Genomic DNA, 144,179 nt, shown 5'->3' with positions numbered 1-144,179 from the left:
CCATTGTTCCACGGGCGTTCGGTCCTCTCGCCTGGGACCGGTGTTCCTAAATTATTGTTTCCCCTTCGAGCTTCCAGTCCGGACCAGCCACGTCTCCCTCTCCTCGCCCCTTACACCCGCTCGTTCACCATTCCGGCGTCTCTTCTCACCACCGACTTTTTTCACAGGGGCCCGTCCGCCTCGGAAGGAACGCCTGGGCCCCGATGGTTATTTCGCGCGTTTACGATACCCGGTCTTTATTCCGTCAGGATTCGGCCGAGGGGCCCAACAAGTGATCCACCGTTCGGCTCTGGCCAATGGGAAGAGAGAGAGAGAGAGAGAATGAGAGAGACGGAGGCACACCGCGGTGTGTATCGATGTTTACGAGGCGAAATAAACGGCGACGGCGGCGCCGTCGCTGGCCATCGGTGTGCGGTTATTTCGTATTACTTTGGCCCTTTAATGGCGTCTTAAAGTGCCGCATAAAAATCGACGCTGCCCTCCTAGAAGGTGGTCGTCGAGGACCCACGGCGAATGCACAACTCTTGCGCCCACAAAAGAAGTCTCGCCGCGGGATTTCGGTTTCGCGTCTGTCTCTTCGTCGCGTCTGTCTTCGATCCGCCTCGGGTTTACTCCTCGAGGTTTTTGTCGCAGGGTACCTCCACTCATTGGCGAGTCCACGTGGCGATGGCTTCTTCCAGGGCTCGCGGGTTGCCCGCTCCACGGTTTCCGTCCTGCGGGGATACATTATGCATGGCCGCGGCTCGTGTTTGCGTGATTTGTGCGTCGATGAGTCTTCTGGGGTAGGCTTCATGAAATACCCTAAACGTGGAATCGAATGAGGAGGTTTCGAAGAAAGTCGCAATTAGCGAGGATTTTAAAACTTTGATGCGTCTTGTTGTTGCGTGTCGATGGTGGATCGAAAATGTATTTGCTAGGTTCTCGAAATACCTTCATTTTTCAATTACTCGTCTTGTGGAGCGTTTTCCAAAGGGGGAAAATAATTAAAAATGTATCTGTATTGTTGTATCAAGGTTCCGGAGGAACAACACGTCGTACCCGTTATACCAATAATAGTTTATTAAATATATGTTGAACGACTTTATTATTCAAGTACAAATTTAATATAGATATTCTTGGATATATTTGAACTTAACCTTATAATATTATGTGTTGAACAATGTGTCAACGAAACACGACGACAAACCATCACAGACCATGCTGAACAACTTTCTCAAACGGAAGTGCTTGGAGCGTGCGCCTTGTAGCGCGGGAACTCCAAAATAGTTCGTACGTCTTAACAATATATAATATAAGAAACATTCTCTATCGCTCCTGCTCTCGGACAGAACAACCGAATTCGCAAGACTCTGACGATCGCGCTCTCGCACCGCATCGCCGCTAGATGGTCCGCCGATTCCTTCGAACGCGCATTCATAACATGTATATTTGGCCTCATTTCGAATGGTCCATCTGCACCTCTGCATCCTACGTCGCGCGAACGTCATTTACATGCAGCCAGCATCCCAAAAAACTTTCCTAGAACCCTCCAAGTAATTGGTGAACCGAATTCGCGCCGAAACCCCGTAATCGATATCGCCATTGTCTTTCGGAAACGTGGAGGGCTTCGTTTTAGGAGAATTTTAATCCCGACCGAAGGGATTCGCCCAGTAATTTTCGTAACCCCGTTGTCGACGATAATTGCCACGTTTCCACGGGCCCCTCCCCACACCCCCCAGCTAGGAAATAACCCGATGAATTTCGTAGCACGCACGGAGGATCGCGAACGATGGAGAACGTGTTGCCTCGCCGACCTCGACCGACACTTCTGGCCCCAACTACCACTTTTCTCCGCTGTCCGAACGCCCATTCGGTTATCAGGCGAATTCTCTTTCGTTTTATCGCGGGGCAGCCGTAACTCTTTCGACGCGTCACGATCCGACGCCATGACGCGGTTACTTCTCCTGTCTCGTAATTCAGTTACCCTTAAATGCCACGAATGCCCATCATCATCGTAAACCGTCGGAGATACCGACACTTCTGCCGTTCGGGGATTTTAAAGCTGTGTACCGTTTAAAAATTACGATTATCCGCGATTTTGTGAGGTTACTACGAGAATCTCTGGAATAGTTTAGCTGAAAATTAATGTTTGCATGGGGATGTTTGGTGATTGAATTTTCGAAATTAATACACACATGCTGTTGTGCAATAAATATACATATAAATAAATGTATATTACAATTCAAATGCGCCTTTGAAGTTTTCTCAAAAATTGGCACGAACTTTCTGGACAACTCAATACTTTCTAACCCATAGCTCTAAAAATATGAATTTATGGTGCTTATAAAAATGTTCAGATCTTCAAACTTGAACAAACCTGCAAACAAAATTGCAACTTGTACATTTTAGCTTCTTAATATGGGGATGGTGATTGTGGAAAGAACGGACGTAATAACAGTTTAAATAAATATATTTTGAAATACAAAGATGTTATATAGTAAAACTCTTGACAGCAGTTCTTTGCAATGACAGATTACAAAACAACCACTTGAAAACCTGTCGCACGATAATCGATAGCCGCACGAGTTCAGAGCCCAACTCAGAGCCCAACTCCTACAAAAATGTTAGAAAACGCAGTAAAGTCTCCGCGAGTCCCTTTTTTTCGTGTTCAGTTACCGATCACTCCTCTGAAAATCGTCAAACGAAGAGAAACTTTGATCGCCATTCGCACAAGTTTCGCAAAGCGCCAGTCGGCGGCGGAAAGTACTGAAGAAACGACGTAGAAGAAGAGGAACGGGATCGACACGTCCCCGGAGGGTTCGGAACGAGCGCTCCTTATATTCTCCCCTCCCGGTAGAATTTCCATCGTATCGCCGTTTTGCTCGTCACGGAGCAAAGTGGAACGAGGCGCGTACGTCCGAGGCAGAATATAAAAGGGAAGAGAACGGGTGGAGGTACGATTCTGTTGTAAAATAGCGAACAAACAGACGGACGGACGAGTACGAGAGATGTACGAGAGAGTTCAGATCGTGGCGTTGCCTGAAAAGGAAACCGACGGCGCCTCCAGTTAGCGGAAGTCGCCCTTCGACTAGTTTTACACGTAGCCGCGTCTCGGGGCAAACGTGAACAACGAGGATCGCGACGGGCAGTCGGGTAGTAAACGATATATGTATACGCGCAAACGTTGCTAATTAGTCCGTTGGTATGTGAACGCGTAGGAATTTTCGAAGAAACGCGCGGCTAATCGGCTCCGTGGTCTATCCCTCGTCGGCGCGCGGTGACTCGACGTGTTTGTAAATCGTTCTAAATGAAATTCCTGTGTTTGCCGAGGAAATGGGCCGCTTCGTGGCGGTTGAAACAGTGCCAGCGTTCTTCGTAGTTTTGCGCGTGTTGTCCACGAGGTACTCGAGGTCGAAAGCGACTTGAAAGGGCTGCTCACTCGATGCTATTAGGCAGGACTGAATTTTGCCAGCAGGATTGTTCAATGCCAATGTAAAAGTAAAAACTCTATAAAGAAAAAGTTCAGAAACACGCCGAAATAATGTACATTGCTTTTTAAAATTTCCATTTATAATATAAATTAAAATAAAGATTGTAGACTGCATAATCTAACGGTATATAAAATTAATAGTGAAGAATAGTGAAACAATAATTGTCGGTAATGTTACAATTTTTTTGTGACTGGTGGAATTAATCGCATCTCGTAGAAGCATACTATGTAACTACAAACTGAAGCTTTCTTGTATTTATCGATAGATTCAGAATTCCCTAAATGCGATGCATGAATGTCAACTCGTAGAAGTATACCATAATTACAAACAAGCTTTCTTGTATTTACCAAAGTCCTCTACCATCGAATATTCCAGCGTCTAACAGGCATGGACCACCAAAGCGTTTTCCGACGACTCTAAGACGAAATCTCCTTCTTCCTCTCCCTTCTCCATTCCCTCCCGTAGCGCAATCGACCGACGAAGTCTCCCAAGCTCCGAGAAACTTCCTAAACAAGCCACGAAACGGTTACCAAGTCGAATGCCGGGCAAATTTAATAACCCTAATGAACTTTTTTCCGCCAAACGGAACATGCCTCGCGACGTCGTGATCGGGAGCCGCGTTCCGTGCGCAAGAAGCGCAACCCTTTCTTATCTACCACGACGATTAGGACATTAATCTTCGGTCGGGAGCCGAACAGACAGAAAACGCGAAGAGGGACCCGCGGTGCTCGCCCGAGCAAAGGGGAATCCCGCAGCGATGCAGATCCACGATCGATCCGCATTCTCGAGGTCCGTGGCGACCGCGGCCGATGCGCGCGTTCTGCATTCGTCTTCTCCGAGGGGGTGCGTCCAGGATCCAGCATCTGGTCGGTAGGAATACCAGGGCCCGGTTTCTCGGTTCCCTAGCTTCTTTCACCGTGTCCCCCGATCCTCGTTCCGTCGTTCCTTGGACGCTGGGACCGACGACGCTCCCGCCTCGAGTCGTCTTCTTTGGCGCGGCGCGCCTCGATTCGCGCAAGAAGGATGTCGTTGCGCAATTATTTTCGCATGATTCCGATCGCCGGGCCAGATTAAGACCCCTGCGCCTTTCGGTCCGTTCTGCTGCCGATGGAACGCAAACGCCGCGTTTCGTTTGCGATCCGCGTTACCCAGCAAAACCGAATTCCGAGGGACAATGCGTACGTGCCAGTATGCGTCGCGACGCGGGCCACGGGACCGTTCCCTGGACCACGGGACACGGAGGAAGACGTAAGCCGATGAAGAAGTACGGAACATGGGGATGGGGGCAGGGTTTCGACGTCTGTCGATCATCGACGAGCGTTTTTGCGAAGGGCGTGAGCGATCGGGCCCTCGTCGATCGATGTTCCGGTTATTAGCCAACTTATGAATGATATTGCCGCGATACCGGCGGTTTAGTTGCCGGCGCGAATGGTAATTGATCCAATTACGTTTTTCGACGAGAATAGCCGATGGCTGGGCCGTTTTCTTCTTGGGTTGGCTTGGGAAGCGAGGAGTCGAGAATAGGATAAAGGCTGAGGAGAACGGTTCACTTCGAACCCATCATATTTATTTTTATATTAAATATAGTATTTATTTATTTTTTATTATTCATTTATATTATAGTCAGGGAGTTGGAGAATAGGACAAAGGCTGAGGGGAACGGTTCACTTTGAACCGATGCATTGATGCATTAAATATGTTTAATATTAAGTAAATTTATATATTGTATTAAATGTATTTTTATATTAGATGTCGATAAATCGTACTGCCGTTAATTCAGCGCATTGGATATTAACGATGCGATGTGTGCAAATAGGAACAGTATCATTGCGAAGTGGATGAGAGTCTGCGATCGCTTAGGGTTACTTTTACGCACTGTGTTAGCTTGCAAGAGTGTGTTGCGACACGTTGGGGATACGTGTGTGATTACACAACAAATCCAAGCGCGTACTCGTGTGTGCGGAAGTGGTTCGCCCACCCGCCACGGCACGCTTTCAAAGCTTAGAAAGCTATCTATAGATCGGGGAAGCGCTTTCAACGATGTGGGTGGCGACCTCAGCCCGTTCCACGGAGTGATTCTATGAACAGGGGGTCGTCGACGCACGGAAGTCGCGCGACGAGTGTTTATGCTCCGAACGTTTACGAAACGTCGCCGCGACTTGGTCGATAACAGTACTCTGCAATCAGAGATACTTGTTAACAAGGTGTGACTTTTGGAAATTTCAATTAGATCTACAACCAGCGAAAGCACTTATTGTTGATGGAATTTTTAACGAAAGCTTTCAAGTATATCAGATGTCTATGGATGTCCTCGATGTTTGGTTAAATTATGACGTAGAGAATAGAAATGGTAGTTCATTTAGTCTTTGTTATTTTCTAGCATTTCTAGCAATAGTATCAAGGCTTATCATTCGAATCGTGCCTCTTATAAATTTACTCAATGATATCTTTAAAAATAAAGAATGGAGGAGCAAATGATTTAATGTATCCTAGTCCTCTATTTCAATAATTCTCACCAAAAATTGTAGTAAAAGCGTTGTCAATAATTCAGTAATTTTAGAAAGAAGTATAAAGTACACGGTCTTGGTAGTTCTAGTATTAATTGTCTGCTCAAGGCTACTGCACCTCTTGCTTACTCGAGCAGACCTAACTAGCTAGCATAATGCAAGCAGAGAGTCGTTCTTGACACACTAGGGAAACCTGAGTTGATTTCAATCAACCTGTAACCAATTTCAAGTGATTAAAATATTAGTTAAAATATTAGACTTTGAAAAGGGGTATTATTTCTAAAATCGATGTCAAATTAATACTGTAAAAATGAATAGATCTTCTTGATTGACTTTACGTTAAACGTCTATATCCTTTTGTTTCAGTTTGCATCGGAACCAATGGCCGCCTCTCCGTTCCGTCCAACAAGCAGCATCACTACCGGAATCTTCGAGACCGGTACACCAACTGTACTTATGTCGACGGCAATCTGGAGATCACATGGCTCCAGAACGAGCCATTCGACCTCAGTTTCCTCCAGTATATACGAGAGGTCACCGGTTACGTCCTCATCAGCCACGTGGATGTCCGGAAGATCGTCCTGCCGCGGTTGCAGATCATACGCGGCAGAACGCTCTTCAAGCTTACCATACATGACACCGAGTTCGCCTTATTCGTCACGATGTGTCAAATGCAGAACTTGGAGATGCCGGCCCTCAGAGGTAAATGACAATTTTCTTTATTCCTGCATTTTCGGAATTATTTTACTCTAGACAATCCATCTTCTGACTTTTATGTTTTTTATATACTTTCATTAAAAATATACGTAAGAAAATAAGATATAGATGATAGTTTCCTTCGAATTATAAAGCAAATAAAAATATTGATGCTCACGGCACTGGTTACCTATCATCAATCCACAAAAGTTGAAACTCACGTCAATGAATATTGCCGAGTTGTTCCAGGCAAATTTACCCTACCTACGTCTGTTATTTCCACTATGAATTTTTCATTAACACGTTGGTCGCAACGTCGCCCAGAAATGGATGACAGGACTTTTCATTAAGGAACTAAAAAAGAAAATTTCAAAGGTGAGACGTTAATAAAAATAAATGTGGATAGGATTCGTGAGTGTGACGAGGTTAAGAAATTAAATGCTACGACAAATGTTACGTTATCTAATTTTCGATAGTCTCGAGACGAAATTTGAACTTGGTAGAAATTTTCACGAGTATCAGTCTGGCAACCAACGTGTTAAAAGAACATTGAGAACTCAAGATTCTATAAAATGCATCCTCCCAAATAGTAAATAATTCAAAGTAAACTCAAGCTGAATATCTTCCGCGTTTAATATTCCAACGTGAACCACGAACACTTCAACGACCCTAAGTCGCACGTGTCGTTTCCTAGATATCCTCAACGGGAGCGTGGGCATGTACAACAATTACAACCTTTGCCACATCCGTACGATCAACTGGGACGAAATAATCACCGGCCAGGGTGGAACGTACTCCTACGTATACAATTTCACGTCACCGGAGCGCGTATGTCCGTCGTGCGACAAGAGCTGCGAGCAGGGCTGCTGGGGCGAGGGTCCCGAGAATTGTCAGAGGTACTCGAAGACGAACTGTTCGCCCCAGTGCTGGCAGGGCAGGTGCTTCGGGCCCAATCCGCGAGAGTGTTGCCATCTTTTTTGCGCCGGTGGCTGCATGGGCCCCAAACAGAGCGACTGCCTCGCCTGCAAAAACTTCTTCGACGACGGTGTGTGCACGCAGGAATGCCCGCCCATGCAAAAGTAAGTAGACGACCCGCATCATTAAGGACCGGGTCGAATCTACCTTCACGGATGGACGTGGATTTCGGCCTCGAATTCATATACGACCCTTAATTAGAGAAAGATTAATTGCGTGTTAATTATGGGAATCTTGGAATACCCTTCGGGACTTTGGGAATACTATAGCTTCAGATTAAATGAGTTATTGCACTAGTACGTACATATGTATATTGATTTGTTTGGAAAGTATACGTCGATTTTTGGTAGGTGGGTACAGGTCTGAATATATTGGAACGGTTGACAACAAATAACTTGCGTACATCCCTTAAATGGTGGAAAGATTGTGGAATAAAATGGTGCTTATATAATTCAATAAATGTACATATATCGAAATTCAAATGTGTCTTTGAATATTTCTTAAAAATTGGTACGAACTATTAGAATGGCTATTGAATGAATCAAAGTCCAAAGTCTAAGAAATTCAAGAATTATTTCTCAAAGTTTAAATAAATAATTTCTTCCGAAACTCAGCGTAAATTTACAGTGCAATTATTGAACTCAATATACAAATTTGTACACTAATCTCCAAGAACGTTTTCTTTTTTTTTGCCTCATCTGAAACATACCAAGCAAACTATTTCATCAAGAAAAACGATAATTTTGAATGTTGAGAAATAAGATATTATAGTAAAACCATTTTGGTACACATTTCAATTGAAAAAAAATACTTGTATTTCCTCAATTATTCTCAACTCGAAATTAATCTGCAATTAATCTCCCAACATGACATTTTACAATCCCCCTCGATGAATACCATCTGCAAATAATACTTTAAATCGTCCCTCCGGCGTTATCACGTTTAAAAATACAATCTTGCTTCATGCTCGGATCAAAATACATCACGATACTTCACATTTCGCCTATTCGCGCATAAATTTGAACCATAACGCGAGAGTTCACGACACTAAACCTTCTCCTCCGAGCGTTTAGAAACCAAAAATCCCGAAGGTTCTATCAAACGACGTCGATATATACATATCTCTCAGGCTTAACGGGTGCGATACGAAACTAGTAAAACGTTTGACAATAGCAACCGCATCGTCGATAAATCCGTACTACGCCGATGTATCGATGTCTCGTCGCGGAGATACTCGTTGGAAGTTCGAGTCTCATTGTAAACTTTACGACCAGGTATTCAAACGACGACCGTTTCAGGTACAATCCTACGACGTACTCGTGGGAGGCTAATCCTGACGGGAAGTACGCGTATGGTGCAACCTGCGTGAGAAGGTGTCCGGAACACCTTCTGAAAGACAACGGGGCTTGCGTAAGGTCCTGTCCACAGAAGAAGAAAGCGTTGAACGGCGAATGCGTGCCTTGCGATGGCCCGTGCCCGAAAACCTGTAAAGGCGTGGAGAAAGTGCACTCTGGCAACATAGACGACTTCAAAGACTGCACGATCATCGAGGGATCGATCACCATACTGGACCAGAGCTTCCAAGGCTTCCAACACGTCTACTCCAACTTCAGTTTTGGCAAACGCTACGAGAACATGCATCCCGACAGGTTGGAGGTGTTCAGCACTCTAAAGGAGATCACCGGATTCCTGAACATCCAAGGGGATCACAAGGACTTCAAGAACCTCTCGTACTTCCGGAACCTCGAGTTCATAGGTGGAAGAACCCTGACGGAGTATTTCGCGTCTTTGTACATCGTGAAGACGTCGCTCGTGTCGTTCGGTCTCAGCTCCCTCAAGAAAATTTACTCCGGGTCCATCGCCATTTTGGAGAACAAGAATCTCTGTTACGCGCAAAGCATCAACTGGACTAGGATCAAGAAGTCGTCGGAGCACGAGTGTTTGTTGTCTAATAATAGGAACGAAAGCGAATGCAGTAAGTATTGTGGTGTATGATGTAATCATAGTATTAGTTATTATAATTATTTTATATTCTAGTATTTTTGCAGTTGTGGAACTTTGCTCTGACAGTTGCATAAAATTTGTTTTTATGTATTCAAGTAGAAATTATAAGTAAATATTAAGACTATCTACCTGGAGTCTATTTATAGAAATTTTAATTAGAATAACACCGGGAATTTTGAATTTTTGTTTTAATGTAATCTTTTATAAATATTTTAAAGACCTGAAGCAACAAGAATAGTTACAAATATCTCTATGTTTTAAGCCAGAATGAAGAATTCCCTTTAATGTCACTCACACTCTAAAAATATTGAATATCTTTTCCCAATTCCAGTAAGAGATGGATTGGTCTGCGACGAGCAGTGTTCCGAAGAGGGTTGTTGGGGTCACGGACCAGCGCAGTGTCTGTCCTGCAAGAACTTCATATTAGGGAACGATTGTCTCCAAGACTGCACCGCGCCAGGGTAAGAGCGAACTCTATATAACTACTTAACAAATTTTAATTACTTAACAAATATCTGCAAACCTGAAAATAACACATGTCACTTCTGTTGTGTTTAAATTTGCCCATCTCAGAGCGTGGATCAAAGGTAAACGGGGTTAGCCTGAGGTTATCTTTCTGTTTCATAAGCGTGTAGTCTCGCACTGATACCAAGCATCGCTTTCGCTATTAATTAATTGCCCAGTATGGTTAATTTGCGTATGAAATATTAGCTAACACCCTTTATTCCAAACTTATAGAATTTACCAGGCCGATGAAAAGACCTGCAAGTTGTGTCACGACGAGTGCGACGGTTCTTGCACCGGTCCAAACGCGGAGCACTGCACAAAATGCAAACACGCGCTAGACGGTCCGTTCTGCGTGCCCGAGTGTCCATCCTCCAAGTATAACGACAACGGCGTGTGCAAGGACTGCCACGGGAACTGCGTGGGTGGCTGCGAGGGACCCGAGAACAACATAGGCCCTAATGGATGTCACAGCTGCGATAAGGCGATCATGAACGGGAGCGTACCTGAAGGATGTTTGCAGAAAGGGGAACCCTGTCCAGATGGTGAGTGACTCGATCTATTCAGAAAGCTGAAAGTACATTATTGTCTATTAATATTTAATTGCAAACGAGTAAATCGATTTCACAAAGTAAATTTCTTTGTTGAACTCTCTGTCCTAAGAGATAGAATATTTACATGAAAATGAAGTAATTGTAAACAAGATAATTCCAGATATATACAAGAGATTCAAGAACGTCAAGAAAATTCACAGATTATAAAAAGTGCACGTACGAAGTGAACTATCTTTTAAAAGAAACGTCAAACAAGAGAAGTTTTCGAGCTCGAAAATTCCGATTTAAACACAAAAAACAATTTCTTCTTTTTATAATCTTTCTTGTATCCTTATAGTGTAACATTTATTCTTACCTCTAAAAATTTTTCGTAAAAATGAAGTCGAAATTCGTATATAAAGTCTAATTTGTAAACAGCCTAATTCCTCATACGTTCTTCCCAGTCAAAGGGTTGCAGCCTAGAAATAAATTAGCGTAAGCAAGAACGAACAAGCGAAATCTAAAGAAATTATGATTCCATGTTACAGGACATTACTACGAGTGGGTGAGTCCTCAAGAGCTAGGAGCCTTGAAGCCTCTGGCAGGAAAGGCAGTCTGTCGGAAGTGCCACCCTCGTTGCAAGAAGTGTACCGGATACGGTTTCCACGAGCACGTGTGCCAAGAGTGCACCAAATACAAGAGAGGCGAGCAGTGCGAAGACGAGTGTCCTGCTGATCATTTCGCGGACGCAGACACTCAGCTCTGCATTCCGTGCTTCAGCGAGTGTCGAGGATGCTTTGGACCGGGCCAGAATCAATGCTACAAGTGTCGAAACTACAAAATCAACGTGGTAAGTCGTATAATGAGTTCAGAAAATTTATTGACACGTTCGTCGTCTTCACTTCCAAGTGACTGCAAGGAAGTGTATACATGCAAATAAACATCTAGAATTCTTTCAAACATTTTGTTCGTACATGATTATACATTGTTTAGACACAGCAAAGCACAAAAGCTTGTTTTCCATCGTAAAATTTCTAATCATCCATGTTAATTTCTGATTACATACTTTCTATACCTCTCCTTGTTTTCTTCCAGGACGAAGATATAGATGGAAACGCTACATCCTTCAACTGCACGGAGATCTGTCCTCCCGAGTACCCCCACAAAATCTTCCCTCCGGACAGCGAGCCGTACTGCTCCCTGGAATCCGGCAGCGTTAGATTCTCAGGGGAGAACGAGCTGCAGCCAGCTATCCTAGCAGGTGTCGTGGTGTTCACTTTACTCTTCATCATGGTCGCGGCCGTAATCATGTACTTCTGGCGCATACGCGCGAAAGCAAAGGAAAACACCGTGAAGATGACGATGGCGTTGACTGGGTTAGACGACAACGAACCACTACGACCGACAGGCGTGAAGCCGAACCTGGCCAAGTTACGTATCATCAAAGAAGAAGAGATGAGGAAAGGTGGGATCCTGGGTTACGGAGCTTTCGGAAACGTCTACAAGGGCGTCTGGGTGCCCGAAGGTGAAAACGTCAAGATCCCGGTGGCCATAAAGGTCCTTCACGATGGCACAGGGGCGAACACATCGAAGGAGTTCCTCGACGAGGCGTACATCATGGCCAGCGTGGAACACCCTAACCTTCTTCAATTGTTAGCCGTTTGCATGACCTCGCAGATGATGCTCGTGACCCAGCTGATGCCTTTGGGTTGCCTGCTCGACTTCGTGCGCACGTTCAAGGACAAGATCGGCTCCAAAGCCCTCCTCAATTGGTGCACGCAGATCGCCAGAGGAATGGCCTACCTGGAGGAGAGGAGATTGGTCCACCGCGACCTGGCTGCGCGAAACGTTCTCGTGCAAACGCCTAATTGCGTCAAAATCACCGATTTCGGTTTAGCCAAGCTTTTGGACATCAACGAGGAACAGTACAAGGCTGCAGGTGGAAAAATGCCGATCAAGTGGCTGGCCCTCGAGTGCATTCAGCATCGAGTCTTCACGCACAAGTCGGACGTGTGGGCTTTTGGAGTGACCATCTGGGAGGTTCTCACCTATGGTGGCAGACCTTACGAGAACGTGCCAGCTAGGAACGTGCCAGAATTGTTGGAGAAGGGCGAGAGGTTACCCCAGCCAACGATCTGCACGATCGACGTTTACATGATCATGATCAAGTGCTGGATGCTGGACGCGGAGTCCAGGCCTAGCTTCAAGGAGCTGGCGGAGGACTTCGCGAAGATGTCCAGAGACCCTGGTCGATATCTTGCCATCAAGGGCGACAAATACATGAGATTACCTTCGTATACACTGCAGGTAGGCAATAAAGATTGAATTCTTTTATCATTCACGTGATTTATCGTTGTTGTCCAACATGCACAGATTATTTGTATCGGGTTGAGTATATTAGGTTGTCCCAAAAGTTTCTTTCGTAATTTGCACTCAATTATTTTGTGTGGCAGTGTTTATATAAATAGACAATCTAATTTCTTAGATATTGATGTTGTAACAGTAATGGAGCAAAATGAATCGTACACAATTCAATAATGTAACATTAGACATAAAATGTTGTGTATGTATTACTTATTAATAAAACGAAAGAAACTTTTGGGACAACCTAATATTATGGTTATGCATTTATAGCAAGTGGAAATATGGAAAACTGTGTGGGGATATGCACTAATGCTCTTCATGTTTCTTTTTCTTCTGGAATATAGTATCTTTCGTGATCTATATAAAATATTCTTCAGTGTCCCTATATGCAGTATTTCGAATAAAAATTTTCCATGTTCTCAGGACGAAAAGGAGATGATACGAAACCTTGCATCAGCCATGGACGGTCCCGAGGCGCTAGTGGACGCCGACGAGTACCTTCAGCCGAAATCCAGGGCTCCTATTCCACCTGGACTCTCAGCATCCAGTACTTCCGGTTCTCCACCGAACACCCCCGTGAAAACTTGCTGGCCCAATGGCAAACCCCTCGCTGCCGACTCTCCAACGCCTCAAAACCAACAGAACTGGGACAGAGAGTTGTTGAGGTACGGAGCGAATCACAGAAACGGAAACGCGTCACACGAGCCTGGAAATTCGGGTCAGCACCCGCATTTCGCGCCTCCCAACGGCCATTGTGGACATCCTGTTGGCTCCGACACATCCAGTTCGAGATACTGCTCGGATCCGCTGAAGATGATTGGCGTCAGAGGTGAGTTATCCTATTAGAGCAATAATTAGTATAATATATATATTCAATATCTATTGAAGAAATTTGCTTAAATTAAATTATAGGTTTAAAGTTTCCGAATAAATTTTTCCATAAAAGTATGTACATGTGTAAAGTTTATTCATACACATATTTATAATGAAACGTAATTAATACTTGTTTAGAAGACATATAATTGAAGTCATAGGGCATTGACGTCATACTAAAGTGCAAATAAATAAAGAAAAATTAAGTATCAAGAAATTTATCGCTTGATTGTTTAGATTGTGACGTGACGGACGATTGTTTCGAAGGTGAGGTGAACTCTGCACACCAGCAGGCTCAAGTAGGTAACCTGAAGTTAGACTTGCCATTAGACGAAGACGATTATTTGATGCCATCGCCGCAATTGCCGACGAACACGACGCAGTACATGGATCTCATAGGGGACTCGAAACCCACGGGTAAGCAACAAATTCGTTACAAATTACTGAAGACGTAACATAATTTCCTTGTATAATTTTCCTCCTTGTATAACTTTCATTCATAAAGTCTGCTAATTGAAGTAATTGTTGTCAACATAAATTTCTTAATCACGAGATTGGTAATATTTTTGTTCTCGACACAAGAATTCTTTCATTTATAAAGACTGCTATTTGAAGCAATTGCTGTTAACAGAAATTTTTTGAATCATGAGATTGGTGATATTTTTGTTCTTGACAATCTCGATGAATAAAAGTCCACCACAAGAATTCTTTCATTCATAAAGACTGCTGTTCGAAGCAGTTGCTTTTAACATAAATTTTTAATCAACGTTTCTGAATTGTTTCCAGAATTGGAGCCAAAGCGAGTCAACAACGGTTACAGGAAGTACCCAGAGTTCCTGACCATCCAAGGTAAAACTTCGCTGGACAACCCCGAGTACATAATGTCCCAGGACGAGGGACCATTGACCCCGCAGACTTTAGGTATTCCAACGCCCGACCTGGAGAAGGTCCTGACGAACGGAACCTTCGGGTCTCAGGTGAGACAAAGGAGTTCCGAGGAGGAATCTGACCACGAGTACTACAACGACTTCGATCGCCTGGAACGGGAGCTGCAGCCGCTGAAGCCTCTCAGAAAGAACGAGACCACCGTCTGAGCCCAAGGATATCCTACAGGATGCCAAACGAACTGTCATTCCAAAACTGGAACCAGAGAGTTGATGTCGTCCGTTCCGAGGATCGATTCGATCTCGAACTTGACGGACGAAGGGAAACTTCAGAGTACTTAGAGAGGACACTTCGCTCGAGTGCCGTGTTTGATTGTGATTAGACGTAAAACGCGAGAACTGTGCTAATTTCCCAACAAAATTTCGGGAAAGTATCTCACACAAGATAGACTGTTGCGCGTGCGTACGATGAACAAGTAGTGCAAAGATAATCTTAATGTGCCATTCGCCGTGGCTTGTAAATAACGTACTGTCTACCACTTCTGTAGGGCTAACGAGAGTATAAGGATCGACTTGCAGTAAATGGCATAGAAAATTCTCTCCCTTACCCTTCTGCCCTTATTTCGACGGTCCATGTTCGTTGTCTCACCCTTTTTTTCTATTGATGACCATAGACGTAACGATTTGTCGTACAATGACTTGTACGACTATCGTTGATGTAACTGTTTGGAGACTCTGTGGATGTCGTTGCGACTTATGCTATTAATTAAATGAAGGACAGTAAGACATAGACTATGAGGGCTCTAGCTCAGAAGCTTCAGCTTCTAAAGTCTTTAGAAATTAATTTGAAAATACATGTTGCACCGTTTAGAAGACAAAACATACTTCCATTTTAATCTCAACTCTTTATTCGAATCGATACAAATATGAATTTATATAAACATTCACAGTCTAGTAATGATATTTGGTTTAAATAAATCTGTAGACATTAAGGGACATATTTATGACAAGAAATTAAAATTTTATATCTTATTTTTTTCTACTCTATGTAAATTTGTAAAATAGTCATCTATGTGCATTGAAAGTCTATTTCTTTTACAGTCTAGAGTTCTAGAAATTATATAAATTTTAGTTGTTGTTACGGGATTCTAATTCAGTCGTAACGACTGTCTTACGATAAATCGTTGACGTTCATGGTCTCTAGTTTCTTCACAGAGAACGGACATTTCTCGTATTATCGTACAGTGTCGAACTGCGAACAAAACGAATTACTCCTGTTACGAATGTGGACCTCTCTCACTTTCGAAGAATCGAACTTATCTCTTCTGTTTCCTCTAAATTCATAATCGTCTCGTGTGCGACGTATCTGCGCGGTTCGCCGTTGACTGTGATAAAGAAACGTTCTACTGCTTCTCGAAAATATTTTAACCATCTCAACTGTTAATCCTTTCTTGCTTTCTCCCCCATGTGTCGCAATGAGCAACGACAGTACAACGCATTAGGCCATTTATTATGAAAATAAGAACATGAAATAAAATAGGAACATGATTGTATTTTGGTCGCTGTATAAGTAATTATGATTAATTATGTAGCTGATCGGTAGATAAATTGTATAAGTTTGTTTGACAATTAGAACAATTCTCTTGAATGTAGCTTTAGTATACAATTATTCGTTTATCTTTGTTTTGATCTATTCAATCTATTCTGTTCTATCTACTCAAATCGATGAGCATCGATAAGATCGTTACATGTTTTATTTATTTTGTGTTTCGACTGCTTTCATTTTTAAAGTATACAAATACTCCAAATGAATTCACCAAATTAATATATGAAATTTGTAATGTAAAGTGCTATGATTGAATACAGAGGAAGAAGTTTTAATACTTTATAGGTTTTGAAAATGTTTTTTTTAAATAAAGAATCAAGTATTTATGATTCTATTTCTCATTACCATCACTGCCATATAAATCAACATTTTTTAAACAATCATTGAATATTGGTAGTGTATACAACAATAATCCAACTACATCTTTATATGTTGTTAATGTTATGAGTTTAGGAAGATGAAATCAATAAATTGAATCAATGAAGATCGTTCATGTTCGTAGATTTACATCACAAAATGTTTCTCTCGTTTAATTCAACAATTGAACTTGAGTCGACGCGATCATAACGAAATATTATTCGACTTCCATCATTTTCATAACGAATGGCTCAATTGTCCTTTGAATTTACTACTCGAATGTAGAGAATTCTGGAGTCGGAACACGAAGGTCGGTCGAGACCTGAAAGAACCAAAGGTGGACAAAATTGTCTTTTAAATAAAAAGATGTCGAATAACGAATAATAATTGAACAACTTTCGATTCGTTATTTGTTCCATTAAAATTACAATTTAAATTACACAATCGAATTACGTTTGAATTATTGAACGAATAGAAACTTATATAAAAAGAAACGAACGATTTCTTCCAACGTCTCCCAACGTCGTCTTGCGACTCCATATAAAACCATTTCTTATGTTCATTTTTTATGCCATCGCCTTTGCAAAAGGACCAATGAATTTCGTCCTCGGCCCGTACCGCACGGAAACATCTCGACTTTTTATATAGATACGCGTTTTGTAAATAGATTAGCGGTTACCGCGTAAGATTTCTACGAACGTAGAGAACGGAAAATGTACTTGAATAAACTAAGCGACAAAAAAAAAATATAAATTGTAACGTTTTAAACGAGAAAAAGAAAGACGGACGAAAATGTAATAGGATTAGGACGTGCCATGTTGTGTATGTACAGGGAACGCGCGAAAACAGATTTCCCACGCGTTCACCGAAATCTCGACGGTGAAACGGCAGCGATGGGCAAAATTCTTAACTAAATAAAAATATCAAATAACGAATAAATGCTGAAACAACCGTTTATCGTTATTCGATGAATAAAAAGTTAGAATTTTATATGTAGAATGATAGATTTTACAATGAACGAATCAAAATTCAACTACTCTTGTAAACACCGCGAATGAATTAATGAATAAATGAAATGATTAATTCGAATGAAATTTTGCCCGTCTCTGAGTGAAACGGATCCTCCTCCAGACGTAGCGTTTCATTTGTAGGAGATGTGCACGAGCGTGTGCGAGATTGACGATCTCATTCGTGATGGTGAACCTTATTAGAGGAAACAGAATTCAACGTCGCGCGCTCTTCTGTGATAAAATGGGAACAAACATCAGAAAAAAATTGTTTTTGTTTTTATGTTAACGTGTTTCGTTTGTTTTTGTTCGTCGCGCAGAACAATTCGCACGGATTTCCAATCTCGTCACACGCGGGGTGCGGTGTCTTATTCTTAACGATTTAAGTAAATACGTATCGTGTACATTGCGTTAAGTGTTATTAATGGTTACGTTAGCGATTTCTCTCCTTGTAATATATCATTCATTGCGTCACCGTGCGGATCAGCGTTGTATCACAGGGAAGCGCGTGAATGACTAATCGGAGATGGGCAAAATTCTAATCTATTTAAACTATTTCAAAATAACGAATAAAAGATGACATTCGATCTGTTATTTGCTCGATGAAAATTATAGTACAATCTGAATTGTATAATTTTGTTATGGTGCATGTTGAATTAATAATAGTTTATTCGAATAAACGTTGTGAATAAATCGCGGCAGTTTATATTCGTCATCTATTATTCGGATAAAATTTTGCTCGTCTCTGCGCCTAATTCGATGTTTCCAATGAGAGAAAGGAGAGAAAAACAATGTAACGTTAAACGTGTCTTTCCTCCATTTTCCCCTCTGTCCCTTACTTATTCCCGTTTCTAATGATTTTTATTGTAAACCCGACGGAAACAGTGAGTGTGAATTTAGAAATTGTACAATACGTTTGATCGCCGGGGATAAATAGCTGCGAGGAATTGCATTTGCCATTCGGTTGTGGACATAGAACTTATAAAACTTTATAATATCATTACATTATCGTAAAGAAATTATTGTAATAAAGAACCAACAAGATTTTTACGAGGTTTATGACTTTACTTCCCTTTACTTCTTCTACGTTTCTACGTTTCGACTCGTATATTGTTTTTGCTTGATTTTTCTATTTTACGAAAGTGTTTCTTGATATAGGCAAGATACAAAATTAGAAATGTAAGAATAAGAGCGTAAAATATACAGTGAAGAAGATATAAATCGTATAAGTAACATGTAACGTGTAAAGAATAAAATAAAGTGCAGGACACGATTCAGACAGTTCCGAAAAACGATCGTGATTTTCTTGGTTATTTATTTCCAAAATTATAAAGATCATGTTTTTTTTTTGAGATTGGTCTTTCCTTTATTCATTTCATATTACAGCTATATAATCTATCATTTTTGAAATTTTGAAAAATCCTTTAAGGTAAGTATCACTAAGGACTGTTACTCCATTTAGTGATATATTTACAAAGAAGTCTTATAATGTTATAATGTAGTATTTATTCTTATACCTAAAGATTTTATTAAATATTTAATGTCAGTGTACAATTTATTTTATATTTAAATTGCAAAGAAGCTCAAAAAATTGATCTTTCTTTATTTCTATTCAAAAGTTCAAAACATTTAAAAATGTAGGTGGTGCTATAGTTATACTCAACAAGCTTCGTCATGGAGATATTGAGAGTTGTTAGTAAAACTTTATGAAGAAGAATACCATTCTTCTTACAGATGAATACCTAGTGCCAATACGAATCGAAAAGTTCTTTTCCATTTTTCGATCCGACGCTTCGTTACGGAGATTTCGTTCAATAAAGTTTCTGCTGTTTCTAAGCGCGCGAACGCATGGCCAGTGGCCACGTGGAGTGCGCGCGAGCGAACAACCGCGTGCTGCGAGCGCGCGAGCGCATAGTCACGTGCGGTGAGCGCGCGAGCGCATAGTCACGTGCGGTGGTCGCGCGCGCAACCGCGATGTAAACAAACCCGAGTACGGCGATGGGCCCACGACAAAAGTGAAATTCAATCGCTTCTATCTCTGTAACGAATGATCGTATCGAAAAACGGTAAAGGACTTTTTGATTCCTCATTCAACAAGCAATGTATCTAGATAGGTCTCACATTTTTGTTATTACTCTACGTAGTACAATTAAGGGAAAATTCAATATTTTGCTACGTTAAATTACCAAGCTTCGAATTCTTTAAGCTGATCTTTATTATAATGAATCTATATACATAAACTAAGTTTTAATGTGATCGTCATTAGAATTTAGTTATATAAAATTCAATAGCTAACAAATTTTGTCTATTGTTGGTCTTTGAACATATTACAAGTGTACAAACTTGACAATTATCAGGTGTAGAAATTAACTTTGTGTCTTTACAGATATCTATTTATAACTCTAGTTTAAATAGAAATATTCGCTGACCATTTCAGCACGTTAGAGTCACACCCTCATAGTAATGAAACGTTATAAAAGAATGTGGAGTTGTATGATTCTTCTTTATAAATAAATCGATTAGCTTGATCACAATACAATATTATTTAATACCTTTTTGGCCTAACAGTCACAAATTTCTCAAAACCTTTTCGTATCGATCGAATCGACAACGACTAGATCTTCCGAAGCTTCCGAATGTAATGATACGCATCTCCATTTCACCACATTTTTTCCCTTCCGAAAGTCGTGAAAAGTTTATCGTCTTCCAAAAGAGGTTGAGGGGTGCTTTCAGAATTCCTCGGGGACCCATTGCTCGTGTTTCCAACGACGGTAAAAAATTGCATATACCGTAGTCTGAAATATCACCGTAAAATTGATCGTGTCATAAATATTTATGGCCGCTGCAATGGAAAAGAATTATACTGTAATGGCCTGTTTATTGCTAAGTAAAACTGAATTATCGGTCTCAGCGTTCCAAATAGCTTTCACCTTTTTTTTAAAACTCTTTTAAATGTTACGACTCCTATTTATGGTATATATCGAATTTATGAATTTAAAGCCTTTTCCTTACATTTATAGGTACTCAACAAAAGCGAATAATAGAAATTTATTAAAAATTTACAGACTTCGCGGAGAGATGAAAATGGAGAGATGGAGAGATTGAAAATCAAGTGACAGGATATCTCATGACTAACTGAAAATTTCTATACGACAAATGCACAGAAACCACACCCAACACTTTACACTTTTTATATATAAAGATATTATTATCAGTTCGCAGCCATTAGCTCTCGATATTATTCGCGACGAAGGATTGTTCATCACGAATAATACCGATTACCAGGTCTCACCACGTGGAGGTTGCTGCGACTGGAGACCCGGAGATAGAAGGAATCAAACTTCCTTCGATCTCTCTCTATATAGAGTATACATACGTAGATGTATACTCTACATAGAGTCGACGAGCTTAATACTAAGTACGAAACGATGAAAATCAAAGGAAAACAAAGTTTCCTTCGATTTCCAAACTCCAAGTCTGACTCTGCCAAATAATTATTTGAACTAAATGGAAGCTAAATGGAAATCGCGACACGACGCGACCATGTAACTGGACTTACAGAGTCAGTCCCGTTTCCTCTGGTGAGTCTAATTCGAGAGAAAGACGATCAACATCTCCGCCAGTACTCTACTCCCTGCATACCTGCTGCCGAGGGCCCAGATCTCAACCTGACAGTGTACGACGTAGGTAGCACCGCGTCGGGGTGTCCTGCCCTGGCGGCACCAGCTATGTCTGACAGTCGTAGAGCCCCGAAACGGAGTTCTACTCTCTGCACAACGTCAGGAGTCCAGGACACGACTTGCATCCGTCTGACGGCTCTATCGAGCTGCGCTGCGTCGGGAGCCTGGACTTCGCCTGACGCGTACAGAGAGTAGAAGATTCCTCGGAGGCGTCGATTGACCCTCTTTCAAATCAGACCCACTAGAGGACGGCAACCGACTCCGGCCAGTCACATGGTTGACCATTACACTTATCACATCAACTAATAGTGATCGAAGTGAAGCACGAAATCGCGAGTCCAATATGGACCTACGAACAAACAAAAGAATTGAACAAATGATTAATAATTACTTGACAGAGGCAAACACTCGTACATCCATGCCTTAAAACTAACTTAGGTACATGCCTTAAAACTAACTAGACTAAACTAAAGCACACGCACAAGCAAACTAAACTACCCACAACCAATAGGACGGATGCGAGACGCGGACGCGCGATCGCGAGATCCGTATCGACCGAAGGATCGTCGAAGAATGAGCTCTCGCCCCTCGTATACCTGTGTCGAGGGTCGCGACTTCTTCGAGCCTGTCGAAGTAGAGAAGGGGAAGGGCGAACAACAACCGCGTGATGCTCAATTCGAAGGCTTATGGGTCTCGAAGTAGAGAAGGGGAAGGGCGAACAACAACCGCGTAACGGTCGATTCGATAGCTCGTTGAATCTAACAAAGAAAATAATTCGTGAAATATTAATATCACAGCAAAATCATATTCTCTTCATTATTTAAATAATAAGTATTGTTAATAATTAATGTAACTATTGTCAGAAATTAATATTCAGTTGGTCTAATCAAGAGATATTAAAATATTGACAAATTTCTCACGATTAATGTTTCGAATGAATACTTATTCTGAACCGTAATTGTTATTAATGTTTAATCGAACACGATTGCGCGTTCTGATTATTTTTTGTATATCTACATAAGTTTCTCGCATATATCATTGCGATTTTCTCTAATGACTGTGTGGAATATTTGTTTGAAATAGTATTAAATTGTTATTCACAGACTATAATAACGTAAATTTTTATAAAAGCCTGTAGAAACTCTTTTCACATCCTGACTTCTTTTTCAATGCTATAACAAACATAAAAATTGCACGATATTTTATAAAAATAATCTTAATATTTAAAAAGGTAATTTTCATAACGGAACATGTACGAAATTTGAAAGAATTTCGATGACATTCGGCCAAGTTACAGCAATTTATGTTTTAAAATGTAATTGATTTCGAGAAAAGGGCTTTTAAGTTTTTTATTTTTATTTATGAAACTAAATGTCGGATGAATAAATTGTAAATATAAAAATGTTTTAAATTAAAGTTTGTAGATTTAATGCAGTCGCCGGAAGATTTGGTGCTCTAGTTGCCACCTATTGGGCTGCGAATAAGGATTGAACACCTCTGGAACACCTACCAGGTGGTAACTGGAATTACGTATCGACCAGCGGTTATGATGAAAGCTACTGTGTTTCAGTATACTGTCCATCGAGTATGGATATAAATATAATATCTACTTTACACATTAATTTATGAATTTTTTAAAGAAGATAAATTTATTTAATTTCCATATATTTCGTTTGCAATAGCAACAGCAAACCTTTTATCGGTAATCATGCCACCATCTGATAAGAAGTTCACTCGTTAGATGGTCCTACTGCAACGATGTAGGGGTGTAGTTTGATTGTGCTAACGATCGCATGATAAAGTGACTCGAATGTTGTAACACATGTTACCAGGACTGCGTCTAAATATTGTTTGTCTGTGAAGAAACAATGATACACACCAATAAAACACTGAAGAAAATATTTCAAAATATATTATTTTTAATATCCTTCAAGTAAAGTACTATTTTAAAAATTCATTGCAACAAGTGAACAAGCGAATTCAATCAAATAAACTATTTACTATTTAAAACAATATCCTAAAAAAATCAGGCTCGTAATAAATAATAACGATAGGGTATCAGGAATGAAATACACAGAAGAATAGTAGATATAGTATATTCAACTTTAACTAGTATCTCATAATAATAATCATGTACGTATGTATAGTCGTATAGACAATGCCGGCGCGAATGTACAATATTTGACAGTTTAAATAATTACGCACAATTCGTTAAAATAGTGTTAGCACTTAAACATACTGTATACATTAGAACGTTATACGTAACGCATACATCGTACTTCGGTTCATCCTTCGTTTCATTAGTTTCCCAATCGTTTCATTCCGCGGAAGCGATCGATTCTTTCGAACATTCGTCTCGCAACTGTCTGTCATCGTTGAATTCATTATTCTTTTACAACGAAAATTCCGGAGGATGGACCGCAAGGGAAATGTACAGTTTGCAAGCTCGACTAACTAATTAAAGAAAATCTAAAGCAGGCCTGTTCAACTCGTTGCTCGTCGGACCATTTTTCTCCAAGCAAAAGCAGTAGAGCACAACGAAACGGCATCAAGCCACGCCTTCGATGGCAACAGAGTGGGGGAATGGCCTTGGCTTTCATTCTCTTGGCCTTGCTCGCGAACAATACAGAATAGTTCTCCCCAGTTGAACAGGCCTGATCTAAACGGTGTCACTTGAATCCTCGAGAGCGCGCTAGTCATGTTCTTGTTCAATGGAAGGACAATTTGCAAAATACTTTTGCCGCAGAAAAGATCTATCGCGTTTATAACTATAAGTGTCGAGGATTGTTGCGTCGCTTCTTGGTATTAACAGTGGCCCAAATCAGTAAATATCGATTTTCTGTTTCTTGCAATATAAACTTCATAGGTACATCTTTCTTATCATACAAAATAACATTTGTTCTTCTACATCTATTTATTTCATGCCAGTATATCTGTTCCTCAGAGGTAAACCATTTCAAGTCTAAATTTTAATAATTTAATATTTCAAGTAGCAATGGAGAATATAATATTAATTGAGTGAGTTAATATATTCATTCCAATTTTCAAACATTTGGACATGATATAGTTTACCTCTGAAATCAATTGTTCTGTGAAAATACAAATTTATCATTCTCATCCTGAAAAATGGTCTCTTTGAGTTATGCGACTGTCAGTGCCAGGCAGCGATATATCTCTTTTTTGTCGAATTTATCTGTAAAGATAAAGCATCACGGACGATCGACGAGCATCAATATCACAAACCCTCAATTACCCCTTTGTCATTGCTAGTTGTGTGTCATTTCTTTTTTTGTACTGGCTGTGTTTTCGGGCGCCTTTATAGATCTTCGTTTTTGCGACGTAAGAAAGTTTAACACGCTTAGGTGATAATTTTATTCGATCTCCTTTATTATTATGCCCTTAAAAAAAGAAAGCATTAAAACTGTTCTCTGTAAAACGTTCGTGTAGTGTTTCGTGAATACTCTCTATTCGAATAAAACTTCAGGCTGTGTCTGAAATTTGTTTATTCTACGCTATTAATTGAAACACGTGATCGAACTAGAAATGAACACTTCGCTTTCGAAACGCGAAGAAATGGATTCAGCAGTGAATTTCTACCAGACAATCTAAAATTCACACGTCTGAAACTATCGGAAACCTATTTAAATCTAGTACGATGAGGAGTCAACACGTCCTTGAAAAAAGCTTACAGGGGCTGTTATATGAGCGATTACTTGAAAAGCGTTTTTCTTCTTTTATAAATTGCGGTTAGTGAACTCTTTGTCTTTCTTGGAACTGGTGTCCGATTGAATCATTTATTTTGAAGTGGAGACACTTCCACGTGTTCAATTGTGTTTCGATGAAATTACAATTTATAGATATGTATAGAAATGTCTTATTAATTGTATAATAACTCAGAGTATAAATTATTTTCACTTCGATCGATGAGTAGAGGTATTACATTATTTTATAGTATTACTTCAGTAGCTTTTTTATTACTTACTTGGTAATCTCTATTAGCCACGTAAATTCAAAATAAATTAAGAAAAACAAGAAAACAGATTTGTCTCCCTGCTCTATAATAATTCAATGCAAGGAATCATCCCAAAATAATCGATTCAATTACACCATACAGAGAGTACACCCTCGAACAACTCGATAGCAGTGGCATTAATTTGCAACGAAGTTCAGCAGACCGTCGTTCAATTGTCCCAGAAATAACACTTTATACGCGTATGCACTTTGTTTATACAATAATGAGTATTAATAGGTATGTATCTAATACACACATCTATCGTTTTTTTTTTTTTTCAAACTTCATATCGATACATGAATTGCGTTGTTTTAAACACTAGGACCGTCCGAAGCTCGCCCTCGACGATTTCTAACGTATCGAAGAGGGTGGAGCGATGCTTCCTATCAAATAAATATATACAGGTACGTGTCAAGCATAAAAATTTATCAACTAGCTAACTTGCTGCGTACTAGCAACTTCGTGTGTAGTTCCGTACCCTAAACACTAACAGGCGGTCCCGACGCTATTTACAGAATTAATTAACAGGTTCGGTTCGGCGCAGATCTCCTGTATAAGTTAGAAAATAGTCGTAGAGAAGGCAAAAGAAGTCGCAGACACATCGGGCAACGTTACGTCGCCGTTTATAATCGCTATCGATACCTCTATTTCATATCGATTTTTTACGTGGGCGTCTAATTATTTAACAATACGTTAGGATTATGTCAATCGACGCGAGGAAACGCAGTACGGTGCATCCATTGCCTTACGAGGACCAGTATCAAAATCCTACGACCGGATTGATCGCGCGAAATTAGCGACTAATCGGTATACCTAACGACGATAATCTAGAGAGTACTAAGACGAAGAGTATTGCTGAGTTTGTTGCTCGATCCGACGGCGAGGCATGCCATAACTTTTGTTTCGTACTTTCACGCTTTGGCGCACGAGCTCGCGTATAAAAAATTGTGTTTTTCGTGATTGTTCGACGATACGCCGTAGTTTATTGCAGTTGGGCGCCTTGGACAATTCGTTTATTTTTTAGAGTATTAAGAAAGTGTTGGAGAGCCTTCAAACGTTATGGTGGTTTATTACAAATATTGTTATATTTAGGTACTACAAGTGGAGATTATTACGTCAGTAATTAATAAGAATGGGTTTTTAAAAATTGATATATTGAAATATTATGGAAATCTGGAAATCTTGAAAGATATGAGACTCGCGGAAGAAATATACAATGTTCATGATTGAATAAAGCATGTTTCTTCTAGTGTAAAAAATAAAAGATTTATTTAAGGTGCCCAGCTATAATGCCGCAATGTCCATATCATTTGTTTAGGAAGAAATGTTTTAACTGGTATGCACGGAGTATTTCTTGAACATATGGACATAATCTCAATGGTGAGTTCAGAATACAAAAAGCGAAAGAAAAGTCGACTAAATACAATAAATATGGATTTGGAGAATAATTACTAAAAATATAAACATGCTTCCAAAATCCTTCCATTGGTTTTTATTTAACACACAGTTGAAGTATTTAATATTACTCCGACACTACTCCATTAAAAATATCTATTTAAAATCAAAATTTATTACAACACTTAATAAATCAAATAATTCTAAAAGCTTCAATTATTTCTGTACGATAAATTCACCTTTGATATTATGTTCAGAGTATTAGAAACACTCTATATATACACCAAGAATTACGATATAAAAGAAATCGAAATTTCTACATACGTTCAAAAATTTGACCAATTAATTAGGAGCCCTAATAATCGATAGCATATCAATGTTTTAAAATTAGTCTGAAGCAAACAGAAGCAGCTGCTGCAACATTATCACCACTGATCCCGTCTTAATCATCGATCATCCGACGTCACTTTCCATTAATGATCTTGGCCCCTATTTTACCGAATAAGACACATGTTTTGATACACATGCGCAACAGAGATACGATTTTGGATGCAATCAAGTTTTTCGAAGTAAATTTCAATCATCCCTTCAAAACTACCCGATCGACGAGAATCTAAAAATACACAGTCAATAATGCAAAATATTCGCCATTCGCAGCGAGCAGGCTGAAGATTGCCAATCATACTCGTCGACGCACTCTTTCAATCTCTGTGTTTCGAAAGTGACAGTGTAGTTTGTTACTCGTGTGTATATTGTACGGGTTACTAAAATCAACGATGTTGCTTGAGAGTAAGGTTCCAAGATTTTTTAATTTAATTAGAATAGATTAAACAATTTTAAAATTTAAACTCTGGGAGAAATTATGAATCTCAACTGACTCACAATACACGCAACGACGGTGCGCAAAGACAATTAAGGTGAACTCTTCTTTCCGAACGTTCATTGTCATCTATACACTGCGTACTCATGTATCCGTTTCCTTAAAACTAAATCGATACCTATAAATTAATTAAGGTTACACTCGAGGCTAAAGAAGCTCTAGACTTAACTTGTTTCTATGCCGTACTTCAATATCTTCGTTATCGAGCGTACGTTCGGACCACTCAATAATAGAATTATCGATTTTGCATTTATAAGTTAGCAGTACATTGGTTTCATTTTTCAATTTCTTTTCTGTGACAATTTACGAATGGCTGTAGTCTAATCAATCATTGTGTGAAAAGAAGTTAGCGTTAAGAAAAATTACGACAAGGTTTCAATTATAATAACAATCTTATTGCTTTTCCAATCAGGTGCATCATGCAATAGAGAGATAAATGTTTTAAATTATTGGCTTTGTTTGAATAGCCAAACCTGATAGAACTTTATATGCTATTTATGTGAGTGTGCATAATTCTTCTTGTCAAATGAATTTATCTTGTCTATCATTTACACTCTGCGCAGGTGTGACTTCGAAGCGATAATTTCTGTACACTTATGACAATTCTGATCTTAACTTAGCGTCGAATTGTCCAAAATATTGTATCGCGTAATATGTTCCGGAAACTGGCAGTGCAATTACTCCGCACGAAATAGGATTATATAGTGATCTTAAGGTGTCCTGAATATAAATCGCTCAATGATTTCAGATATAGAACTTAACAGAAATTATCCTAGAATTAATTAACAATTACTATGATGTTACGTTGATGGTTTATCGTTTACTATAATATTATCTCTGAACTTCTCTCTCAAACAACAGGATTTATCTGAGCCACATGTGCACGTTAACTGCGCGTAGAAGTGATTTATGCGTAATATGCGGGATCCGAATGCCAACTGGTGCATATCCACTTCTAATCGATTGAAATTTTAGATGTCTTTGGGTCTGAAAACTCGTAACGTTGATTAAACCTGTACATATACTCTGTACGTATAAATTGTTTCGGTGTATAATAGTACACTATCTATAGCGCAATAAGTATAAACCGTAAGCTGCAACCTATAAATTGTAATCTATGTATAAGGTGTAACTGGTAGATTTATACAATGTAATTACTTATTCATTCGAACTACAAGTTTGGAATATTTAACAGAGTCGAAAGTAAAATACTTAATATCCCAAAATGTAAAATTGAACGATTTTAAGTTAATTAATGGTGTTCAGATAATCATATCTTTATGTTTAACAAGAAGATACGTAGATGTATGTAGAATATTAATATCTTCCAAAATTTTTCATTTTAAATTCGTGTTAGAAACAATAATGAATAAGAATATTTGTAAATTTGGTAAAACTTAAAAAGTATTTGATACCATAATTTATTTAATACCGAGATTGATCTTATTCTTTCACACTGGCCAACTTAGAATCGTTCAACACCCCTGTTACAGAAAACTTCGATGTTTAAAATTTTCTATTTCACAATTGCAGCAAATATTTTTGCCAATCTCTCTTGATTTAACAAAAATGTCAAGTTTTCCATGATATACACATTACAGCATTATTAAAAACATTTACCAATTCACTGTATATAAAAATTCATCTTTTAATAACTTCTCCAGCCCTCGATCGACCTTAAGCGAAGATATAATTCAGCATAATCGCTAATATGTTTAGTAGTTAATTTCTACCGCGTTAATAATTGTTCTTCCACGTTTATCCACACCAATAACTAGATAGTAGTAGTAAAAACAGAGTATTATTCAGCGTGCGTCGAAGCGATCTTGGACGCTGGATAAATTCCAAGTTTTCCATGATCGTTTCGAGCATTTATCGTTAAAAAGTCAACTGTATTGTCGACAAGCTACTGCTAACAGATAGTAGAGGCAACTACGGTGATATGATTGAGTTTCGTTCATCCCGTTTCCGTAGCTTTAAACGATTCGGTCGTGAGTCTTTTTCGCCATCATCCCTTCCCTTTTCCTAGCGATAAATTCGACGTCACTTGCATCGTAAATTCCCCCAACCACGTTATTCGTAGTCTTTTCATTCACTTTCAACATCGAAGAGACATTTTTGCAACAGATTTAATATTTTAAGAAATACTATTTAAATTATCTTCGACAATTAAGAATTTTGTATTCACTTCTCCTTCAAAAATTTGAAATGTATTTTTGCATCTGATTGACTCTGAAAAATATATTACTTCTAAAATTTCAATAATTTTTAATAAACTTCAAGAGTCCTTTGTGTTAAATTTGTGTAACAGACATTTCACGTCGCTTCTTAAAATCATTTTTGTATCGAATCCTTTTCTGGTAAAAAAAAATCAATGTTTATTTGTATTTCCTATGAGTATACTGTGCGAGAAATATAAATATGAATGGAATTGCAAGTTTTTTTATTAAATTGTACGCGAAATTAATATGATTTTCATGTTAATATGTTGCTAAGATTGCCATTAGACCCATACAGTAAAAATTTACAGGAACATTGAGATTAAAATGTCAGTGACAGGATAGAGAATTGTTTATTAGCAGACATTTCTGTACACTGACATGCTCGTTTTGCTTGATACTCTAAGTATTCCAAGAAGCGTTTCTCCCCAAGATAAACATCTAGCAAACGAAAACAAGTAATATTAGAATTGAATTGTGTAGGAATGGTTTATTTTGTACACAAGTGCGTCTGGCATTATTATATTGGCTTCTTTGAATTTTAATTCATGTTTCAAAAATTTAATCTTTAAAAATAAATACTAATAAATTCTTCTTTTGGTACCTATAAACTTTTGCATGAAACATTATTTTTGTTTAAATTATCAGAACCAGCTCGTGTGATATTTATGTACCTATGCTTCGAGTTATAACGTAAGGGTAATTTTAATTATTTATATGTTTCAAATAATCGAGTGTCTGCACCCAATGTTTTCTATGTATATTGCAAGAGAAATTATTCCAAGAGCCCGTTAAATTCTGAAGGGATTGGATCTGTGCATTACGTGTGTCATAACGTAAGAGAATTCATCGCTCATAAATTGCGTTTTCATGAGAGTAATAGAGAATAGAGAAATCCCTCTTTTCAAATTCTGATTAAATCTGAATTTCCACCAGCGTTATTCTCTCTAACTCTCCGGTTTACCTACGCTATTTTAACGATATTGCATTTATGTAACTCGTTAGAGGTACATGTAATAATATTTCGAACTACCATCTTAACGCTTTGCGCTCGACTTTTTTAATAATTTCCGTATTTCTATCAGATATAATCAGATTGCATATCTCATTTCAGGTTTCTATCAAGCCTCTTTAACGAGATCGGAGGAAAAGTATTAGTGTTCTACTGGATTACGGTATTACGATGGTTTACGCGTCCTTTCATTCGCGTCGAAATATTTTCTTTGCTTCCCTATACTATATTTATGCATTAAAAATTTGCAAATATTCGAAAGTGAATGTTCAGCCCTTCGATTCTTTTAATTTATTTAAACGGGATCAGTGAAAATTGAATAAATGTTATTGAGGCTTTTAAAGGGTAAAAACAACGTTTAAACATTTTTTTTTCTTTTAAATACAAGAGAATAAGTGAAAGTATTTCGACTTCAAAAATTAAAGAACGATGAAAGAGATATATTTAAAATTATTACGAGTATAACAGAGGTATATTTGAGTATAGGAAAATGAAGGAGAAGAAATATAAAAAAATTAAAAACTAATAATAGAAATCCATTTAAAAATGTTTAAACGTTTAAAATAAAGTAGGGAAAATAGTTCCTAAGAATCTATGAATATTTTTGAGTATCTTATGAAAGATTGATATGTACCAGTTGGAACAAAAATATTAACAGTCACCGTAACATATAAAATTGTGAAAAGAACTTCTACTATAAATTCTATTTATAGTAACAGCCGGACTAACAAATTCTAACAGTTTGGTATGTGAAAGGGCCTCTTTGAAGACTGATCGAGAACGTTATCCGACCCTCGAGCAACAATCAATGAAGATGTGCTCCCAGTTAATTGAGAGTGTTAGGTGCAGATGCATGCGAGTGGCGTTTCATTAAACGTTCCGCCCTACGCTAGAAATTCGTGGAAAAATCCGTGGATACGAGAGGCGCAAGTAAGCTTTGAACTGGTTTCGGTAATTATTTAATTGTTCCTATTCGTTGTTGGAACAATCTTTTAATTCAAACTCCAGTGAAATTTAATTTTTCGTAATTCCAACTTAATGAGTTTGCATTCCATTGCATTGCATTTCTTCTTCATTTAAGAAGTTTAATTTGCTTTCAGGTTCCGGTGCTTGAAAAGTTTTCACATTTATTTAACGCATTCTATAGGATACTTTGATGGATAATAATTTTACGTTAAGATTAGTTATTTTGTCATTTCAAACTTATCTTTCGCTTCGCATTTTGAATTAGATACTTTTAGGTATTTATTAGGTATATATCGTACACAATATCTTTTCGTATGTACGCATTTATCTGCTTTTAATGACATTGAGTTTTCATTTTTGTACGAGATTATTAAAATTCCTTTGAATTATTAATAACAGACACGTTAGATTGTAGGATCGCTGGATTAATCTTACAGTTAGTTACTTTATATTTATATACATTCTGAATAGAAATAATTTGTTAACAAATATCATACATCAAGAATAAAATCATTACTCTGTGTACTCTGCTTCTCGCAAAGTAAAAAAATCAAAATCAAAATCAATAAAACATGCTTCTTTAAATATATTTCTTTAATAAAACATATCTCTGTGTATCTTTCTGTACAAAACTCTGTGCATGAAGTAAATTTTAGATTTAAATTAACAATGTCTTTATTACCTATCAACTCGAATATTTTATTTATAACTAGAAATACGACCAGTAATCGTTGATTATTTTCAAAGTCGATACGCAAAGCGTTAAGTGCACAAAAAGTTAGATTCTCTCTCTTTTTTTTCCTCTAATTTCAATCGAATATACGCGAATATTTTTGTATTTATAAGGAGTATATATGTTTATATATGCAAACGAACATTATCGTAAATAGTCGTCTTACAGATATTTTCGGCCGATTCGCGAACACTACTTGCTTTTCAGAATATTCACGACGGTATTTTGCAGTTCTCATTTCTCATCCATATCGTACAAAATAATGATGGACAAAATTTTCTTTAAACAATAAATAACGAATAAAACGATCTTCATTAGAATCATTTAAATTAAAGAATGTATCTCTTGAGTTTTTATGATTTATTGAAATTATCAGTGATAGTGAACATATGGAGATGAAATTTTAAAAAAACCTCAAATAAAAATTGATTAATAAATTCCATTATAGTTGTAAAAATAATGATAATTTCCTTCACAAAAATAGCAAAATACCATCACAAATATATGTATATATAGATATATATATATTTTTTTAATATATATTCTTATATTTCTTTTTACATTTCGGAATATTTTCCTATATTCGTCGAACATCTACCAATAAATAATTGAATTCTGCAAACGAATACATCTACTTTCGAAGCATATTCATGCAAATTTTATGCAAAAACTGAAGCAAGATTGTACGAATTTCGCCTAATTTAATTTTCGAGACTCTAGTTTCCTTCAATCACTACGAATTTGATGAGCGTCGTTTATGAGCACTACTGTGCTATACGAATATGTATATTAATATTTAAGCTTGACTTTTTATTTCATCACAAGTTTCTTGTATGGGCCACGACCTAACGATTTACTGTGCAAGTTGCAATAGGACTGATCAAATGAAAATTGGAAAAGGGTTGTCGCGTATTGGATAAAAAATAAAATAAATTGTCCATACCGTACATCAAAGATCGACAAAATTTAAGGATAGAAGAATATAGAAGTACCCAGATAAATTTTTCACGAGCCATTTCATTAAAATTACTGTTGTTAGATTGTTTACATTTGATTTCTATTAAATTCGATGTATGTATGATTAGCTATGAAGCAGAAAATCCACCAGAACTAAACATTTCCATCGTTTTTTAATACTTTTATTTCTGTTAACTTGTAAACGTGATTAAACAATTGATAACATAGTCATGTTTTCCAATAATTCTCAAATTCTTTGGAAACAGTCCTTAAAACGAAGGATTTAAACATTGTATATTTTTCGTTTTTTTTTTTTTTAACAAACCAGTCCGTTTAAAACCTCTATTAATTTCAAAACGAACCACATTTTCACTCCTGAAAAAATATATCAACACCTTTCGAATCCTCGATTTAATCCACGCAAAATACTGAACCCAAACGTTCCTAAAAATGATTCGATATTAAAAAATTAATTCTCAACGTGTATGTAAAGTATCGATGCCATCAAAACATTTCTTAGACCCACCACTAGTGGCCCATTTAAAATTCCCTGTTACGATAGCCTCCATTTGTAACGAATTTTGAACTTTTCTCGTGATTCGTCGTTTCCAAGATCCGTACCAACATCGAATCTCTTTCTCGCGTCTTTCCCTGATTTGATACCCGCTTTGCATTGAATTTTTCACAGAGGTCCGTGGAAAAAAGTATCGACGAAATAACAAGATAAAAGAAAGTCGAGACGAAGCTACGAAACTACAATCCTCCGTAAGTATATTGTCAGGAAAAGAGGCCATGTAGGATACATCAGTAATGTACAAGCAAGAGAACCTGATGATGGTCAAAATGGCGTCGTCGCCAGATCTGGGCTCCTACGAAAGAACGTTATTCGAAGTACTATTTCCTGTTACCTTCGAGTTTCAACGAAGTTTCGTCATTCAAGAAGCGACTCTTATATTCGAGGCTTCCTTGTCTCTTATCGAATTCGTTACAGTTAATTCGAGTTTACCTAAACAATTTTATATTAAATGTTCCCAGGTTCTTGTCGACGAGAATACGCGAATGTGGAATCGAAAAGGGGTTCGAGTGTCTGCCAATTTGTAAAAGTCTATCGTGAAACGAAACATTACGTTTATTTATTGTTTGTACGCGTACCTGCGTACGTCGTTGATTGTCTCTACTCGTGGTCGGCAATATATAATCGTCCAGCGATACTTGGTTCAATGATTCGTGGCGTATTAATTTTAATATGTAGTTCGGTAACTCTGTGATATTTAGCGATGATTTTCCAGCGCGATAATCGATTCCGCGCCTTGTTTGGTCGACTGAAGGTTCTAGGTAAACGGTAGATAGCAGCTTGATCGTGGAGAAACTATCTCGTTGAATTTCTTGAACATGAAAGACTCCATAAATTCCTTCGGCACGATGATGGATTTAAACAATGATTAGGTTACGTCATTTATAAATTATCATCGATATCGGCGCACAAAATTTTTCTTTTATAATTTATAATCCTTAAAGTCGCGTCATGTTCCTCGAAATAATTAATCGTGATCTTTGACAGAACAAATCAATAAATGATAGTATGTTATCCTTTCTTCTGAAAACTTGACGAGTGAAATTAAACATCAATCGAAATGTACGAAATATTTCCAGTAATCTGAGTTTATTTATATGCCTTGAAAATTTATATCATGACGTCTTTTTAAATCGATGGGTATATTTGCTGATAATTTTTGAAAGTATAGGTCGAGTTATTTTTAAAGTGAAAAGATTAATTCCTTCCTCAAACATTTCATCGATCATCTGCATTTATTTTATAGTTTCGCGTGTCACTTCAACGAGAAGTATTCCCCGCGAACAAACGATAAACGTTCAGCGGCCTCGCTTTGCGAAATGGAAAAATTCTGTGCTTTGCCTTCGGAGTCCGTATTGCCCGTTAAAGTTCCATAACCCTACGACGTTATTTACAACACTATCTTACCCTAGTTTCTATCACCGATAATTATTAATATTTATCAGTTGCGTCACAGTGGAGTTAGTCGAGTGAGAGGCACCATAGAATTTTTTTTTATATCGTACATCCGTACGAGCTCGAGCGCGTTTCGCAGAGTATTTTTCGTCCCTCGACGTTGCGAAATTCAGAAAAAATCACTATTTCGGGTAAACGAGCATTCGCCAGGCGGCAGGAAATTGGATCTGTCGGCACAGAAATCAAGATCAACGAAAAAGAATTTGTTGGTGATACCTCCTATATACGAAAAAAAAAAACAAAAAGTATAAATATTGTACTCTTATGATAAATTTCGTGACGTTGAACGATGGTCCAATTTCACAGGATTCAGGTATCACATAATTGTTTAAAAAATAACGTCAGAAGCTTTACGAATTATGTCTCGACCGACAAAATGGACACTTAATAATATAACATAAAAATCAACATGCGGAAATTCTCCCATACTAAATTTTCAAATTCACAGGATCCAGGTATCATAAAATTGTACAACAAATAATGTCAGAGGCTTTACGAATTGCTTCTCGACCGACGAGATGGACACTTCGACTAAGAAGAGTTCCATTGTTCAAAGGACGAAACGTTTCAATTTCAACGCGAGAGGAACGAACATTTCATTTCCCTACGAGCCAGTAAACGCAAATGGAATGTAATATGTCCGCTTGGACAAAGGAACGCGACGAGTATTCGAAGTTTCGGAATGCACAGAACTCGGTACGCGTTGCACCTATCACATGTCCACGCGAATCGGGTTCGAAAAATACTCTGCCAAGTTCGCTACGCTTAAGAAAACTTTCTCCTACCCTCGCTATGTATAAGTATATATTTACAGAATTGCGTTACGTTAAACTCTATTAATAGTACGTAGTTTAGACGATAGATATTTTCAGTGCAATATTTCGCCCGACGTTAGACGTTACCCTAATTAACAAGAGACTGGTCCTTTCCGCGCGGAGATCGATATTAACCCTCGATGGAGTCGATATCAGAACGTTTTTACGGCGGATGCCTTACAAAGAAAGACGTTCGTGCATTTCGAAAGCTCACGTGCGTTCAATGCGAACGAAAATAAGTCGAATACTCGACAGGTGTCCCGTCAGTTCAACCATTCGAGTGTAGAACACGTTCTTTACCTAAACGAATTTTTAATGAAAAGTTTGCACAGTCGTTTGACTTGTACTCATGCTTACCGTTCTAGTTCGAAGAACTGCAGAAGGAACAGGCGAGTCTAGAAAGAGAGCAAAAGACTGTTCAATTCTAAATCGATTTTTTCTTAAATCACTATCAAGTTTTTAGAAAATCTATCAACCATTTAGCGACTATTTCTTCCATCGATTTTTTGAGTCAATCTTTTTCGAAGCGATTTTAATTAAATTTTGAAAAAATGTACTTCGATTTTGTTGCATTTTACGTAATTTTATGCGTCAATTTAATATCGATATAAAATTCCGTTTTTCTGCGCTCGAATGGTCAACGAAGAACGAAAAACTAGAAAAAGGAAATTGTTTCTTGCTCTACGGCGAACACACGTACATTCATACGTACACGCACTCACGCGCAGAATCACTTAGAACTAGCATGACGAAATTCTGACGTGAACTTACGCATATATCTGACGGTGTCGATAAAATTACGGTTCTTTACGTGCCGTAACCGATAGCCTACGTAGAAAATATAAATGTATTTATATGCAAAATAAATCCGATTTTCTCTTCTATTCCCCTCCTTTGTGTTTGCAATATTTGCATCGCCATCGATTCCCCGCTTTCCTCTTTTGTAGCTTGCGGTTCAGGCGTACGATTCTTTACAATTCCGTCCATTCCTGGACATGTACATGCGTAGGTATGCAATGTACGTACTTTACAGTGGTCTCGTGGAAAGGGTCAAGCATCTACAGCACGCTGATACGAGGATTGCTTCTCTGAACCTGTCTGAATGTTAGCTCGAAAATATTTAAGGGAATTATTATTTCTTGATTTACAAAGTTTGAAGAATGGTTAAATTTGTTGCTGAATGTTTATGTGTACTTCTTGTGGATTCAAATATTAATTTAGTTTTAAGTCTACCTTTCACCATTTGTTTATAGATTGTATTATGTAACTGATACCTCACGAGTTTTACGACAGAGGTTGTTGATGATTCATTATTAATTATACATTCTCGATACTATAAGGTAAGATAAATATCTTTTTTATCACAACAAATGTGTCTTGCATAATTAATTATTAATTACATATTCTCGATGCTGTAAGAAACAATAGATATTCTCAAATGTATCACAATTATTATGTCTTGTATAGTGTGAAATATTATGAAAAAATACTGCTTTTAATCGCGAACAAATTTATGAGGTTTAATATTTCACATTCTTGTCAAATGATAAAAATTGATGACACTGGATGTACACCAGGACTCTTCGACCGTGTTTCAACTGACTGCAGAAGCTTTGCCATGTATTCCACGAACACCCTGTGCAGGCCAGCGATTAACCCTTCAGCGTGGAGGCATTTAAATGCTTGATACCGTATAATTCCCTAAGACTCGAGACAAGGGTACAACAGAAGAGAAATGATTCTTACAGAGCTCACTCGGGCTATCTACTTTCCCTCGCATGAGAAATGGGAAAATCCACTGGCCTTTATGTCGTTTATATAATAAACATCAACGCTGATACATTGTACCAAATATCAAATATGAGTAAGACTGCTGATCTAAGTAAAAATGTCGAATAACAAGTGAAGAATGTTACAGTTTCTAGTCTGTTACTTGTTCAACAAGAATTGCAATCTGAGTTATAATACGTAGCCTGTGAATGTGTATGCAAATTCATATTTTTAATGATACAGATTATTTTATCGGCAATGTAATGTGTGTGCTGTTGTTGACATTAAATATATATATTATAATTTTCCTCATATTTCCACTTGTCATAAATGCATACATATTCACAGTCTGATAGTATGAACTGAAATGTTGTTTCGTGTAAAATAAATGTAGCAAATAAATCACAATAAGACATATAAAAATATCATATCGACAAATAAAAACAATACGAAAAAAAAGTATTTCATATTTAGACCTGGTAGAGGTCTGGTCCAGATAACAAAAACACTATCCTAAAGGGCAGTTTTAAACCAAATTCTCATGCGAGGTACAATGTGAGTAAATCATGGATAATTAAACGAAAGCGCAGTTCCTGAAGCTCCACGTTGAAAGATTATCTCGAACACACATCGCGAACACGTTCGAGTTTCTCGAAGGGAACAAACGCCCGCAGCGAAGAGGGGGATGCGATCATGAAAAACCGGGAGAACCGTACGAGGATATTTTCATATAAGCATACTGTTTTTCAGGTTTTCGTTTTATTTTTTTTTTTTTTTTTTTTTATTTACTCGGCAAGTTCCGCGTTTGTGCTAGAAATTGAAAAAATCGATCAAATACGAGTAAGGTAAGTAAGAGTAACTCGACACCGCTTTTGTACAACTCGCGTACGCGACTCGACACGCTGAATTTACCAAAGTCCGTGATTATTAGATTTAAGGCTTAATAATTGATCGTTATTACCAGCAGAGACTAGAAGTTACGTTACGATAAGCCTAGTTAGATATAATATGTATCGTCTAGGAAGTTTCTTTATTTTTTGTTTGTTTGTTTGTTTGTTTGTTTCATTACTTGCTTATTGTTCCTCTCTATTACTCCTAGTTGGCCCGATTGATGTTCCCAATACGTTTGCATATCCGTTTTCTTTCATCGTTATTACATGGAGACAGCCTCGATTAGCTCTCGTTACGAAACTACAAACCCTACCGCATACGTTTCTACGTAATCTCGGCCTCTGCGTCTCGATCCGTGGATTCGCCTACGAGCCAAGGCTCCATCGTGCGGCCCTCGAAACGCGAGAAACGCCGGATTTGGCGATCGAGGATCGTTCATCGCGATGACGAAGCTTCGATTAATTCACCTGGCGCACGATGCAGGGAAACCGGCGCGTTTCTCGTTTCACAAAACTCGACGTGGCTCGTCCTTCGTTCGTTCGAAGAGAAAAATCGTTCCTGTGCGTTTAGCGTGATCGTTTTGCGAATGGTTCCTCGAGGACCACCGATCCTACGGCTGCGGAAGTATCGAAGTAACGACGCGGGCTTCGTCGCTCCCGTGGACTCTCAGCAATTGTCGACTGCTTTCGGATTTTGCTGGACGTGGGAATCTCTGAGCTCTGATCTGTTCTTCTTGAGACGAGGTGCGAATGTCAAAGGAAACGAGGGAGGGAGTATTTATTTTTGTTACTGGCTTCGTTGAGTTTTCATTTCTGCAGAGGCGATTCGTTCGCTGGACGCATCTGCTTTGACTCTAAACCATTCAAAGTTGAATCGTTTCATCGAATAGCGGTCTTCTTGGTCGCGGAAAATTTCTGTAGCCCTTCTTCAACCTTCTCGCGTATATTAAAAAAATTCTCCTGTGTCTGTCTTATTTACAAACTAAGTAAAATTGCTGCTACAGATGATGAGGTCTTGAAATTTCGTACTTTGTAAATTTTGTATCGTTACAGTAGTTTCGGAAAAATCTTGCATCCTTTCTTTAGCCTTCTCATGTATTTTAAAAAATTCTCCTGTGCCTGTTTTATTTACAAGTTAAATAAAATTGCTGCAACAAAATTTCGTCCTTCCTGGATTTTATATTATTATCAATTGTTTTTCGTTCTTCTTGGGCCAGAAAGTTAAATTAACGACAGTTTGAAATGTTGATCTATTAATGTGTCTTCACCTTTGACTCCAGGCTCATGGCAATTCTCATTTCTATTAAAAATTCAACGTCTCCGCGGGCATTGCTAATTTCCCTCGCTCCAACGTTGCTCCGGATCTTGATGGAATTACGTGTATAGTTATAAAGTTACACGCAAGAAAATACGGATCTCGGAAGCTTCCAAACTTTCATCCCTTCGTTTGGCCCTGTCAAGAATACTGTTCGTGAAACGATTACAATTTGCTCCGCGGCATTAACTTCAAAACAAATTCAATTTACGTCGACCTTTGTTTTCAGAAAAAATTGAATTAATCAAAATATCGATAATGAATTGCGAATTTCTCCATTCCTCTATCCATCCAGTTTTTCGTCCATCATTCAAATTTGTACAGATTATTCACTTACACAGCTTTCGCAGAGGATTTTTCTCTTCTCTAGGCGTTCTCTTTTATTTTCCACTGTTATTTGGTTACACAATTTTAATGAACCCCGATCGATACTGGTGGACAATGGGAGATTGAAATATGGTCGTATAAGTTCGCACTAGTCAATCTTTCTTTTTATTATCCAGCTTCTGTTTCCACGTTCTTCGTACTTCCTCATCCTCCACTTTCACTGTTTTCACCTTCATCGTCTACTCTTCTTCGCTTTCTATACTTTCTTTACCCATTCTTCCTCAGCTTTTTTTAATTAACACAAATTACACACGTCGATCCTCAGTTTTCGCTTCAAAATTTAGACTAAACCTCCCCGAATCGAAACCTTAAATCGACTCTACTTCGATACGCAACAAACTGTGTCGTTCAGTCTTCTATTTTCGAATTTCATCGTTCACCTTCGTTCCACCATTCGCTTATTTACCTCTTCCACCTTTCTTCCACCTGAATCTCCGTACCTCACCCAGTTTCCACCCTCGAACCTAATCGTACCAGCCTCGACGACCTCTGACACGTCAACCTTAATCCTTTATCGATCCAGTTACTCATTTTCAGCGGTCGTTTTTCTTTCACTTTGCTCTCCGAATGGATTCGGCTCGTTCAATTACATTTGAATCGTTTGTCACCTCGAGCCGTAGCTTCGCCCTTTGGATCGAGGGTCTCGACGAAATCATCCTCGGACAGAGGCGTCCTTGGCTCGTATCCGATCGAGGCGAGCGACTCGTCAGCCGCTCTTGCTGAGCATGTTCGGAGCGATGTTGGTTATGGTGACGCGAGGTAAAGTCCACGGGATTGCCGGTGATCGTGAAACAGATGGCACGAGCTTGCCGAGGGCTTCCTGTTACACGTCGTCCTCTATACTCCTCAGGGGTATTTGTTGCTTTTGTGCTACCGCGTTCAGCACGTAGACCAGCTGGTCCAATTTCTTGTCCATCACGGACAACTGCGGACAGAAATTTCCAAGTGAGAATCGATCTTCCGAGAACGAGGGCGAGAAGCTCTGGGTACCTCGGGAGCAAGTGTTTTTTTTTTCTAGGATCGAGTGAATAGATTGATAAGTTATGGTCGTGGGGAAAGGTCACCGAAGGGTGAGACATTTTGTGATTATTAATTTGATCTGACTGCTTCTGCTTCATTGAGGGGCACTCTTTTTAAGATATTATGAGATAACTATTCTGATCGAATTGTATAAAAATTAATATTAATAATATATTGATAGGAATATTTTAAAGATTTAACCCAGATCTAACTCAGATCTTAAGCAACATGCATAGTAATAAATAAGAAAATTCATTTTTATCCCAGGAAGAAATAGTACATCCTTAATCCGTTCGATTTCTGTGCACTATAATGATAATTGATTTTGTTAACGTTTATAAGGGTACAACCCCTTGAAACTAAACCACTCTAATTGTACTATTAAGTACCATTATAATTATTCTTGAAAGTAAAGAATTCACACCTCGACGCTACACCAGTTGACGTAGATGTTTTATTTTTAAACTCATCACTGTAATTTAACTCGATCGAATGAGAAGCAGAATTACAGCTGTAAAGGTTTCTTCAAAATTGAGAATCATATGCCCCATTACACTCATCCATCGGCAATTCTCTAGGGTGGAGGAATAAGGTGGAGGGCTTACGAGCATTTCGTGCAGAAAAATGAGAAACACGCCTGGGGAAAATACTTGAGACTAATCCTCTTGATTGAATCAATTTCATCAGGTAATCGAGTGTTTAATTAATCGATAACAGTACCCGAATACAACGGTTCGTACAGATTGCTATTGATAGATAATATTGTTAATGACTAGACTGCGGATCTTTGTGCAAAATAAAATCTTCGCGAACATGGCTACAAAAATTGTACCTAAATAGGAATTTATTTTGTTCTGTAAATGTTATAACCTGAACTTCACTTTCAATATTTTTTATATTCTTGCATATTGTTTGCATTTTGTAGGTTCATGCGCATTCAAATTTTCTATAAATGCATAAAGATCCGCATGAAAATTATTCTACATTAATTTCGTAATCTTACTTTACACAGACTTCAATAGAGGGCATAGATAAAAACGCATAAATTTCAGCGTATTACTTATTAATCCTATTGCTGTCGTTAATTACACATGACAGAATAAAGAAGAATGTTTGATTTCCTTTTTAAATGGTTTTTAAATGAAATACGATAGGTTTCGTGATGAATATTACACATAGTTGTTTTCAATGTTTGTACGTTATCATTGCAGTCTCAAAACTGATTCAAACAGTGGCAACGGATATGAATTCTATCCGAGTATTAGGTTTCTCAGTTATTCGAATCTCTGCTACGAAACTCGAAACAGATAGATAGATACATATATATTTATTAGCCTGGGACAATATTCCTTATGGACATGAAATTATATCTGTAGAATAGTAACAGTGTTCACAGTAACAGCAGTATATTAATAGAGAAACATAGATCGGAATAGGAATATAAATACTGGTGCCAATAATAAAATATTATTACCATTCATAATATTATGGAAATGAGAATTTAGTCTTATATTCTGCAAGCATTTAGGGTCTAAAACCACAGGGTCCCTTCGGAAAATAATAGTTTATATTTAACGAGTAAAAGGGGCGATCATCGAAATCAATAAAAATAATATAATTTAAAATTAATTGAAGTAAACACAAAGAAAATATACTTGATCGATGCTTATCGAAATCAAACATGCGATTATCCAGCTGATGTTCCTTCTAAGTGTTGGAGTAATGGGAGCATTATTGTTAAAATAAACAAACAGCGAGAGAGGGGGTCTCACCTGCTGTTCAACCCTGTACAAGCGTGCGCCTATCGTCATCGGCTTCACGTTGCCTGCCCGGTCGATTCCTGCCAGATAGCTGCCAGGCTTGCCCAGGGTCTGATCCAATCTCCTTTGTAACTCCTGTGAAAAGGTATGGTTAACGTGCGTACGTATAGTATAGGTACCATTGAAAATCATCGATACTGCCAAATCGGCACGAAATCCGACCAACACAAGTACCTACTTGAGAAGATTAAATCCAATCATAAATTCGGTACAAATATTGGAAGCACGAGTATTCGCGTCTGCGTCTCCTAGGAGATCGCAACTCTAGCGAAATTTTAAGAATCACTTTTTCGACATTGTTTCCAACACGAATTTTGTCCATCCATAAATATTTCATCACTTTCATGGGGCTCGTATTTTGGCTAATCATAGCGTGGGGACTTTCCTTCCCGAGGGAGTAATTTGGTTTTGGGGTGCAGAGTTAGGATTTACCGGTTTATTGATTTCTATGAAAAGAATTAATGTCCATATCTCTCGTTTTTACGTCGAGAAATAAAAGAATACAGCGGATCATTAATTTTATCGACGATAAGTTCCTTTCGATAATTACAAGAATCAGGTCATTCCATAATTATTAAATGAATTACCATTGAAATCGTATTCTAGGCTCTTAAAATGTAATACACGTTATTATTAAACCCAATGCTACGTCATCAAATGTTTATATTCAATGGACACTATGAGGCATTGGTATTTAGCTTTAATAACACGATTAACGAAATAAAATGATATTTGAATAACAATTTAAATACTTTCATACATTAAGCAGATTAAGGGATGAGACAACATTGAACTTTTGTTTCTGGAAACACGCAATACAATATATACACGGATAATTAACCTAAAAAATTATGAATGAATTTGGAATACCTCGTGTAGGCTCGTACACAAGGTTCAAATTAGGTCGCATCGCGTTGACAAATTGTCAGAAATACACGTGACGTTGGTTATCCTCGGGGGGAATACGTGAATCATTGAAACATCGTAGTTAATTGTGCACTAATAACCATTAATTAATCGATTTAATTAGGGAAAACACTAGAAATTTTCCACGACAGCAATAACAAGGTAATATCGATTCAGTTTGACGGCTGTGGGCCGTTGATAGCTATGGAATCAATCATGTTGGAGATAATACTGATGCCTGTTAACAAATTAACGAACAATTTGAGAGAAAATCCAATGTTATATAGTTCGATCAAACAGTATGCTAAACTAAACAAAATTGCAATGTCAATACTATAGAATTTTAATTTTTCAGGCGTTTCATTTTATTAAGAATAAATTTTATGTTGTAAGAAAAGAAACTTTTGTATTTGATAAGAGTGTATAAAGCTTTGAATATCTGAACGTAACATTTGGCAGTGTGTTAAATAAATCCAATACTTTCATTTCTCGTGTAACCTGCTTGGCGACCTTGTGGTAGCTGACGAACCTAACGCGGTAACTGGATATCGACCGTCTCTTCGCGAAGTTGAAAATCTCGAGGAAGCAGGAAACGCAAATCGTGCCAGCACGAAGGTTTAAGGGTGTTATCGATTTTACGGATACATAATAAAGCCTCATTCGCTCGAAACTCCCCTCTTAGAACAAAGGGCCGCATATTCCGTGGAAGTTAGATTGCCACGATCGACTATTTCGCTCGAATAATCGTGATGATTTCGCGTTACTTCCGGTCGACCTGGCGGGATGTATTTCGCTCGGGAAATTTTCGATTCACTTCTAACTGATCGAAAATTAAGACAAAACGAAGATATCTCGTTAGATAATAATAATCGCGCACAAATTAATTGCGGAGGGAAACTCACAGTGCGGTATTCAATATCGTGATAATAGAACGAATATACGATAACGATACCGTGACATTCAGCATCCCTAATTGAATATTTTGCAGTACGTAAATTGCAGCCTTTGTTACCCGAAAGTAACGATTCATGCGTGTGTTGATATTAAATATAAAAATGTAAATATAAAAGATATCATTATTTTTACGTTTTGTTTTCAGTTGTTATATGAATAAATATAGTTAGGAAAGATGCGTTATTACGGGTTCAATATGAATCATACTTTTCATTTATTCTTGAAGAGGAGTAAAATAATTTTTAGAGGACCTTTTGCTACCAAAATGGATTACATAATAATTTCGTTTTCTACTATTACATGACTTTTCAATGCAATGCAAAAATCTCTTCACTAAAGCTACGATGAGAAGCAGGATCAATTGCGGAGAAATTGAAACTCTAACTTATAAATTTATCAAATATTATTTTAAACATATAAATGGTTTCACCCCTATTGATTCCTTAAGACTCACGATTGAAATTTTCAAATCCGTCTACGTCTCGAGACGTTTCCAATTTTCTTAAAGTGTCAAAGCGCATGCACGATGATGCTCGATACGCTCCACAGATTGGCACACTATTATGTCGACACCGGATCAAGTCACCCGGCCGTTGGAGTGTTCCGTGTATCGACAACTTCATTGTTCTATGGTTTGACATTGGCTTTATTCACTCCTCGATTGGCAGTGACGTAATAATTGTCGGCGCGCAATCTGCATTTCCCCGATGAGAAACGGTGCACGATACCACTGTTGCCTTTGTCATCCCACCTAACCTCCGGTGGTTGCCTGAAATGCTTAGCGTTACTCGCGTCAATCACGAAAATTCGTAAATTTTTATCATCCATCGAAAGCTTCGGGATGGGGAAAGCTCGATTGCTAGATGGAAAATGTATTCTCTCATTCACGTCAATGTCACCAAAATATGCAACATCTAAAATATTTCAAATATCTAAGATGTCTAAAGTAGATTAAAATATATAAAATAGAAATAATAAATATTCGACTTATTCTGCTCAATTTTAGGACTAACTCATCAATTTCATGGAAACTTTATGAACAATCAGTTGCATAAATAATTAGAACACTCCGTATAATTTAAAAGGGTTTTATAATTTAAACATTCAGTTTCCACTAGAATAAGTACAATAGTGTTCGATCAACGTAGAAGGAATTCTTCCTGAAATTTTCCGCAAGGAAACTTGCTTATGCTGTACGAACTTATTTTGACAAGAAGAATATTCCCCTTTACGATCCCGCTGCGCTGTTTGGCGTGTACAGGTGCGCGTGTAAACATTAATATTCGTATTACCAAAGGAACTACCAAGATTTCCGAGCGTCTCAAAGCAGTCGGTTTTTCCCTTAATCAAAATTCCACCCTGGATGCTCGCTGCGCTAAACCAGAGCCGAATATTTCGAAACTGTTTCGTGGCCACGAATTTACATCGTGTAAATTTAAAGTTTCGGTACTCGAGTGTATACATTATAAATATTCTTGATCTCGAAATTGCTTCAACTCCAAGTTTTACTTTTTTACTTTTCAACGAAGGAAAGTAAAGTGCAGAGTGTTGTTCGATGAATAAAGAAAATGCACTTGAGGTAGTTACTTAAAGTAAGAATACTTGAGCATGTTTAATGCATCAGTAAGCGAAACTCTATCGTTACTGTTAAATGTTTTATAAATTATTGGCCTTTTAGACAGTGCTTGCGAATGTGGTGCTGAAAATCAACATTTAGATCGTGTCATTTGGCAATGTCCAAAATATGAAAATGAACGTGTTACCCTCATAACAGCGCTTCACCGTCGCAAATACTACCTCCCGACTTGTATGAGGTGTTTCTTATGCGGTCCAGATATTAAATGTCAGATGATTATATTTGAATTTATTAAGCGATGAGCAATAAGAATTTAACTTAATTTAAATTTAATTTAAATTAAATAATTATTATTATCATAATTTTACTTCATTAAAATAATGTAAGCACACAGACGCTACACAAACTAGTTTTTAGTTAATGTATGTAAAAAGGGCGCATTAAGATATGTTATGTAACGTATGCTATATAAACCATATTTGGTTTAAAAGCATCAAATAAATAAATAAATAAATTATTGGCCAAGTAAATATATGACCAAATGTAGGCCAAAAATATTATTATATTGAAAAAATCTGAAAGATTATATTTTTGACAACACTTAAGGGTGTGCTTCACGTATTAATTTGAGTAGCAAAAGTATAAGTGGTATAAACTTTTAGGACGACCTAATGTTTTGAACCACCTTGAAATTTTCTATGTAAATATTATTAATCTGTGTTAGTATGGACATTATCAAGGTAAATATCATTATTTAATTTTGTATTTAGTGCCACGTGTAGCATTGATCTCTTTCAGAATAAAATATTTCGACTCGAATAAACGAAACCACAAAATCGATCCAGGAGTTCCCATCGTACCTTCATATACAAAATTCAGGAAACCCCCTAAACATTCTCATTGATACTCCCAACCTACAGTGACATCCTTACAGCAACACCTAACAAGGAAGAACCGTATAATTAATGTTTCAGGACAAGTTGATACTAAGGATGGAACTTCTGCAACTTTCGAATCGTATCAATTCCAAAACTTCCGTAATCATCAGGTTCGTTCGAATGTTAATGAGGACTACCCATACTTGACAAACTTCTATACTCTGCGAACTTGTCACTTCCAATATATCGGGAATGGTACTGTTAAAAACTGAAACTCCGCGCTTGTTAACGCCTGAACTTCGAAATCTCTTTGAACCTCTTGAATCTTTAAATTATTCCAACTTGGAAATTTCTCTAACCATCGCGATCGTTCGTACATTAATGGAGACTATCCAGGACTTTAGAACGTCTTACGAGCTTGGACTTCCAATATGTCGGAACTGGAACTATCGAGGGATGAAACTTTAAACTTGTTAACGTCTGAACTTGGGTCTCGAAGTCTTTAAATTGTGGGTATCGGACCAAATTGGGTATCGAACTTGAAATTCTGGGCTCGAAAAGATGCGAGCATGTCCCAACGCTGTAGACAAGAATACTCACCTTGATTCGGACCATCATATTCAGGTGACCCTGGCTATACTGCTCGATGACATCGCGCACGTCGTAAGGCTTACGTGCCTGCTGAAATTTCCGTCTCGCCACGAAGTACTTGATCTTTCTGATCGCCCTTATGGCGTTTCGGTGCGCCTCCGTCAACCTGAAAGCGAAGGAAATGCTTGATTCGGAAGTATAGCTCGTGACCTCTGCGAGCACGTTTCGGAATGGGTATTATCACCGAATGACTGTCATTTTTATCGAGGTCACGTTTCGTTGTCGTTAATTTACGATCGGGTACGATTGATTTTCCCCTCGACGGCTCTTACGTAATGTAACGGGCGTGCAAATAACAGAAACTAATTTGAAATTCATTGGAGACACAGAGTCGAATTATTCCAGTTCGTTTGCTTCGATTTCGGTTTTTATTTAGATGTACAGTGACTTGTATTAATATTTACTTTACTTTATTTATTATTCCAATGTATACCTCGCCATAATTCACTTTATATATTTACATATAAGCTTCTGATGAAGTGGTGTGTCAGTGTGTTGAAATAAGTTTTGTTGTTGTTTATGTAAAGTGAGCTTTCGTTAAAATCTAAAAGCTTAGTATGCAATTCATCTGTCTATTTTAGTTGACATTTCAACTATTTTCCTGAAAGGGTTCTAAATATTCTCCGTCGACACATAGACATTGACATACAACGTTTATACAAATAGAATAATTAATTCAGGCATAGAGTAAAGGAAGTTGTGATATTTATGCGACGTAAAGAAACAGCTGACAGTTATTTATATCAAATAAAAGTGAACATTTAACAAAGAGTAGACATGCAATCCGTTTGCCATAAATATACTAACGTGTACTAATGCGAACAGAGCACATAACATTACTCACTTTTTATTTAATATTTATAAGGTAAAGACACTTTCATTTGAAAACAGAAACGTCCAAATTCTCGGTTAAACGTTATACAGTGTCTATGCATTGTTTAGAGCCCACCCTCCTCCCTTTTATCAGCTGCAGCACTCCTCGAAAGTGATTTAAGTGACAAACGAAAAAAATGCAAGAGCTCGACAAAAGCATAAAATGAAATCGACGGAACAGTGTCGTCCTGAATCTACAATTTCGGAACACGCGACGTCTCCGTCGTAAAATAATTATTATTTCCAGGAAGACGATGTCGGCCGCCGACTGTTCGTGTAACTTTGGCTGTCGATGCTTCGAATTACATGGAAACACTCTCCGCTATTGGTTCTCAGTCCCTCAACGTGGTTTCAGACGACACGCGTACCCAACTACCCAGCCACCTACTCTCGACGAGCAGTTGAGAGGACATTCTCGAGGCAAGTGGTCGTTCTTCAACTGTTTACGATTCGACGCCGCTTACCCCCGAGTAAAGACGCTTTTTCGCAGCGTTCGGTGCCAGCCTCACGTAGATAACGATTATCGAATTTTCATTCGAGCAAGGCTTCGTTCGGGTAAAACTTTACTCGAGTATTGTGGTCGGGTGAACAAATATTTGTTCGTTACGTAATCAATAGATCGGGGATTGCATGCACTTATAGTTTGCATTGGTTTGGAGAATTAATACGAAACGTGCGTGGAGAGATATTTTATAAAATAATACACAACGAAGTTTTTATGTGTGTGTAGAACACCCTCGGTGTACGCGATACTTTCGTTTTCAGAAATTGGTAGTTATATCGAGATGAATAACGAATTTATTTCACACGTATACGTATCTTTTTTTTAAAAAATGGATGTTCCTTAAACAAAATAAACACGATGCTATCTTTGTACAAGCTGGACATGCATGCGATTAATTAAATGATGTAATTAAAATTTCGAAGAGACACTTTCATAGCAAATCGACTGTACAGTTTCACTAATTCGCAAATTTAAATCGTCGTGGCTCGAGAAACCGCGGTCGCGGCTACTTTCTGAAACGATTACGCATCCTGGTGACAAAGCTAGGGAAAGCGTGGCCAAATAAAAGGGTAAAAGAAGAAACACGGTTCGAGTATCAAACGGAAGGGATGCGTCGCGAAGAAGAGAGAGGAAATCTGGACGCGATGTTCTTTGTGTTAGGGGTTCGAGTACCGCGCACGGCAAAGAATGTAGGCCGTCCGTGAAGCCGAGTAATGCACCGGTGAAAAAAGCACTTACGTTCTGTACTTTTCAAGAAAAAAAAGCCTTTCACGAGAGCCACCACCGCGAGGCAGCTGTTACATCCCTCTTTCGAGAACGGAGTTTCTGGAAATGTCAATGCCGCGCGATGGCGATCGTTTTCCATGATGTTTCACGTAATTCGTTTCGTCTTTGCCACTAATTTTTAATTTATCGATGCAGGCTCTGTTCAATTTTAATTGCGTCATAAATCGAAAGCGGACGACTTCACTGCATTCATTTTAATAGCGAATGTTTTAATAAGCAGATTAAGTAAATTGATTTCGATTCTTATGGTTGAATACCCTTCAATATTTAAACGTTATCTATATAATATTTAAAAGTGTCTGATAATACATCAGTGGCTAAATAAATTATAATTCCGTGGACCGCGAGATTGTAGACTATTAATAACAAATATTGAAACTCCTTGAAAATTAATCGAAATTTTAGTTTAGAGTATGTACACGTATGTTTAAAAATGTGGTTTTTGAGTGTGAACTAAATAAATGTTGGAAGAAAGAATGGTTTACCTGTGATAAACGAGGCGAATTCTTTTCTTTGAAGGCTGCTGAAAATGAAGAAAATAGAAAAGCGAATGAAGTAGAAAATGAGCTACGTTCCACAAACGAAGAAGCTGGCTATAACATAAAAGCAGATGGAGAAAATAGAAATGCAAAAAAGTTAGCAAAAGAAACACGCGAGGGCGTTCGTAGGGATTTTATAAAGACCTACCTCGCGATGATACGCCAAAAGGAGAAAGGAGCAAGGGAATGGAGAAAATGAGAAGAAATGGTTGGGAACATCTTGACGAACATGGAAGATTTAATTTGAGAAGCGATGCAGAAAATAATAACAAGTGATACGTATTACAAAACATGTTATTTATTATATAGAGAGGTAATTGTGAAGTCACTGCGATCCAATAAATTGTAAGAATTGCATTGAGAAAAGTGACTTGAAGGTGTTCACTGTTGGTGCTTTTACTCTAAAATTTAGAGTCTATAAGTCTATATGATCGCGAAATGTCCATTTCGAATTACTTCGAGTACCAGATTTTCATTTACTTTCTTGTAAACGTACTTTCAAGCTTTTAGCACTTAATTATTCCAGAATTGTATATTAGTATAAGATAATAATCGATAAACAGTCATAGAAAGTGCATTTCATTAATTATTCTTTTAGAACGTACCAGACCTGTCGACCATCTAAACAAATTATTAAACAATTTTTCGTAGCTGTCACGTCATGCCAACTGTTAAACCGTAATTATATTTCGCGTTTGCAGTAGCAATAAATAAAACAAGCCTTAAGATGATCTAATACTGATAATGGACATTTATTAGGCAGGAGAAATTGCGCTCTTCAGTTTGAGTTTTGTTTGAATCGAATCCGACGATTCTAAGCAGAGTTATAACAGTTTAAAGATTTCGTAGTAATAGATTGATATGAATGAAAGGGTAGCTTTAAATGGCCTACACGTAATACTCGAAATGCGTACGCGATCCGAGAAATAGGGGAGGCCGTGAACGACCTCGTAGACGACCTTGTCTAACGGAACTTTTTCTTGGAGAGACTCGACAACATTCATTGGCGTAACTATTAGCTTTTCTGTGTTCTTCATTGGCGTATCCATCAATTTTCGTCTCACTTGACAATTTTAGGTAACCTGTCATTTATGTTTGGAAGGCGATACAAATTCGGTTCTTTTACACATTTCACTGAATGTTGTTTAGGGAGATTTTTAGAGCAATATTTTAATCTATAATGAATTTATGAATTTATTCTGCATAATTTGACTTGAATTTTTAACCAATATACGTTTTTTGAAGAATTTATAATGAATATACATCCAAAATTTTGGAAGAATATCTATTCTACATGAAAAGAACTTTATAATCTTCTTGTCTATCTTCTACAATAATAACAAATTTAACAAAATTCAACATTTTCGCGTGTTCTCTCCAATTAATAATTAAAAAGCACAAGGTTCAGGCACAGGACTATCGGAAAATTCAGTCCTGGTTATTTGTCAGCCAAACTGCGCATTCAAAGGTGAAAGCCTAGGCAGTCGATGAATCGAATGCATGCACTCGAGTATATGTATATGTCGCGGTTTGCTGTCTCAAAACATTTCCAGCGTGTAGTGCCGACCGACCGTACCCTGCTCGACGAAAATTCTCCGGTAATATCGATTCGGCATGCAAAATGAAAGTAATTTGCATGGAGATATAGGCTCCACGGCTTTCCTACGCCCTAATTTTGCCCGTTGTTATCTAGCCCAACGTAAGCGTAAAATAGTCGAACGATATTCCAGCGATGGCCAGACTGAAAGATAGAGGAAAGAGTAGCATTCTGCCAACCCGTCAATTTACACTTCTTTAGGATATCTCGCTTGTAATTCAGAATCCATTAGCAAAGCTATTCGAGTATATCCTAGTGCGATTGAAATTTCACATTAAATAGTTGTATCAACTTCTTGTCTAGCTTATCTAGTAAGGACTAAAGTTCCAAAAATCTTGAAGAGCCAAATCCAATTTAATATGTTTGGTGTTCGACATATTTTGATTTTTTAAAGCATTTACAACAGGTTGGTTGTCTGTCTGTTCTTGTAATTCAAACTGTATTAGTAAAACCTTTCGAGTATATTCTGAAGAGAATTAAATTTTACATTGAACAGTTGCATCTTTCTTCTCTAGCTTGTTTAATAAAGACTAAAAGCATTTACCAGAAATAAATGAAATATATTAAAAATGTCAATTGTAATTCAAACTGTATTAGTAAAACCTTTCGAGTATATTCTGAAGAGAATTAAATTTTACATTGAACAGTTGCATCTTTCTTCTCTAGCTTGTTTAACAAAGACTAAAAGCATTTACCAGAAATCAATTAAATATATTGAAAATTGACATTTTTAACTGACTTGAAAACAGGAGGAGTTTACTCAATTCGACACATATATATGTGTACATATACACATAATATATTTTTTTATCCTATCAGCTTAATGTAATTAATAATTTCAGTTGCTTTCTAATATTTAACCAAATACGAAACTATATTTATAACACAAAGAATGTTACTCGCGTTAAAAAAGAATGTAATACCCTTTCGCATCAAGTATTATTATTACAACATTTGTCACGTTCGCACCAAGTAAAGCGTGATCTTACATCAGATCTAAATTGAAATCAAATTGACCCTCGCGAACACGTTCTATTTTTTACCCAGCCTGTCAGCGATGAATATTGAGGACCGCCGGCGTACGAGTATCGCGAAAATCAATTTGCATCGAAACGTCGTTTTCCTTTCTTCCCATTCCGAAACGCGGAGTTTTTCGCGGAGAACGCGGAAAATCACTATGGGAAAGTATACTTACGTGGTGACCCTTTGCGGTTCTTCGATATCAATGTCAATTTCGTCGCTGGTGGCCTCCGTGACGGAGCTCGTCTGCGAGGTGAAGAGGCTTCCCCTGCCAACCGGAAATACGCTACTCACACTACCAAACTCGAGAACTAGTTCCTTCGACGTTCGAAGCCGCTCTAGAGAAAGTGCCCCTCAGTCGGCTGACGTTTCCTGTCAGCCCAAGTTTCCCCGACCGGCTATTATTTCGCGGTTGAAATTTCCACAGATTTTCCACTCGTCTCACACGCATATTCCCCCACACGTGCTTGTCCCACTTTCGGAGACTCTGAACACGAATCGACGTATTTAGCGATGGTACACGACCATGATTATGCAGCATCGGTACTTGGTGACGAAGAATTTTAGTGTCACGAGCACGAATGATTCTTTGAGTAGTAGAAGCTATCGATACCTATTCGAATGTCTCGATGTCCTTATAACAGACTTGGGAAGATTTTAATTGAAACGAAAATGAGAAGTAATTACTTGAAATAATTTATTGTGGACGCTTATTTTCAATACAGTTCCTTAAAAATAAAAATAATACCAATTCATTTGAAATAGCTATTTCAAATAATGAATTGTTTGGCTGTTTTTTTTTTGTTTTAAATTTAATGAAAGAAGTAATCCCTCTATTATCATTGTTCAAGAGATTTTTGTCTGGGTCTCTTTAATATCGTCAAAAATGTTTTCAGGAAAACATTTATAATAATCGAATAGTAATTTAACATAGACAGATCAGTACTATCATCTTTCACAATAGTCGATACATTTATTTCTCCTTGAGTTTGGATAACAAACATGAATTTGGTTGCTATTTCATCACCTTAGAATTCGAAATCCTAGTTGTACTTATGATTTCACCTGACATCATTTTTGAGAACAATTTCACAATTATTTCAAATAAATATAAAGTAAAATAACACGTTTCTTGGCATAATATTTTACATAATTTCACTTGTAAAGAATGAAAATCATTCTAAAATAAACAACCTGCTACTCAAAATAATATTTCAATTAATATTATTTAAAAAATGACCAGGTCTGTTTCGAAATAAATATCCGAGCATCGAATTACTTGAAAATAATGAGAAAGACTAGTGATATACTTATCATGTCCATCGCTATACGTGTTCCGCGCATGCTCTTTCGCAATTTCGACTGCTCGCTAATTGATCGATTCAAGCTGGATCCGATCGCGATCATGCTGTTACGTCTCAGACACGTGACGTCGAGAATCTCGCGAGGAGTTTCAAATCGAAATGCTCAAGGTTGATTACCAGCGACGTTATGTTAATTGCGTTACTTGGTCGATTCGCAGGGGAATAGCGGGTGACAGTGACTTGTGAAATCTCGTTGAGATCGTGCCAGTGAAGTATTTGCGGTGTTTTCTTTAACAGATACACGTTTCTCCTGTCTATTTTTCGGTAATTGCCAATAACAGCCGACTTTGAGGGTTTTCTCTAGAGCAATTTACAAAATTGAACATCCAGATCACGGAAGTGGCAGTATAACGGAAATTCGTTATTCTCCTTTCTTACTGAATTAACGATATTAACTATAATTAGACTGCGAATTTTATACATTTATAGAAAACATACAAAAAATATATATATATATATATAATCTATGTAGAATACATTCTATTAATAATAATATTTATAGTTGGTTTGCATAAGTGCATAAAGTCTGTAGTTTAACTGTAAGTGTCGTTTAAACAATTTCCTAATTCATAATATTTATACATTCGAAAGCAGAAAAAGATTTTTAAGGAAAGGAACAGAATTAATTTTAATTATATAATGTCGAACGTGTCTGTTGTGAATGTAATAAATATTCATATCATAAACATATTAACCAGAAATTGTATCGTGAATATTCATGAATTTCCTTTCTCTCTCAATTCTCTGTTGTAAAATATTTATTTCAGAAACGCAACTCGAACGAACAATTCTGTGAAAAGTAAACGAGCCTCGTGAAAATAAATACTAAATTAACAACATACACTCGTTGAACATTCTAATAAGAATAATGCAATATGACATCATGCATCACTTATGTTTATTTTTTAATCCTTGAGTCATGATTCTTTAAATAAATGACTTTCTCGATTACACAAATAAAAACCTTTTTGCATCGAGCATTGTTGCGACCAAATAAGTCACTAATTTATTTAAACAATACATTTCGTAAGTCAAGAAGAGCTACTCGAATCGCATCTCTTTGAATAGAGTGCAATTGCATTATGCAGATGCACCGTTGCACTTTCGTGAAAAGTGATGTCGCAGGAAGATAAACATTAATGTATCACTCAGCGTTTTCTTCCGCGAGCCTTTACCTTTAGCCAGGCAGAAAATACCACACGACCCGTTTAGGTGAACCATCTTGGATATCGTGATAGAGCTTTTGAAGAATCAGGTTTCTTAGTGAGTGATAAAGCACCAGTTCGGTACAATAACAGTGCGTTCTCAGACACCCGATGAAGCTGGTGAGTGCAATGCTAACAGAACGTTGAAATAGTCATTAAACAAGTACGGTTCATCCTTTGGTGACCACCTACGTTAATTTCAGGATGAATTTTGCTAAGTTTCGTTTTGGAGACGTCGTGAAAACTCTATCGAATTTTAATTAAGCGATGCGATCGAGAAGAAAAATTTGTAGCTGATGAAAGCACTTTGTAAACTGCATCTCTGTGCAACGAAAGCAATCGATCACTTTGCTTAATTAATACCATACACAGAAAACGGAAAATTCTTCTATAAAGACAGGAAGTAATAAAATCGATTCGAAAATGTATTTTCATATCGAGTACATATGCAAATGCTCGGTAGGAAGGATTTATTTTCTAGTTTTCTCGATTTAGCTGAACCAAAATGAGTCAGTAATGTAAAATCGCGTTAGTTTAGTTGAGATCTCGGAGATTTAGGGTTAAAATCGCGATGTGATCCTTATTAGAGGGAATTTTAAATATTTACTGTAAAAATTTACTATGATTCGAGAGAATCCCCAGATAGTTTTAATAAAAATAATCTTAATGAAAGTTGTAGTCACGTAGTATATTTTCATTATAAAAATTAAGCGTATATAGAATATTTAGAAGATAAACAACAAAGGAAATCGGTTCGACAAAATGGTAACATAAATATGTAGGATTTGTTTACTTTCCAGGAAACGTGTGAACGGATCATCAAAAAGTTAAGTGTGTGGTAAAGTGAGAAAATTGTTCATTAGTTGAAGAAAAATTGTAAATAGAAGTTGGAAAGCAGTGTACAAGTTTGTGCAAAATCATAAAATGTATAGAGAAGATAAAAAGCAACTTAACATTTTGTGATAAACGTGCCAGTTTGAGAAAAACGTGGAATTCATTTGTGTATAAATTGTGTAAAAATTGTATTGAAAATGGTGAGTGTGTCCTAAAAGAATGTATACATTTAGAATTAATGTAATTAAAAAACCACATTCAACATAAAAATGTGTACAACCCAACACATTCAAAGGAAAGAAAAATAGAGAAATGTCATTTTTATGAATGAGAAAAAGTTCGATTCCGGTGGTCTTTATGGTTGAAATTATTTTTACGCGAAGCTAATGTTGTAACACAATTATTAAGTTTGTATCGTTATTGCCCTGTATCGATTATATTATTCAGTACGCTATTACTGTATTTTTAATTGAAAATGAGTTTTCTCGGTACGATTTCTTTTTTATATTTTCTTTAATTATCTCTAACGATTTTACATCATTATTATCATTTAATAAATATCATAAAAAACATACCTCTAGCAACCTTTAACATCTTCGATGATCATTTTAAACAAACACAAGATGGTTTCAGACACGAAACCAGGAAAGTTTAATTCCGTATTTTCAGGAATCATTTTGGTATGAATTTACATATTCACGTAATTTTAAGTAAGATAAGTTAAAATCGATATGGCGAAACGTTTTCTTTTTCTGGCTAGTTGGAAACTTTCCCGGGAAATCTTGAACGTACCAACGGGATCGAGAGATCGCTATAGTAAGTTCGGAGTTACTGTAAATCGTAAAACTTCAAACAGAGCTCCGAGCACCTTCGTCACGGAGCATGCAAATTATTCGTAACTCCTTCCCCACCGACAATTCGCGTCGCCCCTCGCACTCGAGCAATACTCGAAACCTGACAGGGAAACAAATTCGCCCCGCGGAGTCCATTTCGAAATTTCACGTGGCTTCAAATTTTATTCCGAAACCCAGCTGCTTCTCTAATTTTAAGCAGATTAAGGAAATCCGCTGGTAATCTTTACCACAACGCTTAGGAAAGGTACTGCTCGGGTATGTCGACGAAAGTATTTGCGATATCACGAAAGAAATTATTTGGACAATTTTTTTGTATAATATTCTGCTTGTAATTTGTTTAAAAAATAATTGTGCCACGTGTGAATTCGTTAGGCACGCAATGGAACATTTTAACTGTAATACAGTCGCCAGGTTGTGCAGCAAAGTAACTTTAAACGTTAATAAATATGAGCAAATTAATTAATTAATTACTGATTGTAAGCTATGTATATGACACTATCTATGGAATTACTTTTTAATTGAACACCTTTTTCACAGACTATAGTGGCTCAACAGTAAAAAGATCAGGAATAAACAAATTGTTTTTTTTTAATTTCTAAATGCATCGAAAAGATTACATGAAATATCATTCGAGTAATTTTTTTAATTTCCTAAAGAGACTAATCACTTTATCAAATATTTAATCTGATGTATAATTATATTGAATTATTATTATTAATTTATAGTCCCATTTAGACAAACCCTTTTTTCTATGTGATGTTTTATTTCCTCAATAAATAAATTTAAAACCTAATCTTTTACCTTCTTTTACTATGCATAATAAATTGATAAGTTATATTCAGAAAACTAGGCATCCGCTCTAGATGGTTAAACGATAATAGTAAATCGACTTCGAATTGATTCTAGAATGAAATTTTCAAACTGAATGAGAGAAATGATTTCGCTCGACTCAGTTTTCCTGAACGTGGAATTATTCGAGGGGAAATTCGGCAAGCTATCCATTATCCGAATAAGTTTTGTACCTCGACAGAGTTCGAAGAAAGTTCTACTCGAACGATTTCATTAAGACTATGGGAAGTACAAATTTGCCAGATGATTATGCACAGGGTGATTCGTAATTGCAGGGCAATGCTTCAATTAGTAAGTCTAGAACACGAAGCAAGGAAATATAATAAGGTTCTAACCGCATCTAATACGAACTAAAACTACGACTTCTTCTTTACTAGCGATGAAATAAAATATTAGTCATTCTGTACCTGAAGAACGTTTGTTCCTTGTGGCCGAAGAGGTAAGATGGCAGAGTGAATACACTTACGCTGCAGTATTGGCGGAAACAAAATGCAGTATAACTTGTTTTGCATTCGAAATTTACTCCTTAAATTATTGCAGTGCAATTAAGAATCAAGTACCACGTGTATAATTTTCTTTTGACTATACTGTCTATTCTAAAGTAACTTTTAAAATTTGGCCTATCATACGAGACAACCAATTTTCCCAAAATTTTAAAAATAAAATGAAATAAAACACGATTGAGTTTCTACTATTCAGGGCTTTCTGGTTAAAGTTTTTCGGAAAACCGTTTCATCGAATCATCAGCATTCCAGCTAGCTTCAACGGGGGCCTGAGGACACATTAATATTGTATACGATATGCACTGATATTGGTACTGTATAAACTGCAAGAACCGAGACCTTCAAAAAGCTTCAAGCTTCAAAGATTTCAGTCAACAAAACATGCTCATATTACGAACATATATTCGTGGAAAGCTCCTTACGATGAAATTAATGGAAGCTTTTATTCACGATTTTCTATTCGCCTGTAAATGCACCCTATTCTTGTTTATATTAATTAAATGATTGTATATTACTGACAAATACAAGATTCAATCGTCTGCTAAATAATATTTGGCATTATTAATATCAGGGTTCCTTAATTTATTACTGACACTTCCTGATCTAGATTAGATGTCGGGTTGCTAGGAGACTGACACTGAGCATCTAATGCGACGTATTAAATTGTCTAAACTGATTTAGAAAACAGAGAGTTGCTTTAGAACAAATTTTATAGGTACCAAATTCTTGTCTTCTAAATAGAGAACTTGTGATGGAAATATTAACGAATAAAAATTCTATTGCTTTCTACGGGTACAATTGCATATTTACGATTTGTAACTTCACAAATTTAAGGTATAAATTCCGCGACTCACGAATAGGTCTGTAACTGTTAAAATAGCACTCCAACTACTTCAACATTCAAACACTCTCCAAAACCTCTCTATTGGGAAGGGAAATTCCCAGTAAACTTTTCGAGCTTAATCACCGAAGAGTTAATCGACTTCGGAGATTGGAAATATGCAAATTGCCCCGACTATTCACAAGTATCTGTCTGCCTAAGATAAAACTTGTCCTACTTAAGAATTCAAACAAAACTCGTCCACGAGGCTTGACTTCACTCGACAGAACAAAAAATTAGTTAAAATTCTCCTTCGTTTCCAAAAATCACGAAAAGTAATCTCAGTTTCAATTCGACGAGCCACTAGACTCATTTTTCTTTAGCTCTCGTACTCCAGCGCAACCCGAAACCTTGCTGAACGCTAACTGGCCTCGTTCACACCACCGTTTCTCAGCCATTCGATAACCACTCGGTCTGATAAGAAATCGGTCCAGTCTTATTACCAGCTCGTTGCATTTTATTAACTGATCCGGTCGGGGAATGGATTTCAAGTTTCGTTTCAATGAGATGCTGGCGTTTTCATTTTCAAACTAGGATATGTATAATAATTTTTAATTATCGGACTGTGGAATGGATTTAAGACTTTACTGGAGTGATATGGCTATGCTTGGATTCTAATCTTGAAACTAAAATTTGTAGAATAATTTATAAAAAAATATCCTAGTAACGCATATCATTGAACGACTATCCATTCTGTTTTAAGCCATAGAGTGTTAGCCAGAGATGTACGCTGGCAATGCTTTGTAAAACATAAAAATCTTTCTTCTTTCTTTGGTGGATCTAATAATTTAATCAACGACACCAGCTGAAGTCTCTTAGAGCTGGTGCACCGACCACGAAGAATTTAGGGGATGATCTTATACGAAAACGGATGATTTTTTAATAAAAGAGATTTCGTTTAAGATTCCTGGTATACCTTTGAGTCTGAGTGCTTAAGCCTGTTTTCTGCAAGTTTCGTTAAGGAAATTACTCCATTTAGCAGTCAACTGCAGCGACTACAAATTGCGTCCACGTAAAAGGTTGTTGGACAAGGTTTACCGAGAAGTCAGCATGGAATCCTGAATGAAACGCTCTCTAATTAAGAAACTACCTATTTCCATAAAGGACCATCCTTAACTCAAAAGGTGATACGCCAGGTCTCAAAGAAACGTACTGCGTCGATTATTAATGTTTAATTCCAAGTTTTTTTTTCTCATTTTTTTTTTTTTAGAAACAGGTAGTAGGACCTATTTAAATAATTATTGGAAAAAGTCGTATATTCTTTAATTACTAAGACGTTTTTTTTGGATGAGTGTATTTTATATAATCTACAGGATTTCTTCTTTGCAGTTTTAAATTTGCACTCCGAGATAAAAGTTACAATATAATAGTGAATCGCGTTTCGCGATCAGTTTGGTTAGTTCAGTATTGACATTTTGTTCTGAAATTGGCTAACTTTATTGGCTAACGACCACTTTAACAATTACTACTCCAAGTGTCGTATATACATATTCCAAGGTACGTTCAATTACCTGTTTCTAAAGCTATCGAGTTAATACACCTGATATTGTATACATATCAAAGCAGACCTGTAACCTATCACCCCACAATAGTAAATTAAAATGAAAAAGCTGTTTGAGTGAACCTCCTGTTACAGCTCGCGACTGAGAAAAATGCCTCGAAGAGATGTAATCGTGGTCTCGGTACCCTTTCGATAACTCCACTCAGAGGTCTTTTCCCAACAGACGATCATAATCGCCATGGATAGCGAAAGGGTGAACGTAATCCGATAATTTCGATTCCCCAGCGGGCCAGTGGTGAACGGTGGTGTGAAAGAGGCCTAACGAAGAGGAAAATCAATGACCGACTCACCGGTTGTCGCGCCTGGCACGGTTCGGTGTTCCCGCCTTGGGCTCTTCCATGTAGAAGATAACGTCACCCTCGTTCTCCATCCTTTGATTGTCGTTTTGGCCACCAGCGTCGCCGGCAGCGCCACTGGAAACGCCGCCGGATATCGTGACCGGCGGCAACGATTGCTGCTGCTGCTGCACGTCCATCCGGTTCCGCGACTTCCGCCTCTTCAGTACGCTCGCCTTCTTTGCCACCTGGATCATCAGAGACTGAACCCCCGGTGCCCTCCCATTACAACACACGTCGAACACAACATGCACTACCCCTACTAGCGGGCACCAGCTCGGCTCCGAGCACGGATATCCATCTGAAAAGCTCCCTGGCTCGACGACATCTAGTCAAAGGTTTGCACCACCCCATTGAGAACTTAGGCTCGTCGCGGTCACGCGGTCTCTCTTGTTCTACCGTCACCGACCCTTTACTTGACAGGCGCAGAAGTTCGTTACGAGGATCGCGAAGGGTTGATTTTTTATGTGCATCTATTTCAAAATGTTTTTATTAGATTCGTGGGAGTCCAAGTAAGGGGTTGTTACACTTGCATGATTTTATTATTTCAGGGAGCAAAGAGACTCTGCGTCTACGTTATCAAGGTCGATATTTGAAAGGTCGATTTTGGATGTGCATCGATTTCAAGATGTGTGTTTACGATTAGATTGTTTCAGTCGTTGGAGTCCAAATAAGGAGTGATGACACTTGCATGATTTTATTATTTCAGGGAGCAAAGAGACTCTTTGTCTACGTTATCAAGGTCAATATAGGATTTCATTGCTCTCTCGAGAAAACCCTCGTAAGGGTTGATGGACATCTTTGGACTATCTGATCGGTGTGATTTAAATGCAAAATTTTAGACAGCACTTTATAGATAGAAACTGGAAGGGTTCGACCGTCTGCACCGCAGCTAACGACACCAGTGGGACAGTGACAAAGTCGAACGGTTCTTCGAGACGAACGATTCTTTTTCAGAATATGTTCCAGCAATTGGAATACGGACGAGATAAAGGTGAAATGTAACAGTATTTCGATCAACTCTGGCATAAATATCGAGGTGCTCGCAAGTAATTACCGTCCCATGAATACTTAGACAATTTATGTCAAAAATGATCACGTTTATTATTTATATATCGCGATGTTAATAAAAAGATAAAGCTGCTATCGGAATTCTAGTTTATATTACGTTTATTATATTAACTTATAAAATTCGTGTCGCTTATGTTGTTCGTATTGACATGCGCGGAACGTACATTAAGTGTACAGTTTATTTATAAACTCTGCATTTTGATTTGAGTTTTGATAACGAGGAAAACTGGCACTGAGGAATGGAGAGGTTTGAGGGTGTTTGACGGGATGGAAGAACGCAATGTGATTTATGTATCCAGAGATTAGGGTATGATTTTCATGAGATTTAACCCTTTCACATAGGGAAACTCAGACACAATGACGTGACACAAAAGACGTGATAGAAATGGTATTCGTATTACAAAGTATTATAAGGTGTAACTGTAGCCAGGCCCTACTTTTTTGAAACAAACCAATTCATGGGAATTTTGTAAAAACTGTAAAAATGTTTGAAAAATTAAAATTGAGAAATTTCGGGCATTGGCGTCGTACCATGCTTACAAAATTATTTTTACATACATTTACTAAAATGTAACGGTCTAAGTGTTGGTCGTGAATAAATTTAATCGAAAACTATCGTACTTAAAAATAGCATCTATTTCTAGTGGGCCCAACAATTATTCTCTGTTTGTCATCTCGAGGCACTTTATATCCTGCAACTCTATTATTACTCCAATATAATTCATAGCAATAGATAATCCATACACCAGCGCAGGATGCGTTATGAATTAATAATCAGTCTGTATGACGTAGAAAACTGTTGCAGTTCATAATTGAACCCACAGACAAGGTATTTATAATAAATGAGTCACATTACATTTTCCCACGGAGACAAGATAATCAAATACGATTGTCATTAATTATTATTTCTATAAAAACTATACACAAATGGAAGAAGGAAAATGACTGGAATGTTTGTTGAATAAAAAGAACGATATTTATTCATGAGATTAATTAAGAGGCGACTAATGAAATTGCGTCCACGATTTTTTGCCGTCACACTCGTAACACCCACTACAGTTTTCAACGGAAAAATAAAGGAAAATAATCCTTCTTTATTTTACGAGAGACTATAACAAAACCCACGACACTAAACCCGGGTCTTTCTCCTAAAAGTTTATCGAGTTTTTTTACGTATACACGTAGGAACCACCCCGCCCCCCATCCCTGATGCCACGTCGAAAATGAAACGAGTTTCCGTGCACGAATGACGAAACTGGGTCAGTATCAGTTTTCAAACCTGTTTTCGGGGCCGCTAACATAAACTCCGTATTAACGTCATATTCTCGACTCGCGGCATTAAGCGCTCAAGAAGGATACCAAAGCAAAACGCGGAAGGAATATAATAGATCATAAATCCCTAAAATTCCCCATAACGAGACGACGTATCCTATCCGCGCGAAAACCTTTTATTCCAAACCGTAAGTCGGTTATAAGGGCGCGCACGATTCGATCGCAGCTGATGAATGAATGTATTTTCAGAGAAGCCAAGTTCGATCTTGAAAAATGACCAACCGTGATTTTTTTATTTATTTAATGTTTTTTGAAATAGAAATTACATTGGTTTAGTTTTTGGCTCGAAGATTCTTCGGAAGTGATCGATTAAGAAAATCGAGTGCTGTTTCACTTTGGAGCGTTTCAACTGAATCCTCCTCGCAGAACGTGACAACTTACAAACGTTTTGCGTGGAATACAGCTCGTTCTATCAAGATGCAGGAAACAATCGCTCGTCTGCGAAGAAAGCGCCGCCAGAAGAATTCGAGGGAGGATCGCGTCAGCGTGGCGAGCGTAAATTCTCATTTCTGTTGCGAACGCGAACGTCCGTTTCTTTGCTTGCAGGCTGATGCGAAAATAAAACAGCGACACGTATGCATACACTGGGTTGACGCAGGGATGATTCCACCTCGGACATCTTGCGCGAAAGATGTTGCTTCGAGGAGGGTTTTGAAACTCTCGTTGCGCTTGAAAAATTACTTCCTCGGAATTTGTAAACACGGAATAATGAAAGGCAAACAAGCGCTTTGTTTGTACTACTGGAAATGAAATTAACGGAGTTTTGTGGCACGCTTTTGATCCACTTCGGTCGACGAAATTTTACGAACAACCACAACGAGTTACAAAATCAAACATATAATATTTTTCTTTGATGGAATGGTTAAATAGAATTCCCGTTTTTTGATTGATAAAATATTTGGAATTTATTTGCTCAGTTTTTGACTGTTATTGTTTTTTAAAGAAAGGAATACTGTTTGATTGTGAAAGCAATAATGAAGGAAAATGTATATTTGTTTAGTATAGTCTGCAATAAGTTGGTTAGAAGCAAAAAAATTTAGTTACAGATTAATAATTGAACCCATATAATTACAAGTCATGGAATTGTATCGAAACATCCTTGTGGAATATATTTTCAGAAATTTCTTGAGTAATTTTATCAGAATCATACCTGCTATTGCTGTCAACCCGTGTTAGATGTACAGGGTGTGAATGAAATCGAGAATACTTGTTTAAATTTACTAAAATGTTTATCACGTTTCGAACAATGAAAATAAAAATAATCGTATCCTTAATATATAAAGAAATAGATTACTCTCTTCCATATTTCTAAAAATAATATTTGGTAATAAATATGGATATACGATAACTAATTACATTTATTAAAATTCAGCGAACCGTTTCCATAAAAAAAAAGGAAAAAAAAAAAAGAAATGTCACCTCTGACATAACAACAAAATTCAAACCATAATGAAATACGGGATATACGATGTACCTCGAAATTCTAGAAAAACTGAAGCTTATTTTCAGTTTAAAAATACGAAAAAGAAAAGATTTAATTCATGTTTGATAGCAGTTTGAAATCCGAGCAATCACCGCGAAAGTCAAGTAAAAAAATTGTAAACTATTATAAAATACATTTTTACGGTTTGAATATTGCATTTTTTTGCATCGTTCACAAATTCAGCGTTTTATCGTCAATAAATAAATTACACAGTTGAATTTGTTAAAGCAAGCGTGAATAACAATTTTTATTACGAATAGCCATCGAGAAATCCTTCATATGTATTTTTTTTTTTTATAAATATCGTGGACCAAATCTTTCCTGAAATGTCATATGAAATCTATTTTATTTATAAAATTGCTCTTAATTTAGAATACTTGATGCAAAATTCAGTAGAAAATTGATGTAACAACTATAGCTGCAAATGTAATTCTCGTTTTTCATTACCACCCTGCGCAAATAAGCGTTTCGTTATACGTATACCCATCGTATACACAGACACGGTACACATAGTTCAAGCGCATGCGCAATAACAAATTAAAAAACGTGAAGTCACATCGCATGACACAGACCTTTATCCCATCGAGTTAGTGCGGTGATACGAAGCTTAATGGTGCAGTAAAGAAAAAATAATAATACAAACACGTGTCCTTTCGTCGCGAATCGCAAGAAATAATTTTCTTTTACATATCCGCGTTACTTTAAAAACGGCGCGCTTTACAAGTACGCGTCGCGAGGAAAGCGTAGCGCGTTTTTGTACCATGAACCAATGCAAATTTCCTCGATGACAAAAAGCGTTGCACGATTTATTCGGCAGATCGATAAACACGGCGAAACAAAAAGCTGTTACATAATCCTCGAAAACCGATTTTCTCTCGCGTACAGATGAGACGAAAGATTGCTAGCGAGACGTTCTCGAATCGGTGAATAATTTATTTGGAAGCCAAAAGTGATTTTGAGTCTCACTTGCTGGCGTATCGTGTACTCGATGACACGAATTCGTCTTATCGCAAGGCCAAGTATCTTGGTTCGTGATAATGACACGTTCAGAAATTCTAAACAAAAGAGGAAAATATCTGTGAAGGTGTACACACTCTTCAAAATTTATTTACGTACAACAAACGTTTGAAAAATAACGTTAATTCATCTATGTATTTTGATACTCTATTTTATTAATTAATCGTAAATTCTCAATTTAAAAATTTAGATTGAATTATAAATCATAGTATTAGGTTCTAAAGACGACTCAAAATCGAAAGGTGAAACGCAGTAAATACAGACCGATTTGAGAAGAAATAAAAATTTAAACTTCTGCGCGTCTTTCTCTCGGAGTTGTCAAACCTCTTTGTTCGCCTGTCTCGAAGAAGATGTATCGCGAACAGAGATACTTTGTATGAATAAAACGAACCCACGTCACCGAGTATGTACACAATTCAAAAGACTCGTGTGCGATCGATGGTCCCGGCGTTGAACACGAGACGGTTCGGGTACTCGTGTGTAAAGAAACGTGATAAATTGTAAATAAATAAACATGCAAAAGAGTAAAAATTGAAATAAATCTAAAGCCTTTACATACCATCTTCTTTACACAAATCAACTGAAATATATTAGGTACATTTTATAATCGTCCAACACAAGGAACACTGATTGTATTTACAAATGTGGGTTCGAAGAAAAAAAAAAAGTAAAAATAAATAAACGAAGACACGATCGTCTTAGAAAAACGGCGCTGGTGAAGGAAAAGAATCGGGGATCGCGCGAATCTTTGGCAGCAGATGCGAGAAATACATAATGTGTCGCGAAATTCGTGAACCAGTGTGCCGAAGAAATTTGTTGACAATCTTTTGATGTCTCGATTTCCAAAAGTTTACCACGAAACGATCTCTAAGAGAATTTTAATATTCGGTAGAAATTTATCTCCTTTGCACGCGTTTCCTACTAAAATTTGTATCGTTTTTTTTTTCTTTCTTTTAATACGATCAATTATGTCTCCAATGGCGTATATATTTTCTAGCAGTTTGATCTAGTCAAGCACGCGACTTGAACGTTTCTATTTACGCATTGCAGGCATTGCGTTAGATGGCGAATTAGCAGAAATTAATTTTGCGACGAGCATAAGAAACGTCGGCGAACAAAATCCTTGAGGCAGAACGATCAGGCAACCAAGGATATTACGTCGATAAATCAAGAACAATATACAATTTTCATAATGTACGGTTCTTATGCGGAGACTTGAGAGAATAGTAAAAAGCGAAGGAACTGAAACGTGAATCCACAATAACGAATCGTAATTACAAAAAGAAAAGTACACCTCCATAGATTCACACATACACATTTGCATTCCGTGAATTATGTACACGAGTACTATTAAAAAATGATTCAAATCGTGTCGATCGCGCGACTCAAAACTCAACTATATTGTTCCTCTCGTACAGCGAATGCGGAAAGCGATTTGCATAACAAGAACGATCGATGTGTCGAAGTTCCGAAAGCGAGAGCTATGAGAGAATTTTAATTTTAAATAAAAAGAAAAAGGTGGAACGTTAAGCATCGGGAATCGATTGATCAATTTCGACATCTCTCTCTCGATCAGATTGTACAGAAAATATAAATAAACAAAATGTTATGATATAACTATGCATACACCGAACTCTCAAATACTCAACATTCCAAATTGTACGAGGTGCGGTGTAATTCGAAGCATAATCGAAGAGGGGTATGATTAGGAGCAAGATATTAGAATTAAGATAAAGAATTATTGCGTGATATCCTTCTAAGCATTTTGGTAAAATTTTGTGGAATAAAATGTTTGGACGGATACCAAGGAATAATAATTCATTTCCAAGAAGCTAATATTGGGAAATATTATATACTAACATTATATAATATTAACATTGTATAAATCTCTATAAGTGAGATGTTGTTTTAGTGAAATTTCAGATTGAACACGAATAAAGGGACAGTGAATAAGTAATCAACTTATAACTGAATATATCAATTATTCATTATAATTATCTCTTTGCACAAGATATTTAAAAAATAAGCATCGCGAGGAAGTAAACAAAATAAATACATTTAATTTAATCACAATGGGACTTTCGCTTATTTTCGAAGAATTAAACGCGTCATCTTCGATTGTACTTCGAAAATCGCACAACAGCTTGTATAAATCCAATAAAACTCATGGCAAACTCAAACTCAAACGGCAAACGCAACGAAAATTACTGCTCATTAGAAGAAGCAACCGTCGTAAGCGGGGAAACGCGATACAATTTGTTTAAAAACACGAAATAATAATCGTACCCAACGTGAAAATAGTCGAAAACCCAACAGAAGCGAGATATCGATCGTGTTCGAAAACGAGGGGAAACGAAAAGAGTAATATGCAAAAGCTTCCAAGCGTAATTCGAACTGCATCAACACACGAATAGTTACGAGCAACAATCATGTATATTAATATCTGGTTATTTAACGGCACATTGAAAACACAGAGCAGAAGTCGCATTCTCTGCTTGCATCCATCCACTGCCAAATTCTCTGCATAACTTCGCTAGGGTACTCGAGGTCCCACGATTGCGTGTGAACCAACGGGGATTTCGTTTACCCTGATTCGATTAACGTTTTTAACGGAATTCGTAGGATTTATTGCTATTCACACTCTCTCTCTCACTCTCTCTCTCTCTCTCTCTGTCTCTCGCTCGCTCTTGCTTCTAACGTTAATCTGTGAATTAACGTGCCAGCAAGTAGCTACCGTCGAATCAATATTGTATGATTTATGGCATCCCAACTCAGCGATAAGTAACCTGCGGACCGTTTTTAAAATGCTGTCAGAGAATTTATAGGCGTATTTTATAATTTATTACGGAGAGGCAATTTTTAACGAACTTGGATTCGCGAACTTCTTACTTGCCATTTTTAATTCTGTTGGAAGTTTCATTCCACGTACATTAATTTATTGTTAAAATAGAATAAGTAAAATGAAGAGCATTATTATTTGTATTATATTAATTTTTCTGTTATCTATCTCTTATTAAAAATAAATCCTGTTATACTATTTAAGAATTTAAATGTTTGTTGTTGATCCTGCTCTTCAGTTGGATAGTTTCTTAACATGATTGCAATTCAAATAAGGATGATATAAAGACAATTTTATTTTAGACGATTTTATGTGGAGAAAATAATTTGAACTTCTCAATAAATAGGATTCTACTTTGTTTAATGGACGTTCAATTCCAGGTTTAATATTTCTGGTCCTGTTTTAATTTTAAATTTTCACATACCCTTTAAATTATACAGGCTTCATATTATTTTTCCTTTGGCGAAACGAACCTGGAAACTGTTCGACAATTTTTTTCACGGGGACATTCAATATTTAAAATGTCCCCATACTAACTCGGTATTTTGGATGAGCTCAGAAAACGTGGACTACGATACTGTATCGCGCACGTTCTTTACTTTTATTTTTAACCGCGGTGAAAGTTTCAATTGCATGCTGAAATTTAAAACAATTTTAATTAAAGCACTTGAAATTTTTCAAACTATGTTAATATTGAGATTAAAAATATGCCTGTAAACTTGCTGACATCATTCCAAAGCCACTCAACGTAGTACGTACGATATATCGCGTAATCTCGGTAAAACATTATTGAATTGTGTGCAAAATGAAACAAATATTTCATTAAATATGTATTCTTTGAATATTTCGCAAGCCTAAATTTTCATATCAATTATTTATTCTTCTATCTCAATTAGATTAATATTTTAATAGCACTTTAATATTTCAACGTTTCTGGAGTTGATAAAGTATTACTGCAAAATTTTAGCCATTGATGACTTCCAACACACTATTGATAGAATCAAACTTCACAAACGATTACAAATTGCAAATTACAAATCGTTAACAAACGATTGAAACAGCACATAATATTGAATCACCTTCCTCATTTCAAAATTAAAAAATCAAGGAATAAATTTACATTTCATTGATTAAATGTCAATAATCTAAACATCAACAGTATTCTTCACTGGTTCAATTAATTTCTCGTCACACGTGTTTGTTGATAGCTGATAGTTTTGAATGGCAGTCACACTAGTTGTTCAAGATAGCAACGGACAGACGTGGTCACGTCAAAACATTCTCCGCGTGTATGCGTGACGTTTCTTGACGGTGACCGTCCGGTTTGTTAATCGATAACGCGAGCGATCGTTCGGATAGAAATTCTGTAAAAGAGTACTTCGATAACCCTTTGACCATCTGGTTTGTGACAATGCAAATGGCACGCAACGAAAGTCAATGTTTATTTTTAAGTGTCAACTATTACGATTGTTTAGTATTTTTATTGCTAATAAAATGAGGTACCTTTATATATTTGCACTGTATCACTTCAGTACTTTTTTTTTTCATTCTGTTAATAATTTTCACATTTAGGCTTATCTAAACAAATATTCGTTTTGTCTGGTAGATTTTGTTTATACTAGGTGATTCTGTGTGTAAAAATACATCGCAACAATACAATCAAATATTTTTGCACAATTGTTCGTTTATGAGATAATTGATTCAGAAGTTCACTGGATGTTTATGTCTGGTTTATATTATTCCTACTAATCTTGGGATTTATAAATATTAAGGGTGGCATAATTTTATTTGTTTATTGTCAATTTTACTTTCTAGATTAGTTTCGACCAGGTAAAGTAAATAATATCATAACGTGGTCATTATTTAGAGAGTCGAGAGTATTGGAACACCAAATCAAGTAGAAAAAGCGAATAATGGTCAGACGGGTCAGACGAGTTCTACTCACTGCGAACTATCAACTAGCCTGATTATACCACTCGTTCCAAAACTACACATATATAACTCTACATAGCTTGTACTCTTTTTCCTCAACATAGTTTATCTCGTATCAGTAATTTAAAAAATATTAATATATTAACAATCAAATATTAACAATCATTGAAAACATTCACCGCGATTAATCAATATATCATCACGTATTCCGTAACTTCTTTAGTTGAATCGTAATCCCGGCAACTTTCGCAGACAAAATTTTGCAGTAAACTAAGTTTCGACCGCTCCAGAAACGAGTGAACGTTTAAAGCGGGTTCTCGACCGTGACGTTTCGAACGATAAAGGAAACAAAGGTCACGAGTCGCTGACTGAAACGATCCCAAACGCTATAACAGCAAAGAACGAAAATCGCAACCTGTCGGCCTCGATAAAGACGATCGAGTAACATCGTAAGCAACTAGACACATCAACAACCAACGGCTAGTAGCTACTGCCACTGAACTCGGGCAAAGAGTCGCGAAAGCTTACCTTTCCCAGAGGCGTGGAGGGTTGTCCGGCAGGGGCTGGATCCTTTATATAGATATTCCAGGTCGCCACACTGTTGATGGCTTTGTCGGCGGCGTAACATCTCCAGAGGCACTGTATCAACATGGCAGCAGCCGGTATCTGTCGATTGAAATGCTTCTGACGTTGCTTTTGTTGGACCTTCAACGCGAAACCGGAGCCCAATATACCCTGAAACGAAGATTTATTCGTCCTTAAAGGTGGTCCTCTACTCCGAAACGCTCCAAACTCTTCTCGTACGTTTCTCTCAACCTTTATCAACTATACTTCTTTGAGCCATGCACGTTCATTAACGCACACATCATCGGTAAACTTGTAATACTTTTATAATATTCTCTTTTCTCAACAGATTCTAGGCAATTCTCATCATTCTTTTGCACCTGAAGTACTGAACATGAATTTTTGAAATTTGGTACATTTGCTTATAAATGTTTGTAGGAGATTTTGTTGACTTATCAATTCTCCTGCTCAATTTTTATCGAAGTTACAAACAATATTCTACGTCACATCAAACGTCCATGTCTTAAAAAGTTGAAAGTGATTTTAGCGAAAAAAGTATTTTAAGAATTAGTTTCTATCAGGATTCTGGTAGATATACGAATTATACTCACAGCTGGAAGTGCGAAAAAGGATATTGCGAATACGCTGAAACACGAAGCGACTATTTTTCCCATCCACGTTTGTGGGACAGTGTCACCGTATCCGATCGTGGTCACGGTGATCTGAGCAATACAAAAAAAGAACCCTCTTATAGCACAATAAAACAAATAGCATTATAGGTAATTGTTTGTAGAATTAATTTCACAAGCAATATAGTAAAACGAATAAATACGTCTTATTTATATAGAAGTAATAAATGTGTATTCAGAATGTATCGAGAAAAGTGAAAAAAACATGAAAGTAAATACTGGTGGTAAGAAAGTAACGCTGCGAGCATGTTTCGAAGTAAACTTCTACGTAACTTTATATTTCCGCTAACAGGGCACTTAGGATGATGTACTGTTCAGACAAAAAAAAGATACTAGAAGAACTTCGTCATGCTGTCTGAAGTATCTTAAAATTGCTGTGGTTGAAGTTATTTGTCCAACTCGCATCTTATAAGTAATCGAAATAAATGTTAGAAATATGTTTTCATAAAAAAAAAAAAATGATGATAGGAATCAGCAACAATGAATACTACAATATTATTTGGTTTAAGTAGTCTACGTAATCATGTAATACACGATTCCCTCTGAAAGTATTAATAAACTGTCTATTTTACAATCAGTGCAGTAGTAACAAAAACATAGGACAAAAGTACCCCGAAATTCCAAAATTCGAATCGACGTCATACGATATTTTCATGCATTCGCTAGCCGCAAGCGGCGTAATCGAAGCTAAATGAAAACACAACGTTACCGAAACTGAAATTCGATGGCGTTCATCATCGCTTTGAATCGAATCAACCCGGTTGTTTTGAAATTCAACTGAAAACGTCTCGATTGTGCAATTTTCACTCGTCAAAAGTCGAGAACGACGGTGAGAATCAAACAACAATCAAACGGTCGCAATCCACGGGACGACATTAACACAACCGCATTTAAATCCACACTCATTCGTGCCCGCTTTAATCGATCGCGCATTCATCGTCACTGGAACTCCAAATACAGGCATATTTTCCGAATGATTAGCGTCCACCGCTTAATAAACATTTGCGACCGGCACCGCGCATACAATTAAGCCCGTACACTACGTTCAACGAAACCCGTTCCAGAGTAACGAGCGAAACGGTGGACTGAATTAATTATTCGCGCTAATAGAAACCGAACGAGCTGGACGCTTATTAGACCGAGATATGTACATACATACGAATGCATTCTGCTTATTTAATCGAATCTTTCGTGCTGGTAATTTTTACACGTTCGTAGAAAGAATTTAATTTTACAAAATTTTCATTTGGGTATATTTTCGCGTCGTCCAAAGTAAATTGAATGCAAATTGCCAATTTGTTTAATGTCCTTTGAACAATCCTTTGTCCTGAGTAATAGCCCGCTAATCTTTGGAATGTATTCCAAAGAAACTTCATATTCAAATTTTATATTCTCATCTCAAGATCTTATTTAAATAAATTCGATCGATGGTTAAAGATGGTTATCTTTGTATTAACCCTCTTGTATATTTTTCCTTTTTTCAGTCATATATCTAAAACTTCGAAAAATGTCAAGAAATGATTCAAGTACATTTTAAAGGTAATTAAATTCTACAAAAAAATAATTTTGTAACCCTTTACAATGTTAGTAACATACGTTAGTATGCTGGGTTGAAATTTTTCTTCTGCATCGAGAATCAGTAATAACTATTTCTCAACACTGTTCTGTCCATTTCTAGAATAATATTCATTTTCTATCGAAATATCATTACAATACAGATACAATATCTGTATCTTAAACACCGCTTACATGTTTATTAAAAAATCTTTTTAAAAGTAGCACAGTAAGCTTAAAAGGGTTAAGAATCACTGGTCTACGCTGTCGCGAGTTAAGCTTGAAATTCGCATGAACGAGCGAAAAGCACGCCTATTAGCGGCTGCGGGGAGTCCTCGGTGATGGATAAAAACGCATTTATCGCCGCGCAGCATAGTGGATGCATCGTTTCGCAGATAATTGCTGCACTCGTCATTTACACGGCCGGATGAAATCGACGATGAATGAAAAATGCATTCACGAGTGCGCGCCATCGATGGATGAAAAAGAAAAAAAAAGAAGCGTGACGAAGGAAAACAGTACATGAAAGTGGGGTAAATGAGCATCAAGATTTATCGATAGGGAGCAACCGATTGAAGGATGCTTTCCGCGTATTCTACCGCAACGAAAATATTTTTCCCCTTGAAAGGCAATTCCGAACGATGTCAACGATCACTCGTCCAGTTCGTAACGAGTACGTTGAATATTATTATTATTAAAAGTTTTTTAAAAGTGAACGAAAAGATACAAAGGGAGGGAGGGATGAAGTAGCTTTTAGGTCCAAAAGATTCACAGAATTATAGTAAAATATTTTTCAAGGGAAAATTTAAAAATAAAGCCATGTGGATATAAAATTGATATTTCTATATTTCTCACGGCTTTTGAAAATTGTAGGTGGCAATATTGGAAATATTAACATTTTTTAACGGCAGTAATTAAAGGACTCTGATGCACAGATGGCAGTTGTTAAAAGATCATATTCTGTGAAATGGAGAAACCGTGTAATTACACAAAATTATTAATAACGATCTACATGATGAACACTTACTAAGATAATGAAGGAGAAATAATAGCACTATGTTAAATTATAGAAGCATCTAATTATGATACAACATAATACAGGACCACATAAAAAAATTAAAAGAAGCGACAAATAACAAGCATTTAGGAATAATTATATTTACCACTCCCCACCACAGTGCGTCGGCGTAGCTGGAAAAGTCTGTTTTTCCATCGGGCCCGACAGCATCTTTTTCGGCAAGGTACACGAAGTAACTGCTGAAAATAAGACCTAGGAACCCGATGTATAACGTCGTGATCAGCTCCTGAAAGTTACGAAGAAGAACCATTTAATACAGTTCTTCTTTGCACCATTATTATATTATAATCCGATTAAATCTCTATATAAAAAAGTATAAATAAAAAGAAAAGTCGTATTTAAAGAAATTAAATTTATAAAATATAGTTTCGAATATTTATAATTTCGTCAATAAACTGATATCCTGTTCCGTTTTATTTGCATTTTCCTTTTATTTTACGTTTGGATAAATTAATATAATTAAGTAACTGACAAATTACAGGCATTTTGTGTTATTCGTTGGTTTATATTGTTTTCCGAACAGAATGCTAGGATATCGATTTACATGGTATCCGGAGGAACTAATTTTCCTTGTAAATCGGAGGACAGATCTATTTTTCTGTAATTTCATTCGGCGACAACTGAAAATGCATCGCAGAAAGCTGCGGCCAATTTACGTGGACGATCGAAGTTCGTTTGCCGTTGGGATTGAAAATCAAGCTATTCGCAGACCAACGAACTTCGTATCGAATAATTTTCCGATAGTAAACGTTCATGAAACACCGATGAAAGATTTCTTTTAAAGTAGGTGGGACATACTGTCGTTCCATTAATCAACATTTGAAATTACTGGGTATTGCTTGGGTATCGTTGCGACATTCTCTTTTATTTTGTAGCACGGTGTATCCATTGATGATATTCTCATGGAAATACAACGATAAATATACAAATTCCTATTTTTAGTAGATTAAATTCCATGGTGTATAGAACACCAATCTTTTCATAATAAAAATTGTATGCAAACGACAAATAAATTTTAATTGTCAATACTGGATGAACATCATTACATTCACCCTATAAATAAACAAACAATGCTTATAAGCAAAGAGGTACTGTATCGAATTTTTATATAAAGTAAGGATTAATTTATTATTCACCGACATACCTGACGATGAATGAAAACGACAGAACCGAGAAGTCGCCACGTGCCACCTTGTCGATCGACGTGGAGCATTCGTAGTATTTGCAAAAATCGGATGCCCCTTATGGCGGATGTGGCAAACACCTGACCGTTGCTTCCCACCGACAAAACCACCATAGATGCGACCACCACGATTAAATCTGACGACAGTAAAATTTCTCTTTAATTACACTAATAATAAAGAAAAAGACAAATTTGCTTTTGTGAAAAAGGATTTAGAAGTGAATACTTTTAATTTAAAATATTGGAGTTAATTTTATTAAGTGTACAAATCACCTGTAATTTTTATTAAATGCTTATGTAAAAAATGTAACATCATGAAGATATGGAAAATGATTTTTATTTTTAATGTAATAAATAAATATTTATACCTTTTCCCTTTTCCCTATTTTTCTATTTATTTCATAGTATGTTCCTGTTTCAATTTGGTAAAGATCAGATTTAGTCAACTTGTATTCTTTGGTTAGATGTTGTTTGGTTTGGTAAGTTACTATCACTTTCCCCATTTTTTTTAAGGTTTTCATTGATACGAGACCTGAGCCAAATGGCTTGCTTACGCCGCGCGCTGTATAATAACCGGTTGATGCGTGGCCGATGACATTTCACTGCGTGACGTCCCACAAACTTGAATATTGCATGGAAATCGATCGCGTGGAATTGGCCCTACCAATAAACACGCGATGCCTGATCCGATTAATACCCGGCTCGATGTTACAATTTACTCGGCCGTAAAGAACACTCGCGAATCACGTCGCGTTACCGCAATCGTTTCTAATCTAACGAGCCTCGATGAAGCGATCTTACCTATCCTTTTACGCGGATTAATTACGCGCTCTCTGGCGAAAAACGTGATCGATACGGAGTCAACGTAAAGCGACTCGAGGAATTACGGAACCGTTCCACGGAACTGTTAGAAATTATGCGACGGAGAATAACATCTATGTTTCTGTATAAAAGCACGATACGAAGTTACGAACCCTTTTGGTTCTTCGTTATCGTGCCTTCGCACTCGAGAGGAATTGATGAAGAGACACCTAGTTTGACAGAATTTTATTTATAGTGTCATAATCATTAAAAAATTATTAGTGATAAGTAGATCAAAGAAACTTTATCTTAGCTGGTAGTAAAAGTGATTAAATCTAATAAATGGTAACATTTGTCAAAAGAAGCTTTATCCAAGGTTACAGTATAAGACGTGAACTTGTAGAAAAATTGTATTTCTGTAATATACATTCTTTTTGAACGAGTCCACATTCAGTATCATTGGATGTTCCATGGAAGAGTAACATTTTATAAAAAAATGGAACATTGCATCAATACGAGATATATTCCATCTACTGTCAAATCGGAGTTAGATGACGAATGGCGTGGTGCTGTACATCAGCCTTTGCTGTCGAAAATTTAATATTTATGGATGATAAAATGTCGAAATACATCAAAATTCCACTAGAGTTTTGTAAAAATAAAGTGAAATCAGTTCCTCGACTATTGCCAACATTAAATAAAGTCATTGCCTCTCTATCAATTCGATTCATTTATTTTAATTTTCCCACTCTATCAACAAAAATTGGCTGAATCGTAAAATGTACAATTCTAAATGACACTCACAGGATATTTTATTTTTTATACGAAAATTCATACGAAATTTAGACAACGAAAAGTATAGTTGGAAAGGCAAACATCCAGGAAGATAATAATAATTAAATGTTTGTTTATCCCAGCTTGAAAATATTCGACTGGCAACGAGAAACATGGCAGAGATGTAACGGGTATCGATACACGCGATAATTGATGGGCGCAGCACGGCTCGAAACAATTTTGACTAGATGGAAGTTTTGACCGGAGGTCGAGTCGGCTTGCGACACAAAGAGGCTACATTCCCGATCCAATTCTGGGCCACGACAACTGGACAATGCGCATATTGGATTAGCTCGAGCATTGCGTGATTGAAGTGGTCTCGGTACGCATTAGGGGGACGCACTCACCTATGATACAAATCGGCTTCCGTATGAATCGCAGTCTGCCGCAACAACCCATATACTTCGATCTGCAGCCTGCGCTCCATAACCTCACCATGTATTCCACGCCGAAGAATACCACCAAACATATTTCCTGGAAATGGATAAAAATTCATTCGGTGAATCATAGGCTCTCACAGTTATATTATACGTGCTTATTTCTTTAAACATCGAATAATACTTTTCTCGTTAATATTAGGCACAGAAATTAATTTCATACCTTTCTAAAATGAACTAAACATGACAAGATCATTTATTTATAAGGAAAAAACATATTCTAAGAAAGCGTATATAATTGTAAAATCAAACGTCGAAGAAATCTGTGTGTTTTATTACTATGGAGATTGATACTTTAATGTGATATTGAGTAAATATTTCTGTTCCGAATGGAGTTATAAGTAATTAAATATGGAGACAGAGAATTAATTTCTACACCTTAATTAATTCCCGTTTTTTTTTTGTCTTTACTTTATTTATAAACCTGTACTCCATTCTGGAGTATTCGTGACTATGTTTCGGTACTATACTGTCATACACCACGCAAATATAATATTTCTATATTATGAAAGATACAAGAAATATGTTAAACCTAAAGTTAAATATTAGTATTCAATCCTATATAAAATATAAATTGCTTAACAGATGAGTTATTTTATTAATTTAAAGGATGTATGAATAAAATGTACACAATATCGTGCGTGTTCTCTGAAAACATGACGTTCGATTCTCAATATCATTGTACAATATCAAATGTTCACTTTAAATTTTATACAGCAATTATTCAGGTACAATATGTTCTCTATACGAAAATTTCACGCAACCAAATATTTCCAATTAAAGTATGAAAAACGTATAGAATTCATACACCTCCTGAATTTATTCAATTAAAATTTGTTCACAGCGGTGAAATAAAAAACCGAAGTTGTCCATACTTGTTAACCAATCGAAATAAAGGATGTTAAAGGACGCGAAATATGAAACGAAATGGCAAATGATAAATGGCAGTTAAAAGAGTGGATACGAGAGGAATTCTGTGAATAAAATTCCAGTTAAAAAGGTTTGGAGAACAATTATACCTATAAAGATAAAACAACGTGCGCGTCGAAACCGCGATGCTTAGACACAGCTAAATGAACAAATCAATACGCGAATTGTGGACAGGAGAAATGTAAAAATAATTGCCTTGGTGAACCGGCAATCGTAATAGCGAGGAGGGCATTTCCGTGATGACGTTCTATGCTAGCCCAGTCATTAATTCCTCGTTCCTAAAATAAATGTGCAACGAGTGCTACGGTATATAGAGATGTTATATCGATTGTACGACCTTTATTTTAACGCCACGACGTTGTGGAAAAATGGGAACATCGATGACAGAATCGTAATGTTTGGGAATATCGTGATATTTTATCAGGATTTCAGACTCGTTTCGGGAAGGTCACTATCACACGCGAATTATGCCACTGTCGGCGAATTAAAACTAATGACTGGTCAGAGCACTTACAAACGCTGGGTAATGCGACAATTATTCTAATCTTCTATTGTTGTTTACAATGTATATAATTAGAATACTGTCATAGCAATAATCAAGTATTTTCTATTCAAGTGTCTAGTTGTTTTTATTTTCATCCTAAGCGACCTTAAATATCTTCATCTTTTGAAAATGAATTCTCTCATCTGTTATATCACACTAGTACCTACCAATGTTTTCTTATATTTTAAATCGCATACAATTGGCACTGTGCTAATAGAAAGAAACGAATAAAATTTCTAGCAAATGAATAAAATTTCTTTATAACCTAATCTTCTGTGATTAATTCAATTCTGATTAATTCAACTCCTATTTGACGACCTATAAATACCTAAATCACCCCTCTTTCATCTATTCCTCGAACCACGTATTTTCTAATAATTATTATTACGACAAGGGGTTTCGCTGACCGAAAGAAATTAAGCAGAAATGTTTTCTGGAAAAAGGAACTGCTAGGTGGACTGTCTCACGACGCTATTTTTAGGACGTCACGTGGCAGAAAGTCGGAAGCCAGGGGCAGCCTGTCATTAGGGCGAAAACGCCAAGTTGTCAAACCTCGTAATATGCGCGTAAAAAGCTTTCCACGGTGTGTACCCGAGGTACATAAGGAGAATCTACGAACCTCCTGACAATGGACGAGGACAAGCATACACGGAACACCCCTCGAGTAGGGGCTGGCACGTGGGGGCGGTTGCCAGTCCCTCCACGGTACCCCAAACTTCTATATTCTTTATTTCCTGACATTTGCATAATGGCTTGGGCAACCAAGTGACGGTTTCGTGTCGCTAGGAATCTCGTAAGCGAGGCGGAATTCCAAATGCTTGGAAACCTTCGTGAGCAAATTGTCGTGTGATCTTGTCTCATTCTGGTTAAGCTGTCGTCAAAGATTAATTGCAAACGTCGAGTTGAAAGTCGATTGTCAGATTCTTTGTTATAAATCCTACTCACAGAAGTAAAGGCAAGATTTACGTTTGGTTTATCGAAACGTTGCATTTGAATGTTTATAGTAACATACGGCTTTTAGTATTATTTAAAATAAAATAATACCTGCAGCATTGAAGATTCTATCATTTCAATTCTATTAAGAATTTCAAAAAATCTTTTGTATTGACACCTTTCATGTATTATTCTTCTATTTTTGGTTTCCGTAATTTACATACTGTAACTTAATTATCATTTGGTAATTCCATTCAGTTTATACGAAAAGCTGTAACATAACTTCAAGCACCAACGTATACCTTAAATTCTAATCAGAAGTGTCTTTACTATATGACACGTGATACAATGTAATTACGATGTTCTTATCACGTGAATTTAAATATTATAGGACAAGCATTATTCTAGATATTATCCAGTGTCCTTCATGAATAAAGTATGACTGAAGACAGTGTGAAAGTGATATAAAATAATTGACTTTAAAATATCATGCGCACATACGTTATCATGAAATCAGGAAGGTTTACCTTGTTCTTTCAGACCATACACTTCATTATTCTATTCTTGCACACAAGCCTGCATCATATATCAACTTAGAGAAGTACCTGTAATGATCGTTTCGCGTGTTTTGCAAAATCGTGTTACCCATCTGCAAAATATTTATCTTCGCCAATACGGGAAACAAGAGAAACATTATTGACCAGTATATTCTTTGGTCAAGATTAAAAAAACATTTCTGTATTTATATTCAATCCTTCGCTTACAGAATTTTTCAGTTGACCTATACTCTTTATAAAAAATATCTATTCTTTTGTTAAACCTTTGTTACTTTCTCTGAGTGATAGATAATATTGTTTAATAATTATTATAGCCAAATAGCATATACTTTTTCAAAACAACTAAATAAAATTTCATAAAAAATAATATAATAATAAAATATATATATATATTTTTGAGTTCCATATTACTTTTCCTATTTTTATATATATATGTTTTTGAGTTCCATATTACTTTTCCTATTTTTATATATATATGTTTTTGAGTTCCATATTACTTTTCCTATTTTTGTCTTTATATATATATAAAATGAATTTTATATTGAATTTTATATTAATAATGGTAAAATTGAACTGGATAATAATAATATCCTGAACGTAATAAATTCGAAACAGACCTGTCGAATAATTTAGAAAATAATGTAACTATGGTCGCGAATACGTCCGTATGAAGTCATTGGTCGATGGGAAATTAAAAATAAAATCGTAACACACCGATTGAATATTACAATTCAATTCGCACGAGAATAATCGAAAATTAAACATCGAGCCGTGGTACATAAAACTCCTATTGTCCGCGTTATTTGATTACATTCAACTGCCGACGATGGAAAACATTTGCGGGGAAAAAATCGTTACATTTGGTCATTCCAGTACTCGAAGAATTTAATAACTGCAGTCGGTCCGTTCGCATAAAAGTTTCCATCGCTGTTCTTTACGTAAAATTTCTCATTCCGCTTCGGGAATGTACAAACGACTTTTCATCTCTTCGTTAAATTCCGTTCTCGTCGAATTTCCTTGAACGTTCTCAAACGCTTGATTCGATCAGGTATTCCTTTAAAAATTACGCAAACGAAAGCTTTCTGTTTGCACGATTATTACGCTCGTTTGGTAATTCGATTCGAGAAAACGAGCGAAGGAACAGAATTTCCTAAGTATCTGAACTCGTTCGAGTAACTGTTTTCTTGGCAAAGTTACAAAAAGGGGGAGCAATAATTTACCAATTTGGATAATAAAATTTTGTCTGTATAATCAGTTGATCAAATGTCAGGAAAATGATTTGTTTTTAAACAAATTCATAGACGTGTTAATTCTTCCATCGAGGTCCTCTTCGGGAAACCGCTTTTGATCAAAGCTTTTGATCAAAGTTACAGAGATAAATAATTAAATACCTAAGTTAGGTAATTAAATACCTAGGTAGAACTTACCATCCAGAACAGGGTTTCGTTCGCGAAGTTACTGTACTGGTCTATGGTTGACAGAACACTAAATATGAGGCACACCAATACCACCATGAACCTGAAAAACAAGAGGTCTGTGTCAGCATATATTTTTAATAAACATAATTAAGTTGTTAATGCAGTATCCGTTAGAAACGCGATGCGTAATATTCAGGCTTCGTCTAAATACCAAGTATCTCATTTTCGCCAGACAATTAATACAATTTTATTTTATGAACTTCTAAGACGATTTAATGCAACAAGTGGAAACGTCGTTCATAAACTGCTCTCAACAAGGACTGAATTGGTTATTCATCCCTTAATTTCACACAAGGAATCGTCCTTTGTTGAATTCAATTCGTTAAATGATATTCTTTGTACATTTCTGTAAACACATACAAATTTCAATGTACATTTTGATCTGTGTGTGCTAAATATATATGTTGAATAAAAATGTATTTCTATAATTATCTCAAGGTATATGTCGCATTATTATACTGATATTAACAATTAAGGTATGGAGTACATAGTATAGAATCCAGGTCACTAGGAAGACTATACAAATCGAATTGAAGGCCTGATAACAGGGCGATGGTAATGTCTTGACTGAAAAGGTAAACATTTCAATTAATGAAGCTGTTTTCTTAAGAAGACTGTTCGTCTCTATTTCAACCGAAGCAAATGGGCATTACACGCGTTGTCACTGTTTCTGTTGTCATCGTAGTACCAGATACATTCAGAATTTAAGGTTTCTCGTTTAACATGTCCTTCTATTTTTATTTGTATAATATATTTATCGTTTTAACAGTTCTCCAGTCCTCAACAAAAGAAAAATATTTTCGCCCCCTAAGCTCAGGTATCCGCCATCGAAGAAATAGAACGTATCGAATAATTTAAGCAATTTTACCCGAGCACGGTGTTTGTAACGTTTCTTATTCGATAGGAGTCATTTGGCGACATTCAAGCAACCTACGGAAAGGGTCTGAAACGTTCGAGGCCACAGAATTTGATCGCCACCCCCGTTTTCTGGCGAATCATCGTCGTTGGATATTCATGAAACGCTCGAACGCGTTACTTTCGTCGCGGTGCTCGTTATCGGGCGACTGGCGATCGGGTCACGGGGAGAGGTACTTATTTATAAACACAGGGAGTATGCATGCATTACGTATAGATTTTCAACCGTTTTATCATCGGGACATTTAGAGGCGACGCCGGCGCTCCTAACTAGGGCGTCAGCGACACGTGCTTCCGAGTCTTGCAATTCACGCGGTCCCCTGGCGAAAAGACACGGCCGACAACGCGTTTATTTTTAGAGAAAAAGCTTTTCCCCGTCGCGAGCTGCGATACGCTGTCTTGTCGCGACCGCCGCTTGCCTCCAGCCGACTCGCGTGTGCAAGCTTTCGCACAATAGCGCGAAACCGGCTCTCGGAGCACGGAATAATATAAAACCAGGTTCAATTGTCCGCGACAGATGAATTCTGTTCGTAATGAGACCTGAAGTGGATTGTAAACGCGTTCGATTGCAATTAGCGAGCACCGTTAATATAATCCACGAGTTACATTATGCAGTTGAGAGTCAAAATAAAAAAAAAAGAACATCGTAACAAGGTACAAGTTAAAAGCTTTTATCGGTACCAATAAATCAATGCTGAACATTCATTGATACATTTATTTCATTAATACGATTAAGTGAATAATTAATTGAAAATGCATATACTGAACTTAGACAATTTTTAACATTTATTTATTTGATGAGTACTATTGAAAGCTTTTGGTTTCTTTTGGTTGTATAAATGCTTGGACTGTGGATGTTTCACATGTACAGATAAAAAATTAAAATTCACGGTGTCTTCATACATTTTCCTACATTTCCACTTTTCGTACATTTATAAGTTTAAAACGGTTCTTTAAGAGTCATAATGGATTCAACAGATTCATTAATATTTTAGAGACTGTTCTGGTTAACTCCTCAACCTTCTGATAATTCATAACACACTGTCTGAGGTTATTTTAGTGGAGTAATGTACCTTCCAAGAAATTTTGTATTGGATCATATTTGTGCAAGATTTGTAGACTAATCCAATCTACTTTCAGTCGCTTAATTCACCCTTGAATCTCTTTAAATGTCTCAGTCGAGTAAGATTAATCATAACACCAAATAATGTACATCTTTACTCTAAACGAATCGATATGATCCCAATTTAACAACCCATTTCATAATTCTAAACTTCCTTATAAATCTAGCTTCCAATAACCGCAGAATTAACTACCAACGACTATTTTTATTATCCCAGTGCGTTAAACCACGGAACAGAACTTTCCAGGATGGATTAACTTCGCAATCGCGTAATTAATCGTGTCCCAAAGTTGGGCAAACATATACAGTCCGTTGTGTACATTGAGATAACTCTACTCCGCAGGATACGAGTCTCCCTCTAAATTACAGTAATTAACATGACGTTTAACCTTTCGGTTTGCTATGCGCATACCTATTTGGCGAGCATACAATTCGCTCGAATTCTAAAGACGTTCAGTGACACGACACCGCCGTTATTCATCCAAACAGAAAGCTCTCAAGTGAATGAGACGAGATGCTTTTGATTTTTGCGGTGAAATCGGTCTTAATAATCAGCAACGTTAAAGGTATTATTACAATAAGGAAGCTTCATCGCGGAAGCTGTTGCTTTCAAATAATTTATACTGTGAATGAGGACTTTATGTACATTAATAAACTTTAATCTGGATAATTTATACCTCTTTCATTCATATTTGCTTTGTTATCTTAGAATATGTTTTACCATAAAAAGCATCGCGTGAAAGAATTATTTTTACAAATTCTTCATCTCTATTAACTCTATCATTTCTATGAATATAATTTCGTGTTATCGTTTAATTTTTTTTAATCATGAGATCATGTTTGGGGAGGATTATTACACGTGTATGTATAAAATATACATAGGAAATGTAATAAATATATATATAAAATATACATATACATTTTGTTTAAAAAAATATATGTCTATTCATCTTTCTAGATACTATCTTAACCTTAATATTATTTTAAATAGTTATATTAAGTATATTTTCTTCTTCATCCTCATAATTTTCATGTCGCTAATATCTTCCAGCTGAACTCTAATGTATGGTTTTAGACAACAATTAATCTAATTGCTAAGTTAATGAGCTTTGACGAAATTACCTTCGCATTTAGATTTTACTCTTGACGCGTTAAAATCTCGTGAAAGCGTAATCTGATCATGTACAGCACCTATACCCGCATAAGTATTGTTGTAATACTGACGGTGCATGAATAATCGAATCTACACTGATTTCAAGTGAACAACGAAGACCGTAATTACGGCGTGTTGATCAATTATTTGCTAAATTACGCTGCGTTTGGGTCACGAGTGCACACATTAATAAATCGATCGGTGCAACTGAAACTGTTGTTTCGCGTGTCTCGAGATTTTCGCTGCGAATGTTGCATTGCAGTCGAGCTGAATAAACGAATAATTCGATATTCAGGCAATACTTTTTCTACTGAAATTTATTTAAAGGCATAAATACAGAAGTATTCTGAATGTTAACAATCACATTTTTAATTATTAGCGAAGTGTGATAATATACAACAAAATATCTGAAGTTTCGCGATGATGTTTAATATTATCTACCAGTAAAATAAAATTAATCCAGTGAATTCTCTTTTTCGATAATGAAAAACAGTTGAAGTAAAAAATTTGCAAAAAGTCTAATTTATGACACATTGCTCTTAATAATAAAGAAGAAGATATTTAAGAACATTTACGCAACCAGATTAATAATCACGAGCACCTGCCTTAATCGCCTGTTAAACAAAATAAACTTGTACCATCGTAACACGATCGTCACAGTTCCGCGAAACTCTCTGGAAATTCAAAATAAGAATGATTTCAACAAAGCATAGCATAGACGCGGCTTCGATATTGTACCGTGAAGAAGCGAATATCTCAATCTGTCAATCCCTCGCGAGTTATTCATAAAACGGTATTCCCGCAGCAATCGTAGCCCCTAATATATCGCGTCAGGGAAGTTTGACGCGAACCCCAATCACTGAAGCGACGACGGGAGATATAATACATTGTTCAGAAAAGTTTCTATCGCCCCGGCGAGATATTCTCCATCGGAAAACTGCTTCGAGCTAGTTTGACCCGTGTGGCGAGACTTCGGCCAGTTCTGGACTCATTGATCTCGAAAGTTATTCAAGAACGAAGAGACGTGACATGTGGCTGCTTATGTTATCGACCGACTTACCGAGTTGAAGTAAAAGTTATGCGCTGCAGCTTGTAACACTGGTTGTTAGATAAATATAGCAATATCTACTGCTCGACGCGAAGGTTACGCGTACATATCGCGTTGCCATTGAGCACTCGTTCGAGTGGAATGATGAATAATGTCGCGTGAGACGTGCAAACGTAAGAGTCTTGCTGTTACGGGTCGGCGATGGCCATGGAAACTGCATCTTTATAATAGGGGTTGATGCGTGTCTGGATACGTTGCTATGCAAAGTATAAATACAACTTTGGAAAGTTTACTGTAACATAACACAACATAACACGACATAACACACCATAATAAAGCATAACACAACATAAAACCTCGAATCGCGATATAAAACGACGTGATACGTTTAAACGCAACACAACAAAGCATGACGTATTATAACATAATATAAAAATGGCATTAGACAATATAAGACACTACAACACAGCATACTACAACGTAACACAGGCCAAGGAACAATGGTAAGGACGACCCATTTGGTTTGGCCACGATCCAAATAAACTACGAGTCGTAGAACACTGACATTCATAGGCATAAACTTGTAGATAAGAAATATTATCCAGAGGTCCAGAGTTGTTGATGATGGACTCAGAAATCAAGTGAGATAATCTATACAACGTGGAACTATGATAGGGACAATTCTTAGCTTTGGACTCGATCCAAGTAAACCGCGAGTCATATTGTAATACTTTGAGATGCTTCAAATTATTTTTTATATAGGAAGTATCCTTATTTTTTTTCCTTTCAAAAAGTCACTCCTCAACTTTGTTACAGTTCATCAGAGGCCCTACTCTACCCTGCTCTCGAATGAATGGCGTACAACAATAAGCTTAATATCACCAATCTCGTTTCCCAGACCAATCAAGAACTATCGAGTCCGCTAAAAAGAAAATATCAGAACTGACAGGTGAAATCATAACCTGGATACACCTTACCGTTTCTGCCTTCTCGAAACTTACGACACTACTAAAATAAAACATGATTCCATAAAAAGGACTCCCATCTTTCCAATATCTGAAATGATACACCAATAAAAACCATCCTAGAAATTCTTTAACCTATCCGATTTTTTATTAGTCATATGCATATGAATACAAATGCATTTACATAGGGTACACAAACATACATAAACCAACTAGAAGACATTCCAACTAATTTTTAATCAGTCGGATGTCTTTCAGGAAATTTATGTTCAACCTCTACTTTACATTAATCTCTATCAATGATTCAACTGTAGCCAGTCTAGTTCGAATCACAAAGATTACCAATCGTTAGGAGCTAATAGACACGGAAAGAGCGATAACGATGGGAACCGATAGGCAGAAACGCGAGTTAAAATGCAGTCTGCATTTCCATATCGTTCGGATAACGTTGACGCGGTGTTAACATTCGAAAGGGCGGGGGTTGATTTCCCAGCGAAAGCAGGGGAACCACTGGAGGAAATCCAAAGGGCCGGTAATTGCCGCGGCGGATTCGTCCGCTTGTATAAGTAATTTATTAGCGAGCGATACCTCGTTAAGTAACGACGAGCGCGGCGTTAACGAAGTCGGTTCACCGTGGAATACGCTTTAAGATGGCGTGTCGGGGGACTATAATTCCGACGTGCAACCCCTTCGTCTCAACCCCACCCCTGGATACCCTGGATTTGCGGGTCACCTTCGTCGACCTACTATGATAATTGTCCACATTCGTCCCTCCTTTCTCCTTTTTACATCCTTGCACGACGCGTCTTCGAATATTAATCGCTTCCCGGTGATTGATTGTCTCTCCTTCAACGCGATTTTCGTGTGATTAGTATCATTTCGCGATGCAAGGAGAGGAGTTCGCGAATAATATGACTCGGTGGATTGAACAGTAGGTTTACGAAAATTTCAATTATTTAAGTAACGCTTTCATAACTGAACTCCTTTTACTAGAATTAATTGGAAGACTTAAACAAAAATGGAGTTATACAATATACTAGAGTTAGTATATTACTAGAGATAATACTTTCATTAAAAAAAGAGGGTTACTTTTATTTCAAAATGACACAAATAAGTTTCAATATCATTCATGGAACTCCCAAATATTTCTAGTATATGATTTCATATAATAAAGAAAGAGGATTAGACGAAAATTAGAAATGAAAGGGTTTTGATGATAATATCGTTGGACTGCAATCCTTGGATGGGAGTGAAAAATAAAAGCATCAACCATGGACCATCCAAGAGTTTTTAGTATAAGATTTCCAACCTTAAGAACTTTGATCCTCCTCAGTAATTTTAAAGAATAGTGCATAGTTCTAACTATAATAAATAGAAACTCAATGAAATCCGTCATTAATGATCAAACAGTAGATGCGACGAAAAATAAAACCATTTTAATACAGCATTTTTCACTTAGCTAACATTAATCTTTGTCCTGTGATCACATGCTGCCCTTGAGTATTTTTCTAACCTCGGTGTAGAGTCTATTCGCACACGTAAAACATGTTAAATTATACCGAGCGTCCCCATCGATACACAAAGCACCGTGGAAGTAAAATCAACGACCAGCGATATTTTACTGTGCCATCAAAATTTATACCCAGCAATTCATCTCTCTACCACGTTCAGTAACAGTCGAGATTTATACCATTACACTGTTCCTCGACTTCGCCAGCGTGGAAGATGGATTACCAAACGGTAGGATATCAAACAGCCTTGGTGTACTTTTCTTTACCATTTCTTTACCATTTCTTTACCATTCTTACCTACCGTCACCAGCCGAATTATTTCGGAATTCTTTATGCGAGCGAATTCTTTACACGAGTCGTCCACCCTCGAATATGACGTAATATTTCTCCGTTACAGCAATTACAGTAACGCTATCAGACTAGACACTGTCCAAACCTTCGACAAGAATTCAGTGATACGATGATGATGGATCTATCTTACTGTGGACTTTGGCATGAAAGCTTCTCTTACAGGAGAGTTTCCAACTGGAAAGCGCATCTAAGCCAGAATCCACTGAAAAGCCTTACCGGTGAGTTCTTTAGCGGATCTGGAATGAAACGTCATTTTTGTTTGCTCGAATAAAGTTCACTTGTTTGGAAGAAAAACCACTGGACGGAGGAAATTCAGTTTTAATCGTTGGAGTTGAAGCACACTTGGAAGATGAAGGTACGTACACATGTCTCCGTGAGATTAATGGTGTTTCTTGTCATAACTTTTGTGATTATCAAGACAAATTTAAGTTAGTTTTTAAAGATTCTTTTTCTGAGTGTATTAGGTTGGTGCAAAAGGAATTGCGGTTTTCACATTGTCAAATTGTACCGTTTAAAATTTTAATAAATTTTCGAATAAATATTAGCATCGTATATATTGTTTTGGAGCTTAGAATCTGTTCTTTATTTTCATTAAAAATATTACTGTATATGATTGTTGTTGATATAAACTATATTTTACCAATGCCATTTAATATTTATTCAAGCTAAATAGCGCTTGTTACAAAAATAAATTCATTCAGTGAAAAGATAACCAAACATGCAAGGTTCAAACAAGCATTTGAAGGCATAAACATTTCTTCATACTAGTAAAAAAGCATAATAGTCAGGATAGTTGTACGCTTTAAAATCCACGTAGTCCTGTGAAGTCAATCAGCAAACCTTCGAAGCACCAGGAAGTGATTCAAACGTTGCAGGTAGAATCGATATTCGCATAGCAAAATTGTTCCGGGTTGTGGCAATACGATCGTCCGTTAAAAAATTTAACGACGGTCCCGTCCGTAGTATCCCAACACAAAAAGATTCCTCGTACGTCACGCATACAAGGCAGCACGCAAATTGCACGCGTATCAGCGGGCACGATTTTTCATCTAAAAATAACGACCGACACGCAAATAGCCTGCACACGAATTACGCCTAATAACGCGCCGCTATTTATGCGCGCAGAAGTAGGCCGTTGCATTAGGAATTATTCCTATTAACTTGGCTTTCTTTTATTCGCGAGAAATTGCGTGGACTCGTGTCACCGTGATTCGTTAAAAAAAAAAAGGCTCCCAAGATGACGTCGAAACGGAAGCTTTGGTGACGTCGTCGTTGCATTTCAACCGAAATGCAGTCGATTACTGTTGGGAGAACAATGCCAATCAATCCCTCTTTGTTCCCGCGACAAACAATGCATATTCGTCTCTGATTTCGTTATAATTGTAACAAAATGTACTAACCGAGCGCGAAACCTGGATGTAACAGTGCTGCGATAATTGGTGTGCTTTAGTGCCGAACCTTCGTGCATCCAGCACGTGATTCGCCCCTTTAACAGGGTGAGTAGGTAGGATCAGTCCGATTATGCTAATATCCGTGTATTAAGCTTGCACAATTCACTTTTTAGGCACTATTAGTTGATTTCTGATGAGATTGTGTACACTTAGGAGGGTTCAAACAAATCGGAGTAATTTCTTTCACATTAGCGAAGAATTATGAAAAGTTTATTCTATTGTGTTGAGCGAGAGAATGGAATACTCTTACTTAAAAATTATTTACACGTAATCCTTTCAGACCTGAATTATTTTTTTCCTATTTTTTTTTAATATTTAGGGTTAACTGAGACTAAAATTAGTATGGACAAATTTAAGAAAAACCCAATAGCGTAGTTTTCTAGAAAAACTGGTCTTTCTTCGAGTGCACACATAAGGACACTTTTAAATGTTGTGTCCTCAACTGTGGACGCCAGGTTAATTTCCAAAGGTTAACTTTCAAACTTCATAAATTATATTTTATTGAAATTTCAATTTTCGTCTGTCTATGAAAATATGAATTTGAATGAAAATCAGACGTTCCTCGACAATGGACTGAATACTTGAAAGCAACAGCCCCGACCGATCGCCGCCATTAGCTTGATTAATTCATGGTTGTAATAGGAGGAGAAAGCACTTGAGCTCGATTGGCAATCATTGCCAAATGTGAAGCGCTTTAGGACTCCGCGCGAAAGTCCAACAAACAGTCCCACTCGTGATAAAACAAACGTATGTACGGTACGTGTGACAGAATTACAAATACACATTAAAACGGCCGGATCACTCGAAACATTCAATTGGCTGCAAATTCCGGTCGAATGAAGCTCGATTCACTGAAACGAGCCGTCTACTGTGTCATTCAGAAAATGATTTACCTACATCTAGCCTGTTGATATCTTTTTAGAAGAATTCTCTGTTATTTACACGATCACCGGTTTATTTTGTATTCATTTTCTGCGTGCTTCGTTTCAAGGGTATTAAAAGGAATTTTGTTCGTAATTAAAATTTATTTATTGTTCCTTGAAAATGTTTACGCTACTTGACGTTCAAAATGTTGAATTAACAATTTAACTACCGCTCTGTTTAGAAAGAGTTTACAACTTTGAAGAGGCCCTTCTATAATAATGTATATTAATGCAATTAATGTAGAGTTAACGTAGAATTAATGTATAATAATGTGGGCTAAAATTAACTTATGCATACTATTAAAATTAGTAAGTAGATAACCAGAAACAAAGTTAATACATGTCAATAGGTAAATATACGAATAAAAAAAACCCATAAATTTTTGTATTTGTGTATTGTTAAATAAATTGTTAAGAATCCTCTATAGCGAAGGATTCAAACCAGGCCACCACTTTTTGCAACTAAAATTCATTTAATACATCAGAAGCAAGCTTACATTCTACATTCCTGGAAGATTTTCAATGATGATGTTGACAATAGTAGCAGCGAGTAATTACTCACGTCAAACCACGAGCGCAAGGTAAACCTGCGCTAATCCGGATACAATTAATCCGGATATCGAGTAATCCGGTAGAGTTCATGCTCTAAGAAGCACGCGGAATTCGGGAAGGTAGATGAGTCAATTTGGAGCAGACGAAGACGTAACGTACGTTAATATTAATAATTATTAGACTGCATTTATGGCATAATGGAAATATGGTAAAATGGCAATGTGCATAAATGTAAAAATATATAAAATATCAATGATAATTTCAAACTTAATTTTTATACTTTATAAATCGCACTTTCTATCAAGTTTCATTTTTTTTCTGTATCTATGAAAATATTGATTTGAATAAACATCCACAGTTTAATAATTATATTGTCGCCCAAGTGTTGTTCATTGGTCAGCACCATTACTTTCAGCACTATCTATACACAACATTAAATTGTCTAATTATAGGTGTTCTAAGCTTTTTACTTTAGAGGGCTATTTTTGGTTCAGTGATCCGTATTATCACTCAACCCTTTACGGTTCATTAAAAATGATGAAACGTCGGTTAAAAAAGCGTGTACTCCTTTGTGTTCGAAATTTCGAAGAGTCTTTAAAATTAGCTAAATTAGAATGACATCTTGTTAGAATCAAATTGAATTGACAACAGTTTATTCCATAATCGAACATATACACGTACATCATCTGTATGCTTCATTTTTATTTTTTATTTGACCTTTTCTTCAAACATTCTTCGCTAAGTTCATCTATAGACAAAGTATAACAGTAACTGGTTTATGGAAGACAAGAAGATTATAGACGCTCAAATAGAAATTTTAAAAATAAACCGAAAGAAGTTACGTCAAGTTTGACACGTTCAAAAGTTATGAAATAATAACAAGAACAAAATGCACAAAAGGTGAAGACTTGGATTAGAAACTATAAAACTTGAACGAAGTCAAAGGTCAAAAAATATGTCAAGAAAGATAATTTTAACTCCTCGTTGTAAACACTTTTTGTCTTCTGTCTGTTCTGTATTCTACCTCCAGCTGTACAACTCTGCAAGATGAATGCATACAGTCTTAGACACCGCTGTAAATATTTGAAACGTATAAATCAGAGACGAGGAGAATACGCGCGAATTAATCAGACGTACCATGTGATCAGTATTGTTCAGCTGCATGAGTCGAAACTGCTCTAGTCTACCTTTAATTTTTAAGGCGACCTCTTGCTCTTGAAAGTTGGAAAGCACGGACCAAATTATGCTGACTGGTTCAGTTCAGTCAGAACTCAAGCTACTTACTTCACTATTTACGTCTAAGACGATTTGTAACATTTATAGGCCAAAGGAATATGCCATCATCCTGACAATTTTCTTTGAAGTAGATGTTACTGGAGTGTCTTAATCAAATTTACTTAAATTATAGACTAAATATATATGTTTGTAAGAGAAAGGAATAGAATTCTCAACCTAAGAATTTACTTCATCCCAAATAGTACCAAAGTATTATTTTTACTAAAACGTTCATTCACAAATTGTCTCGTGAAACCATGAAAATAAATGATTATAGAATACGTCTTATTTCACCATATATACTTAATTATACAATATAAAAATTCAACATCCTGTGTAAACACTATCGAACGTAAAAAATTGTTACGACCAATATGAAATTGCAATAACCATACGCAGAAGGTCTCTCGTAAAAGTAGGAACTCCGTTTGCATGCGATACGGACACAGCTGTTCATCATACAGTATTCACCAAACAATCTCGTGTACCACGTTGTTCATTCTTGCAATCTTTCGTCTGCAATCCATATCACCTCAAATCTACACTCCTAGCAGTTCTAGGTCTACCACTTTTTCGAAATGAACCAGACTACCGCAGGCGTTGCATTCTTTTCAATGTTTTCCTATTTGCCAAACTTCTATTAGAGAAAGGTTCCACGTACACATGTTCTTAAAATATTGAGTGGCATATAGAATTTCACAGAGAAATCATAATATCATTTCGTCAGAAAATTTTGGAGAAAATGTTCAACGTCTGTAGAACATTTATCTTGAGGAATTAGAAAATAAGTGAGATACGATTGCTTCGGATACAATGAAGATATTAATAACCAAATAAATGCGACAGTATAAGTTACAGTGTAAGAACTAGACAGTTCTACATTTTATTACATCCCAGTTACGAGAAAGCCAGGCAAACCCTAGGATCTGTAAAACATCATGTTTACGACTGAGGAACAAGTATACCCTGAGATTCTTGGATAGTCGAAGATGAGATGGTTGCTCGATCCGACCAACGAAGGATTTTTATAGTTAGTTGGATGACCTGAAATCTCGTGACAATAGATAGAGGAGGAGAAGGAATGTTTCCCCTTCTGATTCATCGGGACATAAATCGAGATATCCGCAAAAAGAAACACGGCTACCAATCATTCACGGACAGGTCTACCACAGGGGAACTTGCCAATAAGGCAACGGTAAAGCGAACGTAAAAAAGAAATTCATACTGTGAAGAATATCGCGATAGTTTGAAAGATACTGGTCTGGAATAACACGAAACGTCGGAAGGTACGTAGTTATTATACTTGAAAGAAATAAGCATAGAATTTTACGATTCACCAAACACGAATCATACAATTGTATTAACGCATTCGCGACCGCTGACGCGAATTCACGCCACTTTAAATTCTAAATACTGATTGCTTCTTACTATAGAAGTTGGAATGTTTGAGAGGAAACGACCTTCAAGAAAATGTTTAACGCGAACTCAGAAAATGGTACAGGCGCCGACAGACGAAGAAAGTCAGATAAATTATGCGGTCTGGGTTACATTCGCCGCGAGTGAAAAATAGATACACGTATCCGGAAATGAATGGCGCGTTCGACACAGCGACGGTAGCATCCAGCGGAGAATGAAAGACATTTCCGTGGCAATTTCCGATCGTGACGTTCCGCGTCACCAAAACTTCGATAGCGTAGTTTATTATTAGAAAGGCTGGTCGATGCTGGCTAGTCGGGAGGATTACACGTAATAACAGGAGAAAAGTGGCAACTTCGAACTTATCAAAGGCGTGGCGATCGTTAGATCTTCTCTGTTTCGTTCCTAAGATTATCGCTGTTATCACACTAGCGACGAGCGAGGTATTTCGAAAGCTCCAACTTAACTTCCTGCTATACCACTTAGCCCGACGAGATTAACAAACATGATCGTCAACATTTCATTAGGTTTTCAGCTTATACAACTCTGCAAGATGAATGCATACAGCCTTTGACACCGCTGTAAATATTTGAAACGTATAAGTCAGAGACGAGGAGAATACGCGCGAATTAATCAGACGTACCATGTAATCAGTACTGTTCAGCTAGATGAGTCGAAACTGCTCTAGTCTACCTAACAAATTTGGTATACAATTTTGACGAGTAAGAATGGTCAAAGTATGACAAGGGCTTAAGACTTATTTAAGTAAAATAGTCAACTGTAAAAGGGTTATCTAATTTCTTTACAATTTATCTGCTAAATAGGGAACCAAATCAAATGTGTGCATCATGCCAAGTCCCCAATTCTATCTATTATATTCTAATCAGCATATTTTGAAAGTGAAAGGATCTAAAGTTAAATTTCAGTACTTGCACACGACGTGTGTGACTCGTGTTTTTCATATTCAACCCCAATTTCGTACCACAAGTGTCACCTGATGAAGTGAATGTTGTTTTAGGGGTTAAGGGTAATCTTGGATGTAACGGTGCTAGCTTATCAAACTACGTCAAAAATTCTGATGCTACCAATAAATCATGCAAGAAACGATAGGACGAGCAGCGTTTTTAAAGAAAAAAAAAATGCACCCACGTTCGTTCGATCGATCGACTTCGGAGCCGTTGGACTGGCACTTTGTTTTCATAATGAATTATTTAAAGGGTTGCGGTACTTCACGGTGACTTCGGGAAAATGAAAAACAGCCGCGTTGAATAATGCAGCGACGCGAGAGTATTTTCATACTTATACAGGTGGTAATCGCATGCGAATCAAAGATAGTTCTTCAAGATATGAATTGACGAATAGTAGACTTTCCGCGTGGAAGATACAAACGGAGAACCCTCGATGTGTCGTCTCTTCTTTTTGTCAATTTCGCTTAATATTTTATCTAACGGTTTATTTAGGAAGAGCCTCTCAAAAAAGTTTTACATTTTAGTTTCACAAATATAACAAATAGGGTGTCAATTGTAAGATATTATAAAGAGAGGAATTAATTTGAATATCTCACCAGGTCGTTGTTATATTAGTGAAACAAAAATGTAGGTAGCAACTACAATGTCCAAACGCGCTAAAAACATTTCTGTAAAAATTTTGCAATGTACATTTAAGACAAAAAAAAATAGGTATTTTGTTACTTTTGATACCAGACTTCTCCACCGTTTCTTCAACCTGTCCAATCTCATTTATTTTATATTCGTAAAACAAAAATGTAGGTAGCAACTACAACGTCCAAACGTGCTAAAAACATTTCTGTCAAAATTTTGCAATGTACATTCAAGACAACAACAAAAAATAGGTATTTTGTTACTTTTGATACCAGACTTTTCTACTGTTTCATCATCCAGTCCAATCTCATTTGTTTCATACTTCCAAACCTCACTGCCATCAGATTTCTTTTCCAAGTATTGCCAAATCATCCCCAATGCTCTAGATACTCACCACCCACGATACGGTTGACACGACACAAACGACCCCCGCCGAGAATAGAACAATAACATTTCCCCATCACGACAGGTGAATCGAACCACTCTGTATCGTGTGAATGCGCGTCGGCTCGGTTTTCTTTTGACGGCAATCTTTCCGCGCGGGAAGCAAATATCTCGCGTGTCTCATTGTCCGTCGATTCTGCCGTTTCGTGTGCGCGACAAAGCGTGCCGGAAAGGTGTTACTCGGATACCTCTGGGAATCTCGATAGAAAAGACTCGCGACAACCGACCACTGTTCCCTCTATTTCCTTCAGCCCGTTTTGTACTTGGATTTTCACTCTATCGCGTTTAGCGCTACGAGTCGTGCACAGCTTTTGTCGCGAACGCGCGTCTCTCGCAGCTGAATACTTTATTGCTTGTGCTGAAAGCAGCCGCTACGGTATGCTAATGCCGTCAATGTATGCCAGCCACCGTGCGAATCGTCGAACTGGGCGCGTTGATGCTTCGAAAGCTCTTCATATGGTTTCTCGCTATCTCCTTCTAGTTTTCAATTACGGTAGAATCACAAAACGGGTTAATTTTATTCGTGTACTTTGGACAACTTATGTTTTCCTATATAGTTTCTGTTATTTACAATTATAAAATTACTTATTATATTATACAGTCAGCTCTGTAAGTATTCGTAACCTCTATATCTTTTAAAGAAATTTGTCTAAATTAAATGATAAGTTTGATGTTTCCACATAAATATTTTTGTATAAATATGTACATGAATAAACGAAGTTTTGGAAACATCAAATCCATCGTTTAATTTAGACAAATGTCTTCAACAAACGTAGAAGAAACGAATACTTATGGAACCGACTTTATATATATTATTACCATTTGGTAAAAATTTGTTAATGTTCACTCTCAGCATAAAATAAAATATTTCTACTCTTACAATAAAGCTTAATTAATTATATAAGATAATCTTAAAGCAGTGTCTCCATTTTCCTTGATTTTCTGAGTGATTGGAAACAGCATCATATTTTTTAATGACTATTATATGGCTAAACGTTGTCTACGTATTTAATAATATAATTTGAGCTGCGAACCCCTTTGTTCGCACCATTTTGCAGTACTTATCCCGTAGCGCTGAATTTTGTGTATGATTAAAGAAATAACGTTGTTCGTTTATGCCGGTCAGAGCTCAACATGGAAAGCTTAGTGTCGAACATCAGTGACCGTCAAAGTAACGAACCTGTCGATACGTCACCAATCGCTTGAACGTTGGAGAGCGTCCAGGAAGAGAAACCTTCTGGCGCTCCTCTTCCACAGAGAGTCCTCGCGTTGGTACGAAACGAATCAATTTCACAAACTATGCATCATACGAAACGTCGATTTTGAATGCCACTCGATACCGTAATATAATCACCACGGCGAATCGACAGATAATGGACCAAATTGCTCCATTAAACGTTATTCGACATTATGCATGTTACATATCCTCTTTCGCGCAAAATAATCTGCTCTGAATACCTCTTTGACGAGGAAGAGCATAGTGTTTCGACGAGTGCTTTTTGGATAAACCGGATTTAAATAGTCGATATGTTCAAACAAATCGGGAAGCATTCAGCTGGATTCGAACGTTCGATTCCTGAAGTTTCGTTGATTTCTTTTTTTTTGGTGTGCTGCTTTGTTTAATAGAAAATACGACTTTATGCCTATAATGTTGAAATTTGTAGATTGTACGTAGCGAATTTCCAATATCACATTTTCGTTAGAAGGTCAATATTTTTAAATTAATTGTGTTATCCTCTCGCTTGAAGCAAGAGTAAGAATGAGCAAAAATACCCAAGTATAATGCAAATTCCTGTCAGAGAGCAAGCATCCCCACTTGGACACGCATCTCTGCAAAACCACGCTCCGCCCCGAAGACGAGAGTCATGGTTTTCGATAAATGGAGTGTCATCGAAAAATCAATCGTCGATGCCGCGGTTTCCCCTCGGCAAGAAAAGGATCAAGATGTTTTCGCGATGAATCGCGGCATTCGTTCAAACATTTCGATTCTGTCTAGTACCCCGTAACACGTCTTTCTGCGGCCAAATGATCTACGAGCGCAAAAACGTCTCTAACCGTCCGACGATATTTCACCCTGGACGTAGCGCAGGGTTTCGCGTCTAGAGAAAAACTGGGATGTCGAATACTCACACAGTGAAATGATAGACGAAGCAGATCCAACCGTCTGGGTGCTCGAGGAACACGTACAGCCTCTCCTGGAACGTCTTCCCCTTTTTATGACAGAACACGTACTTAGCCTTGAAGGCCTGGTCGATGGGCAGGTAGATCGGGTAATAGGGATCGGGCACGCCAGCTTGGGTCAGACTAGGCGGCTCGACTTCGGTGGCGTTCATGTCGCTGTCGATGATGTCGTCCTTGCTCTTCTTGCGGCGGTACTTCCTCTTCATCGGTGTGGGCACCCTCTTGTGGTGCGCCTCGCCGAATCGCGGCGAACGGAAACGCCTGAGGAAGGTGAAACGACGCGTAGGGGACGGCTCATCGTCCATTTGGGCGCCGTTGTCCTCCGTGTCCTCTGTCTCGCTGCCTGGCGTCTTCAGGGCCATGTCCTCCGACCCGAGGCAGTGCTCGGCGACGAGCTCGTCTTCGCTGCCCCGCAGGGCAGCGTAGGCGGCTGCGGCGCTCGACCGCTTTTCCGTGAGCCTAGAGCATTGGTCCTTGCTTCGTGGAAGACTCTCACCTGGACATTTATCCAGGATATTGCAGGGTTGCGTTTCGGGAATCGAAACTAGCCGCCTCTCTTCGAGCGTGGCTTTCTCGTTCGCGGTATACGCACGATCATTGGCTGTCAGATCGATACTCGTGAAAAATTAGACGAGGGTAACGCTTTGGTTCTATGCAATTGAAACTTACTTTTGTTGAATTTGACCCGTTCACTGCCAGGCAAATTTAAAGCGTTTTGCCTTGGATGTCAAGATTTAACACAGATGTGTAATCTAGATTGTTATTTTGATATCAAAAAGTGATGTGAAATTTGTTGTTTTAAAATAAAAATTTACGATCCGATTTTGCAATAATTCGCGACTCGGAAGGATATAAACTTATCCCTTGAGCAAATGGAATCAATTCGAACTACGAGACATCTCGTAGTTGTCAGTGAATGGGTTTGAAGTAGTATTTAATTTTGATAGAATGAAATAAAATGATTAAATGAAATCATACTCTTTGAAAGCATTGGAAGAATTGTGTTTAAAGCATTGCAATTTTGTTCGAAAAACTAGTGTATGAAATTGTAAACTTTAGTAGATGGAGATATGTCTCCATGAAACATGAAATTCCAAATTTAAATAAACAGAGCTTAGAGTACGATATAAGCGTCAATAAACATGTACTAGAATACAAAATTAATACAGACTGGAATATAAAATTTTCAATTTTAATAAGCAAAATTAATATCTTCTTAAATTGAAGATCTTAAATTGAAATCTTCATTGAAGATATTGGAACATGAAATCGTAATCTTTAATTCAGAGAATCTTGAATAAAATATTACAAACTCCACTAAATTGAATCTAGAATAGAACATTGTAAAATTTCATCACCAGAGGCAAGAATATGAAATGTTAAACTCAAATAAATATATTGAAATCAAATTTATAAACCCCCCACGTATCAACCAATCCCATGAAAAGTTTCACTGCTGCGTAACCAAAGCAGAACCCAAGTTAATTAAAAATGATTCTAATTAACCATTGCAATTTTCCAGGCACGTCGAGAACAAACACTCGGTCTATGTTTACCGAATTCAAACTTTCCTCTGAAATCACCCCCAGTATTTCACTGTGGCACATTTCGGTGTCCTTGTTTTAGCGAAAAGTTCGTGATCATGTAGATTTCCCGGTTAAAATCGTTTTCACGGTTTAACAACCGTTCGATTTTTCCAATTGGCTTCGAAGCTGCTAGACTGTTTTACGGAACAATGAGCACCGATTTGCGAGCTGGTCTCGAACACTGCCTAGGAACACATCTGGGATCCTCGATCCTCGATCCTCGAACCTCGAACCTTTTGTTCCGCGTGGTTTACGTGACGCGTGTTTACCCTGCGATCATCGTACACGCCCCGGAATCGTGTAATCGGCCCTTTGTCGACCAGAATCGGTGAAATGATTCTCGACAAAGGCAAGGCGTCCCTTTCTTGGACTAAATCACGCTGTTTCCTGAGCGCAGAATCAACGACGCGTCGCGGGAACGGATTTCCATTGATAACGGAGCAACACACAAACGTCGTGTTGTGTCGAGTATTGTAGTTTATTCGTGACGTTTACTTTAAACATTATGTATGTAATGTCGTCTTCTATAATGTAACTTTGACCTTACTTATTGTATTGTTTTGCAGGGAATATTTATATTTAGAGAAAGGTCAGGAATGAATAATAATAAAATATTAAATTTTAGACAATGCGTGAAGTGTAGTTGTTTATGTTTTCGTATGTATTTTATTCGATTGAGTAATTAAACGGATAATTCATTGAAGCTAAGTATTATATTCTCTTGCAGGAAACATGCACGACTTGAAAAAGATTTGTAATGAATAAATAATAACAAATTATTAAATCTGATACGATGGGTGAAGTGTTATTAATGAGTGCAATTGAGAATTGCAAATGGAGTAGTAATCTGTAATCTCAACTTAAATTTGTAGAAACAGATTTTACAACATTTAAAGTAGTAGTTACAGTAAAGGAGATTTCTTTCTGAAGAGACAGCAAGCCAATTAAAAATAAATATACCTAATCACACAGCAGATTTTATGGCATAAAAATTATTTTTCTCAAAATCCCATTCTAACCTTCTTGCTCTTAAGGTCACCGAAATTGTTTTCATATTTAATCGTATATCTTTATTAATTAAAAACTAGAAAATTGTATTTTATACTATTCTTCAAGACGAGAAGAAAAAGCAGGCCACCTAAATAACTCCTCTCTTTCAGAGTAGAGAAACAGTTAACTCAAGGAGAAAATGTTTGCTGCCATTTTTTTCGTTCTATTAACAGAAACGTTACATCAACCATCCTATTAGGATAAATCATGCGGACTAGATAATAACAGAGTATCGTCAACGCTGCATACTGTTTTACAGGAAACTATTTTGCTCAGCTGTTATATTTATAACTTCCTTTCATGTCCGTTGGTACTTGACGTTAACCTCGAAAATCTATTTTGCGGGGACCAAAGGTTATTACCATAAATGCACAGTAACTAAACCGAGGCAACTCTATCTTTGCGCAACATTAAGAATGAAACACGTCCTGCGAATCAGGTAACTGGATTTCCGATAATGCTACGTTTCATTGTAAAAGTGTTACCACGAAAGAAGTAATGACAGAGTGTAGATGGATACTATTTCAAAAGTAGACTCGCTTCTGCAATAATGGTTTTAAGAAAAGGATCTTCTAATGGAAAGCAATTCGCTCGGTTATTGGAAACCTTGTCATTCCATTCGTTTCGTTAAGCAAACATACTGATTTCGACATTTTCATTTAACTTTCATCATTTTCATTTGGCTTTCATTATTTCATTATGTGGAACGAAAGATTTGCAATTACTTCAGAATTTATAATCACGGGAATTAAATGGAAATTAATATTTCCAGTTTCATTGGAATAATATTTTAGTACGTGAAACAACAGAATGAATTAAATTTTAGATACTTTTGGAAACAATCATTACCGATAACGAACTGATTCCTGTCAGTGATGAACTATTGCCTCGTTAAGAATGGTATGTTAATTTAAAGGTAAAGAATCATTTTTTGTAAATGCTTAATTTTATATGTACAATCCATGAAATACAGTAGTTAATTAAATCTACACTCTGATTAACAGTCACCTGTTTATCTAAGAAGCTAGTGTTTGAAATACACGAAAATACAAATAAAACTCCCGCGGGTACAAATCAGAGAAAGCAGGTTCGGTTAGGTCCTGCAGGACCTATCCATCAATTAGAAAATCGTTCGTTCAAGAACTGTCTAGCTACAGACTGAAATGGAATAGTGTATCGATGCATAAATCACAAATGACATCTAGTGAAACGTTTTTCAACAATTCATGCAACTGTTTACTAAAGAAATTCATATAAGATTCATCTGTATATAAACACTCCAGTAGAATCTACCATTAGTATTGTTGCATTAGTGGAGCTGCATATAGGAAGAAGACAAGATTAAAAAACCTTTTACAATTTTTATTTTCTTTAACAAAATAGCCAGTTTCCATCGAAAATGATTCCTTCGTCCACTCAGCGGATTACGACGTCTTCTAGCAGAATAATTTAATTGCTATATTTCAAATGAGATATTTAAATATCATGCAGATTGAAAAAAAGAAACACGTTTCTCAAAAATTTGCTATACCCCAGTAATTCTTAAATATATATTTCAATAAATCAATTTTCATATAAAGTTCGATACTTCTACTATAACATTACTCTGTATTCCATATCAAAACATGTATTTAAATCTTGAACAAAAATACTCGAATACGCGTACCCTCTAAACAATTGTACCTTGTCGAATGTGCAAACATGCTCGCGTAATTCGACTCGAGGATCGACTTCATTTGCATTACAGCTGTCGGATAAGCTGCGCAGTGGATGACCATGGGTACCGCGGCCCGAAATAAAAATGAACAAGCTATGAACGCGGCCTGCTAGATACCCAGGTACACGCCACGCCGATAAATTGCTACGAATTATCTGCACGCTCATCGGACGAGAGCTTCCTCTTCTCTTCTCCGAGGAAAGCAGCTCCTTCTATAGCCTACAGATAAATCCTAACGATTACATGCAATTTCCCAGGACATTAACGAACGAAGAATCGGAAGTTCGAGCGGCTATAGCGAGCCGCCGAGATATTCATCGAGAAGCACTCTCGCCTCGGCCGAAACGGATTTACTTGGTTCCGAAGGGAACTGAGAAAAGAAAGAAAAAAAGGAGACGAGATGGTGGAAGAATTCTCCACGTTTTGTCGATACTCTTTGTATTGGCTATTGCTCGACGTTGTCCGGTAACCCAAATTTTTATGAGAACGGGGCAATTCGCTCGATGATTTGAAGAATGCGATATCGACAGCCCTACGCGGGGGTGGAACAGTTATTATGAATTGTACGTACCCGCGGAGAATCGAGTTTTTATTATAGAATCGACGTTAGCTATCGGAATCGTTTCTTTCGGAGATAGATAGTGCTGAATTTTGCAATGGTTTTAATTTAATTCGATGACTGGGTATTTTTGAATTTTCATTTTTTATCTGTACACATTGCCAACCAATCAGAAATATCTCCCTCCTTGAAAGTAATTTCTTTTTCTGCAACATCTTATCTATGTCACTTTTGTGTATTGCTCTTGGTCTATCATATTTATTATCTTTTATACTAGTTATTTCTATTTTCTCTGATGAAAATAATTTTCTTTTTTGTCCAGGATGATGTAGCTCATTTTTTAAAAATGGAGTATCTACAAGCAATACTTGGAAATACATGTCAATTTTATTTTTGTAATGTTTTTTTCACGAACACGTCTACTTAGGTTCAGTTGTTAGACGGAATAATAAAAGCACACTATGAAAATGGTGTAAATCCATGAACACAAAGAATGACAAAAATGTCAGATGCAAAGAGAATCTCTAAAATGGTCCTCTTTCTCCTAGAATATGCCTAATCTATTTCTAATATTCAAACAAAAAATATATTCGAAAGAAATTCTAAATCCTTCTCGAAGGACGCAAACCATAACTGGGTTAAGCTATATTCTAACGTAGAATGCCATGGCTGCGTCTTATGCATACAAAATCACCGATACAAATCTAGCCATTACGTTATTCATTTTTGATTACCTAATGTACGGCCAAGAATACGTGTCTGCTTAGGAATATTAATACAGATACCAAATCCTCGTGAAACATAAATTTATATATCCCAATTCAGGACACGTACTTGATAGCCGAATGTATGTAAACCGTTTCTATTGTTTCGCCAAATAAATACCGAAGATTCAACATTTATTTAAAATCCATCTGTGAGAAAATTCCACGGAGCATTCAAACATTCATTAATTCTAGTTCCAATTGCAACATCCAAACAGTGATGTTTAGGAATGTAAATGCGATCTGTTTTTTCCTTGGGTCGAATAATTCGAATAGCAATGAAACATGGCATCATAAAAGAAACATTGACAAGACAACCCTTAATGTTAATGCGACCATCTGCGTTTTCACATGACTATGGTCTGTCCGCACTAGAGCAATTGTGTGTTACATCAAGCCAGATTGCAGGGTCGAACTAGAAAGGTCAATGGCGTAGATACTCGCAATCGATAATATAATAATTGCCCTCTGATCTACATTATGTCCGCCGACAGACTCGCGCATTATCCTTGGTGGCTTTCCGATAATTCGTGTAGCACTGCATGTTCGTTCAACCATCATTATTTTGACTATTACCGAACGACATACCTTCGACTATGAGCACGAGTGTGAATTGATCTTTAATGACCAAACTGGACGAATTTGTCCTTCGAGGACACGTGCTGATACCTAATTTTCATAGAATCAAATATATATATATATTAAGTTCAACACTTGTATTATGAAATCACTCTTTCAAAAAATGTACTTATATTTTCTTAAAGAGCAGATTAGTGAATACACTAATGAAGGAAAAATTAAATTGTTCTTTTCAATAGCACTGATAAAACATTAAACAAACTGTTGATAAAATATACCTTCTAATGCAAAATAAATTAAATATAAAAACATAAGAAATATTCATTAATAGATTCGTAACTTTGTAGACACTTATTCCAATTGAGAAAGTGTCCACATAGTTATGGTCGGGGGTGTGTATATATAAAATTGAAATTCTCACAGTCCACCACTACTGTACTACAGTTCAAAGGTTTCTGAATGTAAACAATAGAATTTGAAATAATGGCTCAGTCATGCCGGTTCGCAATCAGCAACTACAAAATCGATAGCGTGTACGTTCGGTTAGTTAACGTTAACGAGAAGATCTATATTTGTGTATCCGCTACAAGCACCAAATCACCGTCAGCTTTTTTTTTTTCAAAAAGTTCAAATTGACTACGTAGTTGCACCGATCCTATCAATACGAACTAAAATTGCGCGAAGAAAACAAATTTGACAGTCTTGATTAAAAACTGGAAATACGTTAAGGAAACACATTTTACAGCCTCAAAAATATGTATGCAAGTTGGCAATAGTCATTGAAATACACACGAGAAATCTAGCATTTATGTTACTTCCACCCCTTCTCCATGATGTTAAGTTCACAATATTTTTTTGCGTAATTAATTCTGATTTTATAATAATAATCTAAGAACAACATATATTCTCAGCTTTCTTTGTAGATAAACATGATTAATTATAAGAGTACTTTTCTTTTTGCTGTCACACACTAATACCAGAATACAGAGAAAGCGAAAGCTCTTCTGAGGTCATTTTTAAATATTATTTTTATATTTTATTTAATATAATATAATGTCCTCTGCCGTTCACAAAGTGTTAGAAACTATTTCGGGCATCCCTTTTAACTGATTCCTTTACCAAATTATTCCACTACTTGTTTGTAGACTGAAGTCTCGTTAAGGGTGCGTTAAGGCAATGCTGGGCGAAATGGTGAATACGAATAATTCAATTTCCGTGCATCAGCTGCAGACAAGTCCCTTGGAAATAGAGCATCCGACAGCGAGCTTTCTGGAATCATGGCGAAAGCTACAACGGTGTAATTGTACTTACAGAGGCGGATTTACCCCAGTCTTAATTAGGATACAGTACGGTCACGATTGTCCAATTTTAATACGCCCGAAAAATAACTGTTTCCTTTCTCTGTATGTTACGTTAAAGGAGTTTCAAACTTTTTTGGCAAATTTCCCCTCCCACGGCCCTAAAAATGAGAGAATTCATATGAACGAGATTTACAGCTGAAGAATGTTTATTACGTTTAATTCATTTAAAAGTATTCAAAAGTATTAAAACGAAAAAATAATTAATTACTATTTATTTTCTTAAGATGTTTGAGAGGTGGAGAAAGGAAACATCAAAATAGAATTGCTCGTGTGAAAATATCTGATATTATTCCTTAATTCCACAGTCGTTTTTATTGATTAAGATTGATTAAATTGTTCAATTGTTATGTTTTATTACTTCCATCTGCAAAACTGGTTATAAAAGATATGTGCATATTTCAAGAAAGATGAGGAAAGAAACTTAAAATAAAAATGCCATAAAATACCATAAAATTTTACATGGTTCCTTTGCATTCATAAAATGTTGTCTGAAATAAAAGTAGACTGGCTTTTTACCCCTGCATCGTACAAGGACCTGAGAATTTTTCTCTCAATTTTTTGAAGAGACTTAGTTAATTCTATTTCTGAAAGTGGAACTTCTTTGTGTGAGTTCTCTAATGTGGCTTGAGATAAATTCTGTGCCACTACTGAAAATAAAAATAACATTTACATATACCAGAACAATGTGGATAGATACTTTTACATCCACTCGACTTTCTTATACGAAGAAAAAATGTGAATATTATGCTTTGAAGTCATTTGTGCAAAGAAATGCTCTAGAATTTCATGATGCTATTTACGTAGTGATTAAACGTAATATTCCAGATGATTTGTTTGTTAATTAAGGTTAATAACTCTCTATTTCTCTTGCGAATATTTTTAGATATTTATAGCGAGTGCAGCATACTTTAATTTGCTTTTCAAACAATTTCGATGACCTCAGAGGAAAAGACAATTAGCATACTTAAAATTCCATTTTATGATATCATTATTAGACTCCCTCTTTACCTACTAAGCATTAAAAATTGCTTTGTGCTCAAGTCCCTTTAGAAATTTGCATCTTTCATGGCCCATTACTTGGATTGGGTTGCAAAACAGCTTTACTTGCTAAACTTCATCCTTTCACCTAGATTCTACAAAATACTTCGTCTTCTCACACCCTGCTTTCCTTAAACGCCATAGAAAATTGGTGCTTGTCTGCGATCTATCTGTCTGCCAAGTTCATCAAAATCGGGGATTGCCAATTAGGAGATATTCATTGTTAGTCTATTAACAGTACCGCAAGCACGTCGATCGATGAGGCGCATTTGCTATATTATACATTGCTGAAATTCTGGGAAGAACATAACAAGGTTGCGGCTACGCAAAATTCGTGACGTGTATCCGAGCCAAATGCAATGTAAGAGCGTACCCACCGAGCGATATTTTAAAAAATTGATGCGGTGATTCGATTATAAAAGATAAACCACGCTCGCGAAGGCCATTAAAAGTTGAACGACGATGTCTTTCGTACTTCGTAGCGTAAAGGAAGAAGAGCCATTTTTAATACCGCGAAAGATTGGAGGGAAATTACACGTCACTCAACAAACAACTTCCAGAAATACTAGTAGTCTAATGTTTGTTTTAAAATTATTCATTATTAAATTTATTTCCACAATTCAGAAGGTACCATTCTTATAAAGTGAAATCATATTTCAAATGTTTTCTGCGAGTTCAAATAATATTGTTCGAAATAAAAGTAGACCGTTTTTTTTTTACCTCTGCGTCGTACGAGAACCTGAGAATTTTCATCTCAGTTCTTTTAAGAGATTTGATTAAGTCTATTTATTTAAGTGGTACTTCTCTGCGCAAGTTTGCTAATATGACCTGGAGAGAAATTTCTTATTACGACTGAAAATAAAAATAAATCTTATGGATGCCAGACAAATGTGAATAGAAACATCAACTTGATTATCTCGTACAAAGAAAGTGACATATGTATTGTGTTTTGCGACTACATTATGCTCTGTATAAGGCTCTGAAATTTTATAGCGGCGTCATGTAACGGATAAAAGTAATATTTCAGCAGGATTTGTTTGAAATAAAATTTAATTGACCTTATATTTTTCTTTGTTAAATAAAAGGTTCAAATTCAATCGAATAAAATAATATTCTTCTGTTGACAAAAGCATGTGCGACGATAATTTTTATCTCGTTAAAAAATTATGTAATATCCTGAAAAGGTAGTAAATCGACGATGTAATAAAAGCGTTCGCGAATTTATCGAGTAGAAATAAAAATATAATAACGCACGTAGCGCCATTAATATCGGTGTTAGCGTGTCCGTAAAATGTTTGGTCTTCTCTGACAAATTGCCGTGTCGAGGATCGAGGATCTACGTGCTCCAATCACAAAGTAACAATCGAGATCCCAGCGTAGACGTCCCTGTTTCCTACCCCGATGGAATCCCCAACGTTTCGTATTTTTTTGCCGACGAAAACGTGATGTTCCCACCACGCTCGAGGAAGGCGGCTAATAGGGTTCTTTGCAACCTGCTCGGAGACTGCAGGGGTCCTCCATTGATCGTTAAAAATTTAAGAAACTGCGACACGACACGACGAACTCACAAACATTCGACGCTTGGACGAACTGCCGTACAAAAACTGACGAACGATGTGAAGTCGAGGTAAACAGCTTTCGCCATTTAGAGTTCACTAATCAGCAAGTAATAATTAGGTTTATTCAACGCCTCAGCAACCATCTCCTCTTCGGAAAATGTAGATGAAAATTATAAGTAAATCGTGTAATAATTCATGAAGATTACAAAGGAAAATGTATTTCAGATAACAGAATTTTTAAAAGTTTCTTTAATACTGAGATAATTTTGAAATATTAAATTTATTTATTCGCTATCATTTCAATGGAAAGGTCCAAAACTTTGATGTAAACTAATATGATTATCACTTCGCAAAAAATGTGCTCTAAAAATGAAAGAATTTTCATCTCGACTTTGAGATATTTGCACACTAGGTACAAAAAGAAAATAAATAATCGAAAACTGCTAAAATTAAATGAACAACAATTACAAAGAGGACGAAGGATCCACAAATAAATATTATCTTCAGGAAAAACATCGCAACACGTTCGCTGGAAATAATTGACATTTTAATCACTCTGTTTAATCATGATAAATTGTACGAGTATTTACAAATATACGTCTAATCACAATTGTAGTATCTGCTTTCGCAAAGTAATAAAGCACGTAGTGAAATGATACATTGCTGTGGAATCCACTATGATTTAACTTGGTTTATAACTTTTGCAATCAAGTATCCAACGTGCTAAAACCTAGACATAATGTCTGAACTCTCAGAATTGTTTATATACAGTGTTTCGCAAGCTGCAGTAATTTATGGTTGTATACTAACGGTGATTTAAAAAAATATATTTATATTTCAATAAAAATCCATGAAAGAACAAATTGAAAATGTGAAATTAAATTTGTTCGTACGAGACTGTTTATAAGAAAGCCAATTTAAGAAATTCGTTAAGTATGCTTGCACTTTAGCGTGATCTCGCTAATGCGTCTATCCGTTAGTCATTACTTCTATTGAAGGAGAAAGAAGAAACAGCTCCAGGTTAAGGAGAGTGTGCAACTACGAGTAAGAATGTGGACAGCGTCGTGTAATTTCGCTTTACGAAGACTGACTGTAACATCTAACCCAATACGAAGCACAAAGAAGATTCTTTTTACTGCAGAATACTTATGCTTGGCTTTGTAAATTTTGTGGAACTTCAAACCGAAGACGATAGGAAAAGACTCATTAAGAGACATATTACTTATTGAGCACTCTAAAGAAATCTCAAGTAAGTGATTTTTACTAAAAATGAAATTATTATCCTTCAATTTCCACACATGTGAGATTATCTACTTTAACTAAATCAAATTTGTTAGAATTTAGTAAAATCGATAAGGGAAAAATACGTTTTATACCTCGATCCATTTTTGCGAAGACCAACGCAAGTAGAATTAACCAGTTATAGTCAGACACGTCAGCCAAAGCGTGTATCAATCTCACATACGTTCGACATCATTTTAAATTAACTTTCTGACAACAAAGCCTCGTATGAACAGATTTTATGCTACATACTTGATCAAATTTTTATTAAAAATTACACATTGGTCACTAGTTCTAAATCTTATGGGACTTTGTATGGAATATAAAGAGAAAATAAAGATTTTAAATTGAATCGAATGAAATTAATATTAATATATCGAAGCAAAATGTAAAAATGTAATATCATACCACAGTTTCAATATTTTAAAGGCAATAATACATAGCAGTTATGGTATAAACTATTCTACGACGTTTTACAATAGAAACTATAAAAAGGTTGTAGACCCACTTAAATACTAAAATTCCTCTTTTGTCCATACAAAAAGCAGATAATACACAGTAAAACATTTTACGTAGCAGTGAAAACAATTGGTTTGTTACGTCCAGAATCAACTTTGCAGCGATTAAATACACGTTATAAATAATTTCCAATGAACGTGACGTAAAGTCAAGGAAAATCTGAAAAAAAGACTAAGAATCGAAGCAGGGGGATCTTGTTCGGGTTTGTCGAATCAGTTCCATTAAAAGAAGATTACTCGCCGCAGCTTTTCTTCCAAAGAAGCCCCGTATAATACGAAATAAGGATCTAAGGTCTCTTTTTGCCCACCTCCTTTTTTTTTTTAACGTGCCGTAAAGCTAGAAGGCGAGTAAAAGCCACGAGGACAGTTTCGAGTCTACTTTCGTGCCGCGAAAGTAACTTTCCTTGGACGAACTGGAAACCGTCAACGCGAAAACAATGACCACCGAGGCGGCAAATAATTTGTTAATTAAAGGTGGACTGCTCTTTGAAGATCGAACTGATTCCGCGAAGCCGCTGAACAAGTAACTTTCGCGAAGGCAAGTTGATAATTCGGAACGTGGAACGAGCAAGAATAGAAAACAACTCGGTAGGCTTTGATAAATGGTTCCGTACGGGCGTAGATAATACGCGTGCTTGATTTAATTACTCGTTCTGCCAACGGCGGTCTCTCGAGCGACTGGAGATTTCAGATTTCAAAGCTTCACGCGAATCAAACGAGGACCAAACCCAACCGTGTTAAAATATTAAATCAGATATGCAAATAGTTATGGGACTCCCTCGATAGGTTTGAAATTGTTAAGATTAAACTTTTGTAATAAAAATTGACACTTTGTACGTTCCAAAAGGAACGGATGAATAAAAGTTCCAATTTGAATTTGTTTGAAATAAAAGAAAAAACATTTGTGTAACAGGAACAAATATTCTCTTTGTCGATAGCAAAACGATTTTCAAGTTTTTGTAATGAAAGTCTAGTTGAAGCTACATCGTACAGGGTGTTTCGTAATTTGAGTGTCGATAGAAGAACAATCTATCAGTCTCATATTGATAAGGATGGCTGACGTTTGCAATGGAATAGTAACGGTAAATAATGAATGCAATTTGTATTGATCACCTTTCAGGTGGTAACAAGGACTTGTGAAAAATATCAGATAAATATCGTTGGCTTATTATTACATCGTAATACGTCGATAACAAGCTTGTTAACGTTCCTTCGTATTTACTAATTTTCCGATAACATTTTAATTAAGCATTAAAATGTCAGAAAAGTATCAGATAAATATCGATTAATTATTATTACGTGGTAATGTGTTAAAAACCAACTTGTTAACATTTGTTTTGGTATTTGATGTAGAAAGTCTCTATAGGCATTATATATGTTTTATGCAAAAGATAGATGGTACCGAGGAGTGCATGTAACACAGCAATTAATCTCCTGCTATTTTGCTTTTGTGTCGAGATAGGAAAGTCACATACAGTTTTTTAAGATGGATGGATCAGCATTTAACCTTGAAATTCCAGAGAGTATCCATTGTGGCGTTAAGAAGTTCATTTATGTACATATTTATAATGAAAAATTGATTTGGAAACATGAAGCCTGTCATTTAAATTAAACAAATTTCTTCAATAGATATAAAGGGTATGAATATTTATGGGGCTGACTGTAATTCGATTTTAAATCTAATTTGCAGCTTTAATCTTGCTCGACATTTCAATCCATCATTTTTCCCGCGGAGGACCCAGAAACGATGGATTAAAACGTCGAGGAAAATTAAAGATGCAAATTAGACCTAAAATTAACTTGTATAAAGATTTCTCTGGAAAGTCTAAAAAATAAGTACTAATTTTAATCATCGAACCAATTGAAAACCAGACCTAAAAATACTCCTTCTAATTATCAAACCAATTGGAACCCTTCCAAACGAGTAAAATCCTCGACGAGTAAAATCTCGCAGTACGGAACCACCGATGAAACGAAACAAATACGAATCCCCCTCCCCCGTCGAAAGTATCCGAAAGACCAGCTCGAAATCCTCGCGATCCGTTCGTGTCGAGGCGCAGTTAATATCCGAGTGTACCTGAATGCGTGCACTTCTTATGATTCTGATGACCTTGGCAGTTAACATGATGCTCGTGACAGTGATGGCTGTGATGGTACTGCTGACGTTGCTGTTGGTGCTGGTGCTGACTGATCGGCGATTTGAGGACGCTCAGCACGAGGTCCTCGTGGGAATGTACGATCCTCGTGAGCTGCCGGCTCTGCCGGAATAGGGTCTCCTGTTCCCCGCGGTTCATCCTGCATCCAAGTCGTCGACGTTGCAAATAAAATCCTGGATACCATTCGTGTCTCCCTCGGCCCGGACCGCTACCTAGCATAACAGCGTGCAGCATCCCGAAGCCGTCTTGCCGACCGTGCACGACCACCGACCGTTCACCTGTCGAACGGCAAGACGAGCCTCTCTTCTGTCCATGGTCGTCTCGAATCTGCAACCCACTACACAATGCACTTCGTCGTGTTTAAAATTTTCGACGCGACCCTAGAACTCGCGGACCGCTTCATTCGTCGATTTGGGACACAATGACGAGCCTGGCCCCCTCGTTGAAATCACTTTGTGACAGAGGAGAGACGCTGAGCTCGGCTTTGCCGATCTAAGATCGTTTCATCCCTCCCATCAACCGCGGACGATTACATTCTCGTTCGAACTAAATCCAGACTTCCACATTCAAATTCGCTCGATAACGATCCTCTGTTGTTCCTTCAGGACGTTCCTCGAGAGTCCCCTCGGAACTCAATCTTATCCGAGTTCGTTCGACGAAACAACCCTCCTCCGCTCTCTCGTTTCTTCCCTCGAACAGCTTTACTCGACGTCTCCCCGTCTCCAGAGGGTGTTTTTCCACAGAAACCGCGGTATCGTCCTCTCGTTCGCGGTTTGATTCAATCCCACGGCGGCGATTAGTTCCCGTAACCGAGTTTTCCGCGTCCGCAGACAATTCGCCCTCGCAGCGTTAAACGATCACCTAGTTGGCGGCCTGGGTATAGCGACCACGTTCGGAAATTTGATGGAGAACCGATGTAAAAAAAAAAAAACAGGGGAGGGTAGGTGAACCACGATGAATACAGCTCGCTCGGTGATTATGCTTTCACAGATTTCCGCTTAACGAGGTTTCGGTGCCTAGATCGGTTTAAAAACCTTTGGATGATTCCTTCGAGGTTGCTTCGCCAGACTCCTTGGCATTTTGAGACCCTTTTGAACGGATTACGCCTCCTGGTTTTCGATAGAAGTTTCTCGTATTACGATAGAATTCCAACGATGATTCTTCAGGACAAGAAACACGTCTCGTTTGCTTCTTGATTCTCCATAAAAGTTTGAATTACGAGATGTTACGATAGAATTTCACCGAAGATCGTTAAACGAGTTGGAAAGAAATTCAGCGCACGTCTCGTCGATTCGCGAGGCTCCTGTCATAGTTATCACTGCCTCGAGACTCACCTGGAGATCTTTTTAAACGGATTACACCTCTCGGTTCTCCACATCAGCGCAAGCGACGAGATCGACATTCTCGGAAGGTCCTGAATTCTTTCGTCGCGACGCGACATTGGGTCCTCGTGCGTTCGATCTCGATGCCACCAACTCTTTTCCTCGCGTTACGCAATTAAACGATACTTTCCGGTGTGCCGTGTAAGACAGCCTCGAAATATTAACGACGAACGAAGATCACAGAGAATCACAAACGTTTCGAAAGGACGCGCGACGGTTTATCAGAGGGGGTCCGATCCTCGAACAGTCTATCGAGCCGCGAGAAAAGTTGGCTCTCGAGACAGCACCTCCCAGCGTCCGCTGGAACTTTGCTCGCGAGCACCGAAGCACAACTTTTTTCATTCGCCGATAGAGCGTCCCAGTTTCACGTTCGACGCGAGCGCGGACGGAAAAGGCCCAGAAACTCCGTGTTCTTTTCCGACGAGGCTCGCGGTCGCCGCGATGGGAACGTGACTCGTCGGTAGCCGAAACCGACCTTTTACGATCGGATGTCCTCTGACCTTTCGCGGCTCGTGTGTCTCATAAATATTTTAAACGCGATCCGCCATTCCGTTTCGACAATGTCCCACATAATCCCGCCTGGCCTATATCGCTCCAAACGTCTCGACGTCGTTGCACTGTTTCGCCAGGACCTGACAGTCGAGATCGAACTAGAAGATCGAACTAGAAGCTGAAACTAGAAGGTCGTACTAGATTCCACGAGAAGGTCCGACATGCAGCTTCCAGTCGGACTGCTCCTGACAGAAAACGCTCTTACGTTTCGTCGAGTCTGGTGACACCTGATCGAGGCATCGTCGTCTCGTGAACTGGATTCGACGAGATGAACTACACTCCCTTATCTCAATTATCCTCGTCGCGCTCGTCGTGTTTAACGACGGGATTACAGTCCGTTCGCGGATAAAGCCTCGTTTTATGGACTAGCTCCTCTCCGCTAGGACCGAATTCGCCCGTGCACCTCGGGCACAATAAAATTTTAATTGAAACTTCCCGCGGGGAGGCGCCGCTTCCGCTGACATTTAAGATCCTCCTATTTCGTTGCAGACGTCTAAATATGGAGATCAGTCCCGATTCAATTTCGTCGCCGGCATTTTTCCCCGTCCTCTCGTCCCGCCTTCGTCCTCCCGCCACGTACCAGCGCCACAACTTTGCGTCACGGTGAATCCCGTCGAGGCTCGCGAAATCAATTTTCGGCTATTCGAGATCTCTCGATCTTCGACAGAAGCGACGGTGCCGTTGGCACAGCCAACCTCTTCGACCCCTCCATATTTCCCGAGTAGTTTAGGTTTAGTTTAGGCTTAATAGAGTTCTGTATCTCTATATGACCGGGACAAATGGAAACTCGAGACTGTCAACAAGCTCGTTACTCGAGTTCGAATATCTCGAGGAGCAGGTACCGAACTTGAACAAAATGGTCGACTTTCTCTGTCGACGAGAAGTTTTTCACAGCCAAACCAAGTAAATACACCAGATGTATTAGAAAAACTGTGTTAAAGATGTAAATTATATTTCGTCGATTCGAAAAATCTTTTTCCAAGGTTCAGCGTGCCGGAACGCGACGCGAGTGGCAGGATTGTCGTCGATGTGTAGTTTATCGCAGACAAGCGAAGTAAACGCGCTAGATTTTCTCAACGGGATAGCAGGGGGCGAGGTTAGAGGAGGAGAAAAGGAAGTTCAGGGGTGAGTGTTGGTGGCGTGTTCGCGAGACGTTCACCGCGGCGAAAGGTTCTCGCACTCACTCGACGGAAGCACAAGGAACTCGAGAGGACCGTTTCCGCGGAAAGGCGATTCCAACGCGCACCTGTACGATCATGCGATCTCTCGGGGACACGAGGTCGCGCCGTGGAGGTCGAAGACGCGCAATGTGCTCATGACGACAGCCCGCAACCAACTGTGGCTCTTGGCCACCCTGTAGTTCCGCCACCCACCGCAGCCCCGAATAGGGGTGGCTTGGCGCTTGCACGCCGCGCACCGTTTAGGGATCAGAAGAAATGTTTTTATCTCGTTTCCCCCACCTCATCCGCCAATCGTTCCGCGCCAAACACGCGCACACGAAACGCTTGGCGCTCTCGAGACTTACAAAGCGATCGAAGAAGTATCTGCACGATCAATGTTTTTAAGATAACTGCCTGTAGGAAGTTGTACATTAACCCTTTGCACTTCGAGCAATTTGGCTATATACAGGCAGTCGACTCCAAGAACATCTTCACACAAGTAATAATAGTTTAATGCAAATATCGATCTTCATTTAATTATTTATATGAAGGTGTTTGAAACAAATAATGGAAAACTAACGTATTTTTTAACGTTCTTGCTTAAGAACATTGATCACTTGCCTAAAAACAAGACTTTGGCCTTGCGGTTAGCTTCATATTGATCTGCCCCTCCAACTAAGAAAAATAAATAAATTGGACGTTTAAGTATATAATGTACCTAGCGAGTAAATTGTTTTCGTGAAACTTCTATAATTCTGTAATAATTCTGGAATTTCGCTGAAAGATCGCTGCTAATAAAATTCAAGACGAACGAACGAACGACTGAATGGAATTTGAGTGCTTGGCACGCGAACAAGCACAAACGCGTGAAAATGCTCCTTCACAACACGAGTATTGTTAGCTACGGTCTACGCGCACGTTGAAACGCCGTATTCATCCATTTGAATTTCCACCGAGGGCGTACCTTCGAATAAGCTGCATATTGCGTTCTTGCGAGGATTTAATTACCGGACGTGAGAAAGCGAAGGTAACGAGGTAAAACGAAACGAAGAAATCGAACAAAAGGTGTGAATTTCCCGCATCGACAAATCTCAACAATCGATCAACTCCTTATGAATTAAACACCGTTTATTCGTACTTAATTCTTCAATATTTCTGAAAATAAAAATTACCGATAGATCAGCTCTTTTGTCATTTATAATTTGTCCAGCCAAATAAATAAATCTATTCAACGTTATACGAAATGAAAACAATTTTTAATCGAATCAACAGAACTTCTGTCTTTTAATTCAATGAGACCAAAAATAAATATTTTAGAATGAGTAGAAAAGAAGAATGATCAGATTAAATAGAATACGAATTTCCACCAGCAAATTGCTACGATTAAATATGTTAAATAAAAGATCCCTTCATGGTTATTGCTGCAATTCGTATTCATGCACAGAAATAAGTTCCACGATTCACCCAGACGTTCCACTCCTATACCAGCTACATCTGGATATATTATATATTATATACGTGCAGTTTTAAGTACATGCGAACAAACTCGAATTTACATGCGCGGTTTCTCTCAAACAGTACATACAGTATCATTCAGTGTTGGATTACACATTGATAACAATTGCGGTTCAGAATAAATATTCATTCGAGAGAAATTAATCGTGAGAAATTTGTGTATATTTTAATATCGATTGATTGGACCAACTATATATTATTTGTTGACAATAGTTACATTAATTATTAACAATACTTATTATTTAAATAATGAAGAGAATATGATTTTGCTGTGATATTAATATTTCACGAATTATTTTCTCGATGGATTCAACGAGCCTTCGAATTGAGCGTCACGCGGTTATTGTTCGCCCTTCCCCTTCTCTACTTCGACAGGCTCGAAGAAGTCGCGACCCTCGACCCAGGTATACGAGGGGCGAGAGCTCATTCTTCGACGATCCTTCGGTCGATACGGATCTCGCAATCGCGCGTCCGCGTCTATTGGTTGTGGGTAGTTTAGTTTGCTTGGTATTGCTTGTGTGTGCTTTAGTTTAGTCTAGTTAGTTTTAAGTCATGTACCTAAGTTAGTTTTAAGGCATGGATGTACGAGTGTTTGCCTCTGTCAAGTAATAATTAATCATTTATTCAATTCTTTTGTTTGTTCGTAGGTCCATATTGGACTCGCGATTTCGTGCTTCACTTCGATCACTATTAGTTGATGTGATAAGTGTAATGGTCAACCATGTGACTGGCCGAAGTCGGTTGCCGTCCTCTAGTGGGTCTGATTTGAAAGAGGGTCAATCGACGCCTCCGAGGAATCTTCTACTCTCTGTACGCGTCAGGCGAAGTCCAGACTCCCGACGCAGCACAGCTTGAAAGAGCCGTCAGACGGATGCAAGTCGTGTCCTGGACTCTTGACGTTGTGCAGAGAGTAGAACTCCGTTTCGGGGCTCTACGTCCGTCAGACATAGCTGGTGTCGCCAGGGCAGACACCCCGACGCGGTGCTACCTACGTCGTACACTGTCAGGTTGGGATCTGGGCCCTCGGCAGCAAGTATGCAGGGAGTAGAGTACTGGCGGAGATGTTGATCGTCTTTCTCACGAATTAGACCCACCAGAGGAAACGGGACTGACTCTGTAAGTCCAGTTACATGGTCGCGTCGTGTCGCGATTTCCATTTAGCTTCCATTTAGTTCAAATAATTATTTGGCAGAGTCAGACTTGGAGTTTGGAAATCGAAGGAAACTTTGTTTTCCTTTGATTTTCATCGTTTCGTACTTAGTATTAAGCTCGTCGACTCTATGTAGAGTATACATCTACGTATGTATACTCTATATAGAGGGAGATCGAAGGAAGTTTGATTCCTTCTATCTCCGGGTCTCCAGTCGCAGCAACCTCCACGTGGTGAGACCTGGTAATCGGTATTATTCGTGATGAACAATCCTTCGTCGCGAATAATATCGAGAGCTAATGGCTGCGAACTGATAATAATATCTTTATATATAAAAAGTGAAAAGTGGAAAAGTGGAAAGTGCAAACGTGTCAAGTGTAAAGTGGCGGGTGTGGTTTCTGTGCATTTGTCGTATAGAAATTTTCAGTTAGTCATGAGATATCCTGTCACTTGATTTTCAATCTCTCCATCTCTCCATTTTCATCTCTCCGCGAAGTCTGTAAATTTTTAATAAATTTCTATTATTCGCTTTTGTTGAGTACCTATAAATGTAAGGAAAAGGCTTTAAATTCATAAATTCGATATATACCATAAATAGGAGTCGTAACATTTAAAAGAGTTTTAAAGAAAAGGTGAAAGCTATTTGAAACGCTGAGACCGATAATTCAGTTTTACTTAGCAATAAACAGGCCATTACATTATAATTCTTTTCCATCGCAGCGGCTATAAATATTTATGACACGATCAATTTTACGGTGATATTTCAGACTACGGTATATGCAATTTTTTACCGTCGTTGGAAACACGAGCAATGGGTCCCCGAGGAATTCTGAAAGCATCCCTCAACCTCTTTTGGAAGACGATAAACTTTTCACGACTTTCGGAAGGGAAAAAATGTGGTGAAATGGAGATGCGTAACATTACATTCGGAAGCTTCGAAAGATCTAGTCGTTGTCGGTTCGATCGATACGAAAAGGTTTTGAGAAATTTGTGTCTGTTAGGCCAAAAAGGTATTAAATAATATTGTATTGTGATCAAGCTAATCGATTTATTTATAAAAAAGAATCATACAACTCCACATTCTTTTATAACGTTTCATTACTATGAGGGTGTGACTCTAACGTGCTGAAATGGTCAGCGAATATTTCTATTTAAACTAGAGTTATAAATAGATATCTGTAAAGACACAAAGTTAATTTCTACACCTGATAATTGTCAAGTTTGTACACTTGTAATATGTTCAAAGACCAACAATAGTCAAAATTTGTTAGCTGTTGAATTTTATATAACCAAATTCTAATGACGATCACATTAAAACTTAGTTTATGTATATAGATTCATTATAATAAAGATCAGCTTAAAGAATTCGAAGTTTGGTAATTTAACGTAGCAAAATAACGAATTTTCCCTTAATTGTACTACGTAAAGTAATAACAAAAATGTGAGACCTATCAAGATAAATTGCTTGTTGAATGAGGAATCAAAAAGTCCTTTACCGTTTTTCGATACAATCATTCCTTACAGAGATAGAAGCGATTGAATTTCACTCTTGTTGTGGGCCCATCGCCGGACTCGGGTTTGTTTACCACGCGGTTGCGCGCGCGACCACCGCACGTGACTATGCGCTCGCGTGCTCACCGCACGTGACTATGCGCTCGCGCGCTCGTAGCACGCGGTTGTTCGCTCGCGCGCACTCCACGTGGCCACTGGCCATGCGTTCGCGCGCTTAGAAACAGCAGAAACTTTATTGAACGAAATCTCCGTAACGAAGCGTCGGATCGAAAAATGGAAAAGAACTTTTCGATTCGTATTGGCACTAGGTATTCATCTGTAAGGAGAATGGTATTCATCTTCATAAAGTTTTACTAACAACTCTCAATATCTCCATGACGAAGCTTGTAGAGTATAACTATAGCACCACCTACATTTTTAAATGTTTATACTTTTTGAATAGAAATAAAGAAAGATCAATTTTTTGAGCTTCTTTGCAATTTAAATATGAAATAAATTGTACGCTGAAATTAAATATTTTTGTTTCCTCACTACTTCTCATAAATTTCGTCCCTAATTTCTCTATAGTAGTGTACACAATTTCATTCACCCAGTGCAATTTCGTGGTTCTCGTACCTTATAAAGCTCGCAGACTTCAAATGATGAAACGAGTTCGACTGATAAATGATTTCTGCCGAAAGGATTGGAGCAACCTTTTGGCGGCTGTAATGCGGAGCTGAGTGCCAATCGATATAAAAGTAGGATTACCAGCAGCTCATGTATTCAGACCTTTACTACCAATCATGATCTCGTTCTGGACGAGAAATTCGAAAATGGAACTTTCAACGAAATTTGCTTCTAAATATATCAAAATCGGAAATAAATCAATTATGACTTTATATAACTCGATAAGATTTGAGTAGCTACAATTGAACAACGAAATATTATGTCGAACATTTTTGCAGGTACTTATGTTCGAACCGATCCATTGTCAGGCATGCCAGTTTAACTGGAAATACCACTTTCAGCGGTTTCCTATATGACAGACAAGCTCCACGGAAACCACACTAAAGCTCTGAGTTTTTCAATTTCCGAAAGGCATGTGGCTGAACCATAACGTGCGGTTAGCTTTGTCAGTTGTGTGTGTGTATATTATGTTGTACTAAATAGCCCTGTTGCTTCTAACAATAAGCCATTCTACAAGCTAAACACAAAGGTCTTAAATTAATTTAAAAGTTCAGTATTAGCTGTTATGGAATTTGCATTTATTGGTGACCAAGTGTGCTGAATTTGTTCAATAGAAGATATGTGTATAATATTCTCTGAAATGAAACTTGTAGACTAATCTATCTTACCCTAAAGCCAGCCCTAATCGACGAAGTTACCAGAACGGCTGATAGGGTTGAAACCATTAGGACAATCGAAATCTACGAATTGTGGGTCGTATTAATGGCTCAGACTAATCTAAGATCGTCAATGTCGGCAGTTCTGGCACCATGATCTTTCTATACCGATGTCCGTGGTGGCTGAGATTCTTGGTGTCACGTGTCACTAGCGCAAAATCGTCTGTGTCGTCGACACCGGCTGTCCTACAGTTTCAAAGCTGTCTGTACCGGGTTTCCGGAGTGGTACGCGATTGTGCGAAACGGATACTATAATTTTGATGTAATCTGTATCAGGTTTCACGACTTCATGATCGTCAGTATCGAGTCCAGTGAAGGTATCTGTGACTGCCCCTCTAATCCGGTATCAGGTGTCACGTGTACCGAGGCACGTTCGTTTTCAGAGACAGGCGAAATTATCATCTAAATTCAAGTGTCAAATAACCACCGAACAACAGCTAATTCATTATTCGTTGAACAGAAATTACGCTTTGAATAATAGAATGAAATTATATTGCAACATATAAAAGCTCATCTGAATTTAATGGAATAATGGAGTTAATTTCATTTTTAACACTGCAACTATATATGACATGAGATATTGTACTATCTATTTGTTTTTCGAGAATAGTGCAAGTAATAAAAATCAATGTCTGACAATAGTTACATTAATTATTAACAATACTTGTTGTCATATACTTGTATTCGTCATTACTTGAATAACACGTTGACCAGATCCGTTCATTTTATAATTAAATTGCGAAATTGATTTGGTATGAAACTTTAGTTCCCTTAAAAAATCTAGAAAAATGTAAATATTGACGAAAGGAGAGATTGGGTGAATGACTTTTATTAATAACCTGTCACTCGGCTACGACGTTTAATACGTTGTGCTTACCCACGATTTTCCATTATGAATACTCAGAGTATGCGTGATCTCGAATATATTTACACAAAATCTTTAAAAGAAAGGGAAAAGCAATTCTAGAGCATCTGAAATTTGGATGAATTTGTAAAGCATTTAATTCCTTTAAACTTTAAAAATAATCACAAGTATCGTTAGCAAAATATTGTTCTTTAATTTGGTAAAAGCCTGATCATCCCTTAGTATAAAGCTTCTAATAAAAGCTGGAAATTCATGTTCTAATTTTAAACAATATTTTAATTTTTCTTCTTTATTCCAAAACTTAAACCAATGCGTAAAACGAACGTTTCCAATTTCAAGAAACTGTTAAAAACAAGCGAAGCGAGAAAACGTTTCACGGCACGTGTACCCCTCGTACTGACGTATCGAGGAACGAGTTCATTCCAGTCACGAATCCTCGAAGAGAAACGAATACAGGTGAGGTTTCCTGTCAGAATCGATTAATCGAGCATCGTTCCCGTTCTCTAGCAGTAAGAAATTCGGGAAGAAACTCGTAGCGTATTGGAAGCTAAAGGGTTGGCGCAGGGTGAGTAATGGAGGCGAAAGCAACTATTGGTAAGCAGTGGTTCCCTCTATAGGCACCACATTCGATCATATCAAAGTACCTCGAAGAATCAAGATGAATGTTACTTTATGATTCTGATCACAATCGCGCGAGGAAACGAGAATCGTGGGTTCATTGTTCCATATCACTTTCGTGAAGCCGACGATTCATAACTTCACACCTCAAGTAATTTTTAAAACTACTTCTCTTATCAAAAATAAAACGATCAACAATGACGTAGAATATAGTTAATTGTTTATATCAAATTAGTCAGATTAAAGTTGAAACTACAAAATAAAAATAAATAATTCATTTATTATACAAATATATTTTCCATGCTGTTATTTTGTCCCATCGATGTCACCATCAATTTACATTTACTTCCATTACCATCGTAAACCACGTTCGCAGGTGAAAGCTATTTTTATCATGTTTGCATAAAACGAGACATGCATAATACCCAAAACACGGACAAAACAAACAAACAAAATCGACGCGTAGACTATCACTTTGCTCTCCCGCTGTACCTTTCTACTCGCGCGTTAATCCATGAAACGCGATTTCACCGAGTTCGAAACAAATCCGGTCGCGGTCTTTGAATAGCTCCGAAAGACGGAAGCAAACTCCGCCAGTTCCCCATTCATCCCCCTGGTCTACGCCGGATCATCGTCAAAGTGTTCTCAGTCTTCCGTTTACGAAACAACTTTCGCCGGGTGGCAAAAGTTTCGCCGTTTCGTATCGCTCGCTCGAATACATTTCGGGCCAAGTTTTCCCGATGTTCCGCGTCTATCCGCGCGGCTTCGGTGACCTCTTCTGGAAGCGTTGAACCGTCCCCGGCGGTTGTCTCGCGTAAGATAAGTCAGCGGGGAAGCTATCGGGTCACGAGGAGTCGGAAGATCGAGGACACGGAGTTATATACCGCGCCGCGAAAGGGGTTGAACGCGGTTTATTCGCGGCGCGAAGCTTGTTCCTCGACGAGTATCACGGCCGCTGCCTTTTATGTCCCATCGAATGCAGATGAGAAAAGTTTTATTAACTTACCGGGCCGGGTTAATTGAAAATTATTAAATATTCAAAACCGTCCCTCGGAGCACCCGTCCGCTGGCGAACGGGTAAATAAAAAAATAAAAAAACACCGCGCTGTTCACGGAGGGATAATCGATCGAACGCCACGGTGCATAGCGGGACAGAATTAAAATTAACGGAGACCACTGTCGGCCGCGATACTCCTCGACGCGTCTTCAACATTACCTGGATTGGGAAAAGTGTTGTCAACGTGAAACGAGCTCGGGATAGGAATTATGATAAATAGAAATTAATTTAAATGATGAGAGTGAAATGAAATTAAAGGGGTTTTAAAAGTAGACGGTCTAACTTTAAAATTAAATAAAACATGTTATAATTGTTACATTGCCGTATTTTGTATACGATACAGAATTACATTGATATTAGGAATATTACGAATATTGAATATAATATTAGAAAATAGAATATTGAGAATATAGAATACAATATTAAGAATTTCGATGATATTTTATTGATGATGACACTTTCCAAAAACCCCGATATTAATAAAAACACAACGCGGCAACAATTTGTTTATTTCACAAAAACGTTAATGCATATAAAACGATGTAAAAGGAGTGTCAAGTAGTTCCTCCTCGAGTCGTTTCTTTAAGCTGATAAAAAGATACTTTCGGATCTTCGAGGAGCAACACGACCTCCGAAGAAAAGCTGTTTATCATGCTGCGCGAAGGGGAACGTAAACTACTTGTAGGGTCTAACAAAATAGGGTCTGACGAAATAAGAAGTACGTGTAACAGATCCTCGTTTGTAAGCGTCCTTGAAGTTTTCCGAGTAAAATTTCAGCGAAAACTTTCAAACCCTCGTTTCTGTCTTCCTTAGTCCCTCTTTTCTCGGTAGAAGAATAGACCGAATAATAAATGAGTACGCTCGATTGTCTTTTAAATTTCTGACTTTCTAGCTTTAATCGCTGGCAGAACAAATTTTAAATGGTATTTCAGTGATTCGTCCAATGCAAAATTCAAGAAACGTTCATTGTAATTGGACCAATTATTTGCGAAGAATCTTTAGAATTTGGAATCCATAAGATTTCTTTCTAGCTTTTAGTTTTTTTTTAGAAACTTTGTTTTACAAATTTACAACAACAGCCAGAAAATAAAGGATTGAATGCGCCTGTATGCACGGCAGAGAGCTCCGAAGCAATCAATTGTTGAAACCACGTTGAAGCGAATAATTCGTATAAAAAAGTAAAATCAATTTTCGTCTCTGGACCGTGTTCGAAACCGTATAAGAAGTGAATCAAGTGTACTCTATGAATAGAAATATATCGATAGAACCACGAATAATCGTTTGAATATAGACCACCAACCTCATGACAAAGGCTATAAGGTCCTCTAGCTATAAGAGCAGCAATTTTGCTGCAGCTAAATTTTTCAAGGTTTTGAAAATACGCTTGCACCACACACACGGCGAATTTCTATTTTAAGAAACGTCGCGGAGGTACGTAGAAAGTCAACTGTGGCTAATAAACGATCATCGTCTCGAGCGTTCAATGTTATTAGGTTATTACAAACTGGAAATTGATTTAACCAAATACTATTAAGGATTGAATAAAGCGTGTACCTCGCCACAATTGCATTGTGAAGTTTCACTAACTAAACAAGCACAACTTTACTCGAGCACTTAATCCATAGACGCTTACGCTATTACTCGGTGTAAACTATGCATCGAAGGAGATGAAACACAATCAACTAATGACAGGGCCTTGTTTTGAGTGACCGCGTTGTAAATGAACGCAGTCAGAGATCCGAATATCTCGTTTGATCATTCGTAATCGGAATACTGTGTTTACAGATGAATCAATTTGTGCAATTGTTACAGTAGAAAGTTGTCCAAGCTGCCTTTGTAGCAGGGAAACTGGCAATCATTATATACTTATATCATGGCAATTTTCATGATTTTCATATTTATGATAAAGGAAACCAATGAGGGAAAAGAGGGAAAAGAGAGAAAAAGAAAGCTCACCGAAGGTAAGTAAACTAATGACCATTGCAATGACGACACTTTTTAAAATTCAGTTTAGCAAACTTGTGGACACATTCCAAATATGACAGCTACCAGAAAACCAACGAATAACGATTACTTCTATAATAAATAAAAAGCTGGTAGAAAATAGTCGCTGAATAATCTGTAAGGAATTTCATTATTAGACATTTTGGCAAGCCGTTGGGTAGTTTAATAGACATCCACGGTCGAGCAAGAGAAATTTTAAACGAACCTTTAGCGGCCCCGTTTTTCAGAACCATCCGTCGAAAATGTAAATTTGCATTAATAGTGTTTCGCAGTCGAGAGAATTTCTACACGCGTAATGAGATTCTGATGTCGAAATTTCTCTGTTTTGCGTTTCCATTAGCCGTTTTGAACATCGCCCTGGGGTATTACTTCATTCAAACGTCATAGAATTATCTTTGTTGCGTTAGTCGAATCAGGCACTCTGTTCTAAATGTTAAACGTTCTCTGATGCGAGACATCATTTGAAAAGATTGAAACGCAAATACGTTTTAAAAAAAAAAATGGTAGGATAAGGTAACATACATAAAATAAATGAGGATTTAAATGCATTAACAAAATATTCATTGACTAACATGACAATGAATTAAAAAATTATTATACGAAGAATCTATATCGATATGACTTCTAGTGTCTTCTTTATTTACTAAACAAACATGAATCGACTCTTTAATTTCAAAAACGAATTTTTCCCTGTCATATTTATACTGTAAATTACAACAAAAATGTAGTCACTGTACAGGCTAAATATTTTTCCTACAATACCTATCCAGAATAATTAACTTTGTATTCAACGATACGGGACGTGACCCATATTAATCTCGCGTGGTTATATTTTAAGAGAAACAATTTCAGGAACAACTTGGATCACTACCATAACGACGACGCAAACGGAGAACAGAGTTGAACGTGCTGCGCCCTCGCCACATGCAATTATCCCTCGAATAAGCGGTACACCTGCTTACGTTATTGCTAGCGAGTAAATTAGTTAAAACTCGAGGGAATAATCTCTAGACGCTTGTAATAACCAGGTTTGTTAACTGCTCCTGTTAAAACACGACGTAAACGGCCTTCGCAGGTGAAAAGTACTCACAGGGTGTCCCCTTTCAATCTTAAAGATAATCACAAATGTCCCAAACACTATTGAATCATGCATAGAAGATGGAATCGTAAATTTATTACTTCGTGTTATTTTATTTATTTAGTTAATTGTTTTGAACAAACACCGAAGCATCATTCAGAGAAAATTCGAAAGTTATAGGAACCCCTATTTTATTTATTTAATAATCTAACCTTTCAGCAGTTTCAATCTAAACAGAAGATTGAAGTGTCGAAGACATTTGAGAGGAATGTCTTAAACTATTCAAATGGGACACCCAGTACATGCATGTAGATGCTATAATATAGTGTATATTAATGCATCGAACAGCTACGAAGTTGTCTTAAGTAATGAAACTAAGCTAGATTCACTTTCCATATTCGAAACCAAAGCAATAAGGGCAGTTCACTATCAGGCACCGAATGAAAAGCTCAAACCGCACACATAAAGAACGCTTTCAAAGTTGACAAAGGAGTACATAAATGTAGTTTGTTTTATCAAATAAACTGGTTTAAGGTTATGAGGGACGTTTAAACAAATTAAAAAACTCCCTTTGAATTTTTTATTTAAAAAATTTTTGTATCCTAGTAGCCTGGACCTGCACGCAAAATTTGTTCAAAATGATTATCTCGTATCTTGTGCCACGACCCAAACTTGTAAACGTCTTATCAATAATCCTCTTATCCTCTCGAAATACCTAGGTGTTACTCGGGGTTGGTGGAAACCCTGCTTAATGTTCTGGTGGAGCGTGCCAATATTGTCAATCGACATTCTATAAACAATGGATTACAGGCTATCCGACAGGTACGAATTCAATCAATATAAGTCCGAAGATAATGTTTACAGAGTAGTCGACAGAGTTCTACGTAAAATCAAAGAAGATTAGGAAACCCTCCTTACTGTACACGTTTCACAATTTATGTACTATTTCTACTAGAAGATATACTAGAAGATGAAAATTCATGTTATATATGCAAGTATAGTATAGACTAAAATAATTGAAAATAGAAACATTTCTATATAATTGTCAATTCGGGAATATTTAGAATATTGGACAGTGTAAGTTATTGAAGACAAAAGTTACTGAAAATTCAAGGCTGCTGAATTTTCACGTTTCAAATTGTGGGAAAGGACACTGAAACTTCAAGGTGTTGATGGTTCACGTTTAAAATTAAGAGAAAAATTTAATAAAATGATTCTAAGGATTATTGGAAAGAATCGACAACCAAGAGTTATATAATGTCTCAATTAACACGTTGACTGCCAGACAGATATTCTTGAACTTTTTACTAAGATTAAATAATGTTTAAACTATTGGAGACTACATAATAACTACATAGTGACTTTAGTAAAATTTATAAATTTCATTTAAATACATTTCCTTTGATACTTGACTTTCAGAATTGATTTTTTTAGCTGTTCAGTGAAGAGCGCCGTGGGTGACATGACGGTCAACGTGTTAAAAGAAAATTATTACCACGGAACAACATCAAACATGACCAAACGTCAACGTAAACCTAACCCAGACCTAACTCGCTTTATTGTTTAACTGCTAAGTCGATTCCTGAAGTGGGTCATGCATATCGCGGTGCATCCAGTACAAAAACGGGCCAGTCCACGCGTCAATCCGCAAGCCCTCGACTCCCTCAATTCTCGTCCCGAAACGAGGCAACGAGAAAGCGTCGATGGGTGCCCGTCGAAAGAGATCAAAAGGAAACGAGGCAAAGCAGAGCTCGCAAAAGGGAGCAGTTGAGACGGAAAGACATTTCAACCCTTCCCTCAGCTGGGACAACGACGCGAATATCGTTACGCCTACTTCCCACGATCACGTCCCTCTACCCCTGACAGGTACACGCATACCACGCGAATAAGTAGTTCGTTGTGAAATGCTAAATACCGTCGACGACCCGCGTGTCTATTTATAGAGTCGACTGGGTCGATATCAGTCCGCTATAGAGACCCATCGAGCGACTCAGGACGTGGCGAAAGGGAGAAAGCGCGAGGAAGTCGCCAAGGAAAGCGCGAACTGGCTCAGACGGGGAGAAATGGAAGCGGAAAGAATATATACGGTCCCCACCCCCCGCTCCTCTTGGAGCTTTTTATGCATCGACGCTCGCGCCAATTTTACCCTGCCATTTCGATTCCGGTAGCTCGATTTGACGACTCGACTCCTGAGACCTTCCGCCAGCCACCCTCTTACCTCGCGACTTCGCTCGACTTCCACGCCACTTCCGTTCGTCTCCTCTCTGTCTCCTCTCGTTCATCTCCTCGCGAAGACACGTAGTTTGTATGTTTCGGGGACAAAATAATCGAAAAATGTACTTAGATGCCAATTGGATGGGATTGTGACATTGTGTTAGGGAGAAAAATGAAAGATTGAAGGTAGTGATATTTAGTAATTCATTATTGACACTTCTAGGACTTATTTAGAAAGAGTTTACAAGTTAGAAAAGGACTTTCTACGTTAATATAATATAAATATATACTATCTATATTAATATATGTATATTAGTATCTGTGTACATTAATATTTATTAATGTGGGCATAACATTACCATCTGCATTTCATTAAATGCCCAGACTGTTTCTCAAACATAGGCATTACGAACCAACGACATGATTAATGAACTCCAAAAGGTAACATTGGAAATCCAATTCAAGATTGCAATTTCTATTCAAGAAACAAACATGCAATGCACTTTCATATCGAGTAGCGTCTTCCTGGTATATCTTTTATGTATGCGCCAGGTAAATCGATCCAGGTCTAAAGCATCGATAAGGATTAATACTTATTATCTCGAAAAATCGTCTCTATATCAATGATCATAAAAATCGAAATATTTCATTGAAATGACAGAAGCTGGCCTTGAATTTTATTTACACCCTCGACTACCAAGTAACTCAACCACTATATTAAAATATTAGGTTGTCCCAAAAGTTTCTTTCGTTTTATTGATAATTAATATATACACAATATTTTATGTTTTATGTTACATTACTGAATTGTGTACGATTCATTTCGCTTCATTACCGTTACAATATCAATGTCTAAGAAATTAGGTTGTTTATTTATATAGACACTGTCACAGAAAATAATTTAATACAACTCACGAAAGAAACTTTTGGAACAACCTAATACCTAATCTCCCTTGCAAACAAGTTTGACAAGCAACTATCGCTTATGTTATTTGAAATATGTAGATAGCAATCGACGTAGTTTCCGGTGAACAGCTCCGGGTACACTTACGTGTATAATTAAGGAACTCGTGTTCCGAGTGTTCATTTCTCATGCCGTGCCAACAATTCCGCGCAAATTCTCCAATTCTTACATTCCTCGATCTGTTCCGTGAAAATTAACCGACTTCTATTTGCTGCGTTTCCGCACCGTTCACCGACTCCCGCGAGCTAACGTTATTCGGAGCAAGCTCCGCAAGCCTATCTTTCATTATTAATTGTGTGTTACCAGCAAACCTACCGTATGTACGTATGTACGCGTTCAATGTACAATCCCCCTCGAGTAAATCCGTTCTGTACTCGCGTACATATGCGCGATTGTTCTGGTATTGTACCTCTTGGTTTAAATGAACTTTCTAAGAACAGAAAAGAAGGACACACGCCGAACATTCTCTCCCGAACACTTAAAATCTTCAAATAAGATGGCGCTCGTCTATCGGTTTTTATCATAGAGGCAATTTCTATTCTTGCCTTTAAGTGACGCTAATGTTTGTCAGTATTAACTATCTGCTCCCCTGGAGAAAGCTTACGATAAAGTACAACTTTCCAATCTCACCAGGTAAGCAACAGAAACTTTATAGATTGCAAAGCAGCTTTAGGGGTACTTAGAGTTGTCGTCTTAGTTTTGACCAATGTTTTTTCCTATGAACATTCTCAAAGGTAATCCACGCGACATCGTCCATAATTAATTGTTCCAACGATATCGTTCGTGTATTTTATTTCCATACATATTTTCCATACTTCTGTTTTGTATACTACTTAAAATTCTCTTGTTTAAACACATTTGTCCCTCAATTAGTTTACATACCCGTCATATTAAATTGCGCAAATTATTTTTTTGAATATTTTGCGCACTTCTCACCCATGAATACATATTTTACGTAGTAAACACCTTTGGTCTACCAACTAGTAATCTTAACCACGAGCTCGATTTTATCCAACAACGATACGTAGCCACGTTACATAAACGTGAAAGAATCGGATGAATGAAAGTCGTCCCTTAAACTCAAGATACGCGTTTGCGAATCCATTCGACGTGCAGAGGGAAACACTGCGTCCTAAATCGAGCTCTTCTATACGAGTGGATGCACACGCGGAAACGCGCGTTGCACCAGGCGTGCAATCTACATCGCATACGAAGAAACGTCGAACAAGCTCGGTCGTCCGAGGACGTAGAGTTTTGTTAAAGAATCAAGCGTGCAAGCGCGAAATGTGAGGGTTCAGGTTAAATTTAGTTGAGCTACACGGCTCATTCGAGCGTCACGTTTGATCTCAAAGCGTACCGCGACCTACTCCAACGCTTCTTTTTTTTTTTTCTTTCCACTTAACGAACCCCTTTCTCCGTATCTCTTTTCAAAACTTCGAAGAGACTTCACCGTCGAATCAGAAACTTACTTGTACACGTTCCTGGTGACTTGCACGCGTCGCTGACTTGCTACAGGACGAATCGCACATCTTGACCGCCGTGATCGTTTCCGGCGGTGATGAACCGAATTCAAGTTAAAGTTGAGTAATGGTTACGAAATCGATGAAATCAAGATGCTTTGACCTTTCAATTTGGAAAGTGCACTTTTCATCAAACGGATTTTAAATGGAAAATTTTCTTTTCTGGAGTATGTCTATATACAATGAAATTATAAAATAGTTTGTAGTAGTGAAAAAATTGTGGAAGGCTCACAAGTGTGGGTTACAGAATCATTAATTATTTTCGTAGTAATTTATAGAATATATAGGCTTTAATTATTTTTAATTCTATATACTTACAATTCAGTCGTTCAGTACAAGCTCCTTCCAAAACGAAAAACAGACTTTTTTTGCACATGAAACAATGAGAATAGAATACTCGATTCCGATGAATTCCAAAATACGGAAGGGAAAGCGTTAGTCCGCAGAGATATCGAGATATTGGAGAGAATCCAAACGATACCATTTCTCTCGTTCAGGAATCTCGAAACACGAGACGAATTGAAAAAGAGCGTCGTTTGAGAAATTTATCGAAAACTCTTGGGAGGAATCTCCATATTGATTTCCTTGCCATTTGATGCACGCGTCGCGTTCAATTCGAACGGAGGTTTGTCAGGATGAAACCGTGAAAGCTTTGGAAACGAATAGCTGAAAAATTGAATGCTTGGTTGTTCGAAATTAACAGGGCTCACGCTTCGATAGCGATCTAAATTGAAAGTCCACGAATCCACCTCACAGTTTTTCGGACGACCGATACACGGTGTCGTAGCCAAACAATGGATGCTCAATATTCTCAATTCTATAATCTACTCTATCCACACGGTAGACAAACATTTTGTAATAAAATCAACGAAGGATCTGATTTCTTATGAAAAAATAAATCGAAAACGTGGAATGTCTGATGAAGATATCTGTATCTTGTTAGATTTTTCACTGCTGCTTACAATATTAAATTTCCAGAATGAAAACATAACAAATCTATTAGGTCGTCCTAAAAGTTCGTGCCATTTATACTTCAATTTCTCAAATTAATATGTGAAACATACTCTTAAGTGTCACAAAAAAAGATAATCTGTCTCATTTCATAATAGTTTCTCACCTCTCTCAGATAGTCATTATACCGTTAATAGAAAATTTCTGTGGTTTTTTATTAAATTTCGACAGAGCCTTTGGCACGAACTTATGGAACGACCTAATACTTTTGCCTGTAGTTAAAAGTGGTAAATCCTGTATATTTTATCTTCATCACCTACGAATCCCTGCAAGAGTAACAACACGTTTTCTTCAAACGTTTCCATTCATTTCCATTAATGAAACGACGCAAGCCACCACAGCACGCTTAAAAACACAGTCAATCGTTTATAATGCACGATCCGGTGCGCTAAGAGGTACCTTAATACGCCTAGGAAAGCGGATTCGCGTCGCGGATTGCGGATTTCAGCGTGAAATAAATATGAACTCATTGTCGTGCCAGAGAAGCTAATTTGGGTAATGGAGATTCAAGTCGCGCAAAATCAGAGAATCGTTTACGATTTTATTAAGAACGTGATCGTCTAAAGTTTCTTACAAAAGTAATCTACGTAATAACGTTTTGAATTTTGACTAATTTGAGTAATTTTAAAATTTTGTGTCCTCAATTGTGGACGCAAGGTCTGAAAGAGTTAATAAACTTGTATAACATTACAGACTGAAAATTAATATTTCATTTTTAGATCTTGGAAATTTGCCTGCGGGGAAATGTCAAACGGACTATTTCAACAAGTTTCTCGAATTTTGCATACGCGCTGCAAACAGTATCTGCCGTGGATGCAGCAATGTAACGAAAAACCGTTGTACGTCCTTTTAATTTAGAAAGCCAGTCTGTAATCCCATAGGCCGCGGCTGAGTTTTTATTGAAAAGTAGAAAGAAACTCCAAGTCCTCCGGTTGTAATTAAAGTCTGACGTTTTCCAGTCCGTGAAGCTCTAAATTGCCGGTACCAAGGTAGACGAGCATCCAAATCCCAAAGTTCAACAACAGTGGAGCAGTCACGACCGCGTCGTAAACCCGTCCGTGTTCTTGGCACTATTCAAACCAGCACAAAAGGCGTCAAGATCGAGTTACAGTATAACAACAATGTACAGAATGGATCTTACGTCCTCACGTGTATAATGAAGATAGAAAAAGGAATATAATTTAACATGTATTTATTGTACAGTATCATATTCTAACTTTATATTCACATTATAGAATTGCGAAAGATTTTCAAAGAATATTAGCTATCAATTCTTTGAAAAAATTCTATATGCCTATCACAAAGCCACGAAACTTGTCAGAAACTAGTCACTTTCATCCAAGTGTCACTTCTGTACTCTGCAAAGGTCCACTCCACTTTTTAAAACCTTCTGTAAATATAAATTCGTATGCACGAGACCTGCATTTCTCTTTCTCTTAGATTATAGAATTGCGAAAGATTTTCAAAGAATATTAGCTATCAATTCTTTGAAAAAATTCTATATGCCTATCACAACGCCACGAAACTTGTCAAAAACTAGTCACTTTCATCCAAGTGTCACTTCTGTACTCTGCAAAGGTCCACTCCACTTTTTAAAACCTTCTGTAAATATAAATTCGTATGCACGAGACCTGCATTTCTCTTTCCTCTCCATCCCCTTTTAGGATGGTCAGCAAGGATGGAAAAAAGCTTCTAATTTCGGAGAGTGTGCGCAAACTAATTTCGTTAAATGGCCAACGTTGAAAAAGAGAAGGCTCTCTTTGCATTCCGAAAGGAAACTCCGAAATTTTTCGGAGAAGAGAAAATCGCGAGTCGATGATTCCCACGAGGAAGTAACGCGGAATCGACTGGCTGGTTTCTCCGAAATATAGAATGTGCAGAAGCGCCTATTAGTGACCTGTTTGTGTACTCTGGGCGCCGTGAAGGGCGCTCTTTTGCCCCTACTTCATCTTTCGGTAAGGAGCTGACCTCGCCGAGCCCGAGCCCCCATTGTCTTCGACGTGGAGTGCATATTCACGAGACAAAGAAAAGAGGATAATTCTATATGAACGAGTCCGTTTCACCTTCTTTCAATGCCGCGACCGCGTAGCGAACTTCGCACTCTTCCTTGCGAGAAGTGGTAAACGAAGGAAGTAAAGGAGACTGGAATTGAGATAATTAAGACTTCGCCATGGAACGTCAACTGCTTGAGTATTTACGTTCTCTTATTAAAGGTAATTAGAGGGTTACGTACGCTTGAACTTGTAAAAGGAAGACTGGATCTTATAAATATTATTAACCCTCTATGGACCTACTTTCAGGTCACATGCTAATTCAGTCAATCCCATAAATTTAATATTCGTACTCTGATAACATGTAACAATATTGATGACGGTTAGCATTATCATCGACCTGAAATTATCAAATGCCTTCAAAGTTATCTGCAGAAAAAAAATTCGGTCCATGGAGGTTGATTTTTAAATTTATTTAATTCCTGTGCGCTAAGTGCATTTATGATTATATTTTTTCTTTCGCAAGTATCGAAGCTCTAGTTTATTTCTGTAGCTGAATCCAAGAAAGAACTGGGGAACTATACTTAGATTTAATTCCTAAAAAAACTAAAAATTTCTACAAGAAATTGTCATATTACGTCGAGAATCAATTCTATAAAGAACACATCAGAATTTTAAATTAAGTCTACTCTCAAAATGCATGTTCAGGTTTGTTAAGCATTTCCGCTTTAATATACAGGTTCGTCCCATCCTTTTAATGAAGTTTTACTTTTCACTTCCCCTTTTTTTGCAACCCCTGCACTATGCGTAATTAAATCGTGATGGCTATTGAATGCTGTACAAAAATTCATTCCCACAGTTTACCGCAAGAAGAAAATTGCACGTATTCTTCTACGTAGTATTAAAAAAGGCACGAAGCAACAAAACCAGCTCGGTTCTAAAAAAGAGATTTCACTTCGCAATTTTATTACGCACGATTGAATGCTACAAAAAGACAACTTGTGGAGATACAATAAATTTTAGTATCGCGATAAAGTTTTTACGAAGATTAATAAAGCTGTATCGATACGTGATAATGTCGTATAAAATAAACGATGGCGATTAATTATAAGATGAAATTGTATAAAAAGTTATTGAAATATTATATCATTTCACAAGTTCATACCAAATTTCTGTAGCAATTCGTTCGCAATATGTGTAGAGAATGCGTGTTAAAAATATCGAGAAGGGAACTCCTCGATCGGTTCACAGAAATCTGTCTCGAATCAAGTCATCTAATCTCGCAAGTAATCAACTTGGGTCGATGCATTTAAAATCGTGTGCCTGATGTCCACTGCCCAATTCTCTTTCAATTAGCTGAGTAGACTTCGGTCACGCAAGTATCTATCCTACCCGAGAGGTACTCAGTGATTTGACAAGACAACACGGGTCTTCCTCGATCCTAATCGATTCGTGTTAATTAACAAGTTCGTTACCACCGTTCAGATGGGAAACCGTCCGCCACAGACCGCACTACATTTGTGGTAATTTTATTCAATGAAGTTCATGCTCTTAATTGTGTGCAAATCAAATGTATTGAACAGACCAACTGAATATTCTGAATGGTATCCCACGGAATACGACAAACTAATGAATGGGACATATATTTGTTTATACGTGAAATTAATCATCACTGACATACGTATATATAGGTAATCAAAAATAAATCAGCACAGTCTGTGTATACATATTCAATACGTTTTGGATGTATTAAGTGTAGAAATTAATTATGTGCCTTTGCACTCGATCATTTATGACTGTAGTTTGAAATACAATTAATTTCTATTTATTTTTGCAACAGCCTCATTTATACTTCGGTTTATTTAGTATACATTTTTCTAATAAATTTTTGTCTCGATATTGGTTAATTATCTAACCTCGAACATAAAAATGCCCTTGTCCTACACACTTCTTTCATTTTCATCTCTCAATACTCAGCGAGACATTAATTCTAAAACACTTGTCGACATTTTTCTATTAAAATTGAACACATTGACAGCCAGACTAAAATTTGTGAAAATGTCTATGAATTTAAAATTTGGTCTCGAGACTATTGAAGTTTAAATAATTTTACATTAGTCGTAATGTTTAATTTTTTAACCTCTTCAAACACAAAAATCCTATCCAAATTTATTTTCATTATTCCTCACTTTTGGAATTAATTCTTTTAGTTCTATAATAAAATGATCCTGTCACTCATTTCTGGGTGACATGGCCACCAACGTATTAACAAACAGAACCTTGACACCAAAGGCATGTTTTTCATTCTTTGGTACAATATAAATATTTAAAAAAAAAAGCTCCGAAATTCTGTCAAACGGCAACTGTTAATGGCTGGTTACGCGTAACAAATAACTGTTGTTCAACTAAAATTACTCGAATCAAATAGGGAATCCATCCGAACAATTGCACTTTGGGTACGCAGTTGTTCCAAAATATTCGAACAATGCTCCATACCGCTCTCTGATCGGCTAACTGCAACGCGAAAAACATCAAAGCGTTCCGTAACTGGGAAATGAACAGGAGACCCAGTGCCTAACGCGTATAAATTTTTCACGAGACTGAGAGAGACTTGGCAAAGGTAAAAAAAAAAAGGAAACCAAATCGTTCGAATCACACGTGAGAGTTGGAGCCACATTACGGCTACGAAACAGTCGATGCTCTCGCGCGAGTAGATCTTTTTCTCCGAGTGTAATATGACATGGAAATTACGGGAATTCCTCGACGAGTGTAGCTACTATTCGGTGTCGGCGAAACCGCCCTCGAAACACTTTTTCAAATGCTTCTGCTTTTATTTCCAACGCGCAATTCAAGTGACTGCTCTGAGCAAATGAAAATCTGACCTACAGAGAGTGACGCGCAAAGTTTTGTTCGAATAGGATACAGGTCCCAACTGCAAAACTTGTTTTCAAAGTGTCTTATCAGTTTGGGTAAGGGTAACGTTGATATAGGTCATTAAGACTCTCGTATACTCATATGTATATGAATGTAAATACATGTACATGCTTATACATTGTATATTTACAGAAATGTATGTAAGTATTCACGTATTTAATCGAAGAAAAGAAAAAATCTCTGCCTTATCCCAGAAGAGGACTTTCAATTTCGCAAAAGGAAAGTGTTAGCCGCGGTTGGGCGCCAGCGGGCATTTTCCTTTGAAAAATCTTTTGTTCCGACCGAGTTTCGATACCGAGGAATGGTCAAACGCTTTTATCATTCACTATTCACTCTCGCCCAATAAAGCATTTATCGTCCACCAAAGTGTATTTCGATTTTTCGCTGTTTCACCCTGGCAACTGATTTTCCAATACATTTTTGAAACAAAAATGGGTAAAATTTTATTCAATTATTTTTGTTATTTTTAGTGAAACCAACACATTCATCTACAACGTTTATTTAACTGAACAGTTGAATCTTTATTCGCAGTTACACGTTTTGAAATTTATGTTCCTCGAAATTGAAACGTTTCGTGATCAAATTTTATTTCACGTCTTCGATTAATTGTTTAAATGCACCCCCTATTAAAGTTTTCCCGAGTCGCTGGGTATATTATACTCGTTATTTGCTCCAACCAGCGGAATATATGAATAAAGAACGAGTCGGTGAAAACTGAAGGAAAAGGCTGGAAAAAGAGGTAGCTATGAAAACCAATATTCCGAACACTGCGCAGAAAATCACTTTGTAAGCAGGAGCTTTCTCAACCGAATAGGAAAAGCATCGATATTCGCGCGACTTTGCATCACACCGTAAATTGTTTCTTCTTCTTTCCTAGATTCCAACCAAACATGAACTCATATACTTATCCTCGCGCGATGGAAAGTTCTGCAAACTTTCATCTCCCGTGTTTATCCATCAAACACAGGAATACTTCGAAAAGTATAAATAATTCCGAGTAATTCGAACGGAATATCTAAACACGTTCAAATAATAATTCTTGAAAACAAAACTTGTCAGCGAGAGTTTGCCTCGCAGATATCAATCACAGTTACGAAAGTTTCGAAGTCTGAAAGAAAAGTAATAACTGTCAAACAACTATGACACTGACTTCACAGGAAATTCAATACATTCGTCGAACAATTTTTGGCTGAGCTTGTGATTGCTTATCTAACTGTGTAATCAAATAATCCGTTATTGTTGTATACGTTTGACTAATTCGATTACTTCTGGACTGCACAGGTAGACATTCTAATCAAAATACATGGTTGAAGTTACCAGTGAGTGTCGTCGTAGGGTTCTAAGGTGTAGAAAATTATGCAGATTTATTCAAATAAGGTAACGCTAGAGAGCTGACAGTTTTCACAGTGCCGTGGAGTGACAAATTGTACGCTTGAGTTTAAGAGGGTCAGCATGAAACACTGTGTAAGATTTGCTGCGTATTTATTACTTGACAAATGTATAAATGTTGCGAGATACTAATAATCAGTACGTATCGATCGTATTATTTGAAATGAAAGTTAAAATTATTGGTTAAATAAGGAATATTTAATACGAGCAAAAGATTTATCAAAATTATTGTAAGGTTTTGATCTAGTGATTCCATTTTGCCAACTTTGAGAAAAAACAATTCAAAGTTATTCTTGGATTAGGAAGAGCCTTGATATTTTACGTTTCTAATCTTTATTTTCATAACTTTTTCATAACCGAGAATAGAATAAGATCGCTTTTTGTATACAGAAAAAGGGAAAATTTACTTAATTTGGACGATACTTTAATGATACTTAATCGTAATGATAATCACTAATGATACTTAAAGGATGACTGAACAAATATTTGTGTTACATAAATTGTATCTTCTTAACTGTTTCCATTCACAGAAATCCATTATTCTGAAAACCAAGTAAATCAGGTGTTGGGTGAATTCCGTTCCATTTTGCCCACTAACGAATGTTGCGCAACGCTGACACGGAGCAACCTAAACAGACTTATTGCTCGACGCTCTTACGACCGGAGCAGGAAGAACCCAGCGCCCCAACTCTTTCTCTATCCGCGACGATATCGCGGATTGTGCACCCTCGAGAGGGGAGAGGAAAACGGGAAACTGGGGAAAAAGGTTACAAGGTAAGAGGAAAAGTGCAAAGCCGCAAGGTGAACGCAACAGCGGTAGTTACTTTGTAGCAGAGACCTCTACGGGTGCCACTCTCCGCCAGATGGAAAGAATCGATATTCGCACGCGGGTCGATATCTCGCGGCAAGGCCACAGCGCGACCCTTCTGCATTATTGATGCTTGATGGACGGCTTTTATGGAATGGGGTGTCTCGCTGTTTGCGGGTCACCAAGCCTCGCGTGTCGTCCGCTCTGTCACAATTATTTTCTCGCTGCACACCGGACCTCGTTCTCGACGATGACATGTGCACGTGTAAACGTTCGGTGACTGTATCCATCTAATCAAGACATTACGATCAACGGACTTTTTCTAGCCGACTGTTACCGCTGTCGAAAGTCAACTGTCACGACGGAGCTTTGGTACGCGGTATGGCGTAACGAGACTGGGAATGTGATTTGACATCTAAAAGAATAGTAGCAATTTTAGATTCAACTTCAGAGTATCCTTAGGAGCCTTTGAAAGTTTCCTTGAATCAAGAACCATTAGAGTAGAAGTATTGTTATAACGCAGAGGAAGATAATCACTGCCACGATGCACCCCTACAAGAAAAGTCCATCTTCTTGAAGCATTAATAACTAGACTGCAGGCTTTATGCGTTTATGGCTTGCATTAATATGGAAGATATTTAAAAAGTACACGCGATATACGTAGAATATATTCTATTATTGATCACTTATTTTGCATGAATCTTTTGGTTATGCTTACCATATATTTCTCATGATTTCTTGTTTCATAAATGCATGAAATCTACAGTGTACTAATAACTAGACCGAGGATTTTTATGCATTTATAGGAAATATTATTATGCAATAATATAAACAATATTGAAAGTAAAGTTCATATTATAATATTTGCGTTAAACCTAAATTCCTATTTCGGTTTAATATTTCCAATTACGTTTACAAAGATTTTATTTTGCATAAAGATCCACGGTCTACTAATAACTCACCACACCAACAAAAAGATAACCTATGCAACAGACATGAAACTAGAAACATGTCGATTAAAGGTCGATTCAGACTATACGACACGGTTCCGAATCATCATGTTCCGAATCCACCTTAACACGATGGCCATTGCTAAAATTGTAAAAGTTATTGACTTTCCGTTATCTTTATTCGACAATTAAATGTTAGCAAGCCAAGCATAAAAAGCTAGAGCAAAAAGGCACGTTCTTCGTTGACAACCTGACCTGTCAATATTGCTCGCGCAAGCCATTCCCCTATATCGATGTAACTACATATTTTATAATTAAAATTCCAAATATTCGAAGTTTAAAACGAGCGCGCTCGGCTCCAAGTTTGGAGAGCCACGGAATACACGGCACTAAAATTACAGCTGTTGATAATTAAACCCCAGTTAGCCTATTTGGATAACATTATTTCCGCAAACGAAGCAACAGCTTATCGATTGGGCGAGCACTGATTAATATCCGTAGGCATTCTCCTACAAAATTAATAACAACTCGCAGCGATGGGGGGATAACGCTAAAGATTAATTAGTGCGATACCAAACGATGAAAACATTATGGGTGATTTACTTACAAACATCACCGAAACCGACACGCTTACATTAATGAAATAGTGTCCGCGTTGTTCGATAAATTCTCCTCAAGCCTCGAGTGTTAACTTCAAATAAGTATAATTTTCCGAATAAAATTTTGTCGACGGAGTCCCGATTTCTTCGTTTCATTTTTGACGACAGCATACGAGCAAAATACAATCACGATATAATTAAAGTATATTCAGCACTTTCCTTCTTCTTCCGTTGTTTGATATGGTCAAAATAAAATTCTGGCAAACTGAATTTATGAAGCACAGTACAGTGACGATATTGCTTGAATTTTTAAAGCCTCTGAAAAGCCTGTCAATCATCGCTATTTTGCTCGTATTTATTCATAATTAAAGTTTCAATTAAAGCGTTCGTCATGAAAAAGCACGATTCTTAATTACTGCTTCCAAAGGGTTTCTGAAACTACAAATATGCTGCATTAAAGTCGAAAAAATTCTTATACAAAATCCAAACTATAGACGCGGAAATATTAAAAACAAAGAAGAAATGATACCATCTTCATAAGCAGATTATTATTTCAAATCTCCTTAACAAAAAACTATTTCTCGGGAACCTGGAGCATTTTTCTCAAAAGAATTGTAATTTATCTACTATTACCCAAAAGAAAGTTTACTACATGCAGACACAAGAAATGTGGTCGTAAAGGATTAGATTTCAAAAATGAACCGGAAGATCAACGCGACAGTGCCATTGAAACGGGAGTACAAAGTGCGAGGCATCACCTCGCCTCTTCAATATCACACGTGAGCTCAAAGCGAATTCTTTTCAGGCGATATTGGAATCTTGCAAGCCTATCGCGCTTTAG

At 37.3% G+C, this 144,179-nt stretch overlaps 2 protein-coding genes and 2 long non-coding RNA genes across 11 annotated transcripts in view; 1 reads left to right on the top strand and 3 right to left on the bottom strand.

Annotated features, from left to right (window-relative positions):
* Window positions 1–16,231, top strand: part of LOC128890145 (epidermal growth factor receptor) — a 232,588-nt gene extending 216,357 nt beyond the window's left edge. For 2 of the 3 annotated variants that reach the window (XM_054148382.1, XM_054148380.1), the window contains 10 exons: window positions 6,344–6,679; window positions 7,368–7,752; window positions 8,947–9,623; window positions 9,984–10,113; window positions 10,391–10,701; window positions 11,238–11,539; window positions 11,785–12,996; window positions 13,477–13,882; window positions 14,164–14,343; window positions 14,713–16,231. In XM_054148382.1, the coding sequence (XP_054004357.1) occupies window positions 6,344–6,679; window positions 7,368–7,752; window positions 8,947–9,623; window positions 9,984–10,113; window positions 10,391–10,701; window positions 11,238–11,539; window positions 11,785–12,996; window positions 13,477–13,882; window positions 14,164–14,343; window positions 14,713–15,020 (4,247 nt within the window). In that variant the 3' untranslated portion in view covers window positions 15,021–16,231. The remainder of the gene's footprint in view (window positions 1–6,343; window positions 6,680–7,367; window positions 7,753–8,946; window positions 9,624–9,983; window positions 10,114–10,390; window positions 10,702–11,237; window positions 11,540–11,784; window positions 12,997–13,476; window positions 13,883–14,163; window positions 14,344–14,712) is intronic. The other variant, XM_054148381.1, reaches the window with a different exon arrangement.
* LOC128890195 (uncharacterized) lies at window positions 4,741–6,436 on the bottom strand. The gene is made up of 3 exons (XR_008460581.1): window positions 6,316–6,436; window positions 5,987–6,190; window positions 4,741–5,917 (listed from the first exon to the last, which is right to left on the bottom strand). It is a non-coding gene; the product is annotated as an uncharacterized LOC128890195 (long non-coding RNA).
* Window positions 10,614–11,372, bottom strand: LOC128890194 (uncharacterized). The gene is made up of 3 exons (XR_008460580.1): window positions 11,246–11,372; window positions 11,066–11,168; window positions 10,614–10,727 (listed from the first exon to the last, which is right to left on the bottom strand). It is a non-coding gene; the product is annotated as an uncharacterized LOC128890194 (long non-coding RNA).
* A 24,573-nt stretch (window positions 16,232–40,804) lies between the features above and the next one.
* LOC128890150 (potassium voltage-gated channel subfamily KQT member 1) lies at window positions 40,805–117,118 on the bottom strand. 6 transcript variants are annotated; one of them, XM_054148387.1, is made up of 15 exons: window positions 114,605–117,118; window positions 100,465–101,011; window positions 83,556–83,646; window positions 79,075–79,201; window positions 77,054–77,229; window positions 75,995–76,135; window positions 73,200–73,310; window positions 72,553–72,759; window positions 67,813–67,833; window positions 62,306–62,553; window positions 59,479–59,538; window positions 54,141–54,233; window positions 48,595–48,751; window positions 43,633–43,755; window positions 40,805–41,765 (listed from the first exon to the last, which is right to left on the bottom strand). In XM_054148387.1, the coding sequence occupies exons 1-15, from the start codon at window positions 114,915–114,917 to the stop codon at window positions 41,664–41,666; spliced, it is 2,517 nt and encodes an 838-aa protein (XP_054004362.1). In that variant the 5' UTR covers window positions 114,918–117,118; the 3' UTR covers window positions 40,805–41,663. The 6 variants fall into 6 exon arrangements, with proteins under 6 accessions (XP_054004362.1, XP_054004363.1, XP_054004364.1 ...); XM_054148388.1 differs by having other exon boundaries at window positions 62,306–62,538; XM_054148389.1 differs by lacking the exon at window positions 67,813–67,833.
* Between the last annotated feature and the right edge of the window lie 27,061 nt (window positions 117,119–144,179).

This window comes from Hylaeus anthracinus, unplaced genomic scaffold, assembly GCF_026225885.1.
Source record: "Hylaeus anthracinus isolate JK02 unplaced genomic scaffold, UHH_iyHylAnth1.0_haploid 12000, whole genome shotgun sequence".
NCBI lineage: Eukaryota > Metazoa > Arthropoda > Insecta > Hymenoptera > Colletidae > Hylaeus > Hylaeus anthracinus.
The sequence above is the reverse complement of the archived record's forward strand: the minus strand, read 5'-3'. Positions and strand labels throughout refer to the sequence as shown.

Bases quoted from the DNA above. Each gene is read 5' to 3' on its own strand.
- LOC128890150 (XM_054148387.1), bottom strand. From the start codon at position 114,917: ATGCTGCACGCTGTTATGCTAGGTAGCGGTCCGGGCCGAGGGAGACAC. The intron at 77,230-79,074 runs GTGAGTGCGTCC...TACTGTCGTCAG, and splicing joins GAAGCCGATTTGTATCATAG to ATTTAATCGTGGTGGTCGCA. The intron at 67,834-72,552 runs GTAAGCTTTCGC...AATATATTTCAG, and splicing joins CCTCCACGCCTCTGGGAAAG to TTGATTTGTGTAAAGAAGAT.